Genomic DNA, 144,179 nt, shown 5'->3' with positions numbered 1-144,179 from the left:
TGCATGTAGCCTATCTTCCAGTCATAATAGCTTCTAGTTGTGCATGTATTGATGGACATGGTGTTCCCTTGGATTTGTACTAGGATTCTACCAATAACTACAGGCAAAACAGTGTTACTATGGATTAGAAAGAAACATGCAAACGAAAGAAGGTCAATTGGCTATAATCAGAATTTTAAAAAATGTTAATGGATGTTTCCTTGCAAATGGGATTCTTTAAAATAGCTGTGGAAGTAGGCTTCAATATAGCTTCTCGTCCTAAGTGCATTTCTGAGATACAATAACACCATTTTTGTGGCTTTTATTTACATTTGGTAAAATTACACTTCCTTCCACTCTACCTCCTAGAGTGATGGGATTTCTGAGGCTTCACTTTTCAATCACAATTTGCAGAAATATTTTAACACTGTGGACTGTGAGTACAACACATGCTTTGTTCATAACTAAACACTAGCAACTTTTTGAAATGTCAGCACTGAGATAGAATCGTTCGTTCATAGAAGGTCAGACAAAGAGGTTCTAAAGCTCATTTGATTAAGAAAATAAAAGTTCTTTTGGACGGCTTCAGCCAACCTTATAATGGCAATAAACACTTAAAGATTAGAAACCTTTACTATTCAAGCCACATATATTAGCATGAGTAATTATGAATTGCTAAGGAGCAGGGCTGAACAGCATGTGGAATAATATTCAAACAGTAGACTGTTTGTCCTGTTTTTATTTATTAAAGGACACCAGTGAAAGATGCTGTCAAACTGTTGCATTTAAATTCTGAGATCTAAAAAAACCCTCTCTGTTCCAAGGTAAACATTGGAAAGTAATAAATCACAAATAGGAAAAAAAATGTTCTTTTCTTGCTAAGAGCTAAGATAAATTTATGGAATTAGAGTGTTTTTCTTGCTAAGAGCTGACATCAATTATGGAATTAGAGTGTTGTCTTTTCTATCCACAGCAAAGTGAGCACAACCTGTACACACTGATGACCGACCACCAACTATATAGCTTCATGCTGAATAATCTATATAGCTTCCACAGCAGCTAGCTGGCAAATCTTGCACTAGGGAGCAATTCTGTGACTACTTTAATGGGTCTGCATCAATATAAGTGGCTATTGAATCATATCTAAAGCTCTTAGAATCACAAAGCAGTAATATTTTGTGCTTCCTTCCATTCCTTGGCGTCTGCTATTTGAAAACTTGTTCCAAAAAAATCTTTTTGTTGGAAGCTTGAGGCCATTACAACCCATAAAAAAACACAAACAGCATCCACATATATAGAGACAATTAATTGCTCTACAATATCTTCCATCCAAATTAAAAGCACAAATTAGGAGGGGGAATTAAAATTCTTAAAATGTGTTATTAGTTAGTACTTAGTATCAAAAAAAGATGGTCAGAGGACACAAGATACCTGATTATGTATGCCAGGTTCAGATATGGACTGCTTTATAGATTCAAAAATCTGTTGATTGGCTGTTGCGATAGAGAAGAATAGGAATAACTTGGCAGAAATTCCACGGAATATGCTTCTTGTACTATGCAGCTGCACTTAATTTGCCCTAACCTTAATACAAAATACAAAGGCAACTTTTAAGCTTTATAAATGTATTAAAATGCAGCCAAGTTTAAACAAACCAGCAAGGGCACAAACCCTAAGAAAAAAACACTCAAATTGGTACATCATTGAAACAATGTAAAAGAAAATATTAAAGGTTGTTTATTCTTCTGTAGAGGACTGTTCTTGGCAAGGTATTCTTTGGGAAGACAATTTCCTAGTGGAGAAACTGGATGAAGATTGGAAGGATTCCGGATTTATCTTCCACGTAATCCATACAATGGAAGTCATTGTTGAATATAATGGCCTGACACCAGAGAAGGTGAGCCAGACACGTCTGGAAATACTTGATTATTGGGAATATCTTCTAGCTAACCTTTTGTTTATAGCTGTAGCTCATCATCCAACAGGAGTCTGGTTTTCGGTACTGATGCTACAAGGTCTATTGGACTGCATGATCCACAGTGAACCCTTGGTCTGTGGCCTGATGTATCCCACAATTGCTGCAGCACCTGAAAAGTGGACCCGACAATTTTAGGCAGAATGAATTAAGAACACACATTGCTTCTGCTTCTTGAGGATGCAGTTTCCCTGATCAATGAAGAAGTCTGGGTGAATTGTTTTGCTTAATTCTCCAGCTTTCGTACCTGTGTCCACGTATGAAAAGCTTCATTGACAAATGCTGGGGAGCTACAACGAAAGTAGCAATGGGTGATACTAATTCGGTCATGTTTATGAAAACTAGTACCAGTCATCTGTTTCCACAAGAGAGGAATTTGTTATGATCTTGGCAATTGTGTCAGCTGTCACCTGCTTTGAGACCATGGTCAGCTGGCCAAGGCAGAACAAGCTGAAGTTGAATCCGGACGAGTTAATGCTGGTTGGGAAGCCTGATGTATTACCCAATTTGACTTACATGTGTATATATCTTGGCCAAAAGAGTATGCCCTGTAACATGTCCAGAGCACACATACACATGTGTATCCAGGGACAATTATACCTTCTGCCAGGTGTATACCAGGGTCTAAGATTTAGGTAACACCTTATATAAAGGGGGCAGATTCTTGGAAATGAACAGATATATATGTTTAAATTTGAATGTTTATTATGAATAATAATAGCATGGGGAATTAGCAAACAGAATACAAGTGTAAGGAGCAATCACACACACTCACTCACTCACTAACAGTTCTACAATCCTGAACTGCTAACAGTGTAATCCTAAATAGAGTTACACCATTCTAAGCCCATTGATTTCAATGGAATTAGAATAGTGTAACTTTGCTTAGGATTTCACTGTAAATTCTAACTAGTTTTGCTAGTCCAAAGAGAGATTGGGGGGGGGGGGTAAGGAGGAAGTAAATGTACAAGCCTGTCCTGCATGTGGAGTTCAGAAGTTAATAGTGGAAACTAGATTTTCACAGCACTGACAGGTTAATTTGTATATCATTGGTGAAGCCATTCCTCTCCTCAGAGTTGGGCTGTGCACAGCACTGACTGACTGGCCCTTGTGTCATCTACAAAGCCGCTTCCCCTTCTCAATCAAACCAGATTCCAAAGTTTAAATAAAGTAAATAAATCTTTATTTATTATAGATACAAAAAGGGGGGAAATCACCTTTGATCATTCCCCACCTTGGTTTTTATATGCATGTTTAAAGAGCCCTGGGAACAGGTTTTCCTCACAAAATTAAGTTGACAGCTTGCCTGAAGCATAGTAGGGCAGACACCATCAATCCAGAAGTTATATATGTGAAGAGGAAAGTCAAGGGAAAGCAGAGCGTACTCTGCAGCTGGAAAACATGTAGATGAAAGTACATCTGTATGCACACCAAGAAGCAGTTATGAAAATAAATAAAGATTATATTCTCCCCACAGCAGCAGTATGAGCAAATCTTGTCAAAAAGAAGGGTAATCTCAAGGAATGGATTGTGCTTACTTCCCGAAACTTCTTCCTCAGGAGATAGGCCCAGAAATAGACAGTGGGATAACTTTGCAGACAGGCAAATAGTGATTGCTGTTGGCATTCTGTCAGCCACAAAACAGTTTGGAATTGGAACAGGTTAGTATAAACATTTATAGTACCAGTAGAAAATGTACAAAATTAAAGTGGACAAGAATGTAGTGGGGGACGTTTGTGCATACATTTTAGAGTGTTCTGCCACAGTGTATTTCTTCATTCTGTGACGGTATTATTTACTGAAGAAATCCAGAGGCTTGGACTTCTCAACTCACCATTGCTTCCAAGGAAAGAAGGCCTTATTACAGCCAACAATTGACATACAAGACCTGAAGAACAGATTGAAGTAGACCAAAAAAGCACACATGGAATCATGCACAAGCTGAGGGAATCAGGTTATGTCTGTTCTGTGAAAATATTGTTGTAAAGCGTGGTTTTCCCATTTTCCTAGTCTCCTTGTACTGCATATAAATCATGCTGTTTTTGTGATATGAAATTGAGCTGTTTGTCTCTGAACATTATCTTTAGACTGACCCTGATAAAACTACCTCAAAGCTCTTTCATGTGCTTCAGCATTCTGGTCTTTTAAAAAAAAATGAAGCAAAACTATTGGAAATATCTCTAGACTGTTAAATGAGAGTGGAGGCAGACCACCTCTGCTCATCTCTTGCATTCAGAAGAACTTTGTGGAACATCGTAGGGTTGCCATGAGTCCATTGCGATTCAGCAACACACTTTACCTTAAAAGAGAAAGCTATCCAAACGCCTGCTGATACCATGTTGATCTCCCTGCTACCCAGCTATGGGTGAACCTAGGGTTGCCAATCTCCAGGTGGGGGCTGGAGATCTTGTGGAATTACAACTGATCTGCAGACATAAATCACTTATTTATTTATAACATTTGGAAGGTGGACTGCATGGCATTATACCCTACCAAGTCCCTCCACACTCACCAGCTTTACCCTCAAATCTCCAGGTATTTCTGAACCAGAGTTGGCAGCCTTAGGTGAACCTGAAGCTTCTGATGCAGTCTATATTTCAAAAGGCTCAAAACCAGATTTTTTTCTGATTTTCAAAACAGGGTTTTCTAGAAATAAATCAACTTTTCAAAAACTTTTATTGGATACAAATGACCATCTAATATACAAGATGTATAAATTATTATTGGAAATTTATTGTGAGCAAGAACGGATTAAACCTACCATGATTACTTGGGCACAAATGCTGGGTCATGATATACTGTTGGATAAATGGGGAAGACTTTGGTCTCGAGACATGAAGCTTATTCTTGCCCAATCATTAAGAGAAAGTATCTACAAAATGATATATAGGTGGTATTTAACACCTAAAAAAATGGCAACGATTTACAAATCAATGTCTCCAAAATGTTGGAAATGTAATATGGAAATAGGTTCATTCCACCACATGTGGTGGACCTGTGACAAAGCAAAAAACTTTTGGGACATGATCTACAATGATGATGCTACTTAGTATGATACCAGATTCTATTTTAACTCAGAGATCATTTTTAATTTATGCCATCACTGCTGCAAGACTGATTTATGCAGCTAAATGGAAATCATCGGACATTCCAGACAAAAGAGATTGGATACAAAAAATGATGGAACTGGTAAAAATGGCACAACTTACGGCATTGGTAAATCAAAAAGACAATGTGCAATTTATGGGTGAATGGGAGGCATGGAGAATTTACTGTGAAAAGACAGGGTTCCCGCCTTACCGGGAGCCATCTTTGCTGCCCCGGGGGGAGGAAGGAGCGATCGCGGCGGAGGGGGAGGGAAATCGGGTCCGGCCGGCCGACATGTGCGTTTGCGCGCACACGGGGCTCGTGCCGGACCTGATTTGCCCAGATACAGCCTTCTCATTGGCTGGAGCAAAGAAGGGCTCCAGCCAATGAGGGCGGAAGGCGGGAGCTGGGTGGGGGGCGTGGCTAGCCTCGCCCCTCAGTATATAACAGGGGACGGGCCCGCCCTCAGCTCACTCCGTTTTCTTTGTGAAAGCGGAACGGTTGGCTTTGGAGCACAGTGCGGTGGTTTTGCTGAGCGGACAAGCCGAGAGAGATCTTTTAAAGAGAAGTGGAGGCGAGTTAGCACGGGAGCGGACAAGCACAGAGAGATTTTAAAAATCGAGCGGACAAGCCCAGATAGATATCAAGAGAGAGGACAGCGAAGGGAAGCGGGGGGGGGGGGAAGGGGGGGCTGGCTTGAACTTTCCGGGCCGCTGGCCCAGCGCGCCTGCAGCAATAACAGGCGGGATATTTTTACAATTTTTTTTTTTTTTGGGTGCTTTGCTTTAGCACTAATACCCCCCCCTCCTTTTGGATCAATTGTAGTGGCTGCCTGGCAATCTTTCCATTAGCCACACATCTGTCCTCACATACATTTATCCCCCCCCTGTTGTTTTGGGGGTAAGCTTTGCTTATCTGCTCCTCCTATTGGAGGCAGTTGAGGGTCACCGCTCCTCCTATTGGAGGCGGATTTAAGCTATATTATCATACCTGCTGCATTACAGCCTGGCATTTAAACGTATACAGCTGAATTTACATTATATTTGCTATCTCAGTGTCTGTAATTATTACACCTGCTGCTTTGCAGCCTTGGCATCCAGGCATATACAAGTGCATTCACATTCTGTCTGCTATCTCAGTGCTCTGTAATTATACTACCTGCTGCATTGCAATCTTTGCAATTGAGCACATACGGCTTCAATTACGTTCTACTTGCTATCTTAGCGATCTGTAATTAATCTGCTGCCAGTTTGAGGTTTCTTTCACACATTAGCCCCTATAATTTCTGGATTGGTTGTATACAGCTGCACTTAACATGGCTCCAAAACGCAAGGCTGCTGGTGTACAACGCAGCTCTATCCCTACGACTAGGGGGAGGTCTGGGGCGGCTAGACGCTCGTGGGCCACATTGGCTCCTACTAGACGCCGTGATGATCCTGCTAGAACAAATGGGATGCCGTCTCACACTCAAACCAGACGCATACGCACTGGGGCCACTGGTTCAGGCACAACTAGAGCTAGCGCAGTTCATTCTTCTCGTGCGGGGAGCACTACTAGAAGGGCTAAAGCCACATGCCAAACGGCTAAGTCAAAAGCACAAGCTCATTCTAACTCCTCTGGCTTAAGGGACCTTTCTTATGCAGTTCAACAGCTTTCTACTAAGTTAAATGAGTGGAATGCATGTCAATTGGAGGACGATGCTGTGCCTGGCCCCAGTGGCCTCAACAATTATAGGAGTCGCCCAGAAAAGCGCACTAGGGGTGGCGGGGACTCTCCTTCTTCTGACCATTCTAGCTCATCCTCGAGTAGTCCTGAACAGAGACGTCCCAGGAGAGGCGGCAAAGCTGTTAGCAAACGGTGCAGCCGGAAGACAGAGAAACGGAGGCGAACGTTAGACTCGTCTTCTTCCTCTTCCGACGGTGAGTCTTCTACTTCCACCGACTCAGTTGATGGGGCAGATGACTATTGGCTGTCAGCTGCGTCTGTGCCTGGTTTACCTCCTTGGGCATTAAGACGTATGAAAAAGCAACCAAAACTGCCTAGTCAGGGGGAGGCCAGGGAGATGTGGGACCCTACGCCACTAAACAGGGGTCTCATCCTCCCTCCTGCATTTAAGGATGACGAGGATCCTCCTGGTATTCATCTTCCCAGGAGATTAAGGGAGGATATTCTCAATGGCTATTACATTAATGTCTTCTCCCTCATAAAGCCAGTGGAGGAGGAAGGACGAAGGTCTCAATCGTCCTCAAAAGATAAACGAAAAGACAAGGCAGGTTTTGGGGACAGGTCATTTGATAGGTGGATGGCTGGCTTTACCATTTTTGCTGGTGTCATTGCTTCTTCTTACCCTGAAAGGGCATGGCACCTCTTGAATTACCAGAGTAATGTGCTCAAAGCTAGGTCTTTGGCAGGTGATTCTGCTGCCTTAGAGTATGACGAAGCCTTCCGTAAACGGGCGTCTAAGAATCAGAGGACTCGATGGGACCTCATTAATAGCAACTTATGGCTTCTCAAAGTGGGCCCATGTATTACGAGGCCCAGAGTTGAGGTCAACAGAGCAGCTTGGCCTACAAAAACTCGTAGGGATCCCGATAGACGTATCTGCTGGGATTTTGGGATGGGAAAATGTCAACGAAAAGTATGCAGATATGACCACTCCTGTGAGGTGTGCTTCGGCCCCCATCCCCGTTCCACCTGCCCACGGGGCGGCACTTCTGGTCGTCAGCCCTTTCGGGGTGGCAGGTCAGCCCCTTCAGGTAGCAAGAAAGATAGCAGTTCCACCAATACCAACACCTCTGCTACCAAGTAGACACGGGCGTCTACAGGGTCTGGCCTGCACACCAATTAAACTGGATAAGTTAAGATCTTTGTTGGCTCATTATCCAAATAGGGCAAGAGCTTTATATCTCTTACATGGCTTCTCCGTGGGTTTCCGCATCCCTTTCTTTAACGCTAGACCTCCTATGTTATCGGGCAATTTAAAATCGGTCATAGATATGCCTGATGTAGTCGCTCAAAAAATCAACAAAGAGTTAGACTTGGGCAGAATTGCAGGCCCCTTTGCGTTCCCACCTATCCCCAACCTGAGAGTATCTCCTCTGGGAGTAGTGCCCAAAAAGACACCTGGGGAATTTAGGCTGATACATCACCTGTCCTACCCAAAAGGGCTATCTGTTAATGATGGGATTCCACCCGAGCTGTCAACAGTTAAATATTCTTCATTCGATCATGCACTGGGTTTGGTTAGATCTTGTGGGCATGCAGCTTTGTTAGCAAAATGTGACATTCAATCAGCCTTTAGGTTGCTTCCAGTACACCCGGAAGACTTTTGTTTACTTGGTTTTAGATTTGGGGGGTCCTTCTACATAGATAAGGCCATGCCAATGGGCTGCTCTGTAGCATGTGCTGCATTCGAAGCTTTCAGTTCCTTTTTGGAATGGGCAATACAGTGGCGCACAGGGTCGTCCACAGTAACTCATTATTTAGATGATTTTTTATTTATCGGACCTCATAACAGCCCCTTATGTGGCAACCTTTTGACAGCATTTGCCACTCTGGCTGAGGAACTAGGAGTGCCACTAGCAGCAGAAAAGACAGAGGGCCCCTCACCAGTCCTTACATTTCTAGGCATTCAGATCGATACCATCAATGGGACTTCCAGCTTGCCAGAAGAAAAACTCCTGGCTTTAAGGGCTTTGCTATCTTTAGTTGCTAATAAAACAAAGTGCACCTTGAAAGAGTTACAGTCTCTTATCGGCCATCTAAATTTTGCTTGCCGGGTTATCTCCCCGGGCAGGGCTTTCTGTGCTCGGTTTAACCAAGCCACGAGGGGCGTAAGAGCACCACACCATCGTATCAGGGTTTCCAAGGGAATGAAAGAAGATATTCAAACGTGGCTTCAGTTTCTTGAGCAATACAATGGCATATCCCTCTGGCAACACAGCCTTGTTTTAGGTCGGGATTTGCAGGTCCAATCTGATGCCGCAGGTAGCATCGGTTTCGGGGTTTATTTTAATGGACAGTGGTGTGCACAGCGCTGGCCTGTGGGTTGGCAGGGGTCAGGCGTATGCCGGGATTTGACGTTCTTAGAATTATTCCCCATTGTGGTTGCCGTTTATATCTGGGCTGACCATTTTAAGAATGCAAGAGTTCGCTTCTGGTGCGACAACCAGGCTGTAGTCAGGGTGGTTAACAGGCAAACATCCAGATCAGTCAGGGTCATGCGCCTTGTGCGCTTTCTCGTGTTAACATCTTTGGCCAATAACATTTCTATGACAGCCCAACATGTCCCAGGCCTAGACAATTGCTTAGCGGATGCTCTGTCTCGTTTTCAGATGGACAGATTCCGTCTCCTGGCACCAGAAGCGGACCGGCTCCCACAACCTTTTCCAGCAGAGCTATGGGCTCTTGGGGAAACGTCATTATGACCGGCATTCGGAGCTCATTGGCCCCTGCCACCATTCGGGCATATGATAGAGCCGTGCACCACTTTGAGAGTTTTTTGTCCATTATGGGTCGGGATGGTCTGTGGCCTGTCACAGAAACTTTGGCTTTACGTTACTTAGCCCATTTAAAAGACAGTGGTTACGCTGCTAGGACTATCGGAGTTCACATGGCGGCTATCTCTTTCTTTTCAAAAGCACACGGTTTCAGTGATCCTTGTGCATCCTTTCGAGCCAGAAAGGCTGTCAAAGGCTGGCAACGCGAGACACCGTCCATTAGGGACGTCAGGAGGCCAGTCACTTTGGATATGCTACAAAGGATTGTACGGCTACTGCCATCCTTGTGCACTTCTCGCTATGAGGCCACCTTATTTGAGGCAGCATTTTCTTTAGCCTTCTTTGGGGCGTTCCGACTGAGTGAACTCGTGGCTCAATCCCGTCATGATTTGACCAGCAGGGCCTTACTTTTGGGGGACATATGCCTTCACAACTCAGCACTGACGATTGTCGTTCGTCGGTCCAAGACTGACCAGGTTGGAAAAGGGATGAGTGTCCGGCTGCACAAGGCCACCACTGTCCGGCCTTGCCCTGTCAGAGCTTTAAAAAGGTTTCTAGCTATACGGCCGCACATAAAGGGATGCTTATTGATACATGCTGATTGCACACCGCTGACCCGCTATCAATTTATCAGTGTTTTTAAGGCTTCGGTCTGCTCCATGGGCTTCCCCACGTCTGATTTTAGTGGCCATTCCTTTCGTATAGGAGCAGCCACACAAGCGGCTGGAGGACTTCCGGGTCGGACGGCCCCCCCGCCGCAAGCGCGAAGCCGCGCTCTTGCTGCCTCGTTGCCGCGGGGCATGTAATCGCCCCTTAAAAGATCCGGCACGGCACCCCTCGGTGCAAGAGGGGGTGTAGACTCGGGTGCCGGTGGCGGACCCGTCATTCGAGCGATAGCCGCCTTGAAATCGGCGGCAGTCGCTCTGACGGGGCTCTGCTGAATGGCCGGCGCCATCTTCAGGAGCAGCAAGAAGCAAGCGAGGTGGGATCCGACTTTCTTCTAAATTTTTTTTAAAATAAATTTTCACATTTAAAGAATTAATTTGGGGTGTGTGGCAGTATTTTTCTTCAAAGACTTCATTTAGAACAATCTATAGTTCAGTTACGCTTGGCTTTGAGACTTTTGGCTTTTTGCCAGTTGTGTGACGTACTTTAAAAAGTTTCTCATCAAACTAAGAACTTGGAAGTAAAAACAAAGAGTTGGAGAACAATCAAGTGACATGGAATAATATCAAGTGAGATGTCATGGTGATTGTTTTCTCTGATATGGATTCTTCCATCTGAAATAATTTTTCTGCAATGAGATAAAAGAAAATTTCTGCCCCCCCCATCCTCCTCTATTCCCTTGGATTACAAGTACCAGCTGTTTTGTCTTCAGCCTTCAGCTTTTACAGTCTACCAATGGGAGAAAAAGAGAAACATACTAAAGACATTCTTAAAGATGTAAAGTTGGCTGTGCCACTGCCTCCGAGAAGACCTTCAATAACTCAAATTCCAGCCAAACAGACAACATCTCCAGTTACTTCAACATCTGTCAGTGCCAAGATGCCTCCTAAAGTGAAACCTGAAGTAACACTGACTTCTGTCTTTGAACTTTTAACTAAGACCCATCAGGATGTTATAGAAATGAAGCAGGAGTTATCCCAGAATACAGTAACAACATCTCAAAATTCTGCTGCAATAGCTACCTTGCAAGACACAATTTCATCCCTGACTATCAGGCAAGATAGAGTGGAAACCAAGCTTAAGAAAAATACACAGGAAATTAAAGAAACTAAGAAGAAGGTGGACACTCTTGAGATGGCAATAGCATCCTCATCTGAAAGGGACGACAGACAACAAGACCAGATGGCTATGATTGAACTTAAGATAAAAGAATCTTCGCTGCGCATACGTGGTCTGAAAGAAAAAGTGGAAAATAAGGATTTACGTGGATACCTATCAACCCTTCTGGCTGACTTTTTACAGGAAACTGAAGAAGTGACTGCTGGGATGATTGTGACAGCCTATAGAATCAACTCTGCATATGCAACCAGAAATAAGGTACCTAGGGATTGTCTGCTTCAACTATTTTCAAGGAGCCATCGGGATTTGATACTAAATACACACTATAAGACTCCATTAAAAATTGAAGATGAACCTTTGAGATTGATGAAAGAAATACCGGCAAGACTATTGAAGAAAAGGAAAGATTTTATGGAGATTGTTCAGTGTTTAAGACTTAGTGGAATCCAATTCAGATGGGAATTCCCACAGGGTATCTCCTTTACTTTCAAGGCAAAAAGGTTCAAGTATACAGAAGTGGATAAGGCGGAGCAGTTTCTGAGAAGATATGAGGCAGACCTGGTAAAACCTACTAAATCAGCCAAGCAAGTTCCAACTAGAGAATCTACAGAAGAAGAAAAGGCATCTGAAGCAGCTGGAGGTGGAGATTTACCAATAGACTCCTCTGAGGACTCCATAACTGACGACTGAAGACTGCAGAATGGGGGGAGGGGGGCAATAACTGACATGGTTGTTTATGTTGAGTGGGGAAAATTATGAGAACTAATTGATCTTTGATATGTTACAGGTCCTATCTTGGAATATTAACGGACTGAATTCTCCTAATAAAAGAAGAAAAATATTTCACCATCTACTCAAAAGTAATGCTAACATTATTTGTTTACAGGAAACGCATATACTCCCAAAGGATATATTTAGACTGGAACATGCAAGACTAGGTACACTCTTCACGGCTTGCAATAGGGTTAAAAAGACTAATGGAATAGCTATGTATATACCTGTCTCATTGGAACCAAGAGTTGTTTATCAAGATATGGAGGGAAGAGTTTTGATGATTGAAATAACATCTGGATTTCAGAAGATATTGCTTGTGGGAATATATGCTCCTAATATAAATCAAAAAATGTTTTATGATAAATTAGCAATTTTATTAGCTGAATATGCCACAGAAAAGATGATTTGGATGGGGGATTTTAATGGTGTTATACTACCTAAGGTAGATAGATCTGGGAAAAAGAAAAAAGCGCTTAATGAAGGAAAGTTACCAGGGGTTTTTGACACTCTTATTGATCAATGGAACATGTTTGATGTTTGGAGATTGGCACATGGAAATAAAAAAGGTTATACTTTCTTTTCACAAAGACACCTAACATGTTCCAGAATAGACATGTTGTGGCTTTCGCAAGGCCTAACAGAGAAATCAGAAAACCCAGAAATTTTACCCAGAGTTCTGTCTGATCACAATGCTGTCTCAGTTAAAATTCAAGTGGGAAATAGAGGGTATAAACCCTGGAGAATTAATGATTTACTTTTAAAAAATTCTAAAATAGTTGCTAAATTGAAGATAGAAATACAGAATTATTTTAAAGAAAATATAGATAAGGGTACTCGCCATGATATAGTTTGGGATGCCGGTAAGGCAGTAATTAGAGGATTATTAATTCAACAAAATACAAGATGGTATAGGGAAAGAGAGAATAAGAGAAAACATATTTTAGATGAAATAAAACAAGGAGAAAGATATTTAAGTAGGTTGCAAGATAAAGCAAGTAGATATGAACAACAGGTGAAGATTAGAAATTTGCAACAGCAATATGAGTTTTTAATTGCAGAAGAAATTGAAAGAAAACTTATGTTTAATAAACAAAGATTTTTTGAACATGCAAATAAACCGGGAAAAATGTTAGCATGGCAACTTAAGCAGAAGGAGAAAAAAATACTAATAACTCAAATTAAAAGGAAGGGTAAAGTCACAAGAATAAAAGAGGAGATACTTGAAACATTTGTAGAATTTTATACAAATTTATATAGCAAAAAGACACCTTTAGAGGTAGAAATGGAGATGTATTTTACTAAAGGAGACTGGGGGAAATTAACACAAGAAAATAAAGATTTTCTGGATTTGCCAATAACTAAAGAAGAGTTGGAAGAGGCAATAAAGAAAAGTAAATTAAACAAATCTCCCGGGCCAGACGGATTTAATGCATCCTATTACAAAATATTTAAAGACCAATTAACCCCTTATCTGTTGGAAGTAATGAATTTAGGATTGACAGAAGGGATTATCCCTCAAACTTGGAAACAGGCAAATATAGTATTAATACCAAAGGCAAATTCGGATATATCGGAAGTTAAAAATTTTAGACCAATATTATTATTAAATACTGATTATAAACTATTTGTAACAGTCTTAGCTACAAGATTAAAAAGAGTATTAAATCAAGTAATACATGAGGACCAAGCTGGTTTTTTACCAGGAAGGTTGATGAGTCAGAATGTGAGGGTAGTAATTGATCTTTTAGAATATGCAGAGCAAGATACAACACCATTAGCTTTGATATTTTTGGACGCTGAAAAAGCCTTTGATAATGTTAATTGGCAGTTTATGTTTAAGGTATTAGATTCTATGGATTTTGGTGAGAATTTTAAAACAGCTATAAAAGGTATATATACACAACAATCTGCTAATCTGATTATAAATGGGTCATTATCACCCAAAATAGAAATTCAAAGGGGAACGAGACAGGGATGTCCTCTTTCCCCTTTACTGTTTATTTTAGTATTAGAATTACTATTGCATAATCTTAGAAATAGTGATGTAGTTGGTGTACGAATAGGTAGAAATCATTACATGTTTAAAGCATATGCGGACGATGTAGTATGTTTCTTGACTGATCCGATTGAACAAATTGACAGATGGAATAAAATTTTGGAGGTTTATGGAAAGCTTTCAGGGTTTAAAGTTAACAAAATTAAAACTAAGATTATAACTAAGAATATGACTCTCTCACAACAACAAATATTAGTAAAAAAGACGGGGTTTAAAATTGAAAATAAAGTTAAATATTTAGGTATATGGTTATCAAATAACAATCTTAACTTATTTCAAGATAATTATGTGAACCAATGGCAACAGATAAAAAAGGATTTGATAAGTTGGGAAAAACTGCCATTATCGTTATGGGGAAGAATTTCAGTAGTAAAAATGATGCTATTACCTAAAATGCTCTTCTTGTTTCAAAATCTCCCAATAATTAAGGGTATACAGATATTTGATGTTTGGAAAAAAGATATTATGAGTTTTCTCTGGAGTAAAGAAAGACATAGAATTGCATACAATAACTTAATTGAGCAAAAAGATACGGGTGGATTTGGATTACCAGATTTGAAATTGTATTATCAAGCAGCATGTTTCACCTGGATTAGAAACTGGATTCTCTTAGAGAATCCGAAATTATTAGAATTAGAAGGTTTTAAACTGAGATTCGGGTGGCATGCTTACTTGTGGTATGATAAAGAGAAAGTAAATAAAGAATTTAATTCTCATATTATTAGGAAAAATTTACTGCAAATCTGGAATAAATATAAAGAAGTTTTTGAAAGTAAAACACCTGGTTGGATTAACCCTATAGAAGCATTTACGAGAAGAGGTGCACATTTAAATTTGGATTGTGATAATTATAGAGAAATAACAGAATATAAAGATGGTATATGGGAACTGAAATCAAAAGAAGAAATTTTGATTAAAGATTGGTTTATGTATTACAAATTAAGAGATGTTTTTAATAAAGATATTAGGTTAGGTTTTAATCAAACCAAATCAAAATTTGAGGTTATACTATCCAAGGGTAATAAAGGATTGATAGGTAGGATTTATAAATTACTTATAGAGACAAATTTAGAACAAGAAAGGATTAAGTTAGTGATGCTGAAATGGATGAGAGATTTAGGTTATAATATAGATTTGGAAATTTGGGAAAAGTTATGGAAAAAAGAATTTAAGTTTACAATTTCAAATGAAATAAGAGAGAATTTGTATAAAATGTTTTACAGATGGCATATAACTCCTGTATTATTAAGTAAAATGAAGAAAGATGAGGAAAATATATGTTGGAAATGTGGTACAGAAACAGGTACATTTATGCATGTTTGGTGGTTTTGCAAAAAAATAAGGAGGTTTTGGAGATTAGTTTTGAACGAAACGAATGATTTGATTAAATTAAAAATTAAGAAAGACCCCGCCTTTTGTCTATTGGGAATACCAAAAAAAGATTTGGATAAAGGTGACAGAGTCATATGCCAATATAGTTTTGCTGCAGCAAGAATTATAATTGCTAAAAAATGGAAGCAGTTAAATAAACCTTCAATTAAAGAGTGGCGAGAAAAATTATGGATGTATATGCGGATGGCCAAAATTACAGCATTTCTATATGATAAAGATATGGAGGAATTTAAATCTACGTGGGCAAAGGCCACCGCATATTGGGATAAAGTGGCAAAAACGGATTTTAAAAGTATAGTTAACGAATTATAGTATAAGATGATTTTTAATATGATATAATAATAGCTTTTTCTTTTTATATGCCATAACACTTCATCGGAAGTCCAATGGTGGAGGGCACTGGTGGGCGGAGGGGTTTTGTATTCGGGGCACATGTTTTATAAAATGATTTGAATATTGTAATAATGGATAAATTGTGTCCTGATTATGTAACTTTTGTTTTTCTTTTTATGTACATGTAATTTTTATTTTATTTTTTATTTTTTATTTTTTTATTTTTGTGTGTTTATTATGAAAATAATAAAAAAATTTATATATATATAAAAAAAAAAAGCGGCTGGAGAGGGCATGGCTGTCAGCCAGATACAAGCCATCGGCCGATGGCGTTCTGCATCGTATAAGTCTTATGTCAGGCCTGACCGCGTTTTCTTTTAATTGTGCTCCGAGTTTTAGGACCGTGGCGGACTGTGTGGGTCGTGGGCCACAGCATCGTTTTCTGGAATGGACGTTATGCGGCTGCATCTGGATGGGGACAGCATTTGGGACTGGAGCAAGCAGTACGGGTGCAATGGTTCGGCCAGCGAGGCATGCGTTGGTGTTCGCTAATACCAGTCCTTCATCATTTGCTTGAAAGGTTTGGAGCTCCTCATGCACTGGTCCTCCAACTGGGTGAGAACGACTTAGTACATACTCGAGGCAAAGACCTTGCTACTGAGATGTGTCGTGATCTCTCGACATTTGCATCGTTATGCCCAGCAACGGTGATTTGCTGGTCGGATCTCCTAGAAAGGAGGCGCTGGAGAGGTGCCCACAATGTGCACAGGGTAGACGTGACTAGGAGGAAAGTCACCAACGCTGTTGGGAGGGAAGTGATCAGACTAGGCGGAGTGATCATACGACAATGGGACATTTCTTTCCGCATAGAGTCACTTTATCGCCAGGATGGCGTGCACCTCACCAGCTGGGGCATGGACCTATGGCTGCATAATGTTCGGGGAGGCTTAAGGAATTGGCTTCAGCTGTGAAGTGTGGCGGAAGCTGCAAGGGTCCGAGAGTTGAGTTCGGGTCCGAGAGTTGAGTTCGGTTTCCCTGCGGCTGCAGGGGCCCGTGAGTGAATCGGCCTCCTTGCAGCTTGTTGCGGTTTAGCATGTGGATGTGTCATTTTGGGGGGGGGAAGCTCCATAGGAATTGGTCGCTTCCCTGGTTTTGGGAACCCTATCCCAAGGGTTTTGGGAGAGGCTTCTGGGACATGCCCTGACGGCAGGGCAGGTGTCCGCCTCTTCCCAAGTGGTGGGGGATAACACCCAGTGGTGTTCGTCCTGGTGTCATCCTGGTACTGCCATCCCAGTTGCCCACAGCGGGAGTCCTGTGGGCAGTGTTTACTTCATGGCCGTGGTGGACACGGCCTGGGCACTTGACACATCACGCATGCTGCGCCACGAGGGTCGCAGCTGTTTGCCAATTCCAAGCTGTGGCCAATTTATTCCAAAATCAATCTAATTCCTACAATTAAATGTTTATAATGTTGTTGTTTAATAAAGTTGTGTGTTAATAAAATGTTAACTTTTAAAAAATGTTTGAATTCATTGAATAGCGGCGTTCCTTTTAATTAACCCTGGGTCAGCAATGAACTTCAACTAGGGGAACTTAAGGGTTACTCATTGATCTAATCCTTTTTTTACTGTGATTAAGGATGTTTTTTTAATGATTAAAACATATAGTTACTATAATTAAGTTGATCTGAAGAAAGGTAACAATCACATATGATTTGAAATATTAAGAAAATATATATTATTTGACTTTTGGATAAAGAATTATATTTACATATATGTAACAATATTAGGATTAGAATTCAATACAAAAGAGTATACAAATTTATAATGAGATAGAAGGAGATGAAGGGGAAGTCTTCACATTTTATTTTAGTATATTTGTACTTTCAACAATAGTTCATAGCTTTTTACTTTTTTTGATTATTTTTATCAATTGTTGAATTGTTTGTTTATATATTACCGTATATACCCATGTATAAGCCAACCCGCGTATAAGCCGAGGTGCCTAATTTCTCCCCAAAAATGGGGAAAAATTAGGCACCCGCGTATAAGCCGAGGATCGGCTTATAACCCCTCCCCCCCCCGCAGGCTTACCTGACAGGGCTCTCCAGCAGCGAGGGTCCGGCGGCGGCGCGGCCTGGGGGGGCCTGGGCAGTCTTCCTGCGGCTGCAGGAGGAAGCGGTGGCGAGGCATAGGGGGGACCCGGAGCAGCCTTCCTACGGCTGCAGGAGGCTGCCCAAGGCCCCCCCCGCCCCCGCCGCCATTTTTTTCAGGCGGGAAAAAAATGGCGGCGGTGGCAGGGGGGGCCTTGGGCAGCCTCCTGCAGCCGCAGGATGGCTGCCCAAGGCCCCTCCCGCCCGGGAAAAATGGGGGCGGGAAGGGCCGGGGCAGCCTTCCTGCGGCTGCAGGAGGCTGCCCAAGGCCCCTCCCGCCCGAAAAAAATGGCGGCGGGGGCGGGGGGGCCTTGGGCAGCCATCCTGCGGCTGCAGGAGGCTGCCCAAGGCCCCTCCCGCCCGGGAAAAATGGCGGCGGGGGCCGGGGGGGCCGGGGCAGCCTTCCTGCGGCTGCAGGAGGCTGCCCCAGGCCGCTCCCGGCGGCAGGAAGCGGCCCGGGCCCGGCGTCGGCGTCGGCAAGTTTCCTCCCTCCCTTCTCCCTCCCTCCCCCCGTATTGACCCGCGTATAAGCCGAGGCCGGCTTTTTCAGCCCATTTTTGGGGCTGAAAAACTCGGCTTATACGCGAGTATATACAGTAAAAAAAAAATTATTATTAAAAAAACACCAGATTTTTTCAAAGTAACAGCACCACTTGTAATTATGGCGCTATACGGTATGTTTTAAAAGCTGTTTATTTTAATTTTAAAAAATGGTACCAGTACTCATATATAAGGTTGTGCTGGTTTCTACCAATTCCTACCTCAGGACTTCGGAGAATCCTGAAAGAAAGTGCTGGTATTCAGTACCAATTAGTTTTGTCATTAAAAAGTCCTGGCTTTTCCCCGCCCTTTTATTATTTTAGTTAATTTACAACAGTCACTGTTTTCTTTATTCTAGGGGATCCTCTAAAGCATTTAGACTTCACGTTTTGTTTACTGTTAGATATAGCGATGGACAGAAGTGGTAACTGAATTTATCAGTTTTCCTGTCCTGGAGTTGACTTTAGACATGGTCTTTGTTCTGGTCTTTGACCACTGGGCCTGTGACACCTCCTTGAACCTGCAGCTTAAACTCCAGACCTCTCAAATACTGAGTTTTGCCGGCCTTTGACAACGAACGCTGCCACTTCCTTGGTTGTGCTTTATCTAGAATATTAAAAGGTAAAGGTCCCCTGTGCAAGCACCGGGTCATTCCTGACCCATGGGGTGACGCCACATCCCGACGTTTCCAAGGCAGACTTTGTTTGTGGGGTGGTTTGCCAGTGCCTTCCCCATTCATTTTCCCTTTACCCCCAGCAAGCTGGGTACTCATTTGACCGACCTCGGAAGGATGGAAAGCTGAGTCAACCTTGAGTCAGCTACCTGAAACCAACTTCTGTCGGGATTGAACTCCGGTCATGAGCAGAGCTTTTGACTGCAGTACTGCAGCTTAATACTCTGCGCCACGGGGCTCCTATCTAGAATATTAGGATTTGTTATTTAGCCCAACACTTTCACTGAGTTTTGTGGCTCTGCACACTTTGACAGGGTGAGAAAACATTTTTTGGGGAAAACGCTTAACGTTTAGAGTACAATACCCCCTGACAGAATGTGAGCTGCAGGGATGCTGAACATCTGAAGTACCCACGCCAACGTTGCCCTCATTCCCGATTGCCACAACAATCCTTTCTCCCTAAGCTCCCTTAGAAGACAGAATAACTGACCTGGCACTTTAATTGCAATCAACACATATTCCTCCGTCATCTGAAACCCTTTTGCAGAGCTGCTGACCCAGCACAATCCTTCTAATATCAGAGCCCAAACTCTCCAAAATAACCGTGTCGATAATGAGATGAGATGATACAAGATGAAGCAGACAGCACCTCCCAAAAGAGAAACAGGGTTTTTCTTGCCTTGGTTAAGTTGAAAACTGCTATTTCTGAGCACTGTGTTTTACATTCAGCACCTGCTTTGGCAAATATATAAAGTGCAAAAGGAAAACGTGCATCTCCAGAAATGCAGGGGAATATAGCAGGCAGCTCTGGCCAACCATAGTCCCCAGTGTATGCCCACTGGTAGTCAAAGTGGTAGGAGAAGCATGTCTCCCTTTCATACTTTCTACCACACCAGATCTGATTTCAGTACTATGGGGGGTGGGGGGAACAGTCACATTTCTCCCTCAGTCAGCTATGTCCATGACTGTGGGGCTAAGACTTCCTCCCTTGGAGCCTCAGTAAAGAATGGGAGGACGATCCCAGACCGGATTCCTCCTCCCTGTGGGTTTCTTGCTTGCTGTCTGGCTGTAGCTCTAACCTGTTGATTTTTTCTTGGCTCCTGGCTTCAAGGGGTTAAAAAGCACCCTTGGCAGCCACTGCAGGTGATGCCCAACAAACTCTGGCCTCACAAGACCTCCACATCTCACTGAGGCTTCTTTACCACAGCAGAAGCAGTATTGGTCCCTGGCAGAACTGCTGCTCAGGCTGACTTTCTCTCCCATGCCTTCTTGCTCTCTGTGTGTCTCTGTCTTCCTGGGTGTAGTCTCACCCCGCAAGCAAACCAGTAGCAGCACTTTCACCTGTGGCTGACTCTGGAGCATGGCCTTACCTCCCAGCTGATTAGTAGTGGCATTGTTCGAGCAGGCAGCTGCCAGAAGGACCAACTCTAGACCTACTGCCTGGACAATCGCATGGCATGCTTGGAATCTGGATAAATTCACGTATTTCCAGAATATATGATAATCCTGTCACACTACAAGTCAGGGACTTGGTGGAGGCTAGTCTGGAGAAAACCGTTCGAGAACTGCAGTGAGAAACACTTGAAAAGATTGCCCTTTTGCCTGATGTTGCTTATATGTAACTGGCCTTTGTGAGGTCACTGCTGACCTTTCTTAGAACTGCCTGTCATGAATAGGACTTTGTGGGGTCACTGGCTCATCTTAGATTGAACCCTGCATCATCTGGTAGAGCCATGATATGAATTTGGATAAATCCCCCTCTGTTGTCCAATGGAAATTGTTCCTGCTTATTTCATTCCTCTACAAGGAACCAGTACTAAGGTAGAGATAGTATTTGTGTTCTGGCTGTCTAGGGTAAGAGAATAAGAAGGCAAGGGAGAATGCGTGGGAAGGTATGAAGTGACTTAGTTATAGTCTTTGTTCCCAAGCTTTTAAAATATATTTTGAACTGAAACATGGAATAGTAATAATATTCCAGACTAGCTGAGGCCAAATGGCACAGCATTCGGTCAAATACAGATAGTTTGTACACAGCCCTAATTGATACTACAGACAGCATGTCTGCGGCAGGAATGAAACTACTGTAAATAAATGTAGAAATTTCATCAGTGTCGCCAATGGACAACACAATATTCCCAGAATTGTGATTTGAACTTAATATGAGAGGTTAATTTTGTCTGCTTTTTTCTTCCAATTAAATGAAGGTGGATTTTGCAGACCAACATTTAGTTCAAAGTTTTCACTGAAAGATATTCCCTTAAGACTTCTCCAGATGTTTTGTTAATGTCAGTTTTCTTTCATTGTGTTATACTGCTTTAAAAATGCAATCACTATTCCTGCCATATTTTTCATGACAAAGACAACACTGTTCTGAAGCAACCAAAATCTATGTAGCCAATTAAACAATTCCAAATTTCTTTTTTACATTTTATCCCACCCGCCTCCATGGAACTCAGGGCAGCATATATAGTATGGTGTACTCACAACAACCCTACTAGACTGAGATTGACTGAGCCAATGGATACTAGGTACTAGTATACTAGTATAGATACTAGAATAGGTACTAGTTGGGCGCTATAACCACTATACCACACTGGTTCATACACGTTATAATGAGCATTACTTACAGAACTGTCCATATATCCAAACAATACATGTATTGGATCAAAACAGAAGTCTTTAGTGGCCATCAGCTAAATTCCATTTTTTAAAATCCCCCCAAATTTCTAATGCTTAAGCAAGTCCACCACACATGTTTTTAAGTCATGGCTTAACTTCTCTAACTTTAAATGAAATGTCAAAATACTGAATGCTTGTTGCAACCACTTTTTAAACATATAGTACTGGCTATTAAAAGCAGGGATTACTCTATTTTTCATATTCTTGCCTTTTGGTATCTGCAATTTATAATGCATGCTATAAGGTAAGGTTTCTAACATTTCATATAATAACACTTGGAAAAAAATAAACATTGAAGATGTGAGCTACAACTGGGTGAAGCATGTGAATCTTGGGCTGTAGGAATTAATGCAGATTTGGTGGCTGAAAATGACACAAACATCCTGTTTAATTACCTGTAACAAAATCTCCCAATCCTCTAGCCCCAGGAGATGAATAGTCATCAAATAACAGTTAAATATATGGCTGTTGAAACTGGAGGAAGTCTGTGTAGTCAAGCATTTTGTGTATGCGAAATTGAATATAGAAGGCTGTATAAATCAGTAGAGAAAATAGCAGGAAAAATAAGAAGTATAATGATGAAGTTACAAGGGACTACAGGAAACAGGCTGAATTATTTACACACACAAGATGATAATGCAGTAAATATATCCGGAAAACTATGTTATGCCCTTTGAACACTGCAGGTTCCAATTAACCTACAGCCTGTGAACATCCAAATCCATTATATTCAGGGCTTAAGAATGAGAATGTAATTGATTTAATGGTACGTAATGGCAAGTAATTTTATACTGTATTAATAACAATTAGAAGTAATTTTCAAATATCATGTGGGATGTTGAATTGTATACCTCTATGGGGTTATTTTGTTTGTCATAACTGTACGTTTTTTTGTTCTTTTCACAACAAGAATTTGTGCACTTCAATAGTATTTATTTATTTACTTAATTTATACCTTGCCTTTCTCTCCAATGGGGATCCATTTCTCCCCCAACCTTACAGTTTCACTGGATAGTACAGAGTGAGGTGGATCCACCCATCCTCCAATGAGCCTTCTTCCAGCCAAAGGGGCCTTCTTCCAACTTACATGGCTTTTCCTCCAATGAAAAAAACACTTAAGTTGGAGGAAGGCTTCATACTTTTCTCAGTTGAGTGGTAGGATGGGGGGTAGGATGTACCCCAGTGGGGGGGAAATCAGCATCAGTGAAACTGGCAAGGTCTTTCACACTTCTACGGAGAGAAGAGGTTAAAATGCAAAAAATCTATTCCCTAATGAATTCAACATAGGCCTTTTATGCATGGCTGTTTCCCTCACTGTCACACCTCCCCTCCCCAACTACTTCAGGGCTTTGTTTTGATCATGCATGCATTTTCCGATCTTCAGAGGTCACCTCGCTCTCTCCGCGTGTTTCCTCTGCCTTTTGTGGTTGCTGGTTAGCCAACATCCAGAAAACGTGGGGACAATGGGCCGAAACGCGCGGGGAGAGTGAGGTGACCTCTGAAGGTTGGAAGTTGCATGTATAATCTCAACAAAGCCCTGACACGGGGGGGGGGGGGGGGGTAAACCGCGAGGGAAACAGCCATGCATAAAAGGCCATTGTGTGGTAAATGGCAGGGACAGGACTGAAAAGATACATTGGATAAGATATGTTCACTGATGACATAAAGAATTCACCAAGGTTGAAATGTGATTATAAAATCTACCGGTCTGGATCAATCAATTAAAAAACCTAATTTAAGTGCATTTAAAACTGCACTTCTGGCTTTCACATGTGTACAACAACAAGAGATACTCAGTAGACTCAAACTAATTTAATGCAACACTCCTGAGTTTTAGAATGGTGTTGCTGTTGACTGTTGCAAGAACATCGTATAGCCCGTGACGATAGTCAAGGTATGCTCCTGATAGCTCTATAGATATTTATCTCACCTCCAAGGAGCTCTGAGCATATGAACATATGCAACTGCCTTATACTGTCAGACCACTGTTCCATCATGCTCCGTATTGTCTTCTCTGACTGGTACTGGCTCTCCTATACTCCCTGGAAGAAAGCTTTTTCCCAACACCGGCTCCTGAGATTCTAATTGGATTGAACCTGGGAATTTCTGCATGCAAACATGTTCTCTAACACTGAGCCACAATCCTTCCCCAGTGTTCTTCCAATAATCTTGTGAGGAAGAGAGATTGTGACTGGCCCAGGTAGTCCAGTGAGCTTGGCGCATGAATGGGATTCTCCTAGGTCCAACACTCTTAACAACTACACCGTGCTGTGTTCAGGTGGTACCTGGAGCATGGGGGGGCGGGGAGTGTCCGTTATTGTGCCCTATTCTGGTTATCTAGCATGTGATTTCTGTGGTGAGCCATTCAGTATAGAATGGATTCCATCAGACACCCGTGCTTATTCCTATTTTCTGACCTTTAAAAATCCTTTAATAAAACTTTGTGGTACTTTTAGGAGATCCCAAGCAGATTTCTCCCATCAATATATCTTTCCTTTTCCCCCCCCATCTTTCCCAAACTGGATGTTTGATTTTGTCACAAATGCTTTGTGTTCAGATTTTGATAAATAAATAAAAATATATGGTTTGTTTTGGGGGACCGTAGTGTTTTCTGTTCAAAAATGTTTATATTTTGGCAAGGAATAGCCTGCCATCTAGTGGCAAAAACTTTCAATTTAACTGTCCCGAAACTCCTCTAATCTTAACTACACAAAAAGCAATTTATTACAATTTGGAGACAATGTAACATATACCTATTCATTTAGATATGTATCATCAATCTTTTAGGTAGAATTGTTCACATACAAAATCTCAGAATGGTAATCATTTGATGCTGTTACATGTTCTCAGTTTACATCTACATAACAGATTATGACTATTTTAATATTCTGTAAATTCTGCATATTTCACTAATCAAGGAAAAAAGGGGGAAATGGTCTTAAAATATATAAGGTATTATATGCAGGTAGTATATACTTTTTTCATTTGGGGCAAGCTGCATATTTCATGGGAAAATCTGTGATTTTAGAGATGGATTTCCCCCCTTAGAGCTGCATACTTGGTCAAAATTGGTCCCTTTCCTCCATGGCTCTTTTTTAAGTAATTAAAAAGTCAAGAGATTTGATCACAAATCTCCCATTTGTAAGGTGTAATATGGTCTTTACAGACATGTGATAGATTTGTGAATGAGGTGAAAAGATGCAGAAATCCATCCCTCCCCCTTAGATAATAGTGATAAACTGCTCAGTTTGGGCATCAGTGGAGAAGCTTTTAGCCCATCTAGTTCAGCATACTGTTTCCCATAGTGGCTATCAGCTGCTTTCAGGAAGCCCGCAAGCAAGGCATCTCCCTCCACATTCTCTTCCCCAGCACTTGACACTCAGAAGCAAAGTGCTTTTGAGCACTGAGGTTTAATTTGGCCCTTGTGGCTAATACCTGTTGATAATATCTGACTTGCATGGGTTTGTCTAGACCCCCTTTTTAAGCCACCTAAGTTAATGATCACCACTACATCTGGTGACAGTGAATTCTATAATTTTGTGTAGCGTATAAACCAAGTCTGCTGGGTTGTGGCCTTTTGCTGTGGCTGCCCTCACACTGTGGAACAGCCTGCCGGGATCAGTCAAGAAAGTATCTACCCTTTTCATTTATAGGAAGTGGAGTAAAACAGAACAGTTGAAAAGAGCATTTGAGGCATGCAGTTGATTAAATGTGTCAGTTGGTTAGGAAGCTGGCTTTCATTTTCCTTTGGCTGTCTTTGGTAGTTATTTTATATGCTGTTTTTGAATTCTTACTTTTAACTTTTTTTCCTGTAAGCCACCTTGAGACCGCTCCGGGAGAAAAGCAAGATAGTCATTTGTTTTAAATAAATAAATAAATGCTGAACCCTGAGGGGAAAAGAAAAAGAGGTAGGTAAGTTGAGCCTTGATAAATGTATGACCCCAAATGTCATTGTTCTGCTACGATTTGAAAGTGTGCCTACTCTGATATAGCAGCCTTTGAAAAGTAGATACATAAAGTATAGGACAGATAAGTATCCAGTTGTAACTTTAAAAAGGGGTTTGTGGGAATGTTCCATTATTTTTCATAAGTTTACTTCGGGGAAAACACATTTATTCACTTAGTAGCTAAGGGCGATTTTAGGGTGGTAGATCTTTGTTTCTGGCAAGTGGATCATCAGATACCTTTGTCCTCAGTAGGAGCACAAGAACCACCGCAGCTCCTGGCACAATGTATGAAATCGCTGCATGAGCTCCAAACACCTATGCGACTCTGGGGGGCCTGCAAAAAGGAAATCATCTAGATAATGTGTTACACCTGATAGACCAGAAAGCACCTTAACTGCCCACTCTAGCATGGAACTGAATTTCTCAAATGCCGCGCATGATATGGAACAGCCCATAGGCAATGCCTTGTCCAAATAGAATTTGCCTTGAAATGAGAAACCCAGGAGATCGAAGTCAAGTGGATGGACGGGGAGGAGACGGAATGCAGACTTAATGTCGCACTTCCCCAACAGCGCACCCTCTCCAAAAGGGCGTATCAAACGCACTGCATTATCAAAGGATGAATATTTGACCAAACAAAGCTCCTGGGGAATGGCATCATTCACCGATCCGCCCTTTGGGAATGATAAATGATGTATCAGCCTAAACTCCCCAGGAACCTTCTTTGGGACTATACCCAGTGGTGAAATACGCAGGTTTTTTAGGGGCAAGTCACTGAACGGGCCTGCTACTCTGCCTTCCTTGACTTCCTTATCAATTTTTGTTTTAACTACACCCTCCATCCCAGTTAATGACTTCAGGTTCCTGGCCATGCTATGAACCCTAGGGCCCACCGCTGGGATCCGAAAACCATATGTAAAACCATCAAGCAAATACCGTGCGTCTAAATCCTTCGGGTAGGCAGCTAAAAGGCGCCTGAGTTCGGGAACTTTAATTGGACTGGGCGCCTTTTGGAGCAGCACCTGTGGCAGTTCCCCCACCTCCTTTCTGACCCCAGCCCCAGTCCCCTCGACCCCGCCTATGGGGTCGGCCCTTGGGGCAGGAAGTGACGGGGTGGGGTTCCCTACAGATGGGGCATTCGTGTCTGTATCTGCAGGGGCGATGATCACAGCGGCCGGTGGAACTGAAATCCCAGCAAAGCAAGCGGGGTTGAACCGCCTGGCCCCCCGGGAGCCTAGAGCTTGGGGCGCGATCGATGAGGTGTCCACTGTGGGACCTCTCACCCTGCACAGCCCTTGAAGGCATCATGCACTGCATCCACAATTCACCCTGCGGGACATCCCAAGCAAGTGCCGGGTTACGAGCCGCTCGCAGTCTGAAATTCTCATCGTATTGGAGCCAAGCCTGGCCCATGAATTCACTATAAGCATGATTAATGATGTCCAGATACTTGACCAAGGCCAAGGCCCTGGATGGCTGTTCACGCACAATCACCCCCTGATAGATAAGGTAACTTACCAACCAGTTGGGCCAAGTGCGGTCCACTTTCTTCCTTCGCCACTTATCGTCATCCCTATGCCCTTCCTTATCTCTCCCTTTTGGCTCCTCATCCCCATTCAGGAGTGAAAACATATCCACATATTCCCCTCTAAGTATTTTGTCTGTGAGGGCCTGGGGAAGGTGGGATCCCAAAGGAAGCCCCATCTCCCCATATGCCATCAACTGAGGTTGAGGGCCCTGGCCAAGCGTAGCTGCAGCAGTAGGCTGCACAGCCACTGGAGCGGGCCCTGTGGCTCCCCCGTCCAGTGTCCCCCGGGGGCAAGTGGCCTGCTGTCCTTGCCAAACCTGATTGACCACTGACATTGGATCCTGGGCAGTGGCAGCAGGCTGACGAGAAGGCCCCCGCCCAGAGAGTTGCGTGGGCCCCAAGGCAGGCAGTGCCTCATTTGACTGGTAAGGGGGTGACAAGTCCATTGCCTGCTCATTAACTAAAGACTCCCCAGTAGATGTTGTGGCCCGTGACTGTGTGTGCACTGGGGACTCACCTGATTCCAGGAGCCTGGGTGGAGAGCAGCTCTCCCTTGTTGGTGCAGGGGCAGACTCACTGCCCTCCCTGGGTTCACTGGCATTCCCCTGCTCCAGCGTATCCATACGCTCTGCAATCTCATCCATACGTCCTGCAATCACGGACACAATCTGGTAAATGGATTCCAAATCATGAGCCCCCTGTGGTGAGGCCCCACCCCGAGCAGGCAGCCTCCCTTGCCCCACGATTCCTTGCACCCCACCCACTGCTTGAAAAGCACCACCCCGCTTCCCTTTCCGGGCGGTCGTGCTTTTGGCTTGGATGTGCCGGGCCACATGGCCAGCAGCCTGCCCCTCCAGCACTTTTTGAGTAGGTTTTCATGCCCTTTTAGACCTTATGGCCTGTGAGGGCTGTGTGCCTTTCCTTGGTCCCATGGCTGGTAAAGACCAGAGGTTGAGGGGTCAGAGAAGGAATGCAGGGGCTTCTGATTCAGAAACGTGCGCGAAGCAGGAGGCAGATGCTGCAGATGAGAAAAGTTTCTGTTCTAAAACGTGCGTGATTGAGAAACAAAAGCTAAGCCACCAGCCCCTTAACAATGGGGGCAGTAGGACCCTGTTGCCGGGCAGCCCGCCCGCAACCCGGCTTCCTAAACAGGACAAAGGATATGACCCTTAAAAGCAGAGGAAACAAAAGGAGTGAAGCAGCGCGCGCATGTGGCAGGAGACGAAAGAGGACTGTGTCTGGAGAGGCGGACAGCGGGAGATGCTGATACCCTCTGTGCACAAGCAGATGCTTGCCCCCCCTTGGGAGGACTGTACTACACGGATGCCCCCCCGCCGCCTTTCTCCCTCGCTCAGATACTTAGCCACGTGTCCGGGTGTGAGTTCCTCTGTTCCTCCGACTGCCTGTCTGCTCCGTCCGCTTCCAAAGAGGGAGGAAATTTCCACCCCGGCGCTATTAAGCCCTTTTCCCCAGGCCCGCCCTCTTCCCCACATCAGGCCAAAGATGCAAGAGGACTGGCTCTCTTTTCGCGCCCGTAGACAAAAGGCGCCCCTCCCCTCAATTCTTTGAATGCGGGGAGGGGGCGGTCTTGTAGTAGGTTGCAAATTTGGCAGCTTCTGTTCATTATGATAGCCTCAAGTTCTCATACGAGGAAATAGCAGTATTGCCCTTTCTGAATTGTACCACTTCAGATTGCCAGTGGGAGAATTGCATGTATGCATGCTCATCCAGAACAAAAAATGTTCTGCACGCAGAAAGCTGGCACCTGGTGGCAATAGCTACCCTTGACAATGAAGCTGACGATGAAGGGATCCCCAGTGCTTGCCATACCTATGTCATTTTTGGCGGTAGTCGCATGTATTTACCCTTCCTATGTGACACAGGCAAACTCTCCTCCTCTGAACACCTAATCTGATTTCAATTTGCGACAGGTATCCCTTCAATACTTGGTGCGGGGAGCTAGTTTAAGAAACAACAACAAGAATTCTAAATTGGATGACAAATATTTTGTGCATGTGTGCTCTCTCACTGGCCCTTTGGAACAGCAGTTTGTGTGTGGGCGCTGAACTGCTCAGGTCACCATAGAATGGTGCCTTATCCCCAGGATTGGCTGGCAGCATATTTTGTTTGTTTGTTTGTTGAATTTATATCCTGCCCCTCCCCGACCAAATTCGGGCTGGGGGCTCGGGTTGCCAACTGCCAGGTAATGGTCAAATAAAACAGTAGTAGGCAAAAGTAAACAAGCAAAAACTGCAAAGTGCAATCAATGTATTACACGAGTGTAACAAGATGAACAAGCCAAGCTAAGCAGCCGAGGTTACAAAGCAAGTAGTAGAAACAATAAACTTAATACTAATAAATATGCAAAAGTTCATATGAAGCATATAGTTGCGTTCTAGTCAATTTCATGTTCTTCGGACAACGGAGGAGTAGGTAGTGGTAACGCGGCTCCGGAAGTATTCCAGCGCTTTCGCTACACGAGGTAGCTTCATCAGCCTAGTCCAAAATTATAAACATGAGAATACAAAAATATATAAAAAAGAGACCTCTATAACAAACTACAGACATTTTTAATAAATATTATAACTCACCACGAGGGCTTAATTGTACAATTCCTAGGATAAGTTTGGAGCTCCCGAACGGGCTGCTAGCAAAAAATTCATACGTGGAAAAGACTGTGAAAATAACAGGCTCAAATAGAAGGCTCAAGTAAGAAAACAAAGTGGAAACAGCTGTCAGATAGAACTTGACTCTTAAAGGGGAAGTCATATGAAACAGGATAAATCGAATTCTGTATTTAATCCGTTTGGGGTAAGGGTATTAAATAGAAAAATGAAGCACATTTCGTTTTGTAACAAAATCCTTTGAACATCACTGGTATTATGGGGTGATCCTTATAAACCCAAAGAACGAAAAAACGCCGTCTCTTGTGGATGCTCTTTACTTTACATCGGTTCCACAATGAGACAGGTTCGCCTATGTATAGGCGAGCACAGGTCCCGGATCAGGGCACGCAATTTTGAGGCACCCCTCACCAGCCATTTTGTGGCAAAGAAACATTCTGAAAATGATCTGCGTTTTTTCGTTCTTTGGGTTTATAAGGATCACCCCCATAATACCAGTGATGTTCAAAGGATTTTGTTACAAAACGAAATGCGCTTCATTTTTCTATTTAATAGAAGAACATGAAATTGACTAGAACGCAACTATATGCTTCATATGAACTTTTGCATATTTATTAGTATTAAGTTTATTGTTTCTACTACTTGCTTTGTAACCTCGGTTGCTTAGCTTGGCTTGTTCATCTTGTTACAATCGTGTAGTACATTGATTGCACTTTGCTATTTTTGCTTGTTTATTTTTGCCTACTACTGTTTTATTTGACCAATACCCATTACAGTAGAGTGAGTTATTTGTATAGATAACTGCCAGGTAATGGCAGAAGATCTCCTGCTAATTCAGCTGATCTCCAGCCGATAGAGATCAGTTGACCTGGAGAAAATGGCCGCTTCAGGCATTGAACTCTATGGCATTGAAGTCCCTCCCCTCCCAAACCCCGCCCTCCTCAGGCTCCGCCCCAAAAATCTCCCGCCGATAGCGAAGAGGGACCTGGCAACCCTACTCGGGGCGCCTTACATCCAGTATTAGCACAACCATACACAATACTTTAAATAATCACAACAATACATGTAAATTTCCATTAAAATCTCCAATACAAACCCACAATTTATATAGTTATGCGACCCCCGAGCTATATATTGGATATTTATGTTTTTAATCATTGTTATCCGCCCTGAGCCTGGCTCGCTGGGGACAAGGGCGAGTTATAAATTCGAAAAATAAAATAAATCAATTATCCAGTCGTGAGGCAACAATAAAATCATATAATAACTCTCAGTCAGGAGAAGCAAGGTGGGAGAGCAAGATGAACCAGGCTTAACTAGACAGGAAGTGGTAATAGGGAGGCCAGTTTTGATGGGAAACCATTGCTGCCCTCAACCATGGGCCTGGCGGAGCATCTCTGTCTTCCAGGCCCTGTGGAATTGAGCTAAGTCCCGCAGGGCCCTGGTCTCATTTGACAGAGAATTCCACCAGGTCGGGGCAAAAACAACCAGATACTTCTCAGGCTGGGGACCACCAGCGGGTTGTTATTCGATGCGTGCAGTGCTCTCTGAGGGGTGTATCTGGAGAGGCGGCCCCAGAGTTATAAAGGTCAGTACCAGAACCTTAAACCTGATCCAGTATTCAATCTGGAGCTAGTGCAGCTGGTGGAGCACCGGCTGGATATGGGCTGTCCAAGGGTTCCACATAAGGACCCTCACTTCTTCATTATGGACTGGTTGGAGCTTCCAAAGCAGGCCTAAGAGTAGCACTGCATAGAGCGAGTTACAGTAGTCCAGTCTGGAGGTGACTGTTGCATGGATCACAGTGGCCAGGTCATGTCGGGACAGATAGGGCATGAGCTGTTTAGCCTGGCGCAGATGGAAAAACGCTGCCTCGGCTACGTGTGTGACCTGTGCCTCCGTTGACAGGGAGGCATCCACGATCACACCTAAACTCTTGACAGTAGGTGCAGGTGTTATTTGCACCCCATCAAGAATTGGCAGCAGGTGCCCCAACCTCTGCCTCTCCCGACCCAGCCAGAGGACTTCTGTCTTTAATGGATTCAGTTTCACCCAACTTTATTATTTAATATTATTATCAATGTTCTGAAGGTATGTTGTCTGAGAACATTTAAATGATGCATGGCCTGCTCCCTGACCTTGGGGCAGATGCTACTTTGACATCAATCCAGTAAATTCACAGTGTGTACCAACAGCTAGGAGCCCCGTGGCGCAGAGTGTTAAGCTGCAGTACTGCAGTCAAAAGCTCTGCTCACGACCAGAGTTCGATCCCGACGGAAGTCGGTTTCAGGTAGCCGACTCAAGGTTGACTCAGCCTTCCATCCTTCCGAGGTTGGTAAAATGAGTACCCAGCTTGCTGGGGGTAAAGGGAAGATGACTGGGGAAGGCACTGGCAAACCACCCCACTAACAAAGTCTGCCTTGGAAACGTCGGGATGTGACGTCACCCCATGGGTCAGGAATGACCCGGTGCTTGCACAGGGGACCTTTACCTTTTTACCAACAGCTACTATTGTTCAGCAGACAGATGTAGTGATGGCCATGGTATAGACAGCTTTTGAACACTTGAGCACATGAAGCTGCCTTATACTGAATCAGACCCTTGGTCCAACAAAGCCAGTATTGTCTACTCAGACCGACAGCGGCTCTCCAGGGTCTCACGCAGAGAGGTCTTTCACATCTCCTGCTTGCCTAGTCCCTTGAACTGGAGATGCCGGGGATTGAACCTGGGACCTTCTGCATGCCAAGCAGATCCTCTACCACTGAGCCACGGCCCCTCCCCCTTTAAAAGGGGATTAGACATATTCATGGAGGATTGGTCTATCAGTGGCTACTAGCCATGGTGACTAAAGAGAACATTTACCTTCGGAGGCAGTAAACCTCTGAATACCAATGGCAGGAGGCAACATCAGGGAAAGCCTCAGTCTCTGTGCCTTATTGTTGTCCCCTTCAGAGTAACTGGTTGGTCGCTGTGTGAGACAGGATGCAGAACTAGATGGACCGCCGTTCTGATCCAGCCGGGCTCTTCTTATGTCCGTATGCCCTGTGTGAAAACGAATCTCTGACAGCTCAGAGACACAAGCAGTGCACAACCTCAAAATACATTTCTTGAAAACATATCAGAGAAAGGGCGTTTCAAGCGGGATAAAAATCAGTGTTTGAATGTGCTATTTGCAAGGTTTGCAACATGCAGAAACATTCCCCTATTGTAAAATTGGATGAACTGGCCTTAAGGTGAGGGGTACTACTGAAGTTCAACTATAGAAATGCAAAAGGTACAAAACAGTGTATGTAAGGACCAAGCTAGAGATTATGGCAGGATATCTGTATGGTGCTTGTCAAAGCAAACAGCAGGCTTTTTGTGGAGGGGCGGTTTAAAAGAAGAATGGTATAGAGGAAGGTCATCACCCCTCCAGTGTCATAACCCCAGTCCAATTCTAAAAAAAGCTACTTACAACTTTTACTCAAAACTACAGAACACCTGATCGTAGTGTTCACATCATGCCATATATAGTTTGGCCCTGAGAGAGGTTATAATATACTAATAATAGTTGGGCTCCGGATCTTTTCCCAAGAACCCTTTAGATATTGCTTCTTTCCCCTAGATTACATTTCCCTCCTATACTTTTCTGTTTTCCAGCGTCTGAAATAATAGCCTTGAACTTGTGGCCCTGTTGCCGGGTTTCAAGCTGCTTTCATGCAGCCAACAGAGGCACTGTTTTCATTTTTTGAATTTTGAATGAAGTCTTCAGGCAAATTTGTCTTGTTTCTTAGCAACCCAGATGGGTTGAATGCAATTATACATTCAGGCTCCTTTGTACGGCAAAAAGCATGACATCTCCCTAAACAAACATCACTGTGAGTTCTTCTCTTTGCTTAGTTTCCTCTAGTGCTGTGAAGAAAAAACAAAGTCTCCGTGATACAGTATGGAGAGTTTGAAAAAGAACTTGACTTTAGAAAGAGTGAGTAGACGTCTTCAGAACGGTCACCTACATTATTTATGTCTGAGTTGCAATTTTACTGATATTAATAACCATAGCCATGTTATATTAAAAAAACCTTCATGCTTACATGGGGGGAACTATGTACGAAGTTGGAAGTTTCTTTCTGTTTTCCCCACAGCAGCTTGCCCAGTCGAAAAGGCAAGTTTGCATTTTAAACTTGCCCATTCCTGAAGGGGGGTAGACAGTCGATGGGCAGGGATGGTGCCGCTGTGCTGCCTCCCGAGAGGCTTCCCAGCCGGAAAAAAAGAATTTTAAACGCCTTTTCAAAAACCTCCGTCAAAAACTCTCCCATTGAATTTCATGGGGCTACGCCAGCTATTTCGCCAGCTATTTTTGCTGGCGTAGCAATGCTGCAGGATAGAGAGGCGTTTCTGGGCCGAAAGGGGTTTGGGAGCTGGGAATGCCCCAGGAACGACCCCCCCCCCCACACACTCTTGCTTGGGCACTCCTGGAATTTCACTGCTGAGACCCAGGCTGCTGCGTCGCTGCCCGGTGCTGGCGTAAGTGCCCCTGCACTGGCACCTATGCCATTTTATCATGGTGCAAAGTGGCACGAGTGCCGGCACAGGGTCACACTGGTTCCTGTGGCACTTCGTCCCCCCCTTCAGGACTGCATGGGTAGTTTGGCTGGAACAAAGTTGTATGCCTGTAATATAACTGCAAGTGGGCACTGAGGGTATCTAATAATTCTATATTTCTTCTTATTGATGATTTTTTTTTTTTGCATTATCTTCCCAATTAACAAACTTTAAAATAATGCAAAATGCAACATTTATATAACCAGAGGAGCTCTTGATAAATTCATCACAAAATCCATTTGTATTTGACAGACCTTACAAACACAGCAAAGGCTAATCTGTCCACATTGCTAGCTTTACCCTCTCAGGGGCTTCCCTGGAATATTTCTTGTGTTCCTGGGAATGTGCTGTTGTGCAATATTAGAAGCATGTGGATGCTCTTCCATTATCAGTATTCCCTTTTCCTTAAAGCCACATGTTATGGAAACAGGGTAGCCAGAAGGGAGGCTCCAGTGGCGGGGATGGACAGAAACGGTGTAATCACAATGCCTTGAAGTCATTTCCAACCAAAAAAACAGAAGCAATGTCATCATATCATGTGACACTCTAGGATACCCACAAGTATCTATGGTTTGACCACAAAGACCTGAGAGATTCCTAGAGCATCACTTCCAAGGTTTATGCCTGAAATGACATCAAGGCATTGCACAATGCCATATTCCTCTCCCTGTTTCCCCCTGCTGTTCGGCGGGAGCTCTCCTGCTAGAAGTAGGTAAGTGGTATCTATAAATGGAAACAGGATGGTGCGCTTGGCTGGGAAGGGTATCCTAGCTAAGGTGTTGTTTACTGGGCAGCAGGCAAATCTGCACCCCCTCTCCTTAGCTTTCTCGTTCCTCTATTGTACCTACCCTTGTTAGCCCTTAAAGCAGGCCAGATACTTGCTGCCACCAACTTGCTTTGGGAGATTTTTCTTACTCTGAGGGCTCTACCCCCCGCCTTCTAATTCCTTTAGCAGCACCTCTTTTCACAAGCAGATGTTGCCTAGCCATGCAACTGAGCCTGAGATGTAAAACCCCTGGAAGAGTTTAAGAACTTTTAATAAAGGATTGCATTTAATAGAAAACAAAAAGTACAATAGTGGTTAATAATTTGCAGTTCTCAAAATAATGAACAGTTTGTCTGAACTTTGGCCATAGAAAAATATCCCCCTTGGCTAATGGACTAAAGGGAAGTCAGGCAAGAAAAATAACCTTAATGTGATTACCTTGAATTGGTCCTTATTTCCTTGTTCCAGACCCTCGATCAAGCCAACAAACCCATATTCCCTACATAGGTGCATGCTCTCCATTCACAGTAGCTACCTTGCTTTGCAATTCCAAGGAATACTCACTGATCACATGGGAAGGACGGCTTCAAAAGTATCCCATGTCCCTCCCTCCTTACTTAAGATTGGTTACAATTTTCCCTCCAGAATGTACAAGGACCAATCCTGAGTCCTGAATTTCCCCCAGAAGCTTTAGGCAGGGCAAGAAGGACTAATACCTCTTCTCTGTAAAGAGAAATTCTCCAGTAAGCACATGGTCACTTTTAAAAAATCAAAATGCCAAAGAAGTTGCACTGAGAACCTAAGGAAGGTCACAGGAGCCAGAAAACCTGGCAAAACAGAAAATCATAATAACTCGTGGCCTCTAGACCTAGGGTTGCCAACTCCATGTTGGGAAATTCTTGGAAATATGGGGGTGGAGCCTGAGGAGGACAGGGTCTGGAGAAGGGAGGGACCTCAGTGGGGTATAATGCCATAGAGTCCACCCTCCAAAGCAGCCATTTTCTCCAGGGGAACTTATCTCTATAGTCTGGAATATGGTTGCACTTTTGGGAGATATCCAGGCCCCACCTGCAGGTTGGCAAACTATCTCAGACCACAATTCATTACATCACATCTCAATACTCGAATGTTTCTGTACATTCATGCATTTTATGCTAACAATAATGGTTAATGGCAAACACCTTAATGGAAAATGCAGAAGTCATCCTATATTAAATACTGTGGATGTGAAACATATCCTTAAGGATAATCAGTAATAATACCTTTCTTCTGTGTATAGGCCTAGAAGGGCAAGAACAGAATGTTGCCCAGTATCCACTCTGGAATCTATTCCAAATGTAGTTTTGATTCAAAAGGACTCTTTACTACAAACCTGGAGCTAGCATTAGCACGAAATCAAGTTCATGCATCGCAGCAAACCAGACTCCCAGCACCTCAAAGAGAATCCTGGACAAAGGAACCTCTTGACTTTAGCTATAAACTGTATATCACTCCGGCCATCGTCAGGAAGCCGCCAGGAAAATCTAAGAAAGAGCCAAAGGAGAGAGAGAAGATGACAACGAGCACACTGTGTGAAGATCTGCAAAGAATAACGTCCAGGTGGATTCTCCCAGTCATAGAACAGCAGAAGCCACCAAAGATAATCACCAGGTTTCCTCACATAGGCCCCTATGAAGCACAACTGATGTTCGTGAAGAAGGGGAAGTTCAAGTGTGGCAAATACCAAGATCCCAAACCACATGATTTTAGACAGGTAAACGTTTGGGTGAAATTGAGACAGAAACATCTGAAAAGGGGAGACTTGGGTTGGGTTCAGGCAAGGGTCTGCAGCAGCGTATATCAAGGATATACTTCGAACCCTAACATGGCAGTATGAACCCTAACTAGTGAGCTACAAGCACATGACAGGAAGTCGGGCGACTTCAGATATACGACTGAGGCCCAAACTATATGTGTTTAATTTTAAAGAGTTGGTCTGGGTTCCCTGGACCCAACTCGGATTCCCTGAATCCACACACCAACTGTGGAGAATAGCTTTTAAAAAATAAAGGAGAGACCAATGGGCTCAGAATACTGCTGTGGGGAAGGAAGGGGTTCTACTCCCCCCCCCACGTTGTTTCCCTGCACCTAAACAGCACTGGGGAGGGAATTATTCTCCCATTTTTGCCACTCCTTGTGGAGCATTCTGTGCACATGAAGCAACAAAATGGTGAAATAACACCCCCCAACAGTGTTTCGGTGCAGGAAAATTGCTTTTGGGAAGGAGGCAGGGGCCCTTCTTCCCCCGATGGTGGCATTCCGAGCTGAAACGGGCTGTCTTTTATTTTTAAAAGCCGGGTTTTAGGGGACCCAAGTTGGGCACGGGGAACCCGGACTCAACTCTTCAAAAATAAACATGTCTAGTGTAGCCCTGTCACTTTTACTTTCTTATTCTGTCTTGTCTCAGCCTTCTCCAGTTTGGCAACCAACGTATGAACCACTTATTCTGGATAAGGACCAATGTGTCCTTATTGATTATCAATTCATTTATTTATACATTTATTCATTATTTATTTACTTTATTTATAGTCCGCCTTTCTTGCTGAGACTCAAGGCGAATTATAAGATATAAACAGTGAAATCAGACAGCGTAACACTATCAATGACCAATGCAATAGGACTAAGATTACAGAATTAGAGAACAACATGAACAACAAACTAAGGCAAGGTATACTATAAACAATAGAGTGGAAGGATAAGGTCAAGGCAATGCAGCACAAGCAAGTGGTACCTACAATAACCACTGCAGTGGACTGTCTTTCATTTCCATTCTAAAGGTACCCTCCTGGGCCATTCATTCTACTACATGAGTCAGTGTGGTGTGGTGGTTAAGAGCGGCAGACTCTAATCTAGAGAACTGGGTTTGTTTCCCCACTCCTCCACATGAGTGGACTCTAATCTGGTGAACCGGGTTGGTTTCCCCACTCCTCCACATGAAGCCAGTTGGGTCACCTTGGGCTAGTCACAGTTCTCTCTGAACTCTCTCAGCCTCATTTACCTCATAAGGTGTCTGTTGCGGGGAGAGGAAGGGAAGGAGATTGTAAGCAGCTTTGAGACTTCTTAAAGGTAGAGAAAAGCGGGGTATAAAAACCAAATCTTCTTCTACATTCATATAACATCTATGTCACTGATGTTTTATAGATTAACAAAAGCCTAAAAGTATGTGACAGTTCTCCAAAGATCTTGCATTTGTAAATTTGGTAGAAACTACATTAGGTAAGGTAAAGAGTGCCATCAATTCACAACCAACTCATGGCAACTCCATGAAGTTTCACTTCATAGGGTTTTCAAAACAAGAGATGAGTAAAGGTGGTTTGCCATCACCTTCCTCTGCATAGCAGCCCAGGTCGTCCTTGGGGGCCCTTCCATCTGAGCGGTTACCCTGTTTAGTTTCCAAGCTCTGGCAAGATCAGGCTAGTTAGGGCTAGTACAAAAGCTACGTAGAAAAGGCATAATAGAAAAGGAAACGGGAAGGCAAAGACAGCACGGCACAAATGTGAGCAAATGTGCATCCCCCCCCTCCCAAAATAAGTCTCATAGGTTTTAATGGTGCTCCCTCCTGTGTAAGTGTACAGAGGATTTCAGCCTTCGAGTTCTCGACTTGTAGGCTGCCTGAGGAGTTCAGCTCCCTCTCCCTGTGCCCTGGAGTCCCACTTTGGATCAGGCCCTCCATGTGCCTGGCAATTGAGTTCCCAGCTGGGGACTTGTAACACACGTTTGATAGAAAGTCCTTGTGGCAGACATGGACATGATGCAAGGACTGTGTGTAGCTAGTCCCGAACTGTGGGCTGAAGATCACTGCTGTACAGAAACCAAAGATGACGGCGTTCCCTGTCTGATGGGATTAACTTCAAAAATCTAAGATACTAGACAATTAACTTTCTCCATTAGATGGCACTCTTGCAACAAAAATTCTGGCCAATTTAATTCAATATTGTGGATTCCATTTAATTTTCTCTTACATTGTAGCTGAGTTGGCTCCAGTTAGCCTTTGGAAAACATGTTTGAGGACTCAGAGGTTCTCAGAAGGTTTCTGGCTATTGGAATATTTATCTTCAATCACAGGTGACCATAGAGCTTAGACATCTTTTTGAACAGGACTCCAGCCCTTTTATACATACTAGTTCATGCCTAATTCATTAATTCCTCCTCTGTTATAATGTTTTCCTCCCCTCAGTCATGGCATGAATGAGCTGATTAGCCTTCCGCATGGAATTTTTTTTATTCATAATGTTATTTTTATTCAAGTAACTTTTGAGGTCACAAGTAGGATAACAGCCTCTTCTAACATACTGCTTCCCTCCATCGAAGTGCTCTTGAAATAGCTCCAAGAGAGAGATACACATGGAAACCATTATGCTATAATTTTGTATGTATTGTGTAACATTTTTGCATGCATTTCTCCACAGGAGTAATTCTAAAAACAGTCCTGCAAAGGATATTGATAAGTTTCTATTATTTAGAAGTTTTATCAAACTGAGCCTTCCGAGCAAAGCTTTTCCTTCTGTTTTGATCCCCTACCTTTCTTTGAGGCATAACAAATAGGGGGGAAAGCTCCCCTACCAAGTCTCTTTCCGGAAGTTCTAGATAGTGGACATATCCAATGCTTTTGTAACACTGAGGGTTTGTACCTACAGCAGCTTTGGGAAGCATTAGTAATAGTTACAACGATGATCAATGATGGGCAGTAGATAAAAACGACTAAGCGAACAGGACAATCCTAAGCACAGCCTGTTGACTTCAGTGGACTTAGAAGGGTGTAACTGTTTAGGATTGTGCTGTAAACTACCAATAACTAAACTACTGAAACAGCTTTCATGTAGCTGAAAAGTAAGCATTACTACTTTGTTAAAAAATAATAAAGCAATTGATTACTGTAGCGTAACTGCTAACTATAATAAAAATGTCCCTCCAATTTAAACAATTAATTGCATGGGGTCCTACAAGCTCTCTGCTCATGGAGGTACATTTTTCTCTACCTTCCTCTTCTCCTAGCAGCCTTCTGTGACTTCTAAAACTGCTTTTGAGGAATTTGCTGAAGGTCAGGAGATCCTCATAAATAAAGTGGTTCCCTAAAGAAGGAATGGGTGGTAAGCCAACGTAAAAGTTGTATAATATGATCCAAAGCGAGTTCTGTGTATGCGTGTCATAACAGCCGATGACAGCATTTAAGCAGGGCCAGTTATGAAAAGGACTGGATCTATAACATATGTGGATGATTAACTTAAGTGCTTGGAAAGCATGAGATTAGCATTTCCCTATACAGATACTGCTGGATTTACTGGATCACTTATTTCTGCCTTTGAATCAGGAAGTGATTATGTACTAACTTTTGTAATTTTGAAGGCGCAGAAAGTTATGAATCTGGTGTATGTTGCTAACTTAGCAATATAAAGAGCTTTGTGTTTTTGTAAAAAAAGATTTATTGGTTCTTGGTGGTTCTGTAGACTGTTGGTCTTTAACTGGGAATCACAAGTAGAGTACACAAGCTGCGTCTAGGGTCTTCACCCCATGTACCCCATGGGTCTAGTAGAATTACAGAGTACATATGTTGGGTCTTTATGTTGGCCAATGGCCGTAACAATAAGTTACGAAATTACATGTTGGGTCTAGGGTTTCCACCCCATCACAGGAATTTCAGCAGGTGCAGCTTTTCTCACCACTTCCTGAAAAGCGGTATCTGCCAAAATCCTATATTCTTGTATAACCAAATGGAGTGCTTTTACCTTTTAGCTGTACTGTGCTGTCTAGTAGCTCTATCAGGAAAGCCATGCCTGAGCCTCTGGCTTTGAATGATTTGTCTTCCGCAGCATGAAATTTCCATCTGTCCATTCCTTTCCCCTATTTCACTGCCTCAGATGTTATATCTAGGACATGCCATTATCTTTCCTCCCTTGCTCAGCCTTATAAATTTTTCACAGTGATGTTTCAGGGACCTTGTAGTAGGACACCAAGCTGGAGAGTTGGAGTACTTTTCAATTAGTTTTGGACAGTGATTATTTTCCCCTAACAGTTTTTTTAAACAGAATATGGATGTGGAGGCCACAGTGTTAAGAGGGGAGATTGAGAAGGAGAGAGATTGGCTATTTTTCCCTTATACTGTTTTCCTAGCCCAAATGCTCCCTAAAGTGCTTGAATCCCCGCCCCCCCAATTTATGGGAACCCATATTTCTTCTCCGCAGTGAATAAAAACAGCTTGGGAGTGACGATTATGGCATTTTGGGATGGCCTTTCTGTTTAAATCATGGACCGGTGAATCAGGCTGCAAATCTGATCTTTTTTTCTGTTTTGATGATTGCAGCCCTGCATTAATTTGGCATCAAAGAGTTCTGCTGAGTTGTTGCGGGCCTCTGGTAGACCACATCTTTGCATGCCGAAATCTCAGGTTCAGCCCTTGGTGTCTCCAATAAAGGTGCTCAAACATCAGGAATTAGGAAAGACTTTTTTCTGCCTGAGACCCTGGAGATGCCATGCTGAATCCAATGGATCAGTGGTCTAACTTGCTTTGTACCTGCCATAAGATTGCTTGTCACAATTCATTTCTTTCATGAACTATTTTTGTATGTCAGAATACAAATGTAATGTTGCATTGATCTCCCCCCTCCTTTTGCAGTATGGAAGAGGCTCTCCAGATTTTGTGACGAGCTATGCCCGAGACCCTTTGAATCTCAAGTTCAAATCACAGCATTTAAGCACAGGTAAGTATTTGCTGACATATAAGTGCATAGAACACTGTAGATGACATCAGAGTACATTTCAAAAAATCTGCACAATGGAGTCAGGTACATAAAAGGGAACTTACGTGGTATAGTGATTAAGAGTGGTGGACTCTAATCTAGAGAACCAGGTTCAATTCCCCACTCCACATGAAGCCTGCTGGGTGATCTTGGGCCAGTCACAGTTCTCGCAGAACGCTCTCAGCCCAAGCAGAGGCAGGCAATGGCAAATCACCTCTGAACCACCTCTTGGAATGCTGATTCTATGACCTTAGGCAGTTCATGAGAAGGAGGGCATCTTGTCCATCTTCTGGGCATGGAGTAGGGGTTGCTGGGGGTGCATGGGGGAGGTAGTTGTGAATTTCCTGCATTGTGCAGGGGGTTGGACTAGGTGACCCTGGTGGTACCTGCAAACTCAATGATTCTATGATTCTATGAACGTCTCTTGCCTTGAAAACCCTACAGGATCCCCATGTCAGCGGTAACTTGATGGCACGCATGCGCGCACACACACACACACAAGGTAGATGTTTCTACAAACCTGAATAAAGTCTCAAAACTTTTTAAAATGATTGTTTAAACAACCCCCAACAGAGAACTCAGTTCCACTCAAATGAAAAAATGCTGAATGACTTCATGTGATGTTACTTCAGAAAGCACACCACAGGTGCCGTCTGCTCCAAGCCTCCTTCCCCCCTAGCCACTGGTGCCCAGCTAATGAGGGTGCTTGGAGCAGAAAGGGTGTGCTCGGCACTTTCTGCTCCATGCCCTGACTCCAGCTGACCATCAGTGGCAGAGGGGAGGTGAGGTGAGGAGTTGAAAGCACATCATGTATGCTTTCTGCTCCAAGCCATAAGCCTCCCTCTCGCGAGTCTATACGGCCGCCCTTGTCAAATGCTGATGTTACTAATAAATATGAGGGTGAAGACACTTCAAGATGAGAAAGAGAAGTTTGACGTGGACTGTGACAAATTAATCATTCACAAAACCCGGCAAAATGTTCATTAGTGACAGCTGCTGTTCATTAGTGACAACCATTCATTTCTTTTGGGAACAGGTGTAGTAAAAAATGACTTTTAATACATTAATAACGCAAACAGTCATTGTTAAGATGTCTAGTCTGCTGTTCATGTGTAGGACCAGTAATTAGTGCTGAAGTGAATTATTTTAGCTATTAAAAATGAAGCAAATCATAACAAACGATTCCCCAAACTTGAACATTGTCTTTAATGGGACACAATACTTGAATTTCATGGCTGATTTATGTTACAAAGTCCACGTGGCGGACACATGACCATATGTGCACTGGAACAGATATGGATCAGATGTGCACTATTAGGACTGGAACTGTGGTACATGGAGAGAAGGGGCTTTGCCTCCCCCCCTCACTCTTTTCCCAACCTGAAACAGCCCTGAGGAGTCACTGGTTGCTGCATTGGGGAAACTTAGGAGCACAATAACGACACATAGGCTTTCTGAATGGGGAAGACAGCAGCTCTAGGGGCCGTTTCAGGTCGAAAACACTACGAAGGGAAAAGATGAAGCCCCTTCTGGCACATTACAGACTTAGTCTAAATCAGGCCCCTGTGTTCTTGGAAACTGAGTTCCCACCGCAGAACTCCCAGACATGTGTGTTGACAGTCCATGTATGCACCACGTAGACTTTTTAATCAGCCATAAAGATGCAAAATTTGCCTCGGGTGCTGCTAGCAAATAATTGACCACAGAGGCAGGGGTGCGCAGAAGGTCACTGGAGTGACCAGTCATTCTCCAAGCTAGCAAAAGCGGCTCTCTGCCTCCCATTCAGTGCTGCTGTAATAGCTTTCTTATCCATCCTTTTAAAGCTACCACAGCATCTTCTCTTTCTCTTTCACATGAAGGAAAAGGAGTCACTTTAGCTGTGTATGGGAAACAGCAACACCGGCTCCCATTCCCATCTGTCTCTCTTCCTTCTCCTTCACACGTATGCACACCCCCTTGATCTGGACAGGAAAGGTGTGCGCTGTTCACTCTTTCCCCCCTGCATCAAAGCTGCTATTTGCCTCTTCCAGGGAAAACATAGATGTAATTATTGATTTTCCCCTTCTGGGCAAGTTACAGTTTGGGGTGTTGGTTTGCTTTGGGGAAACAGCAGAGGAACGGTCCCCCCACCTGAGTTTACAAAATATATTGAAAAGTTTTAAAATATATATTGGGGTTTTAAATTCTCCCTGTTAAAAAAAACAAACACAGTGTTGCCTGTGCATGTGCAGACAATGCTCTTATCTTTTGAACTGGTGCCGCAGGGATCCTCTCCGGACCTGGCCACTGTGTCATAGGACCGCTGGAATGGCTCCAGGCCCGCTTGCAGTGGACTGTGGGAGCTGCTCTGGGCCCAGCAGTGGCCAGCAACAGTGCCTAGGAGCAGCTCTGAGCCCAGAGCCACTCCCAGTGTCCCCCACCAAAACAGATGGGATGGCAGTGGAGCTTTAGGTTGGTGGTGGGGCCTGGAGCGGCGATAAGTGGGGGGGAGAGAGATAGGATTCCCCCCTACACTAGTTTCACGGGCCTCCCACTTGTATGCATATAATACTGATTTATTGACAGCCTAATGTTGGGCTAATACTGGCCACCAAGACTAGATTAATTCATGCCATGGTATTCCCTATTACTATGTATGGTTGTGAAAGCTGGACAGTGAAGAAAGCTGATAGGAAGAAAATATATTCCTTTGAAGTGTGGTGTTGGAGGAGAGTGTTACGGATACCGTGGACTGCCAAAAAAACAAATCAGTGGGTTATAAATCAAATCAAGCCTGAACTGACCCTACAAGCTAAAATGACTAAACTGTGGCTATCATTTTTGGTCACGCCATGAGACGACAAGAGTCACTGGAAAAGAGAGTCATGCTAGGAAAAGTTGAGGGCAGCAGGAAAAGAGGAAGACCCAACAAGAGATGGATTGACTCAATAAAGGAAGCCACAGCCGTCAATTTGCAAGATCTGAGCAAGGCTGTCAAAGATAGGACATTTTGGAGGACTCTCATTCATAGGGTCGCCATGAGTCGGAAGCGACTTGACGGCACTTAACACACACACAATGTTGGGCAGAGACAGGCAATGGCAAACCACCTCTGAACATCTCTTGCCTTGAAAACCCCACAGGGGTCCCCTAAGTGATATGTGATCTGTTTCATGAAATAGAAAATGGCATGGAAATAAGAGTTTTGTTTGCGCAAGGGAAAAGGGAACTCAAAACAACAAGCTGAAATCAGCCCTAATCCTTACCTTCACACTTAGGGCAATCAGAGCTAGGACTCTGCTCCTTTTGGGAGTCTATCATACTCCTGACATTTATGCTAAGTCTGAAACCTAACAAAGGAGAACAATAATTCCTTGAAACTTGCAGTTATATTTGTTTGCATGGGAAGGATTTCTACCAAAGTTACTGGAACAACCGACAATCCTAAAATAAATCTGTACCCTACGTGGTACCAACTGCACCTGTGAAGTTATTGTCTGGGTATATTTGATTTGAACAAATTCTGTCTCCTTTTCAAGAAATAGACTCTGGTGTAGTGTTTTGATGTTTCCAGGCAGGCAGGTGTTGCCCTGAAGGGTTATATGGGAATATTGCTCTTGCAATTATAACATCCAGCTACAGTAATGATATGGTACTAGCTAGTAATTTCACAATTGCCGTATGCCTATGATATATAGAGTAGACGTCTAATTAAGTCTGTGCCCTGTCTGTAAAAGAATAGCAGCATCAAAAGATAATGAGATGTCTAAATAAGCCTGTGCCCTGTTTATAAAACATTAACAACACCACATAATATGTTCTTGCTGCATACATTTTGCATATACTCTGCAAACTTCTTTCTACTTTATTTTATTTTCTCCATTTATACCCTACCATTCTCCCCAATGGGGGTACCAGCTGACTGCTGGGTACCCGGGGTTGGGTGAGAGGAAAATTTATGTAAGTCTATGTGGAAATATTACAAATATATTTTATTAGAAGCGCTATACAGATTTTAAAATTCTTTAAAAGCATTAAAATGGCACAATGGCCAAACTTAAGGTTGATATCTGTAACCACAAACCCAAACGTGTTTCGGCCTCTAGGGCCTTCATCAGTGGTTAGTTAAAACCTTTTCTAAAATCTGCACACATATATAGAAATACAATGAGGTAAACCAACACAAATACAAAATACAAAGTACAAACAGTTTAAAACCCAACCAGGTAAGTGAATATGTTGTAAAGTTTATTCTCAATTATTCAAACAACTGGTATATTGGGTTTTTGTTGTAGTACTGGTTAGTATAAGTCTCTCGTATATTTTGTGTGCAGATATCAACCTGGTGAAGCGGCTGACTTACATTGTTCTCCTCTCCTCCATTTTAACCTCACAACAACCCTTCGAGGTAGGTTAGGCTGACTGACATTCTAACCACTACACCACACTGGCTTTCTTTGCAAGCAGATCGTTAGCATATGATAAGTAAAGCCCCAGTGAGTTAACAGAGTTTGTCTATTGACAAGCACAAACCTGGTTTATTGTGTGGCTCATATGCTCTCCTTCTTTTACCTTTTCACATGGACGCACAACTGAAAACTTCTTGGTTTATGAAGTGTTTGATATAATTCCTTTTGTGGGGGGGTGATGTTTGGTTTAGTCCTGGTTTAGAGATTCTGTTACTGGTTGGGAAACCAGCCCCAGTTTGGTAACATACCAACATATGGCTGTCACAACTAATTGGAGTCATATTGAGGACCTCTTAAACAAAGGTCTCCAGTTGCCTCTCCAGGGGAAGGAGGGAGAGAATACGAGAACCCTAGAATAAACCCGGTTCATGCTTGTCACAAATAAACTCTGGTACGCACATGCCATCTGAATAAGGGTTATGTCTTCGAAGTCTATCTTGACGATCACAATTATTTTTAAAATTTTATGTTTACCCTGCTTTTCTCCTCAACAGGGATCCAAAGCAGCTCACATCATTCTCCTCTCTGCCATTCTATCCTCCCAACAACCCTGTGAGGAAGGTTAGGCTGAGAAAGAATGACTGGTCCAAGGTCACCCAGCAAGCTTCCATGGTACAAGTGGGGATTTGGACCTGAATAGCATCCGAAGAAGCGGGCTCTATTGCACAACAACTTATGGTGGAATAAAAAGTTGTGTTAAGGTGCCGCGAGTTCCTGTTTAATTAGAACTTTTCTTTGCCTTTTCTTTGCTTAACTTCTCAAGTCTATGGACTTCAGCCTTTGAAAGAAGAAAAAAGAGGTTCCAAAGGAAGATTCATTACACACAAGCCTCGTGAGCTCAAGTGGGATTCCAAGTTAATTCTTCCAAAGGAGCCTTGGCCTGCGAAACCTTGTTCCTTTACGGTTAGTACAGTTTATCTTTTTCTTCTTCCTCTGAATTTGCCTTTGGAAAACAAGCCTGCAGGTGCTGTGAGTGATTTTAACGAGAGCTTTAGTTGCTTCAGCAAAACTAATGGCTTGCCAGTTTTTAATCTAAAAGGTAAAGGTCCCCTGGGCAAGCACCGGGTCATTCCTGACCCATGGGGTGACGTCACATCCCGACATTTACAAGGCAGACTTTGTTTGTGGGGTGGTTTGCCAGTGCCTTCCCCAGTCATCTTCCCTTTACCGCCAGCAAGCTGGGTACTCATTTTACGACCTCGGAAGGATGGAAGGCTGAACAAGCCTTGAGCCGGCTACCTGAAACTGACTCCCGTTGGGATTGAACTCAGGTCGTGAGCAGAGCTTGGACTGCAGTACTGCAGCTTACCACTCTGCGCCACGGGGCTCCTAGTTTTTAACCTACAGACATAACTGTGTGTGTAAAGTGCCGTCAAGTCGCAGCCGACTTATGGCGACCCCTTTTTGGGGTTTTCATGGCAAGAGACTAACAGAAATGGTTTGCCAGTGCCTTCCTCTGCATAGCAACCCTGGCCTTCCTTGGTGGTCTCCCATCCAAATACTAACCAGGGCTGACCCTGCTTAGCTTCTGAGATCTGACGATCCAGGTCAGGGCACAGACGTAACTACAGACATGTAATTTAGAGAAGGTAAGTTTTTACAGTTTAGTTGAAAAGTGGTTTCTCCCTGAAAGAAGAGGAAGTATTGGGGCGTGATAATAGCCAGGCTCTAGGTGGAAAACGGTAACTTTTTAAGTTCTACTGTGGGCGAAAACACATGGTTGCTTTAGCCTCCTTTATTCCCTGTTTCAGCCAGGATTCAGCCAGGATTAAACGCATGCATTTCGCCAAACGTGTGTTCGATTCTGGCTGAATCCTGGCTGAAACGGGGAATAAAGGAGGCTAAAGCGACCATGCGTTTTAGACCTGTAATTAGTCTGCAGGCACAGGAAATAACCTACAAGGAGGAGTGGAATATTTGTTGACTGGAAATTATTTCTGAGTAAACATATAGCAGAGCCTTTTCTGTGGAGAAGGGTAATGATGGATTTTTATGGAGGAATAAAAGCATTATACGAAGGGCCACCAGAACCTTCGTCACACTTCCATCTGCAGCTGATTGCAGAAAAGGAATGGCCGAGCGGTACAAATGGGTCCTAGGATGGCTGTAGCCAGAACTGGCTGTCTTTCGGCAATGTTCGAGCCCTATCAGAAAGACAGCACCTCTAAAGGCCAGACTACATAATATGGTTTTTAGCAATGTGAGGCTCTCCCCTTTCCAACTCTGTTGGCTAGCCCTTGGGCCACCTGCTGGGTCCCTCTGGTGGGTCTCCAAAGGCCTCAGAATGGGAAGAGGGTTGCTTCAGCTGATTCCTTCTCTGTCCCAGGACAGCCGCGGGAGGCCAGTTCAGCTTGGGACTGCAGAGTGAGGGAAAGATGCTCAGGAAAATGCTCCTGCCACTGTGGACCAGATGCCACTGTGGATTCCACTATGGACCAAAACAGTGGACCAGATGGACCACTGGTCTGATCCAGTAGGACTTTTCTTATATCCAACATCTATATTGCATTCTTACATTTGGGATTAATGCTCCTGCATTTTCCTGAGCCAAAATAGCCCTGGTCAGGAGTCATTTGCATAACTTCGGAGCTGCATGGGAATCTGGACCTAACTCGTTTAAAAATGTATCTAGTTTTTTGGCCCTAGGCTAGCATTTAGGAGGAGGGTTTGAGGACATCCATGCCATTCAGGAGGGAGAAATCATTAGCAGGTACTCTTATTGTTTTGACTTCTTTCCCTGTCAAACTTTCCAAGCCAACGTTTTTCATAGGCAACCAATTCCATGCTTTTTCTCAAAGCATCCTTAGTCCTTTTCTTTCCCCATATCAACTTATTCCTGCTATTTCTTTCTCCCCACACTTACATACACATCCGAATTGCCACATCTCTATTCCCCCACTTCCAGCTTTTACTTCCTCACCCTTTCATGTCACAACAGAACTGAAACAGAAGAGCAAGGTCTTTCTCTTTCATTTTCGCACGGCTGCTGCATTTACGTGGAAATGTGGAACACTTCCCAGAACATGCATCTCTTTTTTGTGTACATTGCTGGTAAACAAACTGTGTGTGTGTGTTAAGTGCCGTCAAGTCGCTTCCGACTCATGGCGACCCTATGAATGAAAGTCCTCCAAAATGTCCTATTTTTGACAGCCCTGCTCAGATCCTGCAAATTGAAGGCGGTGGCTTCCTTTATTGAGTCAATCCATCTCTTATTGGGTCTTCCTCTTTTCCTGCTGCCCTCAACTTTTCCTAGCATGACTGTCGTTTCCAGTGACTACAATACAAACTACAATACAAACAAACTACAATACACAAAACAGTTTCTCATTTGTTGTACACCAATTTGTTACCTAAGAAGTGTGTTCCAGAAAATTAGTAACCAGAGTAAGACTCTTCAGTTTTTTAAAATACCTGTGGTCCTCATTTATAGTATCATCCTAAACAGAGTTACAACCCACTAAAGTTATTTAGACTTAGTGGACTTAGAAGGATGTAACTCTGTTTAGAACTGGACTGATAGTAGGGTTGCCAGGTACCCCCTGGCATGGGGGGACTTACCAGTGGTGAACTGAGGCCTAGCCCCCATGTTGTAGGGGAGGCATCGACATCACTTCCAGCGCTTACCGGAAGTGACATCATCATGTCGCCGACAACGAGGGGATGCTCTGGTATTTGGACAAAAACTCTATGGCAGAAGCTGTTTTTACCATAGTTTTAGCCCACAAATACCAGAGCATCTCCATGTCAGTGACATGATGATGTCACCTCCAGTGAGTGCCTAGCTCACACTTGGGGTGAAAACGCATGGTCGCTTTATCCTCCTTTAATCCCTGTTTTAGCCAGTAGTGAACGCACATTAGGCGAAACGCATGTATTCGATCGTGGCTGAATCCTGGCTGAAACAGGGATTAAAGGAGGATAAAACGACCATGCGTTTTTGCCCGTTGTCAACAACTTGTCGATGTCACTTCCGGTGAGTGCTGGAGGTGATGTCGACACATCGCCGATAGTGTGTGAGCTAGGCCTCAGTTCACTGCTGGTAAGACCCCACCAATCAGCTGAACAGTGCTGGGGAGAGGGGCCCCCAAATCCCCCACCACTGGGAGGAGTATGGCAACCCTAAGTGATAGTTACAGTGGTGCCAGTCTGAAAACCTCTGTTGTCAGTGGTTCTATCATTCTTAAAATGTTTTTACCTTCAGAGGCACAAAGACCAACGACGTGCGCACAGCGCCTTTATAGAACGAGTGGAAGAAGTGTTAAGCAAACTGTGGCAGGAAGAGGTAAGGGAGAACTTAGTAATGAGTATGTTATACTAACTTAAATCAATTGGATTAATCCTTCCTGGGACAGGATGCACAATACAGAGGGTATTTAGGCCATGTTGCTTTTCCTCTGCTGATATATTGATCATAATTATGTAAATAATTCCTTGCTTTGTCCTTAATTCCAGCTTTCTTATTATTTGTACTTGGGAGAGTAACTGTTAGTCGCTCCATCTTATGGTTCCTAGTTCTTGATAAATGCCCCTCCTCCTTCCCACCTACCAGTCAAAATCAGTTTGGAAATTTTTGTAGCACAAGACCTGACTATCCTTGAAGCAAGCTGGATTTTGGTTTTGGCTGGATCTCAACAGACCTTTAAAGATCATCTCCTGTTCCCTGCAACATTCAGGCCTTATTCACCAGACTACAGGCTCCTGGCGTCTTGCCAATTGTACCAAATCTAGATCTGGGTATGGGATAAAGTAGTCCATTCTTGACTCCTTTACTGTATGCACTTAATCGAGTTAATGAGTCCTAAAGTTGATTCAAAGGTCCAGATACACTTCTCCAATGTCGGGGTGTATTCAGAATGTGGAGGCTTGTCCCATTCTCCTCTCCAGGCAAAGCAGAAGCAGGATGAAAGCAGGAAGCTAGCGGGCAAGACAAGGCAAAAGAGACCAAGTGCGGCTGTTTCTACCGAGAGGGACTCTGCGATGAAGCTGGATGAGAGGAGGCAAAAAGAAGGCCTGCAAAAAGAAAAGCTCCCTCTATCGCCTCCTACAGGAGAGGGCAGCTGGATGAGGCCAGTACAGTCTGGACTTGTAATGCACATAAAATCACAGACTCTGGGCTACTTGTTGCCAGCAGGGATAGTTCAGAGTGTTGAAGAGCTGAGATGCAAATAACCAAGGTACACAGTGACACATCCTGCAAAACTCAGAGCATTTGAGAGGTATTATATGACATGTGTTACTATCCTTTAACATTCATTTAATGACAACTGGTTGCGGCAAGAACCAAAAATCTTGGCATTTATTGCACTGGCTCAGTGCACATAACAATTGTAAAAAAAAAATCAACATGCGGAAATACAATAAATAGTTTTATTTTAATAACACTGTCCTCTACCAAATGGCACTCAGAATACTATACTGAAAGTCATACAACAAGGGAGCAAGCCTAAGCAGGTCTATTCAGACGTAAGTTCCATTTTATTCAGTGGAAAGCGCTTTCAGGACTGCAGCCTGTAATATGTCACGCCATTTCCAGAAGGGGTTTATGAATAATATTGCCTTTTGATTCTGGCGACCATGGAGTTTCCTAAATTGGATGGACTGCCTTCAGAAAAGATCTTTGGGTCCTGTGCAGAAACTGGATAACAAGTGTATAATAACTGTGTGGGGAAAAATCTAGAAAGGTCATGAGCGGGATGCTTAATTACACTTGAACCACTAGGATAAAGCAGGCTTTCAATAACATGAAAATATAGTGTGCTGAGTCAGAGGGAGAGTGTGGAAACAGGTGAGAATAGATTTGTAATCTACCTACACAGAATAATCTCAGATTTCCAGTCAATATGATCACAGTCACAGTTAATAGTTTTTGGATTAGACAGGAATTGCCTATCCGACCTAAGCAAGCCTCATTGGATGAGCATCTGTTGACTCTTGGGGAGGGTTCTGAATGTATAGTCAATGCAGTATATCAATTTAAGCTTGAATCAGATGATTCTCCTGTGCCGGACACCTGAACGCCATATGATGTGTGCTTATAGAAAAGAGTGACCCCCCACAACTAATTTAGCAGCCCTCTGCTTCTAGGATCACTCTGAGTGGCTGCAACATTCACCAGAAAGCTAAAAATGTCTCATGGCTTCATGAATCACAGGAACCCATTCAGGAGTGGACTGGGAAGTACATGTGGCTCTGGAACAAGCCCGTGTGGTGCTACAAACCAGTGCTGCAGGGGTCACTCAGCTGAGCAGTGCAAACAATGAGTATTTGCTCACCCGTTGCTTCCTCCTAAAAAACTGGCAGCAGTATGGGGGAAAGACGACTGGTGAGCTGACGCCAGCTACTATCGCTAATGAAAGGTCTGAGACAAGTGGTCCCTGAGGCTCTGGCAGAGTTGCTAGAGCTGGGTTACGCTTGCTCCTGGCCCACTGGGAAATATCGCTGTAAGTTGAAAGGCCAGTCTACCATTGCAATCACCGATAATCTAAAGATGATATCCCTGGATAAGTATTAATTCACGTGTGTCTAAAGCAATCACCACTGCAAAAGGCTATATCATCAACTGCTGGTTTGTCCCTAAGGCCTGGAATCCCCCCAAGTCCATTCACAGCCTAATTAGGGTTGCCAACCTCCAGGTACTAGCTGGAGATCTCCCGCTATTACTACTGATCTCCAGCTGATAGAGATCAGTTCACCTGGAGAAAATGGCCGCTTTGACAACTGGACTCTATGGCATTGATGTCTCCCCTCCCCAAACCCTGCCCTCCTCAGGCTCCGCCCCCAAACTCTCCCGCCAGTGGTAAAGAGGGACCTGGCAACCCTAAGCCTAGTGCTTATTGTAGGTTGACCACAAACTTTGGAATTTTTGAGTCCCCACCCCCAATCTTTTTAACTGATCTGTCATTTTTCCTTTACTGCCCTTATATCCTGATGATTCCTGATGCTGGAACTCTTACAATAAAATCCTAAATAGAGTCACATCCTTTTAAACCCACTGAAGTCTGTGGTGTGGGCACATACACATGATGAAGTAAATTATACTGCTGACCTCATCCATATAAGCACAGAATGAGACAAGAAAGGACACCACAAGAGAAACTGTCAACATACAGTTGCATATACTTCAGTTGGTTTGCTCTGGCTTTGCACAAGAAAATGCCAAGACGTTCAGTTGTGGCGATATACTTTGATAATAGTCTTTGAGTTGCATCCAGAACACTTTTTTTTGTTTTGTTGGTAGAGGCAGAAGTAAGCCAATCCAACAATAGTGATCCGTATCCATAATTCATTCAGCATACTGTTGACAGAACTCCTTGTTTGCTCTTTAGACTTTTTACGCAAATGTGAGAAGGACTTGTTCTCAGCAGTTTTTCTAGCATCAAAGCAACTCCCCCTTGCTCCATGGAGTCAAAAGCAGCCTGAAAAGGCATAAGCATTGTATTGTATTTTCCAGTAAATGTGCTTATTAATATCTGGAAACAGGAACCGTGTAAAACGTGGATGCAAAACACGGATCTGCTTCAGCACTTTTGTTTCCTATCAAACAAGCTTTGCTTCTGAAACGGCTCTCAGCACCTCTTGGGTGTTTGATGTAGGAAGGAAGTGCCACATTCCTTCCCATTCCTAGGAGAGCCCTGTAAACGTCACTGTAGCCAATCTGGAAACAGAACTCTCTCTCCAGGCCCTTCTTAAAAGGAGGGCAATGGAGCAATGGCTCCAAGACCCATACAGGGAGGGGGCCTCACCAGCACTGAATAACTACCATGAACAAATCCTTTTCCTTCAAAGCAGTAATACCTCTCAGTACAAATGTAACTCTTGGATGAGGTATCAGAGAGCCAGTGTGGTGCAGTGGTTAAGAGGGGTGGTTTGGAGCGGTGGACTCTGATCTGGAGAACCGGGTTTGATTCCCCACTCCTCCACATGAGCGGGGGATTCTAATCTGGTGAACTGGGTTGGTTTCCCCACTCCTCCACATGAAGGATGACCTTGGGCTAGTCACAGCTCTCTTACAGCTCTCTCAGCCCCACCTACCTCACAGGGTGTCTCTTATGGGGAGAGGAAGGGAAGGTGATTGTAAGCCGGTTTGATTCTTCCTTAAGTGGTAGAGAAAGTTGGTGGGACTAAATGTTATAATAATAATTCTCTGTGATCAAAGACAGAAATATAGTTGAAGACCTCTGTCTTTCTGCCATGATCAGGTACTCATACCTTTGGTGGTAATTCAATTAGGTACTTTTCTCTCCTGGTCAAAAGATGTAGTGATGTCTGGAGCCAATACTAGTGTATGAATGTATTATTTCTGAGCCCATATTTATATTGTCTTTATTTATATTGTTGTTAATTCAATTTATTTTGGTTTATTTCCTTTTTTTGTCGTTTTTACTGTGCACAGGATTGCACTATAAGGATTGCATTGGCTGTTGGTATTATTCTACTCACAAATGTGTACATAGATTTCCGTAAACATAGGGAGAATTGGTTCTTGTAGGTTATCTGGGCTGTGTAACCGTGGTCTTGGAATTTTCTTTCCTGACGTTTCGCCAGCAGCTGTGGCAGGCATCTTCAGAGTAGTAACACTGAAGGACAGTGTCTCTCAGTGTCAAGTTACTACTCAGTGTTACTACTCTGAAGATGCCTGCCACAGCTGCTGGCGAAACGTCAGGAAAGAAAATTCCAAGACCACGGTTACACAGCCCGGATAACCTACAAGAACCAATGAACTCTGACCGTGAAAGCCTTCGACAATAGGGAGAATTCTATGGAAGAGAAGAATGGGTCTCCGGGGTTGTTTACATAGAACAGACGCTTCTCACAGTTAGCACTATGGGGAGCTAGTTTTATTTAGTTAATACCTAAAAGATAGTAAAAATTAGCCTGGTGTGTATTTTTAGTGGGTAAAGGCCACACCTTTTACATATATTTACACAATGAAAGGCAAACTGTATGCCATAAATAAAATACTGTAAGATAAAGGTGAGAAACCTGTGCAGTGTACTGTAATAAGCTCTGAGAATGTACAACAGACCAGGTGTAGAAGAGTTTTCCAGATCCTAGAATTTGATGCAACGTTCATTCACTCACTAGGTGTTGTGCAGGAGAAGGTCATGGTGGATTATATGGCAAAATCATTAAGGATTTTTGTGAAATGAACTTGATCAGTAAGAGTGCTTTCTAAGTATTCTGTTGCTATACGTTCAGTGAATATGAAAAAACAGACTCCAGTTAAAGCTGGAGACCAGTTAGAGTCAAACAAATGAGAGGTGTTGGATAATCTGTGATTGGATCTCCCCAGTGTCTTTTAAAGCTAAAGACTGTGGGTTCCCAATTTGGATTAGGGGCTGCACGGGGAGGTTTAATCCTAACTCTGCTTTGTTCTGCCTGTTGAACCTGATCCCAGATGTTCCCTGGAAAGAAAAAAAGACTGGTGTGTGTCTTATTCCTTCTAGTGCTAAAAGGAGATGGGGGGTGTTTACAGGCAAAATAGTGCAGGGATGGAAAGATTAAAACCCCTCTACCTTCCTCACATGGCCCCAGTCTAAATCAGGACTTGAAACGTATCTTTCAGAGATGCAGGGAAGATCCATTATTTCTGACTCAATCTTTAATCCTTATATTTGCTACACTCCCATACGTGAAAGGCATCTGCGTAGGAATTAACCTGAAAATTTCTTCCTTCTGCCATGCTGGTAGGGAGATTAAAAAAGATCCCTTACTCAGAAAGATTATGTTTATGCTCGATGAGGGAGGTGGAAACTACAGAGCACATGCTTCTGAGATGTCCACATTACAAGGAGGCCAGATCAAAATATCTCCAGCCAATGTTAGTTGGGCTTCTTGATGAATCTGATGCGACCAAACTGGAATATCTGTTCTCTGATAGAAACCACTGGGTATCCAGACAAGTTGCCAAATTCTGTCTAGGGATATGCAAGACATGGGGAAATGATATTAAAGCTGACGCAGAGTTTTAAACCCATTTGACTAGCTCAAATGTTCATGCAGCTATTTTTGTTGTTGTATTGAACTATTGTTGTTTTAATGATGTTTTAACTTTGTAATACTGGTCAAGGACCGCAATAAATTATAATTAATTAACCTGAAAATTGCACGTATGCTGAGAAGTGTGTAGACTATAGATCTTTTCCCCCTTCCGTGTAAAAGCACTGGCCCTGGCTGGAGACTCATGGTCAAAGGCAAGCTGTTTTCTGCATACTGGCAGTAGCAGTTTCCAGTATGAAAGCTGCAGCCTCCCACTCCCCCCGCCATTCCCCTCTCCCCCCACCTCAATTCCACTCTCCCTCATGCACAGGAACAGATACTTTCCTTTTGGCTGACCGGCACTCTTGTACTACAGAGAAGGCAGTCAAGTTTCTTAGCTGCCATGAGAATTCGAAGTACTAAGTGTAACTTACCCAATGACTACAGTGAATAAAATTTTATTCGTTGTATATTTTATTTATTGGATATCCATTTTATATGATTGCTGTTGTAACCAATATGCCAATAAAGGTATTGATTGATTGAGATGCCGCAGATATCAAGCTGGGGCCCCCTTTCTTCCCAGCTGAGCCAAGCCATGCAGCTTAGCGAGAAATGAAAAAAGCTCTGCCATGAACACATGAAGCTGCCTTATACTGAAATCAGACCCTTGGTCCATAAGAGTCAGTATTGTCTACTCAGACCAGCAGCAGCTCTCCAGGGTCTCAGGCAGGGGTCTTTCACATCCCTACCTGCCTAGTCCCTTTAACTGGAGATGCTGGGGATTGAACCTGGGGCCTTCTGCATGCCAAGGAGATGCTCTACCACTGAGCCACAGCCCCTCCATGCCATTTTGGTTGCAGAGGCACAAAGCCACTGTTTGCATTGTGGCCGCCACAGCAAATCCTTAGGACTGAGCTGCTAACTCAGATGAACTATTTCTGCTTAACTGTGTTGTGGATTGGACTGTTTGTCCTTTAAACCATGTATACACTAACAAACATAAAGGAAATTAAGATTTGCAACCCTATGCCCTATTCGGTCCCAGGCAACCTTTGACCCTGCAGTGTTTTGGGTGTGGAGGCTGCTCTTGGAAAACTTTTCAGAAGCTTCCACTGGTGCAAAATACCATGACAAGATATCAGGAATCTCTCTTTCCTCTCTTGAAATACACAGGCTGCCTAGTCAGTTGTGTGTAAATTTCAAAATGCTAGTCGTCAACTTTGAAGCCCTAAATGGCGTGGGACCAGGACATTTAAAGGGCTGCTAGTCTTCCTTGGGGCCCGACTTTCTGGGGGAAAGTGAGTGGTAACCGGAGACAGGCCCTTTTCTGTAGCAGCTCCTGTGCCATCCGCTTGGCACCTAACATTTTGAGTTCTGATGCCAGGGCTCAAGCAATCTTGTTCACCCAAGTTTTGATTGATTTGTGGAACGGGGTGGGATTTTACTCTCTTTTGACATCCTGTGAAATCTGGCCCCAGTGTGTGGGTGGGATAATCGAACTCTTGCTCATTCTGTTTATGGTTACCGTATTGATTTATTGTGCACTGCTATCTTGTAACTGACATGTTTAACTAGCATTTTATCGATAATTTATTTTAAATTAATGTGGTAAACTGCCTAGAAAACCTTTTAGATTGAGATGCAGGCTGTGCATTAAAAAAAACCCCACACAGCAGTTTTCCTTGTTCTTCTTTCAGGTGGCCAAAAAGTTGCAGCAATATCAGTGTCTTGTGTGTCAGTTCGTTGTTGGGGTCAATGTTTTTAGGCCAAATAAACCAACACATTTGTTTGCACCAGTACATTTTGCTCCCTGTTACCATATTCCCTGTTAAAGGCAAAATAATGTCAGAGGGAGAGAATTTCCCCTTGCAACACCAAGCACAAGCAACCCTTAAAAGGATTTTTAACAGAGGCATAATCTATCCTTACAAGGTGACTTTAATATTTTCCAAATAGTGGGCACTAATGATCTTTGTAAAGTGCCTTGGAATGTTTGAAGACTATAATGGCATTCCAAAAGCTTAACATGTGAGCATGATGTGATCTGTGTTTAGAATATAACACATTTCAGAAAATGCATGCAGAAGACAAGGGCAATTAAGCTGGGAATCCACCCAATACCCACACCTTAACTGAAGGATTACAGTCTTTTCCAAGTTTAAATACACCCCTGAAAACAAACTAGAAACTCCGTGTGAATCTTTTATAATCTTGATGTTTAGGAATAACTGGAAACATCGCTGCAGAGAAAACAAAAAATATATTCAAAACTTAATCCGATTTGGTATGCTGTGAGCTGGGTGGAGTTACAAATGGAGCCAAAGGCCAACGGTGATTATCACAATCGTGTGATGAGCATGTGGACTGGTAGATGAGTGTGCCATATAAGAAAGCAGTCATGTGGTGGATGTTCCCCTCCCCATACTGTCAGACTGCAGAGCAACTTACATTTCCGATGCAACATTTCCCAGGTAACCTCCAGCCCACAATGGTGTAGTAAATATGGACTGATTTAAGAGCTGAGCATGCATTGAAACTATGGCAAACCTCAACATCCTCAATCCACACAGTCAACTCACAAACTCAATCCACACACTCACCAACCAGAATGGTGAGGAATGGAAGATTTTAAAAAGTTGTGCTGCTACCGGCTGTGGCCCAGGGTGATCAGCAATCTCAGTAGGATACGGTTGCCAACTCTAGGTAGTGAAATTCCAGGAGATTTGGGGGCCGAGACTGGGGATGGCAGAGTTTGGTGAGGGGAGGGAGCTCAGCAGGGATGTGATGCCATCCAGTACAGAACTGCAATTGAGAAATGGGTACAAAAAGTGTCCAGAAACTGCCTGGCCAAGGCTGCATACCCAGTATGTGCAGAATCCACATACGTGTGTGTGTGTGTGTGTTAAGTGCTGTCAAGTCGCTTCACACTCATGGTGACCCTATGAATTAATGTCCTCCGAAGTGTCCTATCGTTAACAGCCTTGCTCAGGCCTTGCAAACTGAAGGCCTTTATAGAGTCAATCCACATATCGCTTTCATGAATTAATTGAAAAGTTCTCCATGCAAAACAGCAGCTGCACATTCCAAAAGTATGACTACACATGCAATTATGTACATGTAGAAGCTATTGACAAATTCAAATCAAACGTACATTTTTGACCCTCTATTTCAATAATAACAGAAGAAACATGGCTACATTTATGCTCTTGTGCAGATAGCATGACCACATTTGCATCTTCCACTTGCTGCCACTGATTTATGACTTTAATAGCTGCTTGGCCATGATTTTACATGAAGGCACACCCCTTTGTTTCAAAAGGAGCACCCCCTGAAGTTTTAGATTCTTTCTTCGTGTAAACCAGGGGTGGGGAACCTTTTTCCTGCCAAGGGCCATTTTCACATTTATAACAGTGTTCGGGGGCCATACCAGGCATAGATCTCCCAGTGTGGGGGAGGGGGAGAAAGAGGCTAGGGTTGCAAGATCTCCAGCCACCACCTGGAGATTTGCAAGAAAGAAAGAAAGAAAGAAAAAAAGAAAGAAAGAAAGAAAGAAAGAAAGAAAGAAAGAAAGAAAGGAAGAAAGAAAGGAAGAAAGGAAGGGAAGGAAAGGAAAGGAAGAAAGAGGGAAGGGAAGGGAAGGGAAGGGAAGGGAGGAAGAAAGAGGGAAGGGAAGGGAGGAAGAAAGGAAGGAAGGAAAGTAAGACGGGAAGGGAGGAAGGGAAGGAAGGAAGGGAAGAAGGGAAGGAAAGAGAGGATGGGAGGCTTTCCCCCCCACACGCACTCACCAGCAGCCCGGGGATCTCACACACACACACACACACACACACACATACACGGGGAGGGCTGGGGGGGGACCCTCCGGTGGCAGCGCGGCAGCGCGCAGGCCGGGGGAATGGAGCACGGGGAGGGCTGGCGGGGACCCTCCCACGGCAGCGCGCAGGCCGGGGGAATGGAGCACGGAGAGGGCTGAGGGGGCCCTCCCACGGCAGCAGGCAGGCCGGGGGAATGGAGCAGGGGGAGGGCTAGCGGGGACCTTCAGCTTTGTGCGCAGGCGCTCTGGCTTCCCAGTGAAGCCCGAAGTGCTGAGGGCCTGGCTAGCGACAGCTAGCTCCATGGAGCCCCCTGGCCTCGGCAGGTGGGCCGTGGAGCTCCCAGCCTCGGCAGGCGGGCCGGGGGCCGGACAAAATGATCTCGCAGGCCGGATCCAGCCCGTGGGCCGGAGGTTCCCCACCCCTTGTGTAAACTGACTTTACCATGGAAGGTAGGTTAAGATCAGGTTACCCAGTCTTCTTTTAAAAGCATACAAGCACATTATTTTACCTATATAGATTCGACATAGCATGTATTGATCAGGTGCTGAAGATTGGAGCAAGAAACATGAGTCCCAAACTTTTTGCTCTCCATTAATGTCATTTTATCTGAAAACAAAAGGCCATGTTGGTTGCCAGAAGTGACGTATCTGTTTTTCCTAACCCGCTAATGATGTAAAGGACTAAAGAAGTGGACCTTATATCAGGGGTCCTCAAACTTTTTAAACAAGGGGCCAGTTCACTGTCCCTCAAACACTGTTGGGGGCCACCAGCCCCCCCCCCCCAACGGGAAGGCAGCCAGGCGCCCAGGCAAAGAAAAGTTAACTTGTGGCAGGAGGACGTGCGCCCCCCCCAGGTGCTTCTCCATGGCCGACACTCCCCCCTTCGCTGGGCTGAGAGACCCCCCCCCCCGCCGCCACCGCGTGCCCTCCTTTCCTGCCTCCTGGAGCAGGAGGCGGGCTGGGCTGGCCCCCTGCTTGGCAAAGAGCGCCTGAGGGGAAGGGGGAAGGGCGCGGGAGGAGGCCGGTGGGAGACGGGGGTCTCTCAGCCCTCCCCTCCCCGGAGGCGCCGCCACCCAAACCCCCCGCGCAGGGGCCCCAGCTCTCGCTCGTCCGCTTGCCTCACTCGGCTTGCAGGCAGACGGGGATGTTCTTCTTCCAGCCCAGCATGGCTCCTTCAGGGCTGCGGCGGCTGCTGCGGCAGAAGGAGCAGCGGCGGCGAGGGGCACATTGCAGTCTGAGGCGGCGCCTCCCATCCCCGAGCCGCGCGCGTGCCTGGGGAAAGGAAGGCTGCGGCGGCTCTTCAGGGCAGCCACGGTGGGGAAGGCGCAGAGGCGGCGGCAGCTCCTGGGTCGGCGCAGGTGTCGCCGCTCTGCTGCTGCCACGACGCTTTATATGGCGAACGGCCGCCAGTTTGGGGAAGGGACGGGCACAGCGGCGGCTCCAGAGGGAGGAGGGGGCTGGGTTCAGGACCCTGACGGGCCGGATCCGGCCCTCGGCCCGTAGTTTGAGGACCCCTGCCTTATATTTTTTCATTCATGCGCTTCATGTGTTGTAGAAAATAAGACTCCCCCAAGTTCCCTCCGCCCCCTGCATTAAATGTGAATGGGACAGACACATGCAGGAATTTGTTCCCATTGTGTTTACTTTGGCCCTCTGCCAGCAACCTGCCCCTCACACCTAAAAGAGCAGCAGCACCAGTGGTGCTAGTAAGGTCTTCTGGGGAAATGGTGAAGGAACTCTGAATAACATCATCCCTATTATGTATTGAACATTTGCTACTTTACTACTTGGGGGGGGGGGCACATAGCCAAGAAGACATCACCCTGGGTGTGGAACCTCTACTCCCAGAGTGAGTAAATAACTGGCTGCAAAATGTAGGCCTTGAAGCCTACAGAGGGTGGGGGGAGGCTATTTCCCCAAAAACATTACTACTGACCCTGTGAGGCACCAATATGAGTAAGAGGGCCGAGGGAGGGCTTTATTAATTATCAGTGTTTTCAAAGCACTTCCAACAGCCATCACCATGAAGAGTTTTGAGAGCCATTGATGTTGTCTGTCTAAAGCAGCAGCCCCTGGTATTGCAGGAGAGATACTTTCAGTACCATCCAGCAAGGCTTTTTTTTTTAAAGTTAACTTCCTCTGGCATAAGTCTGAGTTTGTCTTGACTAATAGGGTTGCCAGCCTCCAGGTACTAGCTGGAGATCTGCTATTACAACTGATCTCCAGCCAAGAGAGATCAGTTCACCTGGAGAAAATGGCTGCTTTGGCAATATGGACTCTATGGCACTGAAGTCCCTCCCCTCCCCCAAACCCCACCCTCCTCAGGCTCCACCCCCAAACCCTCCCAACAGTTGCGAAGAGGGACCTGGCAACCCTTATTGACTAATGACTTGACAAAAGGAGTTTTACCATTTCAGACCTACATGTAGAAGCCCCGTGGCTGCCCCCAAATCTCTGAGGATAGCACTTTGTGCTTGGAGATGTTCTTTTTTATTATAACTTGGGACAAGCTTGGCAGTGACTTCAAGGCCATTTTAAAAAGAATTATCTCAACAACTTTTTCAAGAGTAACAAGAGCCAGTGTGGTGAAGTGGTTAAGGCAGGGGTCTCAAACTCATTTGTTGTGAGGGCTGGATATGACATAAATGTCACTTGGTTGGGCCGGGCCTTGCCAGCCCACATTGGGACTGGGGGGGCGGGTAGCTGCCTCAGCTGGCTTGCCAGCGGACAAGAGCTCTCAGGATGCTGGATCCAGCCCACGGCCATTATGTTTGACACCCCTGAGTTAAGGTATTGGACTAGGACCTGGGAAACCCAGGTTCAAATCCCCACTTGTGCCAAGGAAACTTGCTGGCTGAACTTGGGCCAGGCACTAGGCTCGCCAGGTCCTTCTTTGCCACCGGCGGGAGGTTTTGGGGGCAGAGCCTGAGGAAGGCGGGGCTTGGGGAGAGACTTCAATGCCATAGAGTCCAACTGCCAAAGCGGCCATTTTCTCCAGGTGAACTGATTTCTATCGGCTGGAGATCACGTGAACACATGAAGCTGCCTTCCACTGAATCAGACCCTTGGTTCATCAGTCAGTATGGTCTACTACGACCAGCAGCGGCTCTCCAGGGTCTCAGGCGGAGGTCTTTCCCATCACCTCCTTGCCTAGTCCCTTTAACTGGAGAGGTCGGGGATTGAACCTGGGACCTTCCGCATACCAAGCAGAGGCTCTACCATTGAGCCACGGCCCCTCCCCATCAGTTGAAACAGCAGCTCTCCAGCTAGTACCTGGAGGTTGTAGGAAAAGCAGCACGAAGGCTCACAATTGATGTAAATGCACTGTTTCAAAAATTATATTTACCCATTTTTGAAACAGTGCATTTACATCAATTGCAAGCCTTCGTGCTGCTTTTCCTACAACTACGTTACAATCAGCATAGGTAATTTTGTTTGTTGAGTACCTGGAGGTTGGCAACCCTGCCAGTCACACATGCTCAGCCCAGACCCTGGCTAGTATTTGGATGGAAGAACGCCAAGGAATACCAGAGACAATGGCGAACCACCTCCCAACATCTCTTGCCATAAGGCAGCTGTGACTTGACACCTCTCCCCCAGGGCTGGATTTAGGTTTGATGAGGCCCTAAGCTATTGAAGGTTAGGGGGCCCTTTATATGTCCAGCTGTCCTTTGTCAACAACAAATTGTCGCCGTTTTTGTGTGTTGAATCTATGCTATATGGTAATTTATGGGCCTAATAGGTATCTAAAGCCATTTGCACATAACAAAATATGTATTTTATCAAAGTAATCATTGAACTGAAATACAATTCGGGCCCATTACTTACATCAGAGGAGCCTACGCAACACAAAACACTGTTGCTGTATGTAGGTTTTATTTTGTTTTTTCATCTTATATTTTGGAAACGTACATCCAGTTTTCCCCCCCTGTAATTTTTTTGGGGGAAAGTGGGGCCCTAAGCTATAACTTGTTAGACTTATACGTAAACCCCCCCATCCCATCTCAACGACAGCGCCTTCTTGTTCCAGAAAGGCGTCGGCTGGACGTTTCTGCCAACGAGCCGCCCCTGCCAGCCAGCCAGCCAGCCAGCGGGGCTGCGGTGGAGAGGAGAGGTTTCCGGCTGGGAGGGCGGCTTGAAAAGCCCCCCTGTGCCCCGGGACAAAGGGCCTTTGAGCAGCCCCGACGGCCGGACGGCCGGCCTGCCCCCCCCCCCCCCGCGCTTTGCAACGCGCCTCCTCCCTGCGGGCTGTAGGTGCGCTTGGGCGTGGCAGGGCTTTCCCCAGCGGGGGCAGGCGAGGAAGCCCGGTCCGGCCCGGGGAAGCCTCGCCCCGCTTCGAGGGGAGCGCAGCCCGCAGTATAAAAACGGTCTCCGCCTTCGCAACGCGCTTCTTCCCAGCTACAGCTCAGGGCTTGCTGGGGCGGGATCAGCCGGGCATCTTTTTTGCTTTCCTCCATTGGGCCGGATCCTTTCCCAGACTTTTTTCCCCCCGCCTTGTTGGGGGCGGCTGGCGCAGGAGCCCCGATGGAGCTGCGCCACCCGGAGTTCGCCCGCGCCGGGCAGGCGGCCGGCTTGCAGATCTGGCGCATCGAGGCGCTGGAGCTGGCGCCGGTGCCCGCGCCTCTGCACGGCAACTTCTACGTGGGGGACGCCTACTTGGTGCTGCACACCGTCAAGAGGAGCAACGCCACTTTCTACACTCTGCACTATTGGCTTGGTAAGGAGGGGGACGCGGGGCTCGGCGGGCGTCCGGGCAGCCCAGGCGCGAGCTGGGAGTTTCCCAGCGCCCCCCGTCTGCTTTTTTGGGTCGCGCTGGTCAAGCGAATCGGGAGAAAAGCAAAGCGTGGGGAACCCCGTCCGGGGGATCGGAGGGAATCGTGCAATCGTGGGCCATTGATGCACGAGAGGTTTTGCCTTGGATTTGCCGCTCTCCAGATGCGCCTTTCCCCCATCCGGATTCTCAAAACCCTGCATGGGGGCTGGTGGTTGAGTTTCGAGAATTCGGATGGGGGAAAGGTGCCTCTGGAGAGCGGCAAATCCGAGGCAAAGCTTCCGGTGCATAAATGGCCAGAGTTGGAAGGGACCACCAGGGTCATCTAGTCCAACCCCCTGCACAATTCAGGAAATTCACAACTAACTCCCCCGCCAAACCCCCAGTAACCCCCTACTCCATGCCCAGAAGATGCCCAAGATGCCCTCCCTCTCATCATCTGCCTAAGTTCATAGAATCAGCACTGCTTACAGATGGCCATCTAACCTCGTCCTAAAAACCTCCACGGAAGGAGAGCTAACCACCTCCCGAGGAAGCCTGTTCCACTGAGGAACCGCTCTGACTGTTAGAAAAGTCTTCCTAATGTCTAGATGGAAGCTCTTTTGATTTAATTTTAACCCGTTGGTTCTGGTCCGACCTGGGGCAACAGAAAACAACTCGGCACCGTCCTCTACATGACAGTCCTTCAAGTCCTTGAAAGGCAGACCAGATTCTTTCCAAGGATCAGGTTATGAACTCGCACCACTTTTCGGTACTGGAACGTGCTTGGGTCTGAATGCTGCCGCTGCAAATTTGGGGTTGGTCACTAGAAAGTGCTGGCAGTATTATTATGACCCAGTCGGTGTTGTTCACTTACTTAATCCTTTCCCCTCCCAGGGGCTTATCAGATGCATCAAGATAGAGCCCTAACGGCAAGGAGAGAGGCATGTAGCTTCCTTGCGGTCGGGGCAGAAATGAGCTGCTGGGTTGGTTTCTGACGATGAAACCACTCCAAACTCCTTCCTCAACCTGTTTTGTAAATAGAAGAAATTTGTTGGTGGTGTTGCTGTACATGGGCTTGCAGGACCGCACTCTTTCTCTTAGTATAACTCCATCCACCTTTGGCCTCACCCCCTTTGGAAAGACACGGGTATTGAGCTTGAATAGTAATATCTCCTCAGGCCTGTTCTCGACTCTGCTAATAATCTAATATTATGGAACATTGGTAATGCTTATGAACATGCATCACAGAGCCAAGCAACTTGAGGCTGAATACTTAAATTTACAGGAGTAAGACTTCCTTCTAGGTCAGACTGCAGGGCCAAGTATCAGCGTTTCCCTTTCAAAGTTAAACACTATGGTCTTTTATGCGTGGCTGTTTCACTCGTGACTGTTTCACTGTTTCACTATGTCACCCCTCCGACGACTTTGGGTCTTTCTTTGGATTATGCATGCTGTTTTCTGGCCGTCAGAGGTCACTTCGCTCTCCCCCTGCGTTTCCCCATGTTTTCAAATTTGATATAAAACAGGTCCTTCAAAACGCGAGGAAACGCAGGGGGAGAACGAAGTGACCTCTGATGTTTGGATTATGCATGGTGTTTTCTGACCAACAACCTGAAGTCGTTGGAGGGGTGACAGCGAGTGAAACAGCTACGCATAAAAGACCTATGTGGTTTCCCTCGGGATCATTCTGTGCACAGTCCATTATAAAAACCACTTAACAGCATATGTTGTTATAGCATATAGTAATCTAACCTTTCTGTTATATTTATTTTTAAATTATTTTACTTCATTAATACTTTGGCTTTCTCCCCAACAGGAACCCAGAGTGGCTTATGTTACTCCCCTGTCCTCCATTTTATCCTCACAACAGTCCTGTGAGGTAGATTGGGCTGAAAGTGTCATCCAACAAGTTTCCATGGCAGAGTGCACATTTAAAACTGGGTCTCCCAGATCCTAGTCTCACTAGGATACAGAATCCAAGGCAGAAGTTCATGAGATCTTTCTGATCTAACCATTTCTTCCAGGGAGTTCAGGATGGCATGTGTGACTTTTCCTATTTGTTCTCACAAAACCCCCATGAAGAAGGTTAGGCTGACGATCCTAATGTCACCCAAGTGGATTTCATGGCTAAGTGGGAATTTGAACCCAGACCTCCCTAGTGCAAACCGCACACTCTAACCACTATACTATGGTCTTACAGATCTCCCATTCGCTGACCAGACCAACATTTCCATACCCTCAGCAAAGTTGCTGCAGCATATACTTTCCGTCTTGTGCCCTGGCATGATAGCCCTTCTGTGCCATCACTAAAAGTTATGCCAGAACTGCTGTTCTTAACCCCACTTGCTCACATTCCTCCCCACCTTTTGTGCCCCAATACCATTGGAAGTTATTCTGATATAGCGCTTATTCGAGATGCAGTGAAGTGAATGAGAGCACTAGCTGGCAGGGAAAACCTCACCCTGGTTCTTCAGGGAGGAAACAGAGTCTCAGTCCAAATCAGGTCAGGTGGTTGTAGGTGCTGTGGTGCGCTTGGGCTTACTTACAGACATGGTGCCTGTACATCTCTGGAGTTCAGAATATGCATAGCCAAAAACTATATTGCCCAGTAGGGAGCACCCAGTGCGTTCGCTTTTCTTCTAGATAGGCTTATTCCTCGTAAGTATCTCAGAAAAATGGTGGAATGGAATGGGAAAATCAGTAGGATACAGTTATCCTTGGGTATAAACTCTATAGGACAGGGAGGAATGGGTTGGGGAGATGTTGTGTTGTACATCAAAGAAGGCATAGAATCAAATAAGTAGAAAACGTTAGGGGAATGAACTCCCCAACAGACACGCTATGGGTGGAAATACTGGGCCCTAATGGTTATTTAAAATTGGGGGTGTCCTATCACCCACCTTTTCAAACCCTTGCAGGGAGAGGGAATCTTGAAATGGGAGAAGGAAATAAGAGAGGTGACGAAAGCAGATAATGTTATGATGCTGGGAGACTTCAGCTACCCTCACGTTGACTGGGTAAACCTGTGTTCGGGTCATGCTGTAGAAATGACTGCACTTGGAACAGTTGGCCACAGAGCCAACAAGAGGGGTAGTGATCTTGGACTAGGTTCTGAGCAGGGCCCAAGACCTGATGAGAGGTGTAGAGGTTGTTGTACCAATGCTGTTAAGTTCAGCATTCTTGTCAATAAAAAATTACCCCTGAAGTCCAAAACTGCAACATGTGGTTTCAAAAGAAGGAACTTTACAAAAATGAGGGGAATAGTTAAAAGGAAGCTGAAAAGGAAACACAAGAGAGTCAGATCCCTACAGGATGCTTGGAAGCCCTTTGAAACCACAGTGTTTGAAGCCCAGATACATTGCTTCCCCCAGGTTAGGAAAGGCACTGCCAAGTCTAAAAGAATGTCTGCGTAGTTAACACTGCAAGTCAAGGAGCCTAAAAAAAGGCTTCTTTTTAAAAACAGAGTGTCTTCCCCAATGAATTGTTTGACCCACTGTGTGAGACAGGATGCTGGACTAGATGGACCACTAGTCTGATCTAGCAGGGTTGTTATGTTCTTGCACATCTGAATGCCAGGTGCTGAGGTGTATGCACAAATGTGTAATGAGTGTATGAGTTGTGGGAAACTCCCATTTGTGCTGAAAACACTAAAGGCTATTGGCAACTTTAGGAAGTTAACATATTTTGCTAATGAATCGCCACCTTCTGTACTGGCTTGTGTTGTTTATCTCCCGTGATCTGTTGCAGATTTATTTTAGCATAGAGCGCCGAGAGCTGTGGTTTTTTTCATCTTGGGTTTCTGCTTCCACCCCACATATTTATGAGTTGCAGGGAAATTGCGTAGCTGAAGTTCTAACTGCTATTTTCCATTTCCCTGGCGTTACAACAAAGTTATTGATTTGTAAAACCGAGACTTTTGTTGTTTATTTTCAGCCTTTACTATTTTTATAAATTGTTGATACAGTATCTCTTCAAAATACAAAGTACAGTACAGGCGCTGAAGATAACTGCATCGGCTGCAGAAGATAATACTTCTGCTGTGATAAAAGATTATATCGAAACTGTAAACTGTGGATAGCATCACTAGATCCTCTGGGATCAAGATTAGGCCTGATAACATTTCATTCTCATGGGAATGTTGATTTCAAGAATGTTACAGCACTCAATTCAACAGGAATCTAACAGCGCACTCCTGCACTAGGGTGTAACACTTAGGATGGCTTTGGTAGTTGTTACAGTTCAACATATAAATTTTCAGAGCCAGAAATGTGTGATAATGTACCTTGGCCATCATAGTTATTGTGTGTGGGATGAACTGATCTGCCTACTCTGTCTTATCTTTACTTATACCACCCAAAGTATTGTGCATGAGTATCTGAACTCATTTTCTTTTAATAGGGAGAAAAGGCTTGTCTACTAGTTCCTTTAGCAAACAAGCACAGTTGCATGAATGTTGTTAGTTGCGGTGTTTCAGTGTGGTGGACACTGAAACACACCATGAATAAGCATTATGGAGCATAATGGAAGATGAGCAAGGCCTACCAGTTCTTTTGAGCAACATCCTGCTTCTGGCAAAGCATCAATGCAGGGGCCAGCATCTGGCAAAGCATCAACGAAGGTCATGGACCAAATCCCACCTATTAAGAGGTGTTATGTGGGCCCCCAGTTTCCAACCAGGGGGATAGAAATCCGTGAGTGATTTTGCCGTCAAGTCACAGCTGACTTAAGGTAACCCTGTAGGGTTTTCAAGGCAAGAGATGTTTGGAGGTGGTTTGCCATTGCCTGCCTCCGTGTGTGCTGAGAGAGTTCTAAGGGAACTGTGACTGGCCCAAGGTCACCCAGCAGGCTTCATGTGGAGGAGTGGGGAATCAAACCCAGTTCTCCAGATTAGAGTCCTCTGCTCTTAACCACTATATCACTTCTGCTCTCTATAAATAAATATATATTTATCTAAATTGTGTATGTCTGGTGTATATATTTATCTTGAATTTATCTAAATTGGTTTGTAAAATCTTCTTTTAAAATAGATTGGCTACATTTAAAATGGAATGCTGTATGGAATAATGGAATAATTCACACTGAGTCAACGCCCCTCTATCAAATGCATTGTGTTAAAGTTTGCTTTTCTGTATAAATGAAGAATGTAGGGAATATTACCTTCAAGATCAGGCATCGTAGATATGACACAGTAGGATATATACAATTTTATTATTGTGAGCTGGATACTGGGGGTCTGGCAGTGGCAGGCAATCATAGGTATGGGGGCCTGGTCTTTGGCTGTATATCCGGGAGGATCATGCACTGTTGAGGCCTGCCATTTACTCAGTTCTCAGGTTAGGAATATTTGGTTTTGGTAAACAAGGAATTTCCTTTCTATTTTATGGAAATGAACTGTTTTCTCCAGCGGTTAACTACCAAGAGACAGATCCTATGCAGCGATACATACTGTGATAATGTTGACTGCCATGAGCAAAAGTTTTGGATTGCTAGTTACTTTGTCCTGTTTTGCACACCTAGCGGTGAATATTTGGAATGTGCAGTGGGAATGAGAATGGGATTGGGGCAGTGGGCCCCGCCCTCACCCTTCACATGCTCCATAGACTTCTGTAAACAGAATATATTTGTATGTGCTTAGATAGGCTTGTCCTTACGATCTGAGACTCTTCTGGCAGGATCTCTGACAATGTATATAGTACCTATTCAAATACAGTTTTTACACTCTGTAATTCCTGTTTATGTGTAGTGTATGCATGAGGCCTCACCACCACACATACACAATGCATAGCTGAATGTCTGCAGCAAGGTCCTACGTACGTGAACAATTGTATATGCAGTCCGTGTGACCACGGAGGCTGCTTTTTTTGCTGTCCTCTATGTGTGTACAATTTTTGAATGCCCGAATAGGACTTTGCAGTCTTCCGGATGCAGGTAGAATGGCCATAGCCTTACTCCTCTCCCTTATGTGTGTTTGGTGTACACGTAGTGACTGTGGGGAAAGGGTTTCAGTATTTCTGCAGTTGGGGTGGAACTGGGGTAAAGAAGAATTACAGACTACTGTAACTAGCTCTATGCAGGGCTGCCCTTGGGACTGATCAGGAATCATCTGGGCATGAAGTATGGGTCACTGGGGGTGTGGTGGGGGAGGTAGTTTGGAATTTCCTGCATTGTGCAGGGGGTTGGACTCAATGACCCTGGTGGTCCCTTCCAACTCTATGATTCTATGAGGAAGCTCCAGCTGGTGCAAAATGCTGCAGCAAGGCTTAGTCCTTCGACTAACCGATTAATATGGTTCGCTGTTTAGAAACATGAGAATTAAATGAAAAACTTGATTTATTTCAGTAGGGTTGCCAGGTGCCCTGTGGTGGCGGGCAACCCCCCGGCAATTCACACCTCTGCCTGCTGACCAGCTGAGGGTTGGCGGGAAATGTACACGCAGCGGCACGACGCTTCCGGTTTACAAACGGAAGTGACGTGCCGCTGCGTGTACGTTTCCCACTGACCCTCAGCTGGTTTACAACCGGAAGTTCTGCCTCGCGAGAGGCCTTATACCACTCAGACTCCTAGTTTGAGTGATAAAAGGCCCCTTGCAATGTGTTTACACCCAGAAGTGCTGCATCGCAAGCGGCCCTTTTTACCACTCAAACCGGGAGTTTGAGTGGTATAAGGCCTCTCGCAAGGCGGCTCTTCAGCACCTGCACACGATCCACTCAGCATTGCCCCAAAAGCCTCCCGCTGGAGAAGAGGGGGGACCTGGCAGGTATGGAGACTTGGGTTGCCAATCTACAGGTGGGGCCTGGAGTTGTCCTGGAATTACAACTGATCTCCAGACTGCTTTGATCATCTTCCCTGGAGGAAATGACAGCTTTGGAGGGTAGGCTTGAGCTGGAGTTGTGCGGGCAAGCCACTGATTCCCACCCCCCCCCATCTCAAAATAGCTTTCCAGAAACACTGACTGTGGGCTAGGATTCAAAAGATGATGCATGTGGATGATGTCATCATTTCTCCTCTGCCCTTTTGCCAAACTGAAACTCCCAGGGTTCCTCAGGAGGATTCTCAGTACGTACCCTATAGAGGCTAGGATCGGTCTTTCCTCCATTTATCTTTGGCTGAAAGTGCTAGGCTCAACTGAAGGCCTTTTGCCTTTGCTCCTTGGTGATGATTTTAAACCTAAATGGTGGCAACAGATTGAGAGTCACAAGCCTAGGAGTCTCCCACTCTCTGTTAGAGCTTGACATTGATCAAGCAAAGCAATTAATCAGGCAGAGGCTTTTTGACATTGAACGTCAAAATGAGCTTGTGAACTCTCCGGCATTTTTGGCCCCAGAGCCAGCAAACTATCTTTCATATCTGGAAACAAAGAAAGAACGAAGGGCTTTTTCACTTGCCAGAAGTTCTGCCCTGCCCTTGGCAATCCTAGAAGGCAGATTTAAGAGATTACCAAGATCAGAATGGAGATGTCCCTGTAAATCAGGTGAAGTTGAATCTCCTGCGCATGTCTTTTTCAGGTGCTCTTTCTACCAGGAAGTCTGATGCAGGCTAATTTCCCCTCTCCTTGATCTAATAAAGGATAGCTCCAAGGAAGGGAGACTGAGGAGGCTCCTATGGGATAGATCAGAACATAGGGTGAAACAAGTAGCAAAATTCTGTGCCGCAATATATAAGATCCGTCAGTCAAAGCTGGGGCTTGGTAATTTAACCTAAAATGGAAAATGTTTTACTAATTCGAGGTCTTTTTTTTCTCTTTAAACTGTCTATGAATTATATATCCTATAGTTTTAGTTACTGTATATTCTCCGGTTTTAATTCTGTAACCAATATGAATGTTTTTTTTAAATTGCATTTGCTGTATTAATAAATGAATCTGAATCAGTAAGTACCCTGTCCTGCTATACGGTTCTGCTCATCTAAATGGAATCATTCCATCTTGTTTTAGGAAAAGAATGTACTCAGGATGAAAGTACAGCAGCAGCAATCTTTACGGTTCAGATGGATGATTACCTTGGGGGAAAGCCTGTACAGCACAGAGAAATCCAGGGATATGAGTCTACACAGTTTGTTGGCTATTTCAAAGGCGGCATGAAGTATAAGGTATTGTTATAGTGTGCACTTGGGATGTTTCTACAAAAACCGTTATCTTAAAAAAAAAAGTTGCAATTACAAAAAATCAGAATGATGGGTGAAAACAAGCATGGCATTATAGCAGAAGCTGTGGCAGATTTTAATTTAATGCTGTTTTAGCCTAGACTTGAGGAAGCTGCAGTGACGCTTTTCTTCCCCAATTAAATAAGCCATATCTGGGCTATCCTATTTGTCATAACATGCCTGCACCACACATGACCACATTTAATTGTGAATTGAAATAGTTGTTGATTGACAGTTCAATCCTATACAGAGTTACTGCAGTCTAAATCCATTGATTTTGGTGAGATTGGACTGGAGTAAGTTTGCATGGTATTGTTTTGTGCAGAGTTGACTCTATGAACATTGTTCCAGGGTCTGTGTGCAAGGAAGAGGATTTGTGACTTGCTTCTGCTACTCAGCAGTTTAAAGATGGTCCTATCAATCTAATTTTGATATTGGATTGTCAACAATACTGATAGGTCTTGAACTCATTTATTGTTAATGGTGTTTTGGCTCTGAAAATGTTCAGTAAGTACAAGTCTGATGAAAAACAGAATATGAAAGAGGTTCTTCATTTCTAACAATAAAAGATGGCATTTGTTTCTTAATTTTTAAGTAATATCATTTTTAAGAAAAACATCTCGTTTTGAATCTTTGATACTCGCAAAGCCAGACATTTAAACTGAAGCTTTTCTGCTATTTGTAGGGGCCTCAGGTTTTTAGTTCATGAGACCCAAGGTGTTGTAGTGATTAGTATGACAAAATAAGACTAGCAAGACTTGGGTTGAGATCCTCACTCCACTGTGCAGCATACTTGGTGACCTTGGGTCAGTCACTTTCTAAGCCTTAGCTAACTCAGAGTTGCTGAGAAGCAAAAGGGAAGAACCTTACGCTTCTTAGAACAGAGGTAGGATAAAAATTAGTTAAACTACCAAACGAAACCTACAGTGCCATCCTAGAAGGTTATGTCCTTCTAAACCCATTGAGGTCAGTGGCCTTAGAAGGGCATAACTCTGCTTAGGGTTGCACTGCTAATAGCCTGTTCTGGATGGGGTTGCATTCCCTTGAAGGAACATGTCCATAACTTGAGGTTGGACTCAGGCCTATTGCTGGCTAAGTTGGTGGCTGGTGTGTTCATGAATGCCTTTTACCAGCTTTGACTGGTTAGCCAGCTGCGGCCTTTTCTGGACAGAGAAGATATGGCCACTGTGGTGCATGCCCTGGTTACATCCAGATTAGATTACTGCAATGTGAGCTACGTAGGGTTGCCCTTTAAAATGTTCAGAAGCTTCAAATGATACAGAACACTGCAGCCAAGATGTTGACTGGAGTGGGTCGTAGGGACCACATCACTCCAGTCTTGGCCCACCTATACTGGCTTCCGATTTGTTTCTCAGCACAGTTTAAGGTTCTGGTTTTGACCTCTAAAGCCCTATATGGTTTGGGACCAACATACCTGAAGGAACGCCTAATATTCATCCCAGTTCTTCTGAATACCCCCTCCACGTGGTCTGCCTGCCTATACATATTATCTGACAACTCGTCTTTGTAGAGCTTTTTGCTTGGCTAGATTGAATGCAAACCCTTCTATGGTAATGCAGGGCAGAATTCTGAATATACCATACTCAGACAGGATCTGCCCTTGCTCTTCTGGCTCTATTGACTCATTAGCTCATGCCTGTTTGGAATGCCGCTTTTACAAGGAACTTCGATTGCACTATATTTCCCCCCTTTTAACATACAAATCCAATGCCTCTGTGACTGACATAATGCCTTTTTTACTAAGCAATAGGGATCCCAAGGCTACATTGTCAGTGGCAAGATTTGTTTTAGTCCTTATATCCCTCCAACACTAGATATATGCTGCTCAAGATCAATTGATCAAGGAGCTTCTAAGGGATGAAAGGAAAGGAACGCCTAATATCTTATGAACCTGCCCGACCATTATGATCATCTTTGGAGGCCCTGCTTTGGGTGTCCTCAGCTTCTGAGATTAGGTAGGTGGCAAGCCAGGAGAGGGCCTTCTCGGTCATGGCACCAAAGCTCTGGAACTCTCTCCCCAGGGAAATTCGTCAGTCCCCTTCTGTTGCCATCTTCCAGTGGGTGAAGACTGTTTTGTTTTGCATTCCCTCAATGACCCCTCCTTCCTAACAAATGTTTTAATATTTTGTATTTATTTTAACTCTTTTAAAAGTTTTTTTAATTCTGTATGGTTTTATATGTTTTGTATTATAATGGTTTTATAATGTAATTTTATCGTGTAAGTTTTAAATTGTTAGCTGCCTTGGCGGCCCTTGTAAGAGCAGAAAAGCAGGATATAAATTTTGATGATGATGATAACAACTTATAGGCAATAACAGGGCTTTATCTGCAAACTCTTCATTTCCTTCATAACAGTAATTTATGGCCTGATGAGTTACAGGGAAGAATTGCCAGGTGGAACTTGGTAATTAAGACTTCTGTAGCTCCTGATTGTCCCCTGATGATGCTTACCGAGCAGTTTTTCCTTTTCTCCCTAGCTGGGCTTCAAAACTAGAAATGAGTGTGGATTGGGGTGGGTGGGAGACAGCTGGGGTAGAGAACTCTTACAGATGAGAATCTGCAGGCATGGGAGAGGTAACATACCCCTCTTTTGACCAGTCCTCTCCTTCCGGTTCCCCTTGTCTCAGCTCCTGCATTCTCATTATCTTGGAAACTATAGGATTACAACCAATGAGGTCTGGATCCTCAGAGGTTTGACAAGACAGAATCAAATCCTTCGGTCAACTAACATTTTTTTAAAAATTTCATTTAGGTAGGTGGTGTTGCCTCTGGCTTTAAACATGTAATCACAAATGACCTAAGCGCACGAAGACTTCTGCACATAAAGGGCCGGAGAGTGGTGAGGGCCACCGAAGTCCCTCTCAGCTGGGAGAGCTTCAACAAAGGAGACTGCTTCATTGTTGACCTTGGAACAGTAAGTTGTCACAGGATTAAGTTTTGCCAAAACAAACCAGATAGCTCCCAAATATCCACAAAATTGATGTTGAACACCCTAAGCTGGATATTCTACACATTTGCCCTCCTTTCTCATGCTAACTCTTTGAGTCCAGACTATAGCCCTTTTTGAGTTGCATAGCTGGTGCTGTGGCTTCTCATATGGAAAAATGCATATGGCTTCTCATATGGAAAAACTCACAATCGCCATTTCTTCTGAGAGGGACAGAGTGTAGATTTTCCGCCTCAGTACATGTGCATCAGACCCCGGATGAATCATGGGTGACTGTGCACCCTGGACAGAAGCACTACATATGATCCTCCTTATATATGTGATCACCGTGTCTTTTGAAAGGGGCCATGTGTGCATTTTTAAACTTTGAAACCCTGGAATGTACACATGTGGCCATTTTTAGAAGAAACGGGGATCACACATATTGTAAGGATCACGTGTAATGTGTTTGTCCCATACGCATGGTCAAATGTAATGATTGAAAAGGACTTGTAGGGTGACACAAGCATTGGTGGCTTGGTGCTGGCCATTTTGCTGTAACCACTCAACCATTGAGTAAGAAGAGCATTCAGCAAGTTTCTCTTTCTTAGAACTCTCGGTTCCTTAAATGGATGTAACATCTGCTAGTTTTGTTTAATGGTACCCAAAAGGGATAATAGTTACATCTGAATGTTGATTTTTTTTTTTTTTGCTGGCAAGACAGCAGAAATGATACCATTATATAAAAAGAATTTAGGAAGGGAAACTTTCATAAAATTAGAATTGGGCTTGCACCTTCCTCTGTTTGGGTTTGTTACTTCCTCTATTCCTCTGTATCCTCAATTCCCTCAAGGGATTACCAAATTAGTTACCACATTGAAAGGGGTTCTGCTTAGACCTGCCCTATTCATTATCATCTGTTATCATGGGGCCTGGGCTGAATGCTTGAGACTTCAGATTATGAAAACCTCATGATGCCTTAGTTCAGTGCCAAAGGGAACTGGGATTACAAAAGCATGATGATGCTATATCCACAACCACCCACAAGAAGCAGGGCAAGAGTGAATCATAAGTACCCAAGCGAGGCATACTGTTGAGACAGTCATAGGCAAACTGGAAAATGTGGAGATTAAACTCTCTTGTAGACACAGAAGTAAGAATTGCAAGAATGAGGAGTATGGATTTTCTCATTTGGCATAAATTTTAGGGATGCATGAAAACATGTTATGGGCTTTATTTTTAATACATAAACAGCGACACAACTTTTAAGAGGTTCTGCATATGTTGCTTCTGCCAACAAGAAAAGTAATTTCCATTTTTGGGAGGAAGGGAAGTATAATGTTCCGTTACATATTTATGGGCAGAGTAAATATCTGTTTGGCTACTTTCGATACACAGATGGGAACCCAGCAGTCTGATGTGTGTAAACAGCCAAAATATGTCATTTGTACCACCCTGCATGTTTACAAGTTTTTAAAATGCAAAAATTCACTTGTGCATAGGGAAAAAAGTATTATGTGCTATGGTTCTAAATCTGACATAGACAGGAATTACGTGTCATGTATATGGGAATCTCAGCTATCACTTTTATGTTTTATTAATCTTAACTGTTGAGTTTGAACACTTGGAAGTAGAAATCTAAAGGTAAATCTAGTGTAATGAACCAGTTAGGAGTATGGGGGATGAGATGGCAGTCCCAGGTCTAAACTGTGGTTTTTAGCAAGTTTCTAGTTCTCATACAAAGAACCCCCATTTGTAATGTTTAGTTGTTTAAAATATTTAAATATTGCCTCCTCTCCAAAGTTCTCAAGATGTTTAGCAAAGAGTAAACACAATATACTAAAGTACATAAAACTCAACACCAATTCATCAACAGAACATATGGCAGAAAAACTGGGCAGCAAATAACTGTCTAAAATATTAAAAGATCAACAGCCACATAGCAGCTTAAAAGAATTAGAACATTAATGGCAGCAAACAGAGCAAAGTTAAAAGGGGGGAAAATAAAAGCAAACGAAGGTACTATTAAATCTCTAAAAAGGTGCTAGCAATCACCAAAGGCCCAGGAGAACAGCAATGTCTTCTTCTGGTTCCTAAACCACTGAGGAATAGATGCCAGACAAATTCCAGCAGAACGGAAGTTCCATAAACAAGTCACTAGTACAGAAAAAAAGCCTTATGGTAGTTAGTAACACTGTCCTAGTATATAGAGTTGACTGTTGAGATAATGTGTATGAAATGCTTACAAATATGCAATATGTTAGAGCTTCACATCACTTTCTATCCGATCCTTCTAACTGGAAATGCTGGGGACTGAACTTGGGAACTTGGGCAAGTAAAGCAGATGGTGTATCAATGAACCCTAGCCATACCCTGAACTGGAGATTCCTGTGTACAAGAGGGGTTGATGCCGCACCAGTCAGTTGTGCTACAATTGCTATGGTTTGCATACCCAGCTAAAGCAGTAGTTCTAAATGCTGTCAGTAACAATCTTCAATTCTCCCATTTTTTCCATGAACCGATTTCTTCTGTCCCCCCCCAATCGCTGTGGAATAGAAACTCAGATTTGAATGGTATTTCTGCTGATATTGAAGTAGAGCCTTTCTGTTTATTGAAGCTTCCTGTTACCTCCAAGCAGTGTCTCAACAGCTGTCATGGTTGCCTTTCTTCCGTTGGCATTATAATGCCATCAGTAATTAGAGTTATTTCTCAGCACTATTTCCAAGGGGAAGATTTGAATTAGAAAGGCAGAATTTGGCCTTTTGAGTAAGAGGTAGCTAAAAAGAGGTAGCTAAGAGGTAGCAGCCTTATGGGGCCATTGTACAAGTTGTTCCTTGGGGATTGGCTGCAGGGTTGGTGAATTTGCTGCTTAGTAGCAGTGTGGGGAGAGCCAGCGTGGCATAGTGGTTAAGAGTGGCAGACTCTAATCTGGAGAACTGGGTTTGATTCCCCACTCCTCCACCTGAAGCCTGCTGAGTGACCTTGTGCCAGTCACAGTTCTCTAAGAACACTCTCAGTCCATGTGGAGGCAGGCAATGGCAAACCACCTCTGAACGTCTCTTGCTTTGAAAACCCTACGGGGTTGCCATAAGTCAGCTGTGACTTGAGGGCACACACAAACACACATACAGCAGTGTGGGGATGAGTAGTGATGTCATGTGAGAAAGGAACAGTGCAATAGTGGAGGAAGTGTACTTTGGATGATGTTGGTGAACAGTACAAGAAGGCAGCATCATGATAAGAACTGTGGCAATATCCAGGAGGTATATCATTTCCATGGAGGTATATCATTTCCATATCATATCACTATCCAGGAGGTATATCATTTCCATCTACCAATTTACAGATTCTCCATTGTAATTCTCTATGCCTCTAATGGTGGAACATTATCAACTGGTTTGCAGAGAATGGTTGTAGTGTGGAAGCAATCAGTTGGCCATTTGACTGGTCAAATAAGAGTTTATTTGATAGGTCAAATACTGTTAAAGAAATTTTATTAGCACAACAAAAGATACTTTGATCATCATACTCATGCTAATTACAAGAACAAAGCAATTAATTGTTATTGTGAAACAATCTAATTATTTTTTCAAAAATTGTATTGAACTTATAATTTTTGACAATGTTAGGTAAGGTTTCTGTATATGAATATGACTGCCAACCTAGGGTTCTGGAGTTCTCCTGGAATTACAACTGATCTTCAGACTATAGAGAACAGTTCCCCTGGAGAAATGGCAGCTTGGGAGAGCAGACTGTATGACATACCATAGATTCTAGGTGAAATTGTTCCTCAACTTCCCAACTTCACAGGCACCATCTGCAAATCTCCAGGAATTTCTCAGCCTGGATTTGGCAGCCCCAAATATGAAACATTTTCTGAACAGTTCTCTGTTCCGCTAGTTTCAAAATTCTACCATTTTAGAAATCGTTTAATAATGAAATTAAAAAGAAAGTACTTCAAAGTAGATTGCTAAATTTTTCTTTTTACCTCACCCAATTCCTCTCCTTACTACAGTACCCATCCCACATGGCTTTTGTTCATGCAGGCCCTATGATCCCCAGAGTAGCCTTTTTGGTGATCAAAGGGGATTCCTTCTTCCCTTGTGGGGTATAAAAACCACATCATCTTCTTCTGAGTAGCATGTAAACCAGCTGGACCATGAGAAGAGCCAAGAGGTGCCAGCTGCCACTACTAGTATAATAGTAAGAGCGAATGGGGAGAAGGAGGTGAAACTTTGCTGCTGGTCTTATTGCAGTGGTATAGCTCATGGGGACATTGCCTTCCTCTCACCTATTCTGAATTAGGAAGCCTCCTTCTTTCCCAACAATGTGCTCTGGTTACTTTGAAAGTATGAATTATTTCCAATAATGAATAATAATAAAAAGGAACTTCCCAAGAAAACATGGGCCATTTATAGATCGTAGATTTTTTTTTTTTTGGGTCCAGGCCTTCATGGAATAGTTGTCTCAATAACACATGAAACCCATGGAAAATTTCATCTTGGACAGAATGTTCTTCAGAGTTGTGTGTGTTGGAAAATAGAAGCTATTAATGGAAACTGGTAAACCAGCTGTTTTCTTACACATGTACCTAGGTTTTCATACTTTTGATATTTAAAAAAAGAACTTGAAGGTGTTCTGCTTCAAGTAAATCTTACTTTGTACAAGCAAAAGTGAAAGAGCCATCAGTGTCCCTTTTGTGCTTTAGTATTTTGAAGTTGAAGTGTTATATGTTTCTGTACTGATGCTGTCTGGGAACACAGAAATAACCAGCTAGTAACACCTGGCAGTGGAATTTAACACCAGCAAATCTGCAGATCTGAGAGGGATCCCATAGTCATTAAGCAGAACTCTGTTGGACTGAGGCAGGTTTTATGATTTTCTGATGAACACGGATATACTAAGTTTAGCTCCGATATGTATTGACATAGACTGGTGTTGTCTTGAACAATAAAGTTCCCATGGGCTAGCAACCAGGGGAGAACTAGGCCTTGCTGTTAACAAATCCCATCACTAAGAGAGAGAAGTCCTTTGCACATCCCTGTAAGAGCTTTTTCGTTTTCAAAAGTACTACCCGCCCCCCTACCTCATTCCCTGCCCCACAAGCTATTTCAAGTTTGCTTTGAAACTGTCTTTTTTCAGCAATATTGGCTCATGAATCAAGGAGCTGTTGATAGAGGAGAACAAAGACCCTTGGAATGTAGGGTTTGCCATGCAAGTCTCTAGATAGTGGCAGCGTCTGCCCCTACGGTACTACCTAGGCAAAACATTAAGTCTTCTAACAGCGCCCTCCTAAGCAAAGTTATAACCTTCGATGTCCATTGTAGTCAGTGGGTTTAAGAATGGTGTAACGTTGTTCAGGATTGCATTTTAAGTCATATTTTAGCAGTTAAGTGGTTTGCAATTGCTGGTGCCATAGCTTGGAATTCCCACCTGGCTAGTGTTTGCATGCCTAGCCAGTGTTCTGTGGCCCCCTTCTGTGGATATCTTAAAACCACCCTTGCCCTAAACAGATGTTTCTGAAAACTTGGGGGACACCCTAGGTTTTTAGAAAAGTAAATAAATAAAGGTGAAGGGTGGGGGCAGATAAAGGAAAAGTTGGCTGGTGGGTAGGTAGGAAGGAAAGAAATAATAAGGGAAAGGGGAGAGGATATGCAGGCTGCCAGGAAGAAAAGAAGAAGAAATGATAGTGTTGGGAAGGGGAAGAAAAAGCTGTGAATTTGTAATGCTTCTGTATGCAGGTGAGCCAGGAAATTGTAACCTTTTGACCTTATACAGATGTGGCACATACACTTGGATACTTTTATACTCATAATGGCTATAACAATGCTATAAAATGAAGACATCTTTCTGTATTGTTGTTGAAGTTTGAGAAAGAACAACTCTGTATTCAGATGTTGCATAGCAGAACGAGCTTGGGTTATTTTCAGTTTCGTGTGCTTCTCCCCTCCTCCCACATCTACAACTGACATTGAAAACTTTGTGGTTTAAGAAGTATTAGATCTAACCACAGTTTGTTGTAATTCCTGGACCGGAGTGTTTAACAGTGTTTACATACAGAAACTTGCTTTGTAGGCAACACAGAAACTGTGAAAGTTCCTCCTTGGGACATCATAACAAACTGCCTCTCTGAAAGTTTAGAATGTGAGATTCTTAAGTTGTAGCATTGAAAAACTACAAGAATTGTGTTTGGGTAATAGATTGGACCACATTAGGCACATTAATAGCTGTCCTGTCTATATGCACATATCCTGTAATTCTGGTGACCCCATTAAATGTCTAATCCTGAATATTCCCGCCCTGTGCAGATCTGGAGGAAAGGAATTAAGGGGCTGCAATTTCCTTTCCCCCATTAATTCCTTTTGTGTCCCTTATTTGTTGGAATTGAAACCAAAACTCAAACTGATATTGATGCTTTATGAGTCTAAATATTGTTGTGGGTTCTTCTTTCATGGTCTCTTCAGTTCCAAACAGGAGGCACCATGTGTACCTTTAGGAATGTGTGCTTAAAATGCATTAGTTGCTCTGAAGCCTGGCATCTGGCAAGGAGGACAGGAATTGTGCTTCCTTCAGCCCTCTGTCCCTCCAGACTCTTCTGTTATAGCTCTTCCATTACTTAATTTCATGAGATGCTTTATCAGAATAGCCATAGTTTATTCTGGTATGATGGCTCTAGCTTCCAAGCAAGGTTATTTGGAGGGATTCGTGTAGTTGACTGGTTGTGGTCCCAACAAGCCTAGGCTTGGAGGTTCGACTTACTTGGGAGAGCCCCATAGATCACATGAATGGAGAAATGTGTAGGCCGAGAACAGAGAGACAACAAAAAAGGGGAAAAGAACTCAACCAGAAAATTATAGGGAGCCTCAAAGGTTGAGCTGGAAACTGTAAAATCTATGACAAAAGAATTATATTTATTATACAGTGTACACAATAAATGTGTTAAAAACACCGGGCCTGGAATGTGTACACTGTAAAGTAAATATAATTATTTGGTCATAGATTTTAAAGTTTCCAGCTCAACCTTTGAGGATTCCAGTTGAGAACAAAGCCCTTTATACCCAGATGCTTAGTTCATGAAAAGATGGATAATCACTTGTTTTTAATCTTCATCTTATTCTCCCCACCATCCTTTTTTACGCCAGAAAAAAATTATGGAAAGTGAGTTGGCAATTTTTGATTTTTGTTTAGGCAGGAGAGGGTACTGGCTGAAGACAAAGTTTTCATTGTGCAGAGAGCTGTTTTAATTAATAAATGACTTCTTGAAGAGGAAGGATTGTAATGCTGAGCTATTTTGAGTGCCTGAACTGGTTAAACTAGAATATATTTTTATTATATTTATAAATAGTAAACCATAACCTAGTAAAACCTGTCCTGGCCCCAACTGAACCTGGGATTCTTTACTAACAGCAAGAATGGCCTAGAGTTAGAATTTCCCTAGTTTGTGAGTAGGTACTTAGTTTGCTCATACCTAAAATCTAAAATATTCCAAAATGAGGCATGCCACAAGAATAATGAGATTTAAAACAACTCACATTATTGTTATTATTACACATTTCCTGCAATCTCTCCAGAATGAAGAATGCTGGTTTATTAATTATGCTTTTCATTGTTATTGGTTATCTTGATATGCATTCTGGGCAAAAGAAGAGACTTTTTTATTTTTATTTTTAATGAAAAGTACTAAGGCATAGGAATCACAATGTGGTGGTAGAGGGAAAGTAGCAAATGCCAGCTGACATTTAGTCAAAGATCTCTAAGAAATCTGACCAGATTTCTCCAGTTCACTTCTCTTCTGAAAAGGCAATTAATTATTGACCAATTCATTATCAAATCCCATGGATTTAAAGCATAAGACAGTGCCGTTTCTGTGATATTAGGCAAAGGGATAAATTATGTGTTACCTTGTTGTTGGCTGTGGCCTGCCTGTACCTCCACAGCAGGCATTTGCAAGTCAGGTTCAGCTGACTGGCACAGTGATTGAGAGCAGTAGACTAGAATGAATTTATTTAGGTACTGTTTCATAGATTTTTATTTTTCTCCTTATGCACATGCTGATGTATGAAATGTTTTGTATAAGAGCAGCCAGTGATGACTGATGGCTTAGATCCCAAGTGCTCAGTGCACTTTTGCTCAGGCACTGGGATGGATCTTATTGATCTTTGCTGATTCCTACTTTGGTGCAGCCCCCACCAGAGGTTTTCCTGATGCCTAGGAGCTACTTGGGCGGCGTGCATGGGGCTGCAATGAAAAGAAAAGTGCATGGAACACCATTCGTGATTCTTTGGATCCAGTGAAGAACTGGTGAACTTTACTCCTTATACACAAACGGAGAATCCATGTTTTTTTCCAGGTTGCAAAGCTTAACTGAGGTTTATGATTTTCCTAGATTGAAACAGTTTTGCAAAACAATGGGTTGGATCCAAAGATTCTAATCTCCTAAATGAGAATCTCTGCTGGAAAAAGCCTCCTGCTGACGTAGGGAAGAGCATACTCAAGGGAGGAATTCTGCTTCAGTTAGATGAAGGCTCTCACTTAATGGAAAGGAATTTTTGGATCCAGTCCAGAGTTTTTTTTGTCATCCTCATGGCTGCTATTTGCCATGAATTCTCTTTAAGTGTTCATATACCACAACTTTAATGGAGCAATCTTAAACAGATCTACTGAGAAATCACATTTTATTCTATAGAGCTTACTTTTAGGATCGCAGCCTAATTGTTGCTCAACATTTTTGTCACTCAATACTTTTTTGATCAGCTAATTCAATGATGGGTGGAACGATTAGAAGGGCGAAAGTAGGAGGAGGCATTCAACATAATCCCAGAGACTTTGGGCATGGGATTCTCCAGTTATTCCAATAAACCGAGCAAATCCACATACAAAAGTAAATTATGTTCAACACTCCTCCATCCATTGGAATAAATGGAGAAGCTTTTGCATTCAAGGTATGCCTTGCAGGTTTATAAAAAGTCACTGTATTTACTGTATGCATTACTATGCATAAAACATGATTGAGTTGGGAGGATGCTTGGCTCCAGTTCTGAAATCAGAGAGATTGCTTTTACTAATCCCTACGAAAGTAAAATTAAAAAACTCCTTTGGAGACCAGCGACATTTTTGAGTAGCTTGTTTTGTGGAAGTTGTTTTTATACAGGAAAAGAATGGAGGAAAATCTGTTTCTTTTATTAACTTCTGCTTCAGCTAAGACACAAGAATTTGCTATGCATTAATCTGAAAACTGTTTCCAGTCCATATGAGGTTATACTCTGGGATGTTACTCACGTTCAGTAAAACTGTCCTGTATTAATTCTACTGACTGAAGAGATCTGTATTTTGTTCCAGGAGATCTACCAGTGGTGTGGCTCCACATGCAATAAATATGAGCGCCTGAAAGCGACGCAGGTGGCCATGGGCATTCGGGACAATGAACGGAATGGAAGAGCCCAGCTGATTGTTGTGGATGAAGGAAGCGAGCCGAAAGAGCTCATTAAGGTATTGTGTATTTACTTACCATTTAAGCAGCCGTCAGCTGCACTTGGTAGTTTGGCAGACATACCACCTCATGCTTTGGCTACGGAGCTCATGGAAAGAAGACAGGACAGGGCCTGTCAGTTTCATAGGTGAAGAAATATTGGAGCAGAAAGTGTTGGCAAATGGGAGCAGTACATCAGGTTCTTGGGGCATGTCTCCACTACTATCATACAGTCTCTTTTCCCAGGGAACTGTCAACCTGAGAGTGCGGTAGGGATCCATAACCGACAGTTCTCAGCACTCGCACCCAACAACAATCCAAGGATTATACGGGGGAAACCCATGACTGTGAAAGTGGAAAAAAACAGGTGTGTGGTGCAGGCGTTGGCTGATTTGCTGCAGATTATAGCATTCCTGTGTCACCACAGTTTTTATTTCTTGTTATGAGATGATAGCAGAGACTCTTTTATGTGCTGCTCCTGTTCCTTTAGGCAGAAGTGTCATTTATAGAAATGCCATGGCATGGCACTCAAGATATCTTGCCAGGGGTATGGTTGGGGTTTCCATAGAGTGGTGCATATGCACAGGTTGAAGGGCTTGGGAACATCTTAGTGATCCTGCAGTTTATCAGCTAAGGAATGAGGCAGGAAGAGAGGCTGGCTTGGCACACATAGTTGGAGGATGGTAATGCAGAGGGTGTTGCTTCAGGGAGGCATAGTTGTTGGAGCCATAAACCATCAACTGCCTGCCAAGTAGTGTGACAGTTGAGTCAATGAAGGTGATTTGTTTCATCTTAGAGACATCCAGAGCGGGCAAAGGTGCATCAGATTGATGGAGATCCATAAATCAAACAGCCAGAGACATAGTATGCATGTCAATATTCCTGCTTTCTTTCATTTCAGTTCCATACAAACAGTAACTTCCCCAGATAACAACAGTGGGAGTTCTCAGGGTATCAGACCCAACAGGACCCCTAAGGCATGCTGGGGTTATAACACCAACTGGGATTATAACAGTGGAAAACCATGGGTCCTGCTTTTCTTCCTCCTCTCCTCTGGCCTGCTTTTTAGGGTTTTCTAAATTTGCAGTTCCACCTCTCCCTAATGGTGGTGGAAAGTTGTCTCAGCAAGTCATGAGCCTCTGGCAAGGGTTTCACAGTTCTCTTTGTCTAGGTGATATGTAATTTTGGGCTACTTCAGTTTTGCTTGTGCTTATGTTTGAAGTACTGTTGATTCACCAAGATGGACCCTGTGTTGTGCTATTATACTCCTGTCTACTGGGCTGTACCCCTGGACCCAACAAACAGTGGGGCAGCACTTCCAGTCTTGCTAAGACACTTGCGTCAGAACTAACCTTGACAAATATCATGGCATCCCTACGAAACTGTAAATAGATAAGAAATTGTGGATGATTTTGAACTGTTGCAGTCATTTTTAGACCCTCAAAAATGAATATTTCTAATTTACCCTGCTAAGTAGTTGTTTGGAAATTTAATAGGACAGGGTTGTTGGTCATTAAAATTGTGTGTGTGATTTTTTTTTTTTTTTTTACTGTAGGAAAAAAAACCAATTGTTGATGTCTGGATGCAAGTCACAATATTAGTTACCAGGGCAAATTACAATGAAGTTGTTACAAATTCCAGTGGGTTATGTTGTTAATAATTGAAAGGCTTTTAAATTGCTTTCTTTGTTTATGATGGAAAACAGGAAAATAACTAAAGAAGCATAGCAGGACTTGAATACCTAAATGAATTGAGCTTGCTTACAGCAGTTTAGAATATTAATTTTGGTTTTGGCAGATTTCCCTTCCCATTAGCTACCTAATAAAATGCTAATGGAGTGTGCTTGATAGCATCGTTGGTATTGACATTTGCACTTCCGTTTTTGTCAGGCCAACTGTAGCTAATAATTGCTCAAACAATGAAGCATTGCAGATGTTGTGTCTTCGGGCATGTGAGCCATGCATGATTCTTCGATGCCTGAGTTGTGAGGAAAGAAGAATGCTGTTGTTGGGCAGTGCATGTCATTTTAGCTGAACAAAGACCCTTTGCAGTTGTGGACACTGCTGGTTTCTTTCTTCTTCAGTTTCTCATACCGTGCCATCCTAAGCAGAGTTGCATATAACTCTAGTACTGTGTCAACTGCGCTGGTTACTGATTTGCTTCTGGATCCAATATAAAGTGCTGGTTACTACCTTTAAAGCCCTTCATGGACTTGGGCCCTCATACTCAGTTAATTACGTCTCCCGGTACACTGCCATGCATCCGCTGTTCTCATTGTAGCTGCATGGAATGATGGGCTGACTGGGGCTACAGAGTTGCTCCTTGGCATTGTCTTCCACGCTTGTATGAGGCTCCCATCTCCTTGGATTACCAGGGAGCTGGTCGACATGAAGTGGACTAGAAGGAGACTAGAGCAACTCTGGCAGAAGACGTGGGATGAATCAGACAGAGCACATCATAAAGCCCCTTTGCAAGTCTATGAGGCCGCAGTGGTGGCAGCAAAGAACCCTTTCTTCTCTGCCACTATTGCGTCAGCAGAATCTTGTCCAGTTCAATTGTTCAGAGCAGTTCATGACTTGATCATGACTAAGTCTGACCCTGCAGGCTATGAAAATTTGGCTCCCAGCTGTGATGTTTCTTCTATTTTTTTTGCGGACAAAATCTCTCTCCTTCATTCTGACCTGGAGGCCAAGTTGAGGGCAGATCCGGTACCTGAAGTGCAGGCTTGTCCTTTTGTTACGTTTAGTTTTGGATTGACCCTGACTATGGATGCTAACAGGGTCCTGGGAAACGCAAAGGCCACCACCTGTGCTCTGAACCCATTGCCCATCATAGCTTTTCAGATCTTGCTAGGGAAAGGGATTGGAGCCATTAGTGAAAGTCATCAACTCCTCCCTGATTGAGGGGGCTCTCCATAGGCCTTTGAAGGAGTCAGTTATTAGTAGGGGTGTGCATTCAATAAAACTGAACTGAAAATAAACCCAAAAAAGCCGTCTCGGCTTTTTTTGGGTTTATTTTTGGCTGAACAACAAACCCAGGAATAGTCAATAGCTGAAAAACTATTCAGCTTTTTTTGGCTTTTGGCTTTTCCCACAGCCCAGGCCTACATTGAAAGAAATGGGTAAACCTGGCCTTTGGCAAAGAATCAGCCTTAATGCACAAAGTGGATTACAAAAGTAGAAAATAATGCAGTAGAAGGAAGGCAAAGCATACAACTTTTTAGCAGCCACTCAGTTCTTTCCTGCTAATATGTATGTGTGCATGCGCATACCCACCCATACTCATAAAGTCATGTTACCTGGTGACTGAGCCTCGCCCCCATGCTGTCTCATAGCTTGTTGAGCTGGCATGTGCACCCTATGGCTTTTCTAGTTGAGTGCTGGCCTTCTCATTAATTTGTTTAGTTATAAGTTAAATATGTCAGAATTGGTTTGCTGTGGTAAACTCAATATGATCAGGGTACAAGAGTTAATAGTGGCTTGCCAGGAAGAGTCACCCTATCCTTTTCATTTTTGTAATACACTTCTCATTTGTATTGATGGAAATGTGTTCTGTCCAGTATCAAAGGATAGATGTGATGATTTTGACTTCTGGCAGCCATTAGCTATCTTTGTATGATACAGATGTCTACACACATCATGCATATCAGATAAAATTGAAATATGCAGACACACTGGGGCAAGAAAATCTTTAAAGCTACTTGATGTTTCTCTTCAGCATTTTTGTATCATACACCGTCCATTTGCATGCAGACATACAAGCCCACAACAGCTTGTGCAAACCTCACAGGGTTGTTGTGAATATAAAGTGGAGGAGAATGATGTAAGCCACTTTGTGTCCCCATTGGAGAGAAAGATGGGGCATAAATGACGGAAATGAATGTGAATGGCTGTAGCAGTTTTTAGTTTCCTGATCCAGACAGCCAATGGCTGTTTATGCATGGGAGGTTTTGCGTTGGATTTGCCGCTCAGTAGATGCACATTTTCCCCATCCGAATCTCCATAAGTCTGCATGGGGGCTTATTTTTAAGTTTTGAGAATTCGGATGGGAAAAATGTGCATCTATTGAGCGGCAAATCCAAGGCAAAACCTCCCGTGCATAAATGGCCAATATGTTCTGTTCCTTTCTTCATATTTAAATATGTAGAGAAACGGAAAGCGGCCGTCTAAGAGAAATTATGACTGAGTTTTCTGCACCAAGAACAGTCCCTTTACAGCAACAGAAGCAAGAGAGGTGAAATCTTCCAAATGTTGTATCAATTTGTTATGACTAGTGTTGTCAAAGGAAAAAGAGGATTCATACAGTTGCAATCCTAAGAACATTTTTCAGAGAGGAAGCCCCGTGGAATAAAAAAGGGCATATCTCTGACTAGACCTGACTAGAATTGCTTCCATATTTACCTAGGGGACCCCCCAGAGTTCTTTTCTCTTGCTTGTTTGAGTCTATCCAAATTAATGCACTCCAGGTTACAGTTGTAGAGGTTTTAAATCTATGAAAATAACACTGCAATTTAATCCCCTTTTGAGTTATTTTTTGGAAGAATGTCCCCAAAGGGGGACAGAATAAATACTTGCAGTAAACCCCCCACTCCTACCCCATGATCCTAGGCAGGATTCTATTTGGCAGTAGACAGTCTTACATTTAAAAACATAGATTCTCCCCCGCCCCCATTTAATCTTGGAAAATAGATCCATACGCTTCAAATGAACAACAGTGTTTTTTCTATATGTTGGCATTCTTTCCAAGATAGAAGGAACTTCCTTATAGCCTCCATCCAGCTCTAAAGGTCAGGCAGCACATACCCTTATTAACTTGCTGATAAGATGAAAGCCATTGATATGGCTTGGCGAGGAGTTAACCCAAAGCTTCATGTCAGGCTTCAATGAATGTATCTTTTAGAAAGGGACTTCACACAATGTCATCATTTCAGTCAGGCCTGCACTTAGATAGCCAAGGGATGGATTTGCAGTGTTTTGTTTTTTTTGCAAGAAGCAAAACACATGCCCTTCATCAACATTTTTTAGGAAGTATATGAAATGTCACATATATTTCTGCTGTGTAATACCTTGCTGTTTTTATAGACCTTAAGTATGAACGTCTCTGAGGATCCCTGAGAAAAGAATGAATGTATCTTGCTATATTTTTAGAAGAGGTGCTTTTATTAAAAGTCTGATTAATTAGGCAGAGGGCATAGAAGGAATGGATCCATGAACAGGCTCGGAAGTGTTGCCAGATTATCAATTTTGAATCCTTGCTTCAGCACCTCAACATTCTTAAGCCTTGTTTAGATCTTTCATACTTGAGGTCCACAACCCTTACCCTTCTCTTGTTACACCCCCCCACCCCCCGTTGTTCTCTAACAGTAGCACTTTGAACCATTTCACCTCAGGAGGATAGTGCTTAGTATCAACATGGCTGCCTTTCTCAGTAAATTTCTTCTTGTCTCAAGTTGCAGCAGCAAAGTCTAGTGGTTAGAACATTGGACTAAGGTCTTAGGGACCCATGTTCACATCTGTACTGGACAGTGGAGATTGCTGGGTGATCTTGGGCTAGTCATTTTCTCTCAGCTTGACCTTCTTCACAAGGCTTCCAGGAGGATAACATGGAGTAAGGAGAACTGTGCTCCTTGGAGGAAGGGTGAGATAAAAATTTACTTTATCGCCTTGGGGAGAAAGGTGGGGTATAAATGAATTAATTAAATAAATAATCTCCCTCCCTTGCTATTGCTTTTGACTTCTAGCCACACTTAGACCATTTGGCTCAAACGCCAGTGTAGTGGAGTGTATGATTGCCAACTGCAAGGAGAAAAATGTCCTGCCCCTTTAAGAGAAGCTTCCTGTGAAGAAGTGGGCAGTTAAAGCTTTCCATGGCATGGAGGTAAATAACCTCCCCAGGTATTTGCCTCAGGTCAAACTGACATTAAAGGGACAGCTAGAGGGACGAGTTTAAAAGTTGGCAAGTCTACTAGAGTGTAGGACCAGAACTGGGGAGACTTGGATTCAAATGGATGCTGCCATGGAGCTCTTTGGGTGAGCTTGGGCCCATCTCTGTCTCTCAGCTTAACCTTAGAGTAGGGCTGTCAAACATACAGCCGGCAGGCCGGATCCGGCCCCTTGAGAGATCTTATTCAGCCTGCCAGGCAGCTGAGGCAGCCACCCTCCCAGTCCCGATCTGGGCTGGTGAGCCCACTGTGGGTTTCCAGCCAAGGCAGCACCCCCTCCTGCTCCCGATCTGGCAAGGCATGGCACAGCCTGACCAAGTAACATTTATGTCATATCCAGCCCTCATGACAAATGAGTTTGACACCTCGCCTTAGAGTCTTTTGGTCATGATAAAATTGGAAGGCATTGTACCTCCATTCCCAACTCCTTGGAGGAAGGGCGGGATAAAAATGTCAGTAATAATAAAGTTAGTGCACAATTGAACAATCCTGACTCGAGTGCAAAAGGCCTTGCACCTTGTTTGGAGGCCATTGCTTGTGAGAACTTCTGGAGCCGGCCAGATTGTTGGCTTCTTCACATCACTGTAATCATAACCTGATGCAGTTGCTGGGTTATATTTTAGCATTAGAAATTGCTGAATGAGCGCAGGATTGCAATGACTGATTGTTGCCTAGTCTGATTAGGAGACACAAACAAATCTATCGCTTTGGCATGACATGCACATTGCAAGGCACACATGTGGTTCCTAACCATTTTTTACACTGCACTGTAGTTACGAAGAAGGAGGGTTTTCAGTGCCTATACATTAGCAAGAACATTTTGGATTTTCTCCAAATTGGGATTATTGCCCCCCTTCAAAAATCCTGGTCTGGGGGGAAAACTCTTCACTGATGCAGGGAACCAAAATCAGTAGTCAGAAAGAGACGAGAGTAGCTGTGCAATACTGTTAAAATTTCTAGGGGAGCTGCTAGTCTCAGTATTCAGAGTTGCTGCTGAAAATAATCCACCCCATCTTTGAACAATGCTGGAGATCCCCTGGACCTGCTTCTCACACTTTCTGATTACATAGTATCTGGCACAATAGGGGTATTAATTTCTGTTGTTTAATTCATGCAAGTCTTTTCAATATGATAATAACTGAGTTAATCTAAAGTAAACATTCACATCCTTATTTTTTGGCTTACATCTATGGTAGGGTGTCTGCTTAGTGTCTCTGAAAAGTAAACTGAAAATTGTTTTTTGTTAACATGATGGTTTGAATAAGGAAAATCCACACAGAGCCAGAATCTAGCAACTCCCATGTTTTGCTGTGTCAGGACAATATACTGCAATCTAAGATTGAATCATAAAGTGCAGGAAAGTTGAATGGTGAGGGTCAATCAACCTTGCTACGTGGCCATCATTTCATTCAAAATCTACCCAGCGTATGAGCATTCACAACTGCCTTTTTGTTTTGCACATGAGCAAAATAAATGTGGGGGAAAGGGAAGAAAAATGTGTAAGTGGCCCATGCGATTTTGGCCCAATACTACTCCAGTCTTTCACACAGCCCTTTTCAGCTGTTCTTACGTATGTATACTGAAGGGGCCCTGACCTGGATGCCCAGGCTAACCCACTATTGTCATATCTCATAAGCTAAGCAGGGTTGGCCCTGGATGGGAGACCACCAAGGAAGTCCAGGTCTGCTACACAGAGGCAGGCAATGGCAAACCACCTCTGAACATCTCTTGCCTTGACAACCCCATGGAGTTGCCATAAGTCAGCTGCAACTTGATGGCACTTTGCACCACCATACTGAAGGCACATTGGGGAGTACTGGTCCTCCTGCCACCATCAGTACATTTAGCGGAAGATCCAGGGTTGGATCCAGACTAAAGTTCCTGCTAATAGGAGGTATAATTTCTGCCAATTTCTACCAATTCCCATTCCTGTTGCTGATTCCTTTTCTGGCGTGCCCTTTTCCAGAATGCCTGTGAGCAGTGCCTTAGCAATGGAGAGGAGGGGGGTATTCCCTCACCCTGGTTCCCTCTATCCCCAGCTTCCACCTGTCCTCTGGCTTTGAGGACAAGACCTGGCTGTCTCCAGGCAGGTTTTATAAAGGAATCACATGAACACATGAAGCTGCCTTATACCAAATCAGACCCTTGGTCCATCAAAGTCAGTGTAGTCTACTCAGACCAGCAGCGGCTCTCCAGGGTCTCAAGCAGAGGTCTTTCACATCACCTACTTGCCTAATCCCTTTAAGTGGAGATGCCGGGGATTGAACCTGGGACCTTCTGCATGCCAAGCAGATGCTCTACAAACTGAGCCATGGCCCCTCCCCTGAGGGAGGCATCCTCACCTTCCTGCCCCTGCTTATCTGATGGTGGCCAGGAGCAGTTGCCAGGCAGAGCTGGTGGTGGTGACAGAGGAGTCCAGCACCACCATGAAGCTGCTCAGAAGAAGGCAAGTCCAGGGTGTGTGGGGCTACTGTCTCCGGACAGAGATACTGTGAAAAATTCATTTTAAACTGAGATAACTGGCAAGTATTACTGTACTCAATCACAACAGGGAGACATTTGGCTTCTGTTTTGACCTCTTTTGAGCATAGATGTATACAGGTTCCTGTTTTCTGAGATGGGTGCCTGCCGTGTGAGACTGCAGCACTTCTTCAGAGGCCTACATGAGTTTAAGTGACTTGCTGAATATTGTCTCCGGTGAAAATTATTGCAAAGCATGACGTTAATCTTATAGTTCTGGAGAGGCTCTCAAATTAACGGTTGCAGATTCTCTGTAATTTCATAGGCAGGCTGAGACATCCTCGTATTAGGTGTTTAATCTGCTTTCTAGAGTAATTACCAGGTTTTTTGGGGGGTGGGGGAATGCTTTCCATGAAATTACAGTGCGGTAAATTTGCACGTTAAAACCTACTCATCCATGCTGTGAGGTCGTCTTGGCAATACTAACTACTCACAAGGTTAGAACGTTACACTGTAATCCTATCTTGAGCTGCTCTAGTCTAAGCCTGTTGATTTCAGTGGGTTTAGACTAGAGCAACTCTGCATAGGATCACAATGTTAGACACTTACCAATTACTTTCAAACTCCTACCTTACAATTATCGAAATGATTTCTTTTTCACAATAGGCTATTATCCAGCTACAGGAATTCACTTGTGGAGGGTGAACAAGGTTGTTGGTCCATCTTTTGTACCTCAGATATAGGAAACAAAAACTGAGAGAGTTGCCAGGCAGAGAGAATCTTCCCCCACCTCACTTTGAATGATCATGCACTTTTTTGCAGGCCCCAACCAAAAGCCTTGTATTCATCTTTAATCTTTGATAAAGAGCCCTGTATCCAACTATGCTACATGATTTCCTATATAAAGGCTCCTTAGATGAGTCTCCAAGTGTGTTAGTTACCATATCTTTGTATTATTCCCATTGCATCCTCTTCATGTATTAGGGAGTACATAGACTGGGTTTGGGTCCCCACCATCTCTCAGACGTAACACAAGCACCTGTGAGTTGGGGTTTTTCCTCAATTCCTGCATGGATGGTGCCTGATCAGGCTTGGAACTATAGAGAAGGGGCTTCTACCTTCCCCCCTAAGTCCTTTTCCCAGCCTGAAACAGCTGCAGGGCAAAATCATGTGTCCCCTGGGTTACATGTGGGTTTCCCTAACAGGCCCAGTAGCTGTGGGAAGTGTTCTTAATTGCTGTTTTTATTCTTCTGTGAACCATCACTTTTTTTTTTAATGGAGAGACAGCGAATACATTTTATAGATAAATCCCATCCTGGCGGCCACATTTATTTATTTATCTTGCCGTCTCTCCACCCAGCTGAATTGTTGACAGCAACAAGTGGGTCTGCTGTGATCACCTGCGCAGTAAATTGCAGTTGCCCAGAGTGGATTGGACCCACCCAATAAAGAGTAGTCCCCTTTGACCACCAAACCCCCTTGGACAATGGCCGTGTGTTCTGGGGAATATAGTAAGAAGAGGATTTGGGTGAGATCTTTGCCATCTTCCGGGCATGGATTAGGGGTCACTGGGGGTGTGGGGGGGAAGTAGTTGAATTTCCCGCTTTGTGCAGGGGGTTGGACTTTGTGCAGGGGGTTGTGCAGGGGGTTGGACCCTGGAGGTCCTTTCCAACTCTGTGATTCTATGGTTCTGTGATTCTCTTCATGACAACCCTGAGATGCTCAGACAGGCTGCACGTAGTAAAACAGCAGTAGATGGTTCACAAGGGTACAACTTCTGTCTTATTGAAAGTCTAATAGATGAAGGTTCTGCATGCGTGAAGGTGCCACCACAGTGAAGGCCTCCTGCCATTCTTGCCGATTTGCATCGCTGGAAATGATGAGCTTGGTTTCTGCAGTTTCTGTGTAGTATTATATCATTCAACTGCACGGATGTGTTCATAGGATATTCACAGTCTTTATTGTACTTGATTCCCTGCAGAATGTACAGCTGTTCTCCCTAATGTAAATACCTGTTTCTTTACACACAGTTTCCTTGTCTGTTTTATGCAAATACTTTCAAGGAGCTTTAAACAAATCCTCCCATGATCCCTTTCCATTTTCTTGTTGCGCTGAGTCAATATTCAGTCCCAAATATGAAACCTATTGTCTTGTGGTATCCAGTGTGCTTGCTATAAATATTTGTTTCAATCCTATGGTTAGCAAAGAAGGAACAACTTGCAAAAATCCCATGGGCAAGATGTGTTCTGTTGGGAGAGTTTTTGAAACCAGTGCAGTCATGAAGATGAGAATAATTTTTGTGGTGAAGTGCTTGTGCGAATGAGGTTCCATTCTCATGACCTGCTCTACCCATGCCAGCAGCAGTTTCAAGACAGTCTTGAGCCAGCGTGGTATAGTGGTTAAGAGCAGACTACTCTTATCTGGTGAACCGGGTTTGTTTCCCCACTCTTCCACATGAAGCCTGCTGGGTGACTTAGGGCTAGTCACAGTTCTCTCCAAATTCTCTCAGCCTCACCTACCTCACAAGGTGTCTGTTGTGGGGAGAGGAAGGGAAGGTGATTGTAAGCCAGTTTGAGACTCCTTAAAGATAGAGAAAAACAGGGTATAAAAACCACTCTCCTCCTCCTCCTTTTCCTCCTCCAGTGATAAAGTTGGTGAAAAAGAAAGAAGGGGGTCCCCTCTGACCACCAAAAAGTCTGGGTTAGGGATCATAGCACCTGCATTAACAAGAACAAATTGTGATGAAGGTTGTAAGGAGGGAAATGGGACAAGACTGAGCAAAAAAGCAAGCTGTATCCAGCCCATGAGAGCCAGCATGGTATAGCGGTTAAGAGCGGCGGATTCTAATCTGGAGAACTGGGTTCGATTCCCCCCTCCTCCACATGAAGCCTGCTGGGTGACCTTGGGCCAGTGACGGTTCTCTCAGAACTCTCTCAGCCCATGCAGAGGCGGGCAATGGCAAACCACCTCCGAACATCTCTTGCCTTGAAAGACAAGAAACGTCTCTATCCTTGTGTGCTACTCTTGGAGAGATTTAACAAATAATGCCTCTTTTTTAAAAAGGGAGACATGCTCCACAAGGCATTTTAAAATGTGTGAGAAAATGCCCTTTATTACTGTGGCGTACAACGCCTAATGCACACATCAGAATGAACGTTGAATACTTCTAGTAATATAGGCTGTGTTTTTTCTAATTACTAAGCTAGTTAGCTATTGTACGTTTATTTTTAAGCTATGGAATAAGCATCTTTTAAACTGACTTTGGCCCCTTCCACTTCCCAAGTTTCTTCAGCCAAGCCAATAGGATTTCTCCAGGAGCATCCTGCATGGCCGCTGACTGGTGGTTTCGGTTCTTTTTTAAACTTTCTGGCTGCGATGGAGAAGAAGGGGACCAGGTATTGGTGCTTTATCAAGCCACAGTGGAAAGAAAGAGTGTATAGAGCTTGGCTACATGGTATTTCAGGCTTACGTAGGCCTTTTATGCAGGGACGTTTCCCTGCGGTCACCCCACCGACTGCTTTGGGAATTCCTTTTGATTATGCATGCTTTTTCCGACTGTCAGAGGTCGGCTTGCTCTCCTGGCGCGTTTTGCCTGTGTTTTCCAGATGCCGTTTTAACCAGAATCTGGAAAATGCGGGCAAGATGCGTAGGGAGAGTGAGGTGACCTCTGACGGTTGGAAAAGACATACATAATCAAAAGGAAGCCCCGAAGCAGTTAGCGGGGGAAACTGCAAGGAAACTTCCCTGCATAAAAGGCCTTTATTAGAAAATGCTGGACTGTCTGGTTCAAAACTGGACACCTGGCAGCCACTTTAAAACTCCACATTAGAGGAGCAACCAAATGACACATAACGGTGTGCAAGCTTTTGAGAACTTTTTGTATCATTTAGTTGGTCCTAATAAAAAGTACTGCATGGATTATGTTCTGGGTTTATGAGGTATAGAAGAACCTGCCTTGGAATTAATGGCCTGGCCATGGTCACGGTGTGTTTATTTTAAATCAAGAAAGTATTTATTTAAATCAAATTTCCCATTGGTATTTACGTATTTCTTAAGCAGTGACTCATTATTGGTTGACCTAACCGCTAAAATAAGTTAATGGCAACCAAAGAGACTAAGTAGAATATACTATGTGTAATCGCATAACTTGATATTTTTACGATTTTAGGACATTTTACAGGGTACACTGCTTAGTTAATGGATAACTTTGCTTAACTCTGTGTATCAGAACAGCTGCAGTGTATTAAGAATGTCGGTGGTGGGAAGTGCCGTCAATTCGCAGCTGACTTATGGCAACCCCTCATGGGGTTTTCAAGGCAAGAGACGGTCAGAGGTGGTTAGCCATTGCCTACCTCTGAGTAGCAACCCTGGACTTCCTTGGTGGTCTCCCATCCAAAGCCGACCCTGCTTAGCTTCTGAGATCTGAGGAGATTGGGCTAGCTTGGGCCATGCAGGTTTTAGGGCATTTAAGAATGCAAATAATACACCACTTATATTTTAACAAATTAAACTATCTTGAATGTTACATAAACTTTTCTTGTTTACACCAGCCTCTTTTGTCTGCCTTGAAAACTTTTGAAGTGAGAGCTTATTTCCACCAGCGGCCCCTTCCTTCTGCATAGGCTGGAACAGATATACAAAGCTTTTCCTTCCTTGCCCAGTGCCCAGCCCCTGTGTCTTTGTACATGTGTCCTTGTCCACTGAGCGACAACTAAGGGCCCAGGTTTTCCTAGAAGGAAGAACTGGTCATTGCTTGGCAGAGCAGTTTATTTTCATAACAGGAAATGTCCTCGCTTGTGTATAGTGAGTACACATTCAGAATCTGAAGGGCGAGCAGAGCTCAGGTAGCTACATGGTATTAAAAAAAAAGAGTATACAAGATTATCCAGCTGGGCACACTGGACAGTTCTTCTAGGGACAGCATCATTTGCCATCTGAGGCTGGGTCTGAGTTGCTGTAATGGCTGGCCACCCCTGGCCCTGTTTCAAGTTCATAGAATCATAGAGTTGGAAGGGACCACCAGGATCATCTAGTCCGACCCCCTGCACCATGCAGGAAATTCACAACTACCTCCCCCCCACACCCCCAATGACCCCTACTCCATGCCCAGAAGATGGCCAAGATGCCCTCCCTCTCATGAACTACCTAAGGTCATAGAATCAAACCTTAGTTCATAGCAACCATATGATACGTGCCATATCTATGCCAAATAAATGAATTATTTATATGAAGTCAGTATTGATAATCTTGACCTTTAAACATATTTTCCTCAATGGTTCTGTATTTAAACAGAAAAATAGCCTGTTCAGGGCCAAACTACACGTGATCTTGGATCACTTATGGATCCCTGAAGGGTAATGTAGCTCAGAAAGCCGGTGTGGGGAGCCCAATGAAGACTAGGGTTACAGAGGTTGGGGAAGAGGAGGTTATTTCTTCCTCCCTGTGCCATTTGCCCAATTGAAAATGACTCTTGTGGCTAATTTAAGCTCCAGAAAGGCAGGGGTGGGAGATGGGGAGACTGGCAATGGCATAATACAAGAACCTGTCTTTATTCCTTTAAAGCGGTCACGGGGCATTTTCTAATAGGGAAATGGTCTGAGACAGTTAAACTTCCCTTTCTGCAGTGCTGTAACTCTGATAAATACATGAGTTACAACAGCAACATTTAGACATTTTACTCAGTCCTTCAGTAAAAAGTAGCTGGGGTGTCCAGTGGATCCTAAACATAATATTTTGCTGAATAAGTCTCAATTTAAGGTCCATGGAGAGAGCAGGTCAAACTGTAAGGCCATCTATCCCATTGCTTTGGCAAAATAGATCAACCTAGCGCCTTATTCCGTTCAGTCCTGAGACTGTGCATATCATATCCATTATTCAAATTCAGATATTTATAAACTAAATGTTGAATGTTTCTTTTTCTGCCTTGATTCAATTAGAGTTTCCAGAGGCAAAGGGGACTCTGAGACATTCAATGCCACAGGGCTACACTTAGATAGTAACAAAAGTTGCAATTGTAAATATTGCCATTCTACAGAAAGTGACAATCATTTCTAGACCTCAGTTGAGAAAATGACAAAAACCTATCATCATAACCTATCAATTGGTCCAATGTAAGAATCCCCCTATCTTGTTTGTCTATCTTCCCATCAACTTCAACTTGTTGAGCCAGGAATATAACATTCCATTCCCCAGGCTTTGTGTCCTGAGTTAATACAGTTCATGTAAGATATGAGGTTTGTACTTTGAGTGAAAAAAGATTGTCCGCAAAGATTACTTTTCTGAGATGTATTTGCACAAAAGCGTTGGAATCTAATTGTTCCTGTCATCGTTTGAAATGTATTTGATGCTTGTGTCTAAGCATTAGAAACATGGCAAACAAACCAAATGAAAGTCTGTGCATGAGTGCACGACAGCCATTTTTCCATGCAGACTTCTTGGCACGTCAGCTCACCACATGGTGGTTGTATGCATCCTAGCAAATATAGGGTTCAGCTTTTGATTCACAATCGAGACGGAATCCTGTGAATGCCAGGAGATCACTTCTACCATCTGAGATGGCCGGAAGTGCCTGGGTTGGGTTTTCCTGTAGCTGCTACTTATTTAAATGTCCATGTTAAGAACCCCTACATGCTTTGCAAAAAACAGATCACTTCTTTTGTGGGCAATTCTATACAGTGGGCATTAGGAAGGAAGGTAGTTGGAAATGATTGCAAAGTAGCAGTGCTTGGGATGTATTCTTTACAGGGCTGATCATGTAAACGAGCCGTAGGTGAGGCCTGTTTTTGACACACACACACCCTCCATTTGTTCAGCTTCCAAATACCTTGGGTTTTTTTACTGCACTTGTAGTCCCTTTCATGATTTTCATGCATGAATTGAGTGCATGATGTAGCACTGTCAAATTAACATGGTGGTGTTTGATACTTACTAATTTCATTGTTTGATTATTTCATGGTATCAAATGCTATCACTGTCACTCACTCACATGCACACTGTTGAACAGGTACCAATGTTGTCAACTTCCCCATGAATAAGAACAAAGCTAACAATACAACACTGGTCACGCGAATCAATTTTCCAGTTTTACAAGTGAGGATGAACTGTTTGCCCTGTTCATTTCAGCTGTGGAGTAGATGACACTTGACAGGTGTCTGGATTGCCTGGCCATAAATCCAGCCCTGATTCCATATATAAAAGGTTTATACCTGAAGGTGATTCACCCATAGAGGAAGTGTGTATCGCTGGTCCATTGCTTAGATGTCATAATGGTAGGAGTTTTTTCCTGGTGTTATAACTAATCTGTCTATATAACCTGTCTGTGTGGCATTGAGTGGTGGGGGTCATGTGTATAGAACAAACTGTTGCCAATTACTGATGTTTGCAGAGAAGTGAGATCATATTTGAAGTTAACCAGGTACAGCTTTCTACAGAACTTAGAATATACTTGCCGTGCTGAACCAAAATTTGCTCAGGTACCTGCAGTTTGAAACATTTAAGGTGTTCTCCACAATTATCTTTGCACAGCAGGCCTCAAGAAGTTTCCTCCTTGTCAAATATTGACACTGTCATCAAGGAACCCTCTGCTCCATACATATCTACTCTGGACAGATGATATTATATTGTACTTATCTTACTTAAACATTTCACTGGTTAGACATTAAGCTAAATTAAACAGGCCTTTCTCTGACCAGTGTGGAGTCAGTGAAAGATGTTTTATTTATGCGGCAGCATTTCCCATTTTGCTGTGTTCTTGAAGCTTGGCTTCAGTAGCTTTGTGCAGGCCAAATGTGCCTGGGCAGAGATGTTTGAATCAATGGCTGTGTCTCGCTTTCCTCAAAACGGAGGTTTTACAACAGAAATCAGATGAAGGATGGCACTATGCAGAGTTTCTGCCAGAAATAAAGCTGCCCAAAGATGTTAACAGTGTAAAACGGGTAAGGATGTGGTTGTGGTGTTCATCCACTTAAGACCTGCAGTAGAGCGGTCTTTTTGTGGCCCTTTGGGCAAGAAATTGTCTGTGGGTGCATTATACATTCTTTCCCTTCATCTGAACCACAAGGATATGCATAATAACTGCAATCATTATAATTACATTGGTCAGTGTTGTTCTCCCCCTCTTGCAGATGGGATGCTGAAACAAGGAGTGGGCTAGTCCACTCAGGGCTGGGGTGAGATTTGAACCAGTGAAATCAAAGCAGCTTTATCAAGGGCCGTATTCCCCTTGCAGTACAACCTCTCTGAAAATATATGTATATCTTTAAAGGTTCTAGGACGCAAGCCAGAACTTCAGCAGGGCGATGACAACGATGATGAAAGTGCTGATATCACCAACAGGAGGATTGCTAAACTGTACATGGTAAGAATGGAATCCTCTCCTTTTCCTAGGGCTGTGTTATAGGTAATATATCAACAGCGCCATTCTAAGCGGAGTTACACCCTTCTAGGTCCATTGAAATCAGTGGGTTTAGAAGGGTGTAACTCTGCTCAGGATGGCAGTGTAAATCTGCTGCTCAGTCAGCTGCAGCTGAGTCTTGAAGCCATGAGACATAAATGGGGAAAGATGGAGCAAAGAGGATTAGCCTGATCCTACAAGACACTGGCTTGGATCCCGCCTAGATTTCCATGGGGAGGTGTGGTGATCTTTGCTGATTGTTCCTTCCTGCCGCAGCCAAAAACACACCCCTAACTCCTGCTCCTGGGGGATGAGGGACCCTCAGGAATAGCTTAGGTAGAAAATTAGATGTCTCTTGTAGGATGGGGTACTGGTGAAAATTGCTCCCCACACCTGCAGAAATCTCAGTGGTATCCAAGCTACTGCTCCGAGGCAGCAGCCCTTAGAATCAGGCATTAGAGTCCATAGTTTACACTAGTGTAGAACAGGCTACCTTTTAATCTCATTAATGATGTAGAATCCAGATGTGTAGTTGTGTTGCTGTGCAACATAAAACCAAAATTTTTAGAGTAAAAATATTTGGGGGGCAGATAAAGGAGTAGTTTTTTAGTCCTCGGTGTATTCTTTTTTTGTTCTTATGTTGCCAAAGAGTACAATTTCATTTTTCTACATCGTCAAGGCAACCCCCCCCCCCCAAAGATTAAAGACAAGTATGTTTTCGGGCACAGGCGGAATAAGTTTTGAAAGATAATATTTAATAACCTCATTTTTACATTGAATAACAGCGCTGTTATTCTGTGGAAGAGCAACAAAAATAAGTATTTGTCTTTCAAGGAAGACATTTATTTAGTTTTTTATAATATGCATATAAAACACAAAGGAATAAACATTTTTCCTTGCTCAAAAATCTGCTGCTTTCTTTCTGAAATTCTCCTTTTTTAATAAAAGAGAACTAACCAAACCCAAAGGCCCAATGGAACTGCAGGAGGATAATAGAGTAGAATTGGGGGGATCCCACCATCCCTTGGGTAACACTGTAGCTGCAGAGGCTGGTGCAAAGCCATCCTAAGCATCACAGGATCTTTGATAATTGGTATTTCCTGGGAGAGGAGATGCAGCCCGAAAGCTCTGCCTCGAACCCCGAACCTTAGATCAGATGTGATCAGCAGTGCTGCTTGATCTGTGCAGTTTAAGCTAAATCTATGAAGGCAGGATGTCAGGCCATTTTTATATAAATGCCCCCATGTAACTAGTTCTGATGTGGTCTATATATTTCCCTATCAATATAGAAAGGGGTTCTGTGGGGGGCGTTATGTTTTTCGTGGGGTTGCTCATCTCTTTTAAGTGGGATAGCCAATCTGAAAAGCTTCATTTACTTGGTTTTAATTTTGCCATCTCTTGGTTTAGAATCATAGAATCATAGAGTTGGAAGGGACCACCAGAGTCATCTAGTCCAACCCCCTGCACAATGCAGGAAATTAACAACTACCTCCCCCCCCACAACCCCAGCGACCCCAACCCTCCCCCCCGCAATGCAGGATCCCACAATCAAAGCACTCCCGACAGATGGCCATCCAGCCTCTAATTAAAGACCTCCAAAGATGGGGACTCCACCACTCTCCGAGGCAGTGCATTTCATTTTTAGGAGGGACAGTCCATCCGAAAAGTGTCATTTACCTGGCTTTAATTTTGCCATCTCTTGGTTTAGTTTTCATTATATCTCACACTTAGTGAGAACTGAGAAAAGATCAGTATATTATACCATGAGAAAGAAGCAAGCAAAATCATGAAGTTTAATAGTACAGCTCCCTCTTTTGGTAACAAAACGGAATGTTTTGTGTACTTTCCCCAAGTGACTGTGGTAGCAGGTTTATTTAGGGATACTGGAGCCTTAATGCATTGTGTATTTGTGTGTTACAAAACCAGTTTTAACAGAAGGGGATCACATTGAGATGCACATACTCAGACATAAGAAAGCTGAAACAGTACAGTGTCGTTCAACTGGAAACAATCCCAATTGTGGTTCTGTTTAATTAGTATCTTTAGTAAGTATTTGACAAGGCAATTTTTTTTCTTTTTCTGAACTGTTCAATGCTGACTACATCAGATGACTATACTAGTTATAGTTCCAGTTGATGCATCCCATCAACTGAGATTCCTTTTCTTCTTGGCTCTCTGTTGGACCAACTAGATGTGATGTCAGAGAACTGCAACTGGCTCTCCCAACATATTTTTAAGGTTTTCAAGACCCTGGTTTGGATTGAGGCTGCAGTGGGGGTGTGTGTGGAGGTGGTGAGCTCTTTCCCCTTGTATTATTTTCCTCACAAAAATTCAGCTCCCACAAGCTAAGATTAGCCCTAATATGGAAACAAGCCCTTATTATGGCTATTACAGCTTGGAGCGGGATTAAGCACGTCTCCCTCATCCTGCACTGCAGCTCTGGTCCAAATTGCCCCCCCACACCCACACACTTCTTAGGTTTAAAAACACCTCAGAATACCCGGTCATGGATCTCCCTATCATCATCTAGTTCTCCCCTTGACCCTTCTACAAAGCTCCCATGTTCCCCTTCTCCTTATGAGTCTGTGTGGTCACTCCCATTTTCCTCTTATTGTCCACCAAGGAAAACACCATTTACAGTAAATTCACATCAGGATACCTGTTCTGTACCTGTATTCATATCCAGAGCTCAATGACACCAATCATAGCTACCTCTGGAGATAAGTTCTCAAGAAACACGTGTTTCAGTGGGAAAAGGAGAATGAGGGTTGCATATACTTCAAAGGGCAATATTATAATGAGAAAAGAAAGTTGCAGCTTCAAATGGTATGGTTTACCTCAAGAAAATCTGGTGAAACCGGCTGCCAAGTGTTTCTGCCTTTTTAACATCTCCTGTTTGGCCTGTACGTTGGTGTAAAAACCTTAGTAATGTTGAATGTTCAACAAAAACACTCTGCCATTAACAATTCAGTGGTTGTTGAGTGACTGGTTTTCTGTAAACATGCTCCTTCTGTCAGAGCAGCAGCTAGCTATGCAAGCAGAACGACAGCATAATCCAGACAAGGTTCGTTAAATACTGGATCTGGATTTCGAGCAGGCGTAAACATGAGCTTCTCGTATTGTCAGGTTTCGGACGCAAGTGGGTCGATGAAAGTGTCCGTCGTGGCAGAGGAAAACCCCTTCTCGAGGGCGATGCTTTTGTCTGAAGAGTGTTTTATACTGGATCACGGCATAGCTAGAAAGATTTTTGTATGGAAAGGTAGGTAACAAATCTCTTTATTTCTCTTTTTGTAGATTGAAAAATTAGTGAAAAATTCAATGACAGTTTCTGTGTGCGGATCCAGAGTCCCATGCAGAAGGTGCTCCTGCACATTTGCAGGGTCTCTGTTCTCTTCGCTGGTGGAATCAGCCTGGACATTTGAAAGAATCATCCTGCACTGTAATTGATTCCCGATAAGCAGGGAAGATGTTACAAGCAGGGGAGCTTTGTGTGGTCATTACAGCTCCTGTTCCCAGAACCAATCAGTGGATTTGGGCTGGTGTGTTGAGGGTGTCAGGCTAGGTTCGGGAAACCCCTGCTCAGATTTTCACTGTGCCATTATAGCTCACTGAAAGACTTGGGCCACTTTGTCCGCTGAACCTACATCACCAGGCTGCTGGGAGGATAAAATGGGGTAGAGGAGAATTGTGTCGCTCTGAGTTCCATGGGGAAAGAGCAGGAAAAAATGTGCAAACGCTGCTGTTTTCTTTTTGCCTTAAGTCTCATGAAGTACCATGCCCAGAAGACGACATATTTTGGTAGGCCTCCTGCCTGCTTGTTTGGCACTGTGGGGAAATGAGCAATCAGTGAGAATTGGCTGGAAAAAAGTACACAATATAGGGAACTAACTGGATTGGTTTAATTCAAGGTATTATTGCACATTCCTTTGTCCAAAGCAAATACCACTGTCAAGATCACTGAAAATCCAAATTTCTACATTTTTACCAGATGTGAGTTTTTCACACACTGGCATGAAGCCCTCTCCATGTGCAAATTGCTGAATTGTTGCCCGGAATGCAACACTAAGTCCTGTGTCTGTCAAGATTTTTTTTTTTAATTACCGTCTGGACGTTTGCCTGATTTTCCACCGCTGTCACCCTCACTGCTCTTTTATTTTGACAAGGTAAGGATGCTAATCCAAAAGAGAGAAAAGCAGCCATGAAATCTGCTGAGGAATTCATACAGCAAATGAATTATCCTGCCAATACCCAGGTATGTCAGCTGGACTCCCATAGTGAGTCCCTGAGGAGATGGGCTAAGGTTCGTTCTCTCTCTCTCTCTCTCTCTCTCTCTCTCTCTCTCTCTCTCTCTCTCTCTCTCTCTCTCTCTCTCTGTCTCTGTCTCTCTCTCTCTCTCTCTCTCTCCCCCTCTCCCTCTGGGAGCTGCTTCAGCCAGGCCCAGTTCAGCTCCTGGGTTGTGCCTCTGCCAACAACCTGAGAGGGAATGTCAACCCCCCCCATTTTTAAACCATTTTAGATTTAACTTTTTGAATTTTTCTGCAGACCCTGGGGGGGGGGGGTGTCCTGAGTGCAGACCCAGGGAGGCAGAAAAACCTGTTGGGGCGAAGTGTGCCCCTTATCTGTGGATTTAAGTATCCGCAGGCAGGGGGCACATGTGGGAATTAGATGTCTAGATATTCAGAGACTGGACCAGTCAATAGCTGCTTCTCTTCCTTGTAGATCACCATACCTTTTTTTTTTTTACTTTAAGAACTCAGACAGCTTTAGGCTTTCCAACCTTCTGCTTATGTTGTCTTTCATTTCAGATTCAAGTTCTTCCCGAAGGAGGTGAAACGCCAATCTTCAAGCAGTTCTTTCGAGACTGGAAGGATAAAGACCAAAGTGATGGCTTTGGGAAAGTGTACGTCACAGAGAGGGTGGCAAAAATTGAGCAGATTGAGTTTGATGCTACCAAGTTACATGAGTCTCCGCAGATGGCCGCCCAGCACAACATGGTGGATGATGGCTCAGGAAAAGTGGAGGTATCTGTGTCTTGCTTGCTATCATGCCGCCCAGCTTTTCTCTGTTGAAGTAAATTTGCTTTATATGGGTAGTCTTGCAACATTCCAACCTTGTTGCCAGCTTGGTGTAATGGTTAAAGTGTCAGATTAGGAGCTGGGAAACCCAGGTTCAAATCCCACTCTGCCATAGAGGCTCGCTGGTGACCTTGGGCCAGTCACACACTGTAGCCTGATATACCTCACAGGGTTGCTGTTGTGAGGATAATATGGAAGAGGGAAAACTGATGTACACCGTCATGAGTTCTGGGGAAAGGGAAGGTTACAAATGTAGTAAATAAGTACAGGCGGCAGGATGGTTTTATGAAAGCCTCCCAGAACATGGATACCCGCTGTATATAGACTGCAAACATCTGAAAACATCTGAAATCTGGCAATGAATTCGGACATTATCCTCTGCAAACTAGGGCTCCCTTGGATCCATAAAATACTAACACTTATGCATGCCTTTCATTTGCCCGAATATATGCTTTAACCAATGTTACATTGGGAGGCATGACAGCTTTCTCACATCACTCGGATAGATTGGGAGTTGCTGTGCAGAGGCCAGCAATGGCAAACCACCTCTGCTCACCTCTTGTCTTGAAAGCCACGTGATCCTGGTGTCACCATGAGTCAGTTGCAACTTAGAAGCACACAATTATTATTGACTGAAAGTAATATATGTCTGAGTATGTTTGTTCATGAAAACCTGCGGCATAGTAAATTAAGTGTATTTAATGTATATGCTTTCAGGTTTTTGTACTTGTGAAAAGCTGGGACTATGCACTAGTCATTTTCCCCATGATTAAGTCCTGTAAACAATGATGTTCAGTGCCTCTCATCTTCAAAATGTTCTTCATTCCAAGCCTTCTGTATGTTAAAAAGAAATATAAGTACTAACAATATGAGTTTTATCTGTGAAGGTACATTCTGCCTCTCAGTGATATGTATCACTGAGCAAATGTAATTGCTACAGCTAAAGCACTGAACTTGTCCTTCCTATTTTGAGATATTTGCTGATTCAGTTTTTAAATGAATGCTTAAAGATTAAAGCGTTTGAATAGGAAATATGTGTGTGCGTGTGTGTGTGTGTGTGTGTGTGTTAGGTAATCCTCCTTAAACTCATAAAGATAACATTAGTGATCCTGAGTTCTTTGTACATAAGATGCTCAGGTTCAGCACTTCAAGATGAGTATTTCTGATTTGTATGCATCTTTTCTCAAGTAGTATATTTAATGTATCTGTGCTTGTGCACTTGGCAGCATAAATGATCACATAGGTGCTGCTGGACCATCAGGAGGAGCTGCCAGGATCCAAATGTACTGATTTAGTATCCCCAAGGAGAGATGGCTTTGAAGCCCAGGGCAGGGTTTGGATATAGAGTACAGGAATGAGCATAGAGAGAAATACTAGAAGAGCACACACCTCTTGGTTTCTAGTTTGATCTAGAAACCACTTGATCTCTACCTGATCTGACTATTGGGTGTTGACAGAAGAATATCCCCAAAGTAGCACAATAAGGTGGGGGTGAAGCCAGCCATGATTAGTGACGCAGGAACATTGTCCTGCTCTAGACTTCCCAGAGCTACTCAGCTGGTGCTGAACACGTTAACTTTCCAATGCCAGCGTAAGATCTTCTGGTTTGTACTATTTTGTTGTTGGTGAGTTTTACAAATTTATCTTTGACCAGACTTCTTGGTGTTGTCTCGAAATGCTTTGGCTTTCAAATATTTTAAACTGTTGATGGTCACATCCTGGCTTCATATTTTATTGCTTTTATGTTGCTGCTGTTTAGATATTGCTCAGCATTTCATAGCAGTTTCCAGTTGTCTTCTGCAGTTCTTTGTCCTTTATTCCACAGTTATTGGTGTTGATCTGTTAATAACAGATTATATTATTGTGCAAATTTTTAATAAAAAATAAATCTGTTAGGGTTGGATTGGATCCTACAAAGTTTTCTGTTGGTGCAAGAGGGAGGAGGGATACTCCTTCCAGTCTCCTTCCTTGCTGTAGCCCCATCATGTGCAGCTCTTTTGTCCGTGTAGTCCCACAATTCCCAGTCTTTTCAGGGGTCCAACAGAGCCCCTTATCCCTCTTGTTCCCCTGAGGAAGCTGTCAGGGCCCAGCCATTAGACGTTAAGGTGCATTAAAACTCTTTGTTTTTGCTGTGACAGATTATTATACTTAGTTGCCTGTCTGACATTTGTCACCTTATCAAAAGATCCATTTTGAAAATACAAGTTCTTATATATTCTTCTGTTCTAGATTTGGCGTGTTGAAAGTAATGGCAGAATCCCCATAGAACCTGAGGCCTATGGACAGTTTTATGGTGGTGACTGCTACATCATCCTGTACACCTATCCCAAAGGACAGATCATCTACATGTGGTATGTTCAGTTCCTCTTAAAACATTGCATTTGTGATAGGCCTTCAGAACGTGACTGTGTGTTGTGTTCTAACCACCTAAAGCTACGCTACCCAAACAATTTATCTGTCTGGGGAAGGGTTCAGGCCTTCCTGGCATTCTCACCCACTACCACAGTCTCCAGAGTGGAACCCTGTCCCACATCCTGCAGTGTAGACCTGAGGAAAGGAGAGTTTTTGAGGAGATGGAGTTAACTACTACAGGATGGGATTAACTACTCATTAGAGATAAAGGGTTGCAGTTCTGATGGAAACCAAGCAATTACACTTTCTCCCAGTTAGTTCCCCCCTGCACTGTTTTAAGTGCCTTTTCCTATAGAGTCAGGGTGAAACTTTATGAAACCCTAATGCAGATTTGTGTCTTCTCCATCCACAGGCAAGGGGCAAGTGCAACTAAAGATGAGCTGACGGCTTCAGCCTTCTTGACTGTTCAGCTTGATCGATCGCTTATGGGACGGGCTGTCCAGGTTGGTGCCTTCCTAATGAGCATGAAAATGTTGACAGCAACAGTATGAAGCAACTTGAGACTTCCATGACATCACTATCATCATCTATACGTTTGCTAGATTCTCTCTATATTTTCTTGAGAATACAAAATGAGATGGCTTGAATTTATCAGTGATTTATTCTACCAGTGTTACGGACCAGTTACATCAGTGTGCCTGCTTCTGTGCTCAGGGTCCCATTCCAAAGAATGCTCAGTCTAATGAAGAAGAAAATAGCAAGTCTGGAAAGGAAGAGAGAACTGATCTTCAGAAGTTCAGTGATTCCTCCACAGACCCCGAGAAGAGTTTAGAAGGCCTTGGAAGTGAGATAATAGGCCCTTAGTTCAAAGGCGAAAGTCTTGGGGAAGAATGTGCAGGGAAGGCTGGAATCTTGTTGGTGTTGGGACAGAATCCCAGCAAAGTGATGTCATTTGGGCCACAGCTGTTTCTGGATTGGTTGATTCCAACAGGGTCCTACCAAATGTTAAGTAGCAACAGCAGGAAGTTGTTGGCGAATCACTACAGATTTAAGGAAGTTTGGGGGAGGAAGCAAGTGGTAATTTGAGTCAGGTACATGTCCCAAGTGTCTGAATTTTATTTCCAGCAACATTCAATTGATGCTTCCCCCACCCAGTTTACTTTTCAAGTACATTTTTGTTAATTGGATGTTTGGGCTTATGTAGTTTTGGTTTGGCTTTTTATTAGGAGCTGCTGATTCCTTGACTAAGAATAAGCCCTGCCATTTGTTATACCTAAAGCAGGCTTGTCCTGATAGAAACACGCTGAAGGCGCAGCCATCTTTTCTATCACAAGGTGGCACTGCAGCCTATATGACAATAAAAAGGAGTCTCTGAGATGTGATTTTAACACATTGACATCTTTGCAAATAGTTGTGCACTAGGTTTCCTTTGAAAAACTGGCTGCACCTGCCCAGAATCACCACTCTTGCACACACAATTCATGGCTTGTGAAGCTGGATTCGTTTTAAAGAGCCCCTCTTTCTTAAGTCTTTAAATGTCAGCATTTATTTATTTATATTTATATATGTTTTATTTATATCCTGCCTTTCTCCCCAATGGTGACCCAAAGCGGCTTACATGGTTCTCCTCTCCTCCCTTTTATCCTCACTGCAACCTGTGAGGTAGACTAGGCTGAGAGTGTGTGACTGGCCCGAGGTCACCTGGCGGGCTTCAGTGGCAGAGTGGGGATTTGAACCCGGTTCTCCCAGATCCTAGTCCGACACTCTAACCACTACACTGCACTGGCTGTTGTAAATTAGTAGTTTGTACATTTCCACTCCCAAATGGCTTTATGTTCCTTGTGTTTGCCCACATGGAGGCAGATACACAAGCTAAGTGGGAACAGATATAACAGGAGAGTTTACTTTCAGGTGCATTCCAGTTTATTTCCTACACCAAACTCATGCTGGAGTGTTATGATAGGAATACTAAACTGGGAATGAGCATGTTACATTTGTGGTAGCATGCCAGAGAGAGACTGAACAGCTTTCCTTTCTTTTTCTTTCTTTCTTTCTTTCTTTCTTTCTTTCTTTCTTTCTTTCTTTCTTTCTTTCTTTCATTTAACTTAAAATGGTCACATCAAAACATCATAAAATACATAGAAAAAACTAAGTGAATAATAAGAACCCCTATGAACTCCCATATAGGCTGCAAAACCAACTCTCAAAAAGGGCAAAACAGACAACAAAAGGACCAGTGTCCCCCATTAATACTATCAAAACCATCATAAAACATTGCGAGATAGTTCAGTGTCTTTGACAAAAGAAAAACCTACAAACAGAAATATAACACTTGGATACCAAGGTGATTTCAAATGGAAATGGAAATCACCTCCACCACTAAACACTCTACAGCCCCCATAATCCATAGGCAAAGGAAAGTTCCCCAATTTTGTCAATCTTTCTCATAAGCAGCCATCATAAGTTTAAAAAATCTGAGAGACCGAACAGCTTTCGAGTGTCATGATTGCACGGCCATGGCAATCACATGCCTTTAAATTGTTCAAGGCAACACGGCTGCATCCTTTTCAAGCCCTTTACAAATCATCCTTCTTCAGTTGTCACTCTCAGGCCAGGGCAGATGGGGGCCTCTCATGAGACTTACACAATTCTGCCTGGGCTGTTGTGTTTCAGCAGATCCGAGTCTCCCAAGGCAAGGAACCTTTGCACTTGCTGAGTTTATTCAAAGACAAGCCACTCATTGTTTACAAGGATGGGACATCCAAGAAAGGTGGTCAGGTGCCCGCTCCTCCAACACGCTTGTTCCAGATCCGCAGAAATCTAGCGTTCGTCACCAGGATTGCAGAGGTAACAAATTCCCATCTACTTATCCATTCTCCAAGTAACAGCAGTGATGACGAGCCAGTATTTCTTGTTTTTGTTAAATTTTATAGCCGCTTCTGTTTACAGCGGTGGATCTAGTTCTTTGCTTCTTGCTGTTGGTATATAGAATCATTTGTGTTATGTATGCCTGTTTTAAAAATGGTATTTACGAGTACAATAAACATCATTTATATTACCATATATATACAATGCCAATTTATGGACATACGATGACACTGAAAAAAATGTGCAGTTTTATGAGAACAATTCAAAATGAAGAAACAAAATAAACAAAAGCTTTGTGTGCCTAGCAGTACAATCAATTGCTGCTGGGAGACCCCTGCTCTCTTTCTTGTTAGAAGAAGAAGAAAATAGTAGTTGGTCAGGCATAAAAATCATTATACTTTTGAATATGGGTTTTATTCATGGATATTGGTTTGATGCCTGATCTCTTTGCTCCACTATTTCTTTGCTCCATTATCGCAAAGCTCACATTCCTTCTGCAATACTATTTATATCTTATATGACTAAATTGGAGGCCTTATCTAAGAAAATTTTGGAGGAAAAACAAACATTTTTTCTATGATTCATTTTTTTGTAACATTCTGATCAGTGCTCTGTATCTCTTTATGTCATGGCATCTTAGTTTAAAATTTTCAATCTCATGCAACACCAGTGAAGTTTAATCTGTGGTTTGGGGGCAACACTGACTTTTGCTACCATGTTAAAAAAAAGTGAGATGTCAAAATCAGAAGACTGAATCCTATCCCACTCTTGCCTCAGGTTGATGTCAGTGCAACTTCGTTGAATTCCAATGATGTATTTGTTTTAAAACTGCCCCAAAATTCTGGATATACCTGGGTTGGTAAAGGGGCAAGCAAAGAAGAAGAAAAAGGAGCCCAGTATGTAGCCAATGTCCTGAGATGTCGAACCTCTAGGATCGAAGAAGGCCAGGAACCAGGTTGGTGTCTTTGAAATATGAACTCTCTTTTGCAGTCAGGAAAGGAGCTCTCTCCTGCCTGGAGAGAATGGTTCAAGGATGGCACCGTCTTCAGTAGAAAGTGTGTGTGTGAGAGAATGCTGGTAGGATGGGAAATGCCAAAAAAAAGGGGGGGATGTGGATCAATGGGAGGAGAGGAAGGGTGAAAACACATGGTCACTTTAGCTTCCTTTATTCCCTGTTTCAGCCAGGATCGAACGCATGCGTTTTCGCTGAATATGAGTCCGATCTTGGCTGAATCCTGGCTGAAACGGAATAAAGGAGGCTAAAGTGACTGTGCTTTTTCGCCCGAAGTGAGGGTCTTCTCCCTCAGTACATATTTGCAGGGGTTTCATCGAGTATATGCTGTATTTTGTGTTGTATATTCCAGGGGAATTTTGGAGTGCCCTTGGTGGAAAGAAAGCATACCAGACATCTGCCCGGTTGCTGACTGAATCGGAAGACCACCCTCCTCGTCTCTACGGGTGTTCGAATAAGACTGGCAGGTTTATTGTACGTCTAAGATGGATGCTCTCTGCTGTATTTTTGCTTGATTCCGGTGATTCTGCATGTGCCGGTGCACACTGCTATGGCTTGAGTCTTGAATGAGGTTATTCAGAAAAATATCCCTTGCTGGGGAGCATAAAGTCACCAGGAAGGCGGTTTATTACAACTTGGAGTGCAGACAGATACTGCCTCATGACTAGCGATATTAAAGAGACATGCCACCGTCCACCGGCAGTCCTATTCCTCTACCCTGATCATCCCATTTGTGCAACTTTCTGTCTGGTCAGTGTTTTTTTTTCCCCCTCCATCCACTTCGCAAACTGGTAATATATTTATTGTACATTTTGAGCATACGCTTGGTCAAAGAGATGTAGGCATGGCTGCTTTGACCATTTTGATACACCAAGGTCCAAAGCAGGCCAGGATTCTGAATGCAAGCATGATGTAGGCTGCGATCTTAAGAACAGCTTCCAAGGTGTAAGCCCCATTGCATAAACTGGGACTTACTCCTGAGTAGCTTGGTTTAGAATTATTGCCCTAGTTACTTTATGTCTTGTTTATTTCTGCTCTTCTCTTGCCTTGAACTCTCCATGGATGGGGTCACCATGAGTTGGTTGTGATTGATGGTGTATTATTCATTCAGATAGCAAAGCCCTGAGTTAATTTAATAGAGTTGAAAACAGGGGAGCCCTTTAAGAATGCTGACTATAGGATATGGAAAGATATCTTTTATCTGAGCCAAATCTAGTTAACTTAAAATTTCTACAAGCTTTGAAGCCATGCAAAGGCCCTGTCTGGCCTAGATGATTGGAACAAAATTTAAAATATATCAGATTTTTTAAAATCTTAATATGTCTGGACTGACTTAGCATCTTCACACTGTGCTATGGAAACAAAGTACATTTCTGGGCAGACCATATAAATGAATCAAAGGTCATCTGGACTATGAGAATACATTGTTTGGGCACAGAATTTGGACTAATAAAAGAGGGTTTGAATTTTGTTCTGAATTATTTGGTGATGTTTAAAACAGCCTACCTATTTGTAGCATTTTGCACTAGTCCTGTTGTTGCAGAGAGCACATTATATGGGTGAGGGGAAAAGGGAGAGGGAGATAAAGCTTCCTGGCACTGCTGAGGAGCCACCATGGCATAGTGGTTAGAGCATTGAACTCTGGTCTGGAATACCCAGGCTTGAATCCCTGCTCGTCCACAAGTGACCTTGGGTCAGTCACACACTCTCAGTCTAACCTACCTCACAGGATTGTCGTGAGGAAAAAATGGAGGAGAGGAGGAGGATGTAAAAGCTGCTTTGGGTCCCCAATGAGGAGGAAGGCTGTGTAAGTGAAGTAAATGAATAGATATTAAGTGGCTGCTTCATTTTTCCAATTAAAGAGCTATCCTAAGCAGGTCTCCTCATCTGAAGAAATGAGCTGTGACTCACAAAAGCTCATGCCATGCCAGAAATTTTGTCAGTCTTGCTACTGGGCTCTTGTTCTTTTCCATTGCTACAGACAGACTAACATGGCTACCCATCGTGATCTGTCTCCAGGTCTACTCAGAATCCTGTTTAGGTCTGTCCAATAGAGTTTACTCCCAGGAAAGCGTTCTTAGGATTGCACTATTAGTAGCTTTACAGCATATCAAAAGGGTGGCGGCTTATTCATTAGTCAGCTAGCAGGTGCTAATTCATATTCCCACACACATCTGCCCTGATTTACAGAAACTCAGTGTTCTGTACTGTTTCCTATGAACAAAATCTGCTAATTGGGGCTTTTATAATATGTGACTAGATGTCTGGTTAGTTTAACAGATTTGCTTCATTTCATTCTTTGATTAAATCCTTTCTGAGCTGATTCTGCAGAGAATGTACCATTTGAACATCGCTTAAAAAAATAAGGACCAGCCTCATATTCAGGGTCTCAACAATAAGTTCCCTGACAGTGGATCAGACCAAGGCCCATCAAGTCCAGCAGTCTGTTCACACAGTGGCCAACCAGGTGCCTCTAGGACGTCACAAACAGGACGACTGCAGCAGCACCATCCTGCCTGTGTTCCACAGCACCTAAGATAATCATGGTTACATGTGATGTCTGAATGCACCCCTGGAGTATCTTGAATTCTGACTCACCAAGCAGAAAGTGCACCATATTGCCTGGCATTTGGAAATATGTAAAAATAATAGAAATTACACTATATTAGCAAGACTAGCCAGGATTCCAACTGAGAAACAAAAGAGACAAATTACATACAGAAATATGAAATATCTATCCTGTCCCATATTTTATGTATATATACTTTTTATTTATACATATATATTTAAAAATTCACATAGCTTAAATATAGACATTAAGAAAAATAAAGTAGGTAAACACACACATACATATGCGAGAAAAAAATAATGTTCTTAAATAAGTTCCTTCATAAGTCAGGGAGCATTTTGGACTGGCTTGTGGTGTTTTCCTTAGGGGAATATACAATACAGCAATGACTTTCATTGTGTATTATAGATTGAGGAGGTTCCTGGAGAATTCACTCAGGATGATTTAGCCGAAGATGATGTCATGCTGTTCGATACTTGGGATCAGGTAAGACATCTTTTATTAATGCAGTTTTGTGAGACTTGTAAGGCCTGGTTTACGCACTCAGCAGTATGAAGTATAAAGTGCTGAGGTGGAAGAATCAACTACATCACGTCAGACTGTAAGCAGTGGAGATGGGAAGAGCATTTTTCAGTGCCAATATTGGCCAGCCTCTGTAGCCAGCCAAAAAATTGTGCTTTCCTCTGAAGGCTGTCACTCCCCTGACTCAGAGAGAGTCGAGTTCTCATCACTAACTTCATGGTGACCTTTGGAGACACTCAGAAACCAGCAAGACTTTTCTCTATTTGAAGTGTACTCCAGGCACAGTACAAGATCTCTGCCCTTTTCCTGGGCATGGGGGGCACTCTCTTTGGACTCATGTGGAGCTTGTGTCACAAGATGCAGCGCATTTGGTAGACTCCTACATTTTAAACACTCTGTGAAAACAGAAAACCTGCACAGCACACAAAAGGCTAGGCTGGACACTGTCTTCCCATGTCACCCCATATGGCATCACAAGTTAGGGTGGGGGGGGAGAAGGGAGCAGAAGAAGAAGAAGAGTTGGTTTTAAAATGCTGATTTTCTCCACCACTTAAGAATCAAACCAGCTTACAATCACCTTCCCTTCCCCTCCCCACAACAGACACCCTGTGAGGTAGGTGGGGCTGAGAGAGCTCTAAGAGAGCTGTGACTAGCCCAAGGTAACCCAGCTGGCTTCATGTGGAGGAGTGGGGAAACAAATCCAGTTCACCAGATTAGCCTTTGCCACTCATGTGGAGGAATGGGGAATCAAACCTGTTCTCCAGATCAAACTCCACCACTCCAAACCACTGCTCTTAACCACTACACCACCCTGGCTCTCTTAATTTAAAAAAACAAAACTAAACCAGTTGTAAGAGATGAGCCTTTCAAATTTCTTTAGAAACCTATATGAGTCCATATCACTGTATTTGTGGCAGAGGAATCCTCCAGATGATTAGTATTCTGAGGGCCTGTTTCATTGTAACATTTTACATCCCCATTATGTAGGCTTCCCAATTCTAAGCTTGGAAATTCCTGGAAATTTGGGGATGGAGCCTGGGGGGGCGGGATTTGGAGAAGAGAGGGACCACATTGGGGTATAATGCCATAGAATATGCCCTTCAGAGCAGCCATTCTCTCCAAGGGAACTGATCTCTGTAGTCTGGAGATCTACAATTCTGGGAACTGATCTCTGATTGTGGAGATAATTTATAACTCTGGGAACTGATCTCTGTAGTCTGCAGATCAGTTATATTTCCAGGAGATCTCCAGGCACCACCTGGAGGTTGGCAGCCCTACCAGTATGGCTACTTGAGTAATATCCTAATGGTTCAGCGATGTGAGATCTTTTATTGGAACAGGAGCTTTACTTATCCTGTGAGTCTACGCTAGGGGGTGCTTGCAGGGCCATCTCCTTATAAACAACAACCAGTTTTTGGGAGGCTCAGGACAAGGACTCAGCAATCCTGCCCTACCCATTCTAGGCATACCTTTGCTCATTACAGGTTTTCCCATTTAACCCTCATCCCTGAACAGAGAAACTTCATTGCTTCTTAGCCTTTTCGCTAGGATTATGCATGTAAAAGAGAAACTTCTTTATTTTGGCAATTACAGTCCAAAATACTCCCCCTATAATTAACATGGCAGGATCCTTTGCTCTCGAGAAGCAAGGGCCTAAGAGGAACCTGTGGCTTTAAGGAAAGAAGGAAATAGTCAACAACTTGATGGCCAGTGTGAAAATGGGTCAAAAGAAGTGGAATAGGGTGAATATTAGAAGGGAAATTTAGGTGACTGTGAATCAGAGAACCCAAAGAGGAATTTTAAACAGTGGTTAGAGCTCATCAGCCAAATGTCCGACTGCAGGCCACTGGTTTTTCAGTGGGGCTGCTTCAGATTTGCACTATCACCATTGTGTATGTATCTTTTTGTCATACCCAGGTATTTGTCTGGATAGGTAAAGATGCCAATGAAACAGAGCGTACTGAGTCAATTAAATCAGGTAAGGAATCAAATAATTATCAGAATTTAACAAGCCAGGGATTCCCATCCCATTTTGACTTTAATAATTTCACAGACCCTCCCTCAAGTCCTCCCCTCTCATTGGTGCCCATCTTGCTGAACAGTTTATTCTCAAAGTGCACAGCAAGCCACACATTGTCCCCTGGAGGCCTTCATTCTGTAGTGCAGTGATACTTACTCCGTGGCTTATGGACAGTCTCATCTGCAACTGGTGATGGAGGAAAGTGCTGTCAAGTTGCGGGTGACTTATGGCGATCCGATAGGGTTTTTAAGGCAAGGGGCACTCAAAGGCGGTTTGCCATTTCCTTCCTCTTTATAGCAATCCTGGAATTCCTTGCAAGTCTATCCAAGTACTAACCAGTGTTGAGCCTGCTTAGCTTTCAAGATCTGATGAGATCAAGCTAGCCTGGGCCATCCAGGTCAGGGCCATCTGCTATTACCACCAACCCAAAGAGTCACATGATTACCGTGTGCCCTCTGTGCCTCCCCCAGCAAACACACACACAGCAGCTATTTCCAGTTTGGGATCCAACTGCCAACCACAAGCACCACCAGGCAATGGTCTTGCTCACGTTCCTGAAACATGGGGCACGTGCAACATTGGGGAATAGTGCTCAGAAGAGCCATGGGTGTCATGTCAAAGTGCCACATGTAGCTCCCAAGCCTTTGAGTGAGTAAAGTATTCAAAACAATACCATTCCATTTATTTACTAGCTCCTTTGACCAAAGGTCTTGAGCTTAACCATGACAATAATATATAATACAACAGCAAAAATCAATTTACAATACCGAACATATACTTAAGGTCAAAACACAGTAAAATATAATTACTAAGCATAGTTACTAAACATCCTTAAAACTATAACAATCAATATATTCCCCTGAACACCTCATTGAACTGAGATCATTCAAATCACAAAGTTTGATCCAACATTCAGCTTGGCCTACACATTTTATTTTGACGTTTAAGCGACATCACCTCCACTAAAAATCTTGCAACACTTCAAAACAATACATCCCCCCCATCAGCTTCACTTTGAAAAAAGGCTTAAGTAAAATGTTTGTTTTGCCTGTACATGGCCTAAAGGGCAGATCTGATAGCCATTTCTACAGGCCCACAACTCAGAAGGCCCTGACCGAGTTCTGTTCAGTCTCAGCCCTTGATTGGAAGGGTCTTCTGTGCCAAGGAGAGCAAGAAACTTGCTTACTGATCTGTAACGTCTAACCAGGGTAAATGGGAGGGAAGCGGCCTGGAAAAATGTCCAGAGCTGCTCAAAGAAACAGAAAAACACCAGTGTCACACACAACCTGAACCTCTGCTATTCAGCTGAAAGCCACGATTGGCTGTTATTGTCATGGAGTGAAAGCTTCTACATTGGAAAAACATTTCAATTTTATAACTAATGTAACTATAATGACAATATTAGGACTGTTCCACCTTGGAACTCAGCCAATTAGAGTTCCTTGGCCAGAGCTATTAGATCCCAGTGGGTGTGTTATTTGACAAAGGCTCTGAGGTGATCTAGAAACCAGGTGACAGGAGGTGATTGACACCTGTACAAGCTCCCACCCTTTGAAAAAGGGAGAAGCCGATTCCACTCCCTTCCCTCCATCCCTGCTTCCATTTCAAGAAAACATATTTATTTTCACATTAGCCTGCTGGGTGTGAAGAGGGTCTTGGCCTGTGTTTGTTACAATGAGCTCATGGAACCCTGGGGCCCTGGGACTGCAATCTGAGAAATGCTCAAATTACCCAAACTGGGTTTGTGATCGACGTGAATGAAAATGCTGCCCTAGACTAACCAACCACATTCGCAGGAGATCAAGTTGATCCTGGAGTCTATTTTTTTTACATTACCTTTGTGACATAATAGTGATTTCTCTGCCTTCATGGGGCTTCCTCATATGTATATGTCATACCACTTTTGAATCCTTCACTTTTTCTACATGGGTTATTTGCCACTGGTTATGTGCCCCAGGTTCAATTCTGTTGGGAAGTGGGTGTACCCCCCCCCCCACTTCCTTACAGCATTGTGATGCATTGTGCACCTGCTGGGGTTTCCCTAGCTTTTCTCCAATCTTTCTTAAACCTGCTTTGCTGCGAAATTTTGGGAAAGCTCACAGCAAAGCTTGGATGGTTGCCATGTGGGCAGACAAACTGTGGATTTTCCCAGTTGCATCCATATGATGGCCATTTTGTTATAACTATTTACATATCAGGTTTCAGCATTTCCCAGCTTTTATTTTTTTAAAAAGCAGGTCACTAGTCACTTTTGTTGCAGATATTCTCTGACAAAAGGAGAGATTTAAAAAAATTCAGCAAACATAATATACAGATAGTTGCAGATTTTTTTAAAACTTGAAAATGCCTCATTGGTTTGATGGGACAGGAGACTTGCTGCTACTGGGAGACTGGGGCAGGGATACCACGGGGAATCTTGCCACGTGGAAGCCCCTGTACTGTATCAGTGGCAGCAACAGGGAAACCATTACAAGCCTGTCCCCTTCTAGAAAATGTCCTAGAAAAATTATCCTTAACTGTGATCAGGTGACTATCTTTATATAATCACTGGTATGACTGTAGCTGAAATTGTACAGCTGAAAGATAACATTTTAAATCAAAAAGTTCGTCAATGCACAGTTGTTAAAATGTTAATTATCCTCTATAAAAACCAATTTCCAAAATTGACATGCTTTAATATGACCAAGAAACGTGTCACAGGATAGTGCTTTGTGGATGAAGAGATAGGGCTGTGTAAACAGGAGATGGGGTTACAAAGAAGAGAAAGAAGATGTGGGGTTAGGGATTTCTGACTGAAATGACATGAAAGTTCTTAATGCTTGTCTATGATGCAAATGAATACCTTGCATATTAATTTGTTTTAGCCAAACGTTACATTGACACCGATCCTTCTGGACGAGATAAAGGCACTCCAATTGTAATAGTGAAACAAGGATACGAACCACCAACATTCACAGGCTGGTTCTTGGCCTGGGATTCCAACAGATGGAAAAACTGAACAGCCAAAGATGGCAGCAGTCACAGAAGAGGTTATCAAAGCACAACAGTTCTCCCGCAGTTTTCAGCATGTGCTTATATATCAGTGTTGATGCCATTGTTGTGGTCCAAATTCCACTGTGTGCACGTGTAAAATCTTTCCCTCTACACAAACACACAAATATTACTAAACAGAACTTGCATTCTATAAGCATAGATACTTGTTCCTAAATTCTATTGGGAATCCCCCTTCCTCAAAGTTGTCACTTGTCAGGGATGCTCTAGGCTGATTCTGCATTAAGCAAGGGGTTGGACTAGATGGCCTGTATGGCCCCTTCCAACTCTATGATTTTTTGATTGTAAAGTTACTGATTATTCAAGTGCATGAAGGGAGAAGTCCTGTGCTTCTTACTGCTCCTGTAGATCCCACCTTCTCCAAATCCATGTTTGAGAAGAAACAATGGAATTTTCACCTGTAGCTTGTGTACTGGCCTTTACTGGGAAGAGTGATGTAAAAACACCACAGTCTATTACATGTATACCACATTTCAGCTTTCCAGCTACTGTGTACCGTGAATCATTGTTGGTTAACCTTCCGGTCCCTTCTTTTGATGGAGAGATGTAGAAATACTTCATTTTAACTTCATTGTAATCATGGTATATTGGAAATGGAGCCTTGGGCCAGCAAGAAACAAGTGAAAGATATTGAAATGCTTCTTTGTTTAGATGCAGCAAATTGTGTTAGGTGGTGTATCTTGTCTAAAATACTGGCTGCCCCCAGTGAAGAGAGAAATCAATTCCCTGGTGCCAGATCTCCAGGTAGAAACAAATATCCACAGCTCCAGCAGAATGACCAGGGGACGAAATAAGCAGAAGGCTATTTAGGCCTCTCATGTGAATCCAAGGATAACGGAAGCTGGGGAAAAATTTGAGGCAGAATTATGAGTGGTGGGTGTAGACCTGAAAGATGATGCAGTGCAGTCCCAAGGTACCTAAACAACTGAAACAGGCCTCGATAAACCATCCATTGTATGTTTCTCCATTATCTTAACCTTTTCACCACTCTTCAGAATGAAGTGCTGTGCTTCTGTTGCTGAAAACATCCCACCTCTCCTTTATGTGCCAAAATTTGTGGTCTTTGCACACATATGTATCTTTTTTTCCTGTGCCACAAATGCCATATTACTACTTTGGACTGATGTCTCATAGTTTTCATTAGGTTTGTAGGGACCCCAATATGGCATCACCTATGAGCCTCCACTCTCTGGGTGTCATTTCACTATACATGAAATGGGAGTTGAGGCCTTCCCAAAGCCGCCTCATTACGTCTGACCTGGACTCACCTTCAAAATCGTGTATGTGGGGGGCAAAATCGGCTATGGAGCACGGTGTGGTGGCAGAAAGGTCTTTAGCCTTCCTCCTTTCTGTTCCGTGCTGCTTTTGACGGAAAAAAAGTGGCGGCGGAGGGACACTTTGGGTAGACATAGGAACCAGCAGCAGGGCAAACAGCTGGCCCCTGCCATGCTGTGCTGCACAGCCGATCCCCCTCCAGCTATTTTGAAGGTGGGTCTAGATCAGATGTGAGATGTGAGTTGAATTGGGGAAACCCCCAACCCAGCTCACATTTTGTGTCAGACTGCATCAGTGGCCAGTCACTCTGATTGAAAGTAAGGGAGGAAGAGACAGTAAGGCCCCTTCCATTGGCCTGCTTTCACCAGTTTGTATTTGTTGCCTGCTCTTTTTCTTCAGAAGAGAAAGGTGAGATGGAAATATCACAATAGATCAGCTGCTCTACTCTTTACCACCTCAGTATGCAAAATCTAGATCAAAACATGGTATAAATGTGGTCATGTCACCAAAGTTCATAATTAACCTGGTAGACAAAGCAGAGGGGAGAAATAAAAGATACCTGCTGAACTGGTATCTGAAGATGAGTCAAGCAAATTCTCCTAGAGCTATGACACAGGACAGATCTGAATACTCAAACAGAATTTTAAAAAAATTGCTCCAGGGCAGCAGCCAGTCTTGTTTAGCAGCAGTAGATAGCCAGGGATGACTCATTGTTCAAACAAGTACTGTAGTGCTTTGCTCATTTTCTCTGCCCTAGAGATTTAAAAATTTCAGATGGTTCGAAGCAATGTGAAAAAATAGTCTGTTTCTCTCCCCCCAAATGTAAATGTGGAGAAAAATAAATATACACTTAACACTTACTTTAACTATCAAACCTAAACATAATATTGTCGAAGGCTTTCACGGTCAGAGTTCATCGGTTCTTGTAGGCTATCCGGGCTGTGTGACCGTGGTCACACAGCCCGGATAGCCTACAAGAACCGATGAAACCTAAACATATTTCATTGTTTTAACGAAATACAATGCATCATATATAACTTAGCGTATAAAATTGTACTAATTGGCATGTGTATGTAATTTTAAAGTAATGATGCCTTGCAGTGCAATCCTACAGAGTTAAACTCTTCTGGGTAAGTCTGCTTAGGATTGCGCTGTTTGTTCTTATAAACAAAACTGCAAATATATTCAGCACCTGAAAGAGAAAACTGCAAACTGCTACACTCTATGTTGTCAAAGCACACGTATCTTAATTTTTTCCAATCTGAGAGGCAGAAAAACCCTGAAGTTAGAGAACAAACTTTATAGTAAACAAAAAAGTGTGTTATTCGAACTGAAACACTCTCATACAGCCACAATAGGCTGTATGAGTGTTTCAATTCGAATAACACACTTTTTTTGAATATCAAGTTAATCTTTATAACACTAGACTCTTTAACAATGTAATACCAAGCACATTATAGCATTTAATTGTTACCAAACTTATCAATTTTAAATAATAAATCTATCCTTGAAAACATGGCAGATGGGTCTACAGCATACACAGGAATTATCGTTAAAAACAAGCTATAGCTAAAAACAAGCTTGTTTTACAGATTTTTTTTCATGCTATACATTTTGAGTGAGTAAACCCTAGTCTCAAAACATTCCACTCATTACAAATTTTTAAAAGGAATTTTTTCAGTGTTCCCCTAAATTTCCCACTGGATTTTTTTTTAAAAAATATAGAATTTTCTGGAGTTTTCTTTGGGCCCTCACAACTCTGCTCTGCTTTCTCCACTCTTTCCTGAGCATGTAACAACAAAAAGTTGTTCAGTTTTTCTGGAAAATTGCTAAATTAGCTTGCCATTTCTGTCAAAAGTCCCCCATTAAGTGGCTTGTGAAAATGGATGGCGATGTGCATTCCATATCCTACAGGGCAAATGAGGTGCAAAATGGACATTCATTGTTATTTTGATACCTGGATATGTATCCAAATGCATTCAGACTTGATCTACACGCATTGTTCATGATCCAGCAAGGAAACCACATGTGGAAGCTTGCTTCCATCTTGTTGGATCCATGTGCCTTTGTGCTACGTAGGGCTTTTATATACACGTTGTATTGGTTTTGGTGGTTTAAAAAAATCAAAGAAATATGTTTCACTAAAGTGACAATAAATGATCATGACTGTAAAGGTTTCACAGTGATCTAATAGTTTTTTAAACAATGAATTTGCTGGACACGTGTAGATATATGCCTTATTCTGCCAATAATTAATAAATACCAATTCTGAACAGATTTTTCAATTGTTACTGTTTTCCTTTTGTCCCATGTATTCAGTTGAGTTTGGAAGAAGTAATCATGAATAAAATTAACATAATAATCGATAGATGTATTATTAGAGCTAGTGAAAGCCCTAGCTAAAGTACTGTTCCAGTTATCTTTTCATCTTTATATTATAACTGTGTTGCTACCCGACTGGTCTACCAAATATGGCACTTCCATCACAATGGTGTACCTTTTGTTCACATAACATGTTTGGTGTAGTATACCATTCTGGCATCTACTTGAAACAATTTCTCCTATGTTAGAATACAGAGAAAAAGACCACATGTAATGTATGGGAATTCCAACATCCTGCCCTCCAACTACTCTTTATTTGTTCAGATTTACAATAGAAATCCAGCAAGATTTTGTGTGTTCTAGAAACAGGAGGTTTCTTATTTTTTACTAATTGCTTTATAATGCCAATATAGTTAACAGTATGCAATAGGCTTAGAAGGATGTAACTCTGTTTAGGATCGAACTGTAAGTCTCTTGCCCAAAAACTTCAGTCATTTAATTTTCCAACAAGTTGCTATTTGTAAGAATTGGATTGTCCATTAAACATCTCTATAAAGGTAGATTTTATTTTATTTAAACAGATTTTCATATGTATACACATTATGTTTCCTCCAAACACTAAAGTTGCCCAACAGTACAATCCTAAACAGTTAATACTCTTCTAAGCCCACTGGCATGAATGGATTTACACGAGTGCAACTTGGAAAACAAAACAATGGCCCAGACTTTGGAAAACGCTGAATCTATATTCCAAAAAAAGGAGACGTCAAAGACTGCAGCAGTATCAGACCATTGCATTATTTTCTCATGTGAGCACAGTGCAGTCAAAATCTTACAACAAAGACCTGTACCATATATGGAAAGAGAGAGGCCAGATGTTCAGGCTTGATTCAGAAAAGGAAGAGGCAGTATGTTGGTTACTGGAGCATAAGTGAGAAAGTCAGTAGAAAATCAGCTTGTTTCATAGATTGTGGGCCCAGGGGCAGTGTGGACAGTGAGTCTATGGGGAAGGACCACACATACACCAGATTGGGGGGAAATAGGCCACAACTTTATTGAATACAGTTGCAGGAACATTGGAGCAGCATGTGGATGGATCCAACATTGGGCGACCCATCTACAACCCAATATAGTCCCATCCCCCCACCAGCCTACCTGCTGGGGGGGAACCTTGACAGTTCCATTCCCCCCAGCGCACTGGCTGCGGGGAGAAGGAAACCATGGAGCATACGCTGGCAGCCCCCAAGCTGGGCATGCCCTGAATGGCTCCACCCCAAGACCCCTTAAGGGAGTACCCAAAATGAAGGAGGCGGGCTTGCAGGCACTGCCTCCCTCCCCTCCCCAAATATATATATGAATGAAAAAAATGGAGTTTGGTATGATAAATCATTTGTGGGCTAGCCAGTCAACAGTTTCAGTCTGGCCTCTGAAGCCATTTGGAATTTTTCCATAAACTACAAAGAGACAAGTGCAGTATCTAGTCTTCCAGTGTCTGGAAAATACTGGTACAATATTTAGGCAGGTGGCAGGAAAAGACGACAGCTCATAATGTTTTTGTTACTCTAATCAGCCTTTTCCGTCCTTCACTTCCTTTTTGTGTGCACTTCACTCTTTTCTTGCTACATTCTTACAGACTACAGACATGGTCCTGGGGAGAAGGGATTGCATTTATAATAACTGGACAATCCTGGAATAAGCTATTAATAATCTCCAAAGTAATAGTGGCCACAACTCTACAAGTAGCCTGTAATCAGCCACAATAATAAGCTTTAATACCACCTTTCCAAAAGTCTGATCATTACACTTTACACAACCCTCCTGTCCTCTTTATCCTTTGTAACTGTGTGTCTGCTGCTCAGCCTTCATCTGGCTTCCTGCTTTTAAGAACTGAATAATGAGTGATCAATTGGTGTTTGTCTGCAACCAAAAAGAAAAGTCCACTGGCACCTTAAAGTCTACTGTTGAAATAAATGTTGTCTTGGACTTCTGTTTTATTTGACTGAATTTTAGCCAGTTGATGGTGTGATTATTTCAACTACCCCCTAATTACCAGTGGTTTGTATAGTAATTAGAGACATTGAAGAGACTTGTTGCTATGGAGTTTAATTGCCCTGAACCCTGTTTGCCTGCCAGAGGTTACTTTTGGGACTCAAAACATCATCATCCATAAACAGAACAGTATTTTTAAAAATTTAAATATGTATAAGTCATCTCTATATATCACTATGTCCCTCTACATTTGATGTGAAAAATATAACACAAAAGTATTGTTCTTTTGGCTATAGTTTAGCAATTTCCTTATCAATTAGCAGAAACAATAGGAAGAATAGGCTCCCTGCTCCTCAGCCTCTTTATGTGAGAATGCAAGGATGGTGTGATCCCTCTGTTCTCTACAGCTGTCTTGGTAGTGGAAAGTGTCACCAAATTACAGCTGACTTATGGCAACTGTAGGGTTTTGAAGGCAATCAAACAGAGGCTTCCTTCCCCTGGAGGAAGGCAATCAAACAGTGGCTTGACATTGCCTAGCTCTGCGTAGCAGCCCTCAACTTCCCAACATCCTATCCAAGTACTAACCAGGGCTGACTCTGCTTAGCTTCTGATGAGATCAGGCTATCCTGGGCCACAGAGGTCAGGACCTAGCTATTTTACAGGACCATAAAGCAGACACAAGTTGACAGAAAGCATGTGGATTGTGTAATATATAGGGCTGCCAACCTCCAGTTGGCAGCTGGAGATCTCCCAGGATTACAACTGCTCTTCAGATGACAGAGATCAGTTCCCCTGGAGGAAAAGGGCTGCTTTGGAGGGTTGACTCTGTGGCATTATACCCTACAGAAGTCTCTTCTTTCCAAACCCCACCCTCTTCAGAGCCCACGCCCAAATCTCCAGGCATTTCCCAAGCAGGAGTTGGCAACCTCAAATTATGTGTAACATATACTGAATTTAGGGATTAACCAAAATCTTACATCTTTACAGGCTAGATAAAATATCGCATTAAGACATCTGCAGTGCAATCTTCAGGAGAGGTTATATCCTTCTAAGTACATTGAAGTTGATGGGCTTAGAAAAGTCTGTTTAGGACTGCATTGTTAGCTTGGCTGATGAATGTGAAATGACAGCACACATATAAACTTTCTAGGTGACAGGAACTAGACAGAAAGCTAAATTTATTGTTAAACCAGAAGGTATGGGCCTGAATATTGGGAAGGTTACTGTTGTCCACAGTAACCAAGAACAGAAGTGCCATAAGAAAGATCTCTCGATGCGATGCTCAAAGCAGTTTAAATAAGGAATACATTCCTATTGCCCAGGAAAGCCAATGAATAATCACAGATGGTAGATCAGAATAATCCTTGGGGTTGCAGGCATGTTTGATAGACAGCATATCAACTGCTCTCAAGACACCGTCCGCAGAAGCAACTACATGCTGTTGCTGAGGCCTTCTTACTAACTCAGAAGGAATGTATCCCTTGCTTATCATTGAAGCAAATACAATCCATATAATTTACTCTGCTGGCTTTCGTATGGCCTTTGAACACATGAAGTTGCCTTATACTGCGTCACCACACACACACAAAAGAAAGGACTAAAGGCACATGATAAAACAGCATACAGACAGCTTAACAAAACTCTGGATTTCTATATTCATTTTGGGCATTCCTATCCAGGGTCCCTGGTAGAGGTCTTTCACATGACCTACCACCTGATTCTTTGAATGCCTGTTAGTGCGGTGAGCAAAAGTATTCTGAACATGAGGCAGTATGCCACTATAGATTCATTACACTGGAAGACCGACCTCTAGGCCCTGCCATTCAGAGAGATTTGGGAGCAATCCTATCAGCAGCTAGTTGGTTTAAACTGTGGATTGGATTGCAATGTTAAATAGTTAATCCCATCAAGAGAAAATCCTTTTAACCATAATATTAAGCTCTTCCATCTTCTTGCACTCATACGTTTTGTTCTTTCTGAAGAATATATTAGATTTCTACCAGCAATACTTCCAAAATCAAAACAAAACAATTTAGGAAATATGGGAAGGATCACAGGATTCAACAGACCTTGTGCAGATGATGAAAATCTGCTTTGTTCATATTATATCAAATGTAGTTTTTGTAATCCTCTGTAAAACCTTGCAGACCAGGCATAAAATACTTTTAAAAAGCCTAAAATCCAAATAAATTAATTCTAAGAAATATTTTACTTTAAATTGATTAAATCACAAATTAAACATTTATATTCATAGTGTTCTTTTATGACAGTCTGAAAGTCATTTCACACTTTTAAAGAACTTTGCATTCTGAAGAACATCAACTGATTATTTCTGGTAACAAGCCAACTTCTGCTCCTATTATTGTTATTTTAAATGTTATCGATAAGAGGCATGGCTCTACATGAAGTTGTGAGGTACATCCAAACATGCATAAACCAAGTAGTAGAGCTACTGTGGAAGCCCAGTTACCATGTTTTGATCCCACAAGTAATCTCTTCTCGAGGACTGGGATTAGGAAAATCAGTTCTACCACTTTGCAGCAGAAACCGGCTGGAGGCTGTACTGACTGGCTGATACCTCTAGTGTTATCGGGGTATAGTGGCTAAGAGTGTCAGACTAGTGTCTGCAAGACTCTGGTTCGAATCCCTACTCGTGCCATGGAAGCCTGCTGGGTGACCTTGGGCCAGTCACACTCTCTCGGCCTACCCTACCTCACAGGGTTGTTGGGTCAGACTAGTGTCTGCCAGACCACGGTTCGAATCCCTGTTTGTGCCGTGGAAACTTGCTGGGTGAACTTGGGCCAATCACATGCTCTCAGCCTAACCTATCTCACAGAGTTGTTGTGCGGATGAAAAGGTCCACATTGAGGAGAAAGACAGGGCACAAATAAATAGAATTAAAAACTCCCCTTGACCACTCACTCAACTTTTAGTTTTGTTCAATTTAAAATATATATATATTTTGTTAATTCAGTTGAGTGAAAGGAGTTGCGTAACCTCATATAGTGTCCTCTCCCTCCAGCAGCCTGAGAATGCTCATCCCAAGTCTTTGGCATGTAACCGGCTGCTGCTGGGCACTCAAGAATCCCCTTTGGGGTCAGGGAGCTGACCTCCTCACAGTCCCAAGACTTGTGTCCTTATATCCACAGGACTGACATTAGCTCCCTAAGGAGTCCTCAGTTTTGTATTTCTCCATGTTACCTCCCACCAGGCCCTCCTTTCTGCTCTTGAAAACTGCTCCATGGGTCCCCGTAACCCTTTCCTGGTCATCTGCTGCTACTCTTAGTGGCAAGCACCCTTTCAAGGAGCAGGCTTGGACTCTTCCCACCACAGCTCTGGTACCCTTGTCAGTTAAATAGCTGAGACTGGCCCCATCCCTAGAGTTGCCAACCTCCAGGTGGTGAAGGAGAAAAAAGACACCTCTGTACTATTATCAGGAGGAGGAGAAAACCAGTACAGGAGCAATGCTGCTGACAATGCCAATATATTATAGCTACATGTACACTTTACAGTATGTGGTAATGAAACCACCACCAACACATACATTCAGTACAACAGTGGATGTACAAAATTTCCACAGCTCATTTGAATTCCATCTGGTAAGTCCTTTGAAGTAATTATCTTAGTCTTTTCTCAAAACAGATGCTGCAAGATGAACAGTCAAGTAAATACACTTGTTATTTACTACCTGTTTATGTGCATTTATGTACTATAATCCTGTGCTAACTACCTGGAGGTTGGCATCCATAGCTGGCTGCTGTTTCCCATCTTCTCCCCCCCTTTTTTTTCTTTTTTTGCTAGTTTTAAATATCTTGCTTCTTTTTGTCTTATTCTTGAAATAAGCCACCTGGGGTATCATTTATAACCGAAACACAGGAAAAAATTGACTAAATTAAAAAAAAAATAATTTTAATGTATATTTTTTATTTTATAATAAAAACAGAACATATACAAAAGATGCACGGATTGTATAAATGAAATAGATCCACAGGAGGAAACTCAACAGGGGGAGCGTTGCCAAGGATGGGGAACATTCCCTTATTGAATATTGCCTCTTTGGATTGACCATCTCATGATTTCCCATCATGCTCTCTCAGTTTTCCCGCCCACAGAAGCAGAAGGGCAAAGGGAAGCAGCCGTTGCTCCAAAGGAGGCGTGGTCAAACCAAAGGTTTCAGCCTCACTGAATGACCGACAGCCTGGCAAACTGCCAACCACGTGACGGCCTGGCGAGAGCGCGCCCAGGAGGAGCCGGCGCTGCGGAGCGGCCGGGTAGGCGTGGCTACTGAGCCACGTGGCGGCCTCGTGAGGGAGGAGCGGGGCGGTTGCTCAACGGCGGCCTCGGAGCCCCAGGGCCCGTGAGGGGCGACATTTGAATTGGGTTGCTAGGAAACGAGTGCGCCAATAGGAAGGCTTTCCTGTTATCGCGACGTCCCGCCCTCACGTGAAGGCGTCACGAGCGTTATACCCGTCGAAACGTTATAACTCAGATCGGTTCTTTTTTCCTTCAGTGGAGTCGTTTGGTAGCTGCTGCGAGTTTCCTCTCTTCCCTAGTGGAAAGGACTTTTGGGGAGGAAACGAGGGTTAAAAAGGGGACTGTTCCCACGGCTACAGGTGGGTGGAGTGGCAGGGAGCCGTGGAAGAGGGGTACAGAAACCGCCAATGGGCTACGTGTTGCCTTGAAATTAGGCACTAGGGGGCGCTGGACGGAGACCGCCAGCCTTCTGGTTGTGTCCTGACAGAAACGGGGCTGGATCCGTGGGGGGAGGGCGAGATCTCGCCGAATGGGAAGAACCGACATCCTTTGCGGCTTAAAAGGAACAGGTTCTGCATGGGGGGGGGAGAGAGAGAGAGGGGGTCAGACTAGAGCAGGTTTCCCCTTCCTCCTGCTTTCCCGCCCCTCCGCGGTGACCCACGGCGAAGGGGCCTACGCAGCCGGCTGGCCGTCGAGCGGCGGTTTTCAGGGCCAATGAGGGAAGGGGACGGCTCCGCTTGGGCCCGCCCTCCCCTCGCTGTGTTTCCCCTTGGCCCGCCGGCGCCCCGCCCACCGCAGCTCCGGCCGCCCAATGAGAGGCGCCGCGGCGTGAAAGGGGCGGGAGGAGCGCGGGGTTAGGTGGAGAGGAAGGAGGCGCGGCCGGGCCAGAGGCTGTGGCGCTTCGGGCTGCGGCGTTTTCCGGGGGTTGGGGAGCGGTGAAGGAAGGGCGGCAGCGGCGGCGCTTTTTCGGCGAGGCTCTCCCTCTCCCCCGCCCGCCGGCCACGTCCCCTGCCCCCCGCGCTTGTCTCGTCGCCAGGAAGGGAGCGTGACTCGTGGCGTGAGGCCAGCTGCCGCAGCGAGCGGGCGGGCGTCTGGGGCCCCCTGCTCGCCGCTGGCCCCCTCCCCTGCGATGGGGAATGGGCTGTCGGAGCAGACGCCGATCCTGTCGAGCCTGCCCGCCTTCCAGTGCTTCCACATCGTGATCCTGGGGCTGGACTGCGCCGGCAAGACCACGGTCCTCTACCGGCTGCAGTTCAACGAGTTCGTCAACACCGTCCCCACCAAGGGCTTCAACACGGAGAAGATCAAGGTGGCGCTGGGCAGCGGCAAGACGGTCACTTTCCACTTCTGGGACGTCGGGGGCCAGGAGAAGCTGCGGCCGCTCTGGAAGTCCTACACGCGCTGCACGGACGGCATCGTCTTCGTGGTGGACTCGGTGGACGTGGAGCGGATGGAGGAGGCCAAGACGGAGCTGCACAAAATCACGCGGATCTCGGAGAACCAAGGGGTGCCCGTGCTCATCGTGGCCAACAAGCAGGACTTGCGGCACTCGCTGTCGCTGCCGGAGGTGGAGAAGATGCTGGCCACCGGCGAGCTGAGCGCTTCCACGCCCTGGCACCTGCAGCCCACCTGTGCCATCATCGGGGACGGGCTCAAAGAAGGACTGGAGAAACTGCATGACATGATAATTAAGCGGAGGAAGATGCTGAGGCAGCAGAAGAGGAAGAGATGAGCCGCTGGGGCGGCCAGGGTAGCTCCTTGTCAGCATTTCACTGAAACAGTTTCCAGCGCCTGGCCTGCTTGTCTGGATCCTGGACAGCCTCACTGATGAACAGTCAGCCTGGCGGGAAGCTTTGCAGGCACAGGCCGCTGGTTCCCCCACGAGTTCTTCAGCACTACTGCTTTTTTTTTTTTTTTTTAAGAAATGAAAACAAAAACTCCCTTGTTACATAGTACAAAACGATCAGGAAACCGGATGGGTTGGGTAAATGTGACCTGGATATCTTAATAGCCAAATAAAACGATGAAGAGTGTTCTGCTTGGTGGTGTAGTCATATGTTTGAGAGTGCCTTTGCAAGGAAATTGCATTTAAGGCATATAGGTGTTTTCAAACTACTGCTTGTATAAATGGAGTGTAATAGATGAGGATATGCAGCTTTAAAATAGTACCCCTTAACATAACACGGAGCTAGGAAACCATTATTTACAGAGGCTGTGGATGTGGAGGATTCTTTAATGAAAGGATGGCTGTATGGTATGCGTTTAAACTGGTCCTCTTAAAATATCACTTTGCACTCTGATGATTTGAACTATCGATATTGTGGTTGGTCATGTTATCAGAGGCTTAATAGGTGGAAAAGTTTGGAATATGTAAGAGCATGGCTGAGTTTCCTGATAATATAGCATGTCTTGGTGTGTAGGGTTTTTTTTGTTTTTCTTAAAAAAAAAAAAGAAATAGCCGTGCATTTCGTTATGCAGTGCTAGTTTGGGTTTGAACCATACTTGATTGTTCTAGGAGGCAAAGTTTGCTGTCCAAGAAGACCTTGAACAATGAAAGACAAAACTAAATTATTACCGTTAAGGGACTTGGGTTTCAGAATTCTTACAGTGCAATATTACCTTTAAATGAAATTGATGGCAATAAAATTTGATCATCATTAATTGAAAACAAAGCTAAATTCAGTAGAACACACACAATTTCCATGTGCCCAGTACTGCCAGATTTCTTTTTAATATTCTTGCAGTACTTTTAGGAATGTATTGAAGCTTTGTACACTTGAAATATTTTGACACTGTGGAAAAAATCACCAAGTTTAAAGACGGCCTGTGTCTGCTCTAATTACGCTTTAAGCTTGTTTACAGTCATGCAAACAGTGTTAACTGAGTGGGAAAGTATATGATAGAAAGAGGCTCTTTCTTACTGGTACAGGTTTTTTTTTTAAAGAAACTGTTCTTTAGGCAATTTGGGTAGCAGGTTAAAGGGCTAAAGCAAAGCCTCTCTCTACTGGTGCTGTGAAATGTTATTAGAATAATTCCACTGTAAAATGAGAGATCTCTGTGACATAGGAACGAGACTTCCTCCTCTTGGCACAACCAATAAAGTGTCTGTGTTCTCAGTTACAGAGAAGATAACTACAGCTCTGAATGTCAGTAAATAAGTTATTGATACTTGTATAAAATCAAATTTTATAGCCAGAAACTGCTTGGAAGGTAACCAAAAATGCACTTTAGTGTTTTCAAATACTGAAAGTGACAGCTTTTTTAAAAAAAAGATGAAATCCTGGTCCTTTTTGAAATAATCAAAGTAGCTTCCAATGGAGCTTTTGTATGTTGGTTATATGTACCTGCACTAGTGACATTGAAAGTCACTTAATGTCTATATTTATAGAAACGTGGATGACTTCTTTAAACCTCAAACCCAATTCCAAATGTGTCATCAGACCAACGTGGATAGAACATTTTACTATGTGCACATCCTGCTTTTTATCAGAATTGTCTGCATGAAACCGAACCCTTTTTCATGTGAGATTTGTAAATGTGACAATGTTATAAATCACAGGTATCTCATTAAAGACTTAATGGCAACTTGCATTATGTTCTGTATGTTTGACAGAAATCTGCTTATGGTTCAAGTCACTTATGTTTACCTTCTGTTGATGGTGGCTGTGAATATTTAGTTTAAATGCCTCTCATGTATGAATGTTTAATCTAGTGTTGTACAGGCATGACAACAGTTCAGTGTATCTTGGTTGTCCCAGTTAAGTGACATTCTTTATAACCACTTTTGTGTTTGAAACCTGAAACACACAATCAAATACAAACTTATGTGTGTGTGTAAAGTGCCTTCAAGTCGCAGCCGACTTATGGTGACCCCTTTTGGGGTTTTCTTGGCAAGAGTCTAACAGAGGTGGTTTACCAGTGCCTTCCTCTGCACAGCAACCCTGGTATTCCTTGGTGGTCTCCCATCCAAATACTAACCAGGGCTGACCCTGCTTAGCTTCTGAGATCTGACGAGATCAGGCTAACCTGGGCCATCCAGGTCAGGGCAAACTATAGGTGGTCACTAATGGTATTTCCTTTCGTTTGCAGAATATATTGTTCCAGAACAGCAGCTCCATTGTACACTCCATTGCATGCTGTGCCGTTGATAATAGATGGCATTAATTGTGTACTCTTGACTTACAAGAGTTAAATGTAAGATAAGAAAAAGTGATATTTAGTTGAGACTGTGATGCTAGCATAGATGGCATAACTTTCTTCTCCCCCATGAGTCATTTGTGCTGGGCATTTAAAACATTTTCTTGTTAGTAAATGGGGGGGGTACTTACATTTGCACTGGATAGCTCTGCAGTTGTCCTGTGCACAGTGGTTTTAATTTTGACTGTTGGGTTTCTGCTGCTTTTGTTTGAAACATGCTTGAGACCATGGAAGTATTTCAAGGGGTGTTTTTGCTTTCTATAGCAAAGGCTCTTCAAATGCAATCCATGCCATAAAAATTAATTTTCAAACACTTAGGTCAGGGGTTCCCAGCCTTTTTGAGCCTATGGCACATTTGGAATTCTGACATGGCATGGTGGGCACAACAACAAAATGGTTGCTGCAGAATGCAGAGCCAGCCACAAAATGATTGCCACATCTTAACTTCAGTATCACAGTGCAGATCCTTGTGCTGTGATGGCGGCTGCTGCTACCCAAGCAACATTAAAAAAACAAACAAACTGCCTAGCCAAATCTCCAAAAGTCTTTTAGGAGCCTTTCTGGGCAAAAGCTCTATCTGGCCCTGCCCACCTCCTAAAAACACTTGGTGGGTACCAGAAAAGGTGTTGGCGGGCTCCATGGCGTCCATGGGCACTTGGGGACCTCCCGACCTATGTAGTTTCTTGATTAAAGCGGTGGAATTCTGCTGTGTAGCTGATCTAGAGAGAGCCAGCAGCCTGCTGAGTGCTGACTTTCCATTCTTAATACTCCATTTCAGTATTTTAGAAAAGGTGAGTCTTAACGTAAGCAGTAAGATGTTTTAGGGAAGGTGTTCGGTAGTCCACGTTCCTTGTCTGTCTAATCTTCCCTCCCCCCCAAAAAAAATTGGGCCTTGGGGCTATGGAAAATAATTTTGCTTTCCATTGCTATTGAGAGAAGTAAGCAGCAGAAGGGAGTTGATTGCTTGCCTGAAAATCAGGGGGTTCTTGGAGCTGGTAGAAACCTTCCAGTAAAATTGCTATGAAAAGGAAGAAAAGCCAGCTGAGAAATAATTAATGGGTGGGGGAAACCCTGCTTTTGTTCAGCCATGCTATCTGAGTTGTAGTCCTGAGTGAAGTGAAAGTGGTGAATTTTCTGTCTGCTTTTTGAAAGCAGTATATTATCCACTGCACTTGGCTTACCCACCTTTGCAAGAGCTCAGTACAATTTAATGTACTTGTCTCTTGATAGTCTCATGTACTTCAGCCTGTTGTGCATTTGTATTTTAATGGTGTTTGTATTAGTATGCATGTACTGCCCCACAAACACTTTATGAACTGTGGTTCCAGCACAGTTGTAAGAAATAATGCACTCAGATGTGTGTGCCCTAGGTGTCTAATGTAGCTTCACATTGTGGCAGTGAAGTCCTCTGCTTTTCAAACTCGTGGAAGCATCTGTAATTAACGTTAAAGCTGCAGAATTTCTTCCTGCTGTGTGTCCCTAGTGTGCAGTGGGTTTCAGGAAACTCAAATGTGTAAATATTCCCCATGGAAATTGGTAGTCTGCATTTCAGTGGAAATGTCTGACCTACTTCTATTAGAGGGAGAAGTTGATATGTAGAGTTCATGAACACCTTATTGTGCTGAAAAGACTGTGATGATAATGATGGCAATGAGTTTACTCATGCAAGCATCTGATGTTTCAGTTAGTTGCAGGTATTTAATTTCAGTAAACATTCAGATGTTTCAAACATCCAGTCCTTTCCTATTCCTTTTCATTGACTAATCTAAATTTATAAAATGCTGTGGATAATTCTCATTGCTAGCTGTTCAACCTCTTCAGGTTTATGTGGCTTTAAGGCTGCATTCTTGTCACATATACTGTTAACATACTAACTGCAATCCTAAGGAAAGTTACTCCAGTCTAAGCCAATTCATATCAGTGGGCTTAAACTGGAGAAACTCTGCATAGGATTGTGCTGTAACTGTATAAACTATTGCTTTAAAGAAATAGCTCAAGCCGACATGGAATGTACACAGTTCAACCTGGAAGTGTCTAATCTCAAATATGTATGGGCTAATTGGGTTCAGTAGTTTGTTTGCACATAGGTATGATATGCCTTGCATGTCTGGGGACATGAGCCTTGATACATGAGATCTGGGCAAAAGCCCTACTACAGGCAACCATGATTGCAATTTTTCAATTGCTTAATCCTTGTTAGGGTGATGTCCATCTTCTATTATTGGTAGTAGTATATAGAGGCTGCATTTTAGGATGGTTCATAGGCTGCGTCAATGCAGTGGAAAAAATATTGAACTTAGGAAAATGTATAGTGCATTCTGTTTGCAAAGGGGGGACATGTGCAAGGGGTAAATCTGATGTGGGTATGTTATGTTCTGTAACAAGCATTCAGAAGGGCAATTTAACTTAAAAAAAGGTTTATGAATGTCCTTCCAAGCTTTTAGAAAATTAAAAGTGTAATTTGGTTTTCTTTTAACAGTTAAGAACTTAGCTGGACAGGTAGGACCTGGAAAAATGTGCACCAGTACTAGCAAAAATAGCATTGTGTATACTTGAAGATGTTGGGAGTTCTGGTATTATCAAAGAGCCCCACCTCATGGCAATAACTTTTTAAAAAGATGGGGAGATGTAGCAGAAGAAACGTGATGAACTGCCATTGTAGGTCTGGAGGTCATGGCAGTTGTCTAAATGGGGTGCAAGGGTGTGTGTTAAACAAGTCAGAATGTTATGGTCAGAAATAAGGCTGGATGGAGGATGAACAGTGGCTGGACACATTATTGACTTAAGCATATTGTTTATTTAGCATTCAGCAAAACATTGCTCGCTCATAAATTTACAAAAAACACCAGATATCCATGCTGGTCTCCAGTTTGCTTAGAAAATACGGGTTCTAAAATAAAGATTAAGCTGTTAGTATAGGCTGTTCCTAAAATGCCATTGTCTTTTTTCTGGTGCCATCTCCCCTTCCTTTAAATTTCAGTTTTTCAGTATTATTCATTTATGCTATTTTTATGCAAATAGTGCACAAATAATCACAGCAATGAAAGTTAAGCAATTTAACAGTGCAATCCTAAATAGAGTTACTCAAGTCAACTTAGATTCTGTTTAGGATTGCACTGTAAAATTGCTTTATTACATGTCCCTGCTGTATAGTGATATTGCTGTGGGTTTCCTAGCATTGGATGCATCTGTTTAGCAGGTTAAGCATACCCTTTGCTGGTGAAGTGATACGACAAGATCAGCCTGCATGGATTTTGCTACCTCATTCCCCGTCTTCACCTTTTAAAAAAGTTCTGTTTTTCCACGTGGCTCTTTGGGGTTATTTCAGGGCTTACTGAAACTGTGTTCTGTTTTTGTCACTACAACTCTTACCATGAAAACACTGACACTTTTCTATAACATGTATTAGTTAAAACGCTGTTTATTTGCCAAACTTTTCTAGTGTGTTTAGGGGAAAACGTAGCTTTCGGTTGGGGCTATTTCACTGTAGTAGGGGGGAACCTTTGTAACTTTGCTTCTAGACAAGCTTTCCAGCAAGAGTCTTGTTTCTAACTAGCGTATCTGAAAAGCAATGGGAAGATAGAGTATTTTAGGCTTCCATACAATAGGGCTGCTTCTAAAAATATCTTGCTGTTGCTAACATCAGTTGAGCACTATCACTGTTAGCCTTACGGAGCCTTGCTACAAATCATCTGCTGGCATTTTTACACCATCTTGTCACATGACCTTGTGTCAAATGTTCAAAATGTCTGGCAAATCTAGCTTCTTCCTGATCTTAGATATTTATATTGGGCTTGCACTTAGGTTGCTGTTCACATAGTGCTCCAATAAAATAAGTAACTAGGGTACCCATAGAATGCAGCTGTGTGCCTCACTTTGTTAATTGCATCACAGTAGTAAAAGTGCTTATTTCTGAAGCACTAATGCCTGCAAAGCCAGAATATCGGCATTTACATGCAGTGAAGTATGCATCAACAATAGTAATATGGCTTTCACAAGTCTGCCTTGTAACTACTTTTAGATGTGTAGCTGTGTTAGTATATTGTAGCAAAATGAAACAAGTTCAGTGGCACCTTTAAAGGCATTTATTTCAGCATGAGGTTTCCTGAGTCAGAGCTCACTTGGGTGCAATGAAGAGAAAATTATTTTCTCTTTGTCGGATCTCAGGAAATGAGCTCTGACTCAGGAAAACTCACACTGGAACTCACTAGTCTGTAAGTTGCCACTAGGGCTGTGCATAAAAGAATTGGTATTTTTCAGTTTCAGATATATTGGAGCTGAAAAATATCAGTATTCCTGATGTCCCTGAATTCCAATACTGGTATGGTATTTGGATTTTATTTGGGAATCAAAATTTATTCAGCTCCATTATAGCCTATGGGGAATTTATCTAGGGGTCTGGGGTGGCTGCTTTTGAAGCCAGAGGTGTTGACAGAAGAACCCCCAAGTTTCAAGAAGATTGGGGTCAGGGAGACCAATTCTATGGACCCCCAAAGAAGACACCCCCATCCATCCTCCATTGTTTCTAATTGGTGAGGAGGACAGCTTTTTTCTTCAGAGCAAAAGGAAAGAGGCATGCCTGCAACAACCACAGGTCAATGCCTCCCATCTCAAGATCCAACGCAAGCCCAACAGAACTAAACCAGAACCCAGGAATCCCAGAAGAACCACCAGCCAATGTGGCAAGCCCAATAGAACCTATGTCAAAACAGAGAATTCCAGAAGAACAAACTCAAGTGGGGGGCACTTTTGTAAGGCCAACAGAACCAATGTGTAGCAGAGGAGCCCAACAGAATCCAGGGCTCATGTGGCAGTAGAAGCCCAACAGAACCAATATCAAACCAAAGAATCCTAGCAGGTTAAAAAAGAAATAGAACCAAGAGCAATCCACAGAAGACCAGCAGAGCAATCTTAAGCATGGGGGGGGGGGGAGATTTTGCAAGGCCAAGAGAACCAAGGGCAATTCACAGAAACCCAGTGGAACCAATGGCAATCCACTGACAAACACACATTCCATCACTTCCTGGAGGGAGGGGATTTTATGTGCACCCTGATCCTTTCAGCAGCCTGCAGTTGCCCTTCATCACTGGCTCTTCTTTTCCCACCTCTCGTCCCTGCAAAGAATGTTGCACACATGCAGATTAGCTTCATTATTTCCGGTGTAGGTTTGAGTTGATGAACAGTTTTGGTGAAGCTGCATTATTTTCAGTATGCAACTTTGGGTTGGGGTAGCTGATGACTGAGTAAGCACCACTTCCAACACCCTCCTCTGCCACACAGCTACTAGAGTTCAGTTGAGGCAGTTCAGTGCAGGTGGATTCAGAATTGTATTAGGGATGTTGGAGGTTCTGCCATTCAAACTGGGTAACTGCCCTTCTGCTTCTTTCTAGTGGTACTTTAATTTTGGAAAGAGCATTTCACCCCTTCTTCCCAACACAGACTTGAGTCCCTGCTTTCAGCCTCCCACCCAGCAGACGGTCTACATGTTGGTGACCATGTGTGACCCACACATCAAGGGCACAAACACATGCTCACTTCACTGACCCTTAATATTCAGAACTGGGTAGTTGAACAGTGGAGCAGGTGTGAGTGATGTGGGCTGACAATGTTGCCTGCATAGAAGAAAACATGCTCACTCTGGATGCTTGTCAGAGGGCATGAGAGGAGTCACAGCAGAGATGGCTGGCAAAACTGTCTCTTTTGTAGTCCAGTAGCTCCATGGAGTAGAGGTCTGCAATTTTTAGGGCTCAGCAAGGTACTCCCTCATCATTGCATATGCCATATCCTGTCTTGTGCATCTTTGGCTCCCAGAAGGGCCAGGTGCCTACCTGATGAGCTCCATCTTCAAGGTCATCTCGCTGATTGCTGGCGGGGGGGGGGGACTGCGTAGCAGGGGAGGTGGGGGATGAACAGCCTCTGTGCAAGCCAACATGCCCCTTTTGGCCTGCATGCGCTTGACGTGCCAAGAGAGCTCTTCTGTCCAGCGAATGAGCTGGTCGGCATGTTCAGCGATCTTGCCCTTGATGCATGGGTCACACATGGTCACTAACATGTAGACCTTCTACTGGGTGAGAGAGGCTGAAGGCGGGGACTCGATGCCCTCTTCCAGCCTTTGAACCAGTGCGCGCAGTGCTGGAAGCAAGGCTTCCTGCAGCCAGCTCCAGAAAGGTGGCTATCTTCTTACAAGCTGTTTGGATCATGGCAAAGACCAGAGCCAGAGATGCCGTGTCAGATGAAAGCAACTGTGTGTTGCCCTGAAAGGGCTTAAGGACCTTCACAGTTTGATAGTCAACCATTTGTCCTGGCTGAGTGAGATCAACACGGTCAGGGCTGTCTTTTGCTCCACCAAACACTCAAGCATGGTGTAGGTGGAGTTCCAGTGAGTGCTGACATTGCAGGCCTGTAACTGTTGCTCTTTGGCATTCCTGAATAAACCCAACCCCGCCACCCCCCGTATTGGAATAACTGTGGACATTTAATGTCCACAAATTAAAAGCATTCAAGGAATAAAAACACCCACCAACACTTTCCAAGATAAAAATATGTTTCCAGAAAACTAGGAGGGAGGAGGGTTGGACAGCCTTCCCAGAGTAACGAATTCCACAGTTTGGGGGCTGCAGTTGAGAAAGCCTCATCTCAGATACTGGCCAGTCTCATCTTGGTTAATGCAGCCATGTAGAACCAGTACAACAGATAGAGGATCTTGGCTCAAGGGCTGACTTGTACAGGCAGAATTGGTCCCTCAGGTATCCTATTACTTTAGTCCTGTACTGGAAGCTCTTCCCCCTCCATATGATATGGCATGAAACTGGTCTGCATATCACCATGCATACTGCATTAGGTCAAATGCAGTCCCTAGCCATGTATCGCGACCTGCAGTCATCTCTGTTGTTTCCCCTATCCCTTTCCGTATTTAGCTGTTGCAGATGGCCATTGGGAACTGGAGACCTATGGAGCTCTGGAGAGTCACCAGCATCTGCATATGCCAAGCTGGATGTACTTCACTTGGAAATTTACAGATTGTCAGATATAATTATGAGAACTTCACCAATGCAGGAGAGGGGATAGATGAAAAGCATCTACTTCCCACAAGTCTGATTTCTGCCAAATATGTCAGATACCAAGACCCTACAGCAAAACCTTCTTATGTGGCAGGGGGCATAATGTGTGTGTTAAGTGCCATCAAGTCGCTTCCAACTCATGGTGACCCTATGAATCAATGTCCTCCAAAACATCCTAGCCTTAACAGCCTTGCTCAGATCTTGTAAACTTGAGGGCCATGGCTTCCTTTATAGAGTCAATCCATCTCTTGTTGGGTCTTCCTCTTTTCCTGCTGCCTTCAGCTTTCCGTAGCATGATTGTCTTTTCCAGTGGCTCTTCTCTGAGTACAACAGCCTCAGTTTAGTCATTTTAGCTTCTAAGGTCAGTTCAGGCTTGATTTGATCTATAACCCACTGATTTGTTTTTTTGGCAGTCCATGGTATCCGTAACACTCTCTTCCAACACTACATTTCAAAGGAATCTACTTTCTTCCTATCAGCATAATAGCCCTTTCTATTCCACACTTAGGGAATACATGTCTCTCTCTCTTCTTTATCCTCACAACAACCCTGTGAAGTAGATTAGGTCAAGGCAGCGCAACTGGCCCAAGGGCAGTTATCCAGTGGGGTTCTTGGCAGAATGGGCATTTGAACGTGCATCAGACACTTTAGTGACTGTACCACACTGGCTCACTGAGATGCTTTTCACACGAGTGGCACGAATCACATGAACACCCCCTGTCAGTTGCCACCAAGACTCTGTCAGTCTGCATGATGCTTCCCTGTATGGAGCAGCTGCCGTCCCTTGAAAGTATCTGCTGCTGTCTCCCACATGCTTGCCAGGGGTAAGCCCACTTTGACTGAAGAGGAATCACTGCGTTTTTGGAATGGGACTGGAGCCGAGCTGGAGAGAATTACGAATAAATCCCATTTTCAACAGGTGGATAGATTATACTGACAAAAGCATTTTTACTTCAAAATGCAGGCTGTGGTGGTGGTGGGGAGAACATATGCCATGCGGGGGGAAGGGTTTAAAGGAGGGAAGGGGTCTTTTATGCGGTGCATGATTAGGAAGCATTTTTCAGACTTGAGGCTTCATAGATCTCCCTTTGACTTAGCTGCTTAGTATCGAAGCTGTCTGTA

General features: G+C 43.5%; 2 protein-coding genes across 3 annotated transcripts; both read left to right on the top strand.

Moving 5' to 3' along the window:
• Positions 1-64,892: 64,892 nt before the first annotated feature.
• On the top strand, positions 64,893-122,004 carry SCIN (scinderin). Of its 2 annotated transcripts, none has more exons than XM_056856999.1 (16): positions 64,893-65,103; positions 73,073-73,227; positions 76,055-76,216; positions 85,568-85,717; positions 102,362-102,454; positions 105,617-105,749; positions 106,654-106,742; positions 107,296-107,511; positions 109,795-109,916; positions 110,330-110,420; positions 112,594-112,764; positions 113,563-113,740; positions 114,150-114,271; positions 116,775-116,852; positions 118,806-118,866; positions 121,773-122,004. In XM_056856999.1, the coding sequence occupies exons 1-16, from the start codon at positions 64,911-64,913 to the stop codon at positions 121,904-121,906; spliced, it is 2,148 nt and encodes a 715-aa protein (XP_056712977.1). In that variant the 5' UTR covers positions 64,893-64,910; the 3' UTR covers positions 121,907-122,004. The 2 variants fall into 2 exon arrangements, with proteins under 2 accessions (XP_056712977.1, XP_056712976.1); XM_056856998.1 differs by having other exon boundaries at positions 64,911-65,103; positions 112,591-112,764.
• A 10,897-nt stretch (positions 122,005-132,901) lies between these two features.
• ARL4A (ADP ribosylation factor like GTPase 4A) lies at positions 132,902-133,699 on the top strand. Its single transcript, XM_056857505.1, has one exon. The coding sequence runs from the start codon at positions 132,929-132,931 to the stop codon at positions 133,529-133,531; it is 603 nt and encodes a 200-aa protein (XP_056713483.1). The 5' UTR covers positions 132,902-132,928; the 3' UTR covers positions 133,532-133,699.
• The last annotated feature ends 10,480 nt before the right edge of the window (positions 133,700-144,179 follow it).

The sequence above is a fragment of the Euleptes europaea genome, chromosome 11 (assembly GCF_029931775.1).
Source record: "Euleptes europaea isolate rEulEur1 chromosome 11, rEulEur1.hap1, whole genome shotgun sequence".
Lineage (NCBI taxonomy): Eukaryota > Metazoa > Chordata > Lepidosauria > Squamata > Sphaerodactylidae > Euleptes > Euleptes europaea.
Note: the sequence above shows the minus strand (reverse complement) of the source record. Positions and strands in the feature narration are given on the sequence as shown.

What these genes read in the sequence shown, in the direction of transcription:
- ARL4A (XM_056857505.1), top strand. Translation starts at nt 132,929, where the DNA reads ATGGGGAATGGGCTGTCGGAGCAGACGCCGATCCTGTCGAGCCTGCCC.
- SCIN (XM_056856998.1), top strand. Translation starts at nt 64,911, where the DNA reads ATGGAGCTGCGCCACCCGGAGTTCGCCCGCGCCGGGCAGGCGGCCGGC. An exon ending in AAGGCGGCATGAAGTATAAG is followed by an intron (nt 73,228 to 76,054) that starts GTATTGTTATAG and finishes AATTTCATTTAG; the next exon opens with GTAGGTGGTGTTGCCTCTGG. An exon ending in ATGGCTCAGGAAAAGTGGAG is followed by an intron (nt 107,512 to 109,794) that starts GTATCTGTGTCT and finishes CTTCTGTTCTAG; the next exon opens with ATTTGGCGTGTTGAAAGTAA.